We start from the raw sequence: 144,179 nt of genomic DNA on the forward strand, positions 1-144,179 counted from the left end.
AATTCCCCTTGTAGACATACTTTAGATGTTTAATATTCAGGTCTTAAAAACGGCTTGTTCTGGTATTTATAAAGCCTAGGCCCCAGATCCATAACCCTGGACATTCCTGCTTCATAGATAACAACCATAAGGGAGATAAAGCTGGGGGTTGTAAGACATACACGGTCCCAAAAGTTCAAACACTCAACCCCCAACCAGCCCCCCTAGACATCAAGCACCATGACTACTTCAAAGCATACCATAGAGATATAAAATAACACACACCCTCTAACACGTGAACACATGAACAGGGGGGGACGGGCCGGAGGCCCATATTCAGACATGTACACGTCATCATGACGCACGGTCATCAATCAATCATTTTGACCCGTGCCGTCTACTGTATTCTCTCTAATGTCATATTCACAAATGTAAATTTACAGACTAAACACCACATTTTCTCACCTTAGAATTTTTTTTTTACTGTATTTTAAGACAATTAAATACTCTACTAACTAAAAGAAATGCTGTTAGAATAATAAGTGTATGTATGTCCTTTATGTATGTCCCTTATGTATGGTCCTTGTGTAATGTGATATTGTACCCCCTAGACCAATTGTCCTTTGTATATTATTTATATATACCTGTGTTCCCACATGTACTTCATTGATTTGTTGTTGATAAAAAATACGAATAAAAATATTTTAAAATGAAAGAAAACATCTGCTTAAAATATTTAGTTTCCTTCTTTTAAAATATAATTCGAGAATCATGGATGACACCGTCTTTAGTAAGGAGTTTCTGCGAATGATTTTTGTTAGCGTTCCTGTGTGGAAGATTCAGAAAGAATTTGGTGAATTTTTCTCCATATTCCATCCAGTTTGCTTTATTTTGGTAATATATCACATTAGTATGGGGTCAATTTCACGCCATATTGAATTCAAAATAAAATAAATCGTCAACATGAAAAATAACGTTGAGAAAGTAAACATGATATTTTTGAGGACAGGTGAAATAATGAATGTTGAAATCAAAACCCAAACAATTTGAAAGCAAAATGTATAGAATTGTAAACAAATATAAGACATCAAAAGCAAAACCCAAAAACGTATAAGCAAATCATTTTAAAGCGAGAGCAAAGCTCTATGACAAATGATTACAAATAATATTTGGAAAAGGAATGCAAAAATAATTTTTGGTTAAACTTTCCCAGCAACCAATCCTATTAAATACATGTTGCCTACGCTCTTGCCTGCATGTACTACCTTTTGGTTATGCTACTCGTATCTTTGCTTTCGATGTCTGTTTCTTTGCTTTCACTGCCAGTCTTTTCCATTGCGAGTTTAGGCATTATTTTTCCGTGAAGGGCGGGGTTTAGAGGGAAGCATAGACAATGAGACTCCATTGGTCCGCTAGTTTTGGAGTGAAAGTTCGGCTTAACCCAATCAATGATTTTATGTGTCACTGCCTCTAACCCTTCTAACTACCTAAGTAAACATATGAATTACCTTTTGTACAACATTCAGTGCAGGTGTTGGTAACTGATTCGCCATATTCAGAACATGCGGGCACAGGGGGAAGATTTGATGCGTAGTGGTACGTCAGACCGTCTCCTTAAGTAGGCAATAGAAAAAAGCCTGTCTATCATGTTCATTGATTAGGTTAAGACGAACCGTTACTCCAAAACTAGCAGACCAAAGGAGACTCTAAGTCTACGCCTCCCTCTAAATCCCGCCCTTCATGGAAAGATAATGCCAAAAATCGCAAAAAAACAGACATCGAGCGCAAAGATACGAGTAGCATAACCAAACGGTAGTACATGCAGGCAAGAGCGTTGTCACGCCCTGGCCATAGAGAGGATTTTATTCTCTATTTTGGTTAGGCCAGGGTGTGACTAGGGTGGGCATTCTAGTTTCTGTATTTCTATGTTTTCTATTTCTTTGTGTTTGGCCGGGTGTGGTTCTCAATCAGAGGCAGCTATCTATCGTTGGCTCTGATTGGGAATCATATTTAGGCAGCCTTTTCCCACCTGTGTTTGTGGGTAGTTGTTTTCTGTATAGTTTTAGTTACCTTACAGAACTGTTTGGTTTTCACTTTGTTATTTTCTGTTCTAGTGTTCTGCTTTAAAAAAATATCATGAACACTTACCACGCTGCACCTTGGTCCTCTTCTTCAGACGAGCAGTACAGAACTACCCACCACAAACATACCAAGCATCGTGGCCGGGAGGAGCAGCGCTATCTGGAGGAATGGACATGGGAGGAGATATTGGGAGGCAAGGGACCCTGGGCACAGGCTGGTGGATATTGCCGTCCTAAGGAGGAACTGGAGGCAGCTAAAGCAGAGCGGCGACGCTGCGAGGAGTTGGCACAGCGGAGTAAGCACGAGAGGCAGCCCCCCCAAACGGGGAGAGTGGCTGAATCAGGGTCTAGACCTGAGCCAACTCCCCGTGCTTACCGTAAGGAGTGTGGTACTGGTGGGGCACCATGTTATGGCACGGTTTCTCCAGTTCGCTCTCATAGCCCGGTGCGCTATATTTCAGCTCTCCGCAAGTGCCACGCTAGAGTGGGCATCCAGCCAGGGCAGATTGTGGCAGCTCAGCATGCTTGGTCTCCAGTGCACCGTTTCGGCCCAGGTTATCCTGCGCCGGCTCTGCGCATTGTGTCTCCAGTGTGCTGTGAGAGCCCGGTTCGTCTTATGCCTGCGCTCCGCCCGTGCCGGGCTGAAGTGGGCATTCAGCCGCCCGGTCCATCCAGTGCCTCCTCCAAGAACCAGGCCTCCAGTAGGTCTCCCCAGCCTGCTTCATCCTGTGCCTCTACATTCTCAACTTTATTATTTTTTTAATACATATGGCGTGAAATTGTCCAAATACTTTAGATCGTTCTTGAATAAATTCCTCCAGTTCTTTTTGTTTTACCTCTTAACTTGTTTTGTACCTCTGTTCTACTGTTTTATTGCCATCTACCTGTACTGTTAGTTCCTGTATTTCTCTTGTTAGTCTTGTCTCTTTAGACAGAAAAAGTTTTTTCTTTACTGATGAATATTGAATTGAATGACCTCTGAAGGTACATTTAAAAGTATCTCAAACAATAAAGGGATTGGTGGAACCTACTGTATATTGTACTGGAACATTCCGTTATAAATGATTTTGTCTTATTTAAGAACAAATTGTCCCCCATTACACTTTGATAAAATGTCCAATTATCCATTTATTTTTCAAGCTCCTTTTATATGTCGAGTCGTGTGTGTGTGTGTGTGTGTGTGTGTGTGTGTGTGTGTGTGTGTGTGTGTGTGTGTGTGTGTGTGTGTGTGTGTGTGTGTGTGTGTGTGTGTGTGTGTGTGTGTGTGTGTGTGTGTGTGTGTAGCACACCCGGAAATGGCCTTGAAAAACCTTCCATAGCGACAAAGATCTAGGCATGTACAGGGCAAGAGATGAGAGAGCTGCAGAGAGATGTCAGTCAAACCACTGTGTTCTAATCTAAAATCCAATTAAATGACTCAGAGTCTCCGACCTCACCATAATTTCCCCTCCGGCTTCTGCAGATTTGCATTCTCTCTGTTTCTCTCTCCTCATTTTCCCTTAGTATGTACTTCTCGCTTATTTCTGAATACACTGTGTTTTCCCATCATTCCTTGCTTTGTGAAGTTTAGTGCACGTGTGGCGATGGCGAGGGTTTGATAGTCAGAAAGGTAGACACTAGAGAACGTCTTTGATTACTCGTGTATTTGAGTACTATGTGTGTGTGTGTGACAAAGAGAGAGAGCACGATACACTCTTAGAATAAGTAGTGGCACGTGCAGAAACCCTGGAGAGCCTCAAGGAAACCCTGGAGTTCGTCAAGGAACCATTGCTAGTCAATTGTTTGAATTTGCACCTTCGATTGGATGATGGGTTCTTGGAGACACCTTTAATGGTTCAATGTAGCCAGAGGAAGAAGCGAAGCAAGCGAAGCATGTCTAATTTGGTCAACAAAAAATGTAATTGCTCAGTTGCTACGTGTGGCTTATTTGATCAAATTAGAAGTTTTGTGATGGTTAGGTTGTTACGAATGCACTGATAAAGGTGGACGCACATCGAATTTCTGCAACTTTGAAAAAACAACTTTATATTGGAGTTGTGGCTGTTGTCATAGGATTTGGCCGGTGTAGGTCGTCATTGTAAATAAGAATTTGTTCTTAACTGACTTGCCTAGTTAAATAAAGGTTAAATAAAAAATGTAAAAAATGAAATAGAGAGATAGAGGACTCATCTTGGATATAACCAGTTTTAGCATGGACATTGAAGGCTTTGAAGGCTTCCACCAGTTTAAGTTTAATGTAGTCAACTGGGTGGATAGTCCTAATAGTTGGGAGCAATCAGTGGGGAAGAATAAGAAAATGGACTACTTTATAATGGAGATAGACTCAATGGCACTGCCCATGCTGTCACAGGCTCGATAATGGCACAGATACAAAGACAAGTAAACTCTATGGCCTGTTGTTCACGTGCATATCTGCCCTATCATTGGCTAGAATGGTCCCACCTGATCTATTCTCCTCCCGCCTGCCTTCATCTTTGTATTTCCAGTGAGTGGATTTGATTAATCTGGCCCAGGTGCCAGGGTAGGTGTGTTTTGCACAGGGTGAAAGTTCATTGCATTCCTTTTGGAACTGGGCTGCCTCCCGGGTGTGAGCCAGGTGCCCTGTTCAAAGCCCATAGAGAACTTGGCTCAAAACAAATGTGACGTAATTAAGCACAAGGAGTAATGAGTAGGATTCTTTACACCTGGGTTCCTCAAATAGCCTTTTCAGAGGCATAGGTGCAAGAAGTAGGGGTGCTGCACCCCCTGAAAAATTTGAAGAAAAATCTGAATATGAATAAATAAATAAAATCACAAAGGTAGTGCACTGGGCTTTTACTTGTATTAATGAACCAATGTAAATCAAATCAAATCAAATTGATTTATGTAGCCCTTCTTACATCAGCTGATATACCAAAGTTTTGTATAGAAACCTAGCCTAAAACCCCATACAGCAAGCAATGCAGGTGTAGAAGCACGGTGGCTAGGAAAAACTCCCTACAAAGTCCAAAACCTAGGAAGAAACCTAGAGAGGAACCAGGCTATGTGGTGTTGCCAGTCCTCTTCTGGCTGTACCGGGTGGAGATTATAACAGAACATGGCCAAGATGTTCAAATGTTCATAAATGACCAGCATGGTCAAATAATAATAATCACAGTGAACATGTCAGGGTTCCATAGCAGCAGGCAGAACAATTGAAACTGGAGCAGCAGCACGGCGAGGTGGACTGGGGACAGCAAGGAGTCATCATGCCAGGTAGTCCTGAGGCATGGTCCTAGGGCTCAGGTCCTCCGAGAGAGAGAAAGAAAGAGAGAGAGAAAGAGAGCATTAGAGAGGGCATACTTAAATTCACACAGGACACCGGATAAGACAGGAGAAATGTTCCAGATATAACAGACTGACCCTAGCCCCCCGACACATAAACTACTGCAGCATAAATACTGGAGGCTGAGACAGGAGGGGTCAGGAGACACTGTGGCCCCATCCGATGATACAGGGAGACAGGGCCAAACAGGCAGGATATAACCCCATCCACTTTGCCAAAGCACAGCCCCCACACCACTAGAGGGATATCTTCAACCACCAACTTACCATCCTGAGACAAGGCCGAGTATAGCCCACAAAGATATCCGCCACGGCACAACCCAAGGGGTAGACTTCAGTAGCATGCACACATTTTTTTATGGCATCTCAGCTTTGGCAAAAAGGTAGTTGTATTATTAACAGCCATATCTTGCAGGATTCAATAGTTGGAATTGTAAGAGTTGTTGCCCTCTCCCTTTCTCTGCGATTGTATTCAGAAAGAGCAAAATCCTGTCCTCAAAGATTTACATCAAAAGGTGCAGAGTTATGGGCAAAGACACAAAACATCCATATCAAATTAAATATTTTTCTTGATCAAATAACATGGAAAACAATCACTTTTTGTGCAGTATTAATTTACCATCCTAACAAACCACTTAATGTATATGTACATTACTGTATTGTACATAGGCTGGTCATCTAGGTTAATACCTGTAGACTTTCCACCACCATGAAGAAAAACAACACACAATACAGTAATTGTTAGATTGAGACATCAAATGGTTTATGATGTTGTGGCTCAGTTGCTAGGGCATGGTGTTTGCAATGGTAGGGTTGTAGGTTCAATGCCCACGGAGGACCTATATGAAAATGTATGCTCTCACTATTGTCCGTTTTGCTGAATAAGAGCTACTATATAAAATGAATTAATAGATCAGTTTTCACACTTAAATAAGTTGCATTTGCAAAGTATTTCAAGAAACTGGAAAACATATATCAAGCAAGTATTCTATATTCCACAGATATTATCAGATTAACTTTTATGTACAGATAATTATGAGACTCAAGGTACAAATGCTAGTAAACCCTCAAATACATTTAGTTTTTTTTAAATCACAAAAGTTGTTATGCAGGTGAATGAGGACCCAAAAGCGACTTGGCGAAAACAGAGTCTTTATTCCAGTAAAGGAAATAGGCAATACTCCTGGACAATCGGAGCAGAAAACAAAACATAAAAAACTTAATTCCACTCGTAGTGACGAGGACAGACTGGAGACTCGACCATTAACTGTAGGTTGCCTCGGGAAGGCACCGACCGTAGCAGACTCAGACACCTGCTCACACGCAGCATCTGAGGGAAACAAGACACGACAGGGCGAGACAAAGACACAGCACGGCGAACAATATACAAGGATCCGACAGGACAGAAACGGAAAACAAGGGGAGAAATAGGGACTCTAATCAGAGGGCAAGATAAGGAACAGGTGTGAAAAGACTAGATGATTGAGTAGGGGAATAGGAACAGCTGGGAGCAGGAACGGAACGATAGAGAGAAGAGAGAGAGGGAGGGAGAGAGAAAAAGGGAACGAACCTAATAAGACCAGCAGGGGAAAACGAACAGAAGGGAAAGCAAAATGACAAGACAATATAAGACAAAACATGACAGTACCCCCACTCACCGAGCGCCTCCTGGCGCACTCGAGGAGGAATCCTGGCGGCAACGGAGGAAATCATCAATCAGCGAACGGTCCAGCACGTCCCGAGACGGAACCCAACTCCTCTCCTCAGGACCGTAACCCTCCCAATCCACTAAGTATTGGTGACCCCGTCCCCGAGAACGCATGTCCATGATCCTACGTACCTTGTAAATAGGTGCGCTCTCGACAAGGACGGGGGGGGGGAGACGAACGGGGGTGCGAAGAAAGGGCTTGACACAGGAGACATGGAAGACAGGATGGACGCGACGAAGATGTCGCGGAAGAAGCCGTCGCACAGCGACAGGATTGACGACCTGGGAGACACGGAACGGACCAATGAACCGCGGAGTCAACTCACGAGAAGCTGTCGTAAGGGGAAGGTTACGAGTGGAAAGCCACACTCTCTGGCCGCAACAATAACTAGGACTCTTAATCCTACGTTTATTGGCGGCTCTCACAGTCTGTGCCCTGTAACGGCAAAGTGCAGACCTCACCCTCCTCCAGGTGCGCTCACAACGTTGGACAAACGCTTGAGCGGAGGGAACGCTGGACTCGGCAAGCTGGGATGAGAACAGAGGAGGCTGGTAACCCAGACTACTCTGAAACGGAGATAACCCGGTAGCAGACGAAGGAGTGAGTGAGTTGTGAGCGTATTCTGCCCAGGGGAGCTGTTCTGCCCAAGACGCAGGGTTTCTAAAAGAAAGGCTGCGTAGTATGCGACCAATCGTCTGATTGGCCCTTTCTGCTTGACCGTTAGACTGGGGATGAAACCCGGAAGAGAGACTGACGGACGCACCAATCAAACGACAGAACTCCCTCCAAAACTGTGACGTGAATTGCGGACCTCTGTCTGAAACGGCGTCTAACGGGAGGCCATGAATTCTGAACACATTCTCGATGATGATTTGTGCCGTCTCCTTAGCGGAAGGAAGCTTAGCGAGGGAATGAAATGTGCCGCCTTAGAGAACCTATCGACAACCGTAAGAATCACAGTCTTCCCCGCAGACAAAGGCAGACCGGTAATGAAGTCTAAGGCGATGTGAGACCATGGTCGAGAAGGAATGAGAAGCGGTCTGAGACGACCGGCAGGAGGAGAGTTACCTGACTTAGTCTGCGCGCAGTCCGAACAAGCAGCCACGAAACGGCGCGTGTCACGCTCCTGAGTAGGCCACCAAAAGCGCTGACGAATAGAAGCAAGAGTACCTCGAACGCCGGGATGACCAGCTAACTTGGCAGAGTGAGCCCACTGAAGAACAGCCAGACAAGTAGAAACAGGAACGAAAAGAAGGTTACTAGGACAAGCGCGCGGCGACGCAGTGTGCGTGAGTGCTTGCTTAACCTGTCTTTCAATTCCCCAGACTGTCAACCCGACAACATGCCCATAAGGAAGAATCCCCTAGGGATCAGTAGAAGCCACAGAAGAACTAAAGAGACGGGATAAGGCATCAGGCTTGGTGTTCTTACTACCCGGACGGTAAGACATCACAAACTCGAAACGAGCAAAAAACAACGCCCAACGAGCTTGACGGGCATTAAGTCGTTTGGCAGAACGGATGTACTCAAGGTTCTTATGGTCTGTCCAAACGACAAAAGGAACGGTCGCCCCCTCCAACCACTGTCGCCATTCGCCTAGGGCTAAGTGGATGGCGAGCAGTTCGCGGTTACCCACATCATAGTTGCGTTCCGATGGCGACAGGCGATGAGAAAAATAAGCGCAAGGATGAACCTTATCGTCAGACTGGAAGCGCTGGGATAGAATGGCTCCCACGCCTACCTCTGAAGCGTCAACCTCGACAATGAATTGTTTAGTGACGTCAGGAGTAACGAGGATAGGAGCGGACGTAAAACGTTTCTTGAGAAGATCAAAAGCTCCCTGGGCGGAACCGGACCACTTAAAACACGTCTTGACAGAAGTAAGAGCTGTGAGAGGAGCAGCAACTTGACCGAAATTACGAATGAAACGCCGATAGAAATTAGCGAAACCTAGAAAGCGCTGCAACTCGACACGTGACCTTGGAACGGGCCAATCACTGACAGCCTGGACCTTAGCGGGATCCATCTGAATGCCTTCAGCGGAAATAACAGAACCGAGAAAAGTGACGGAGGAGACATGAAAAGAGCACTTCTCAGCCTTCACGTAGAGACAATTCTCTAAAAGGCGCTGGAGTACACATCGAACGTGCTGAACATGAATCTCGAGTGACGGTGAAAAAATCAGGATATCGTCAAGGTAGACAAAAACAAAGATGTTCAGCATGTCTCTCAGAACATCATTAACTAATGCCTGAAAAACAGCTGGCGCATTAGCGAGACCAAACGGCAGAACCCGGTACTCAAAATGCCCTAACGGAGTGTTAAACGCCGGTTTCCACTCGTCCCCCTCTCTGATGCGCACGAGATGGTAAGCGTTACGAAGGTCCAACTTAGTAAAGAACCTGGCTCCCTGCAGAATCTCGAAGGCTGATGACATAAGGGAAGCGGATAACGATTCTTAACCGTTATGTCATTCAGCCCTCGATAATCACGCAGGGGCGCAGAGTACCGTCTTTCTTCTTAACAAAAAAAACCCCCGCCCCGGCAGGGGAGGAAGTAGGCACTACGGTACCGGCGTCAAGAGACACAGACAAATAATCCTCGAGAGCCTTACGTTCGGGAGCCGACAGAGAGTATAGTCTACCCCGAGGAGGAGTGGTCCCCGGAAGGAGATCAATACTACAATCATACGACCGGTGAGGAGGAAGGGAGTTGGCTCTGGACCGACTGAAGACCGTGCGCAGATCATGATATTCCTCCGGCACTCCTGTCAAATCGCCAGGTTCCTCCTGAGAAGTGGGGACAGAAGAAACGGGAGGGATAGCAGACATTAAACACTTCACATGACAAGAAACGTTCCAGGAAAGGATAGAATTACTAGACCAATTAATAGAAGGGTTATGACATACTAGCCAGGGATGACCCAAAACAACAGGTGTAAAAGGTGAACGAAAAATCAAAAAGGAAATAGTGGTTACCAGATACTGTGAGGGTTAAAGGTAGTGTCTCATATCTGATACTGGGGAGATGACTACCATCTAAGGCGAACATGGGCGTAGGCTTCCCTAACTGTCTGAGAGGAATGTCATGTTTCCGAGCCCATGCTTCGTCCATAAAACAACCCTCAGCCCCAGAGTCTATCAAGGCACTGCATGTAGCACCCGAACCGGTCCAGCGTAGATGGACCGACATAGTAGTACAGGATCTTGATGGAGAGACCTGAGTAGTAGCGCTCACCAGTAGCCCTCCGCTTACTGATGAGCTCTGGCTTTTACTGGACATTAATTGACAAAATGTCCAGCAAGTCCGCAATAGAGGCACAGGCGGTTGGTGATCCTCCGTTCCCTCTCCTTAGTCGAGATGCGAATACCTCCCAGCTGCATGGGCTCAGTCTCTGAGCCAGAGGAGGGAGATGGTTGCGATGCGGAGAGGGGAAACACCGTTAACGCGAGCTCTCTTCCACGAGCTTGGTGACGAAGATCTACCCGTCGTTCTATGCGGATGGCGAGTGCAATCAAAGAGTCCACACTGGAAGGAACCTCCCGGGAGAGAATCTCATCTTTGACCTCTGCGTGGAGTCCCTCCAGAAAACGAGCGAGCAGCGCCGGCTCGTTCCAGTCACTAGAGGCAGCAAGAGTGCGAAACTCTATAGAGTAATCCGTTATGGATCGATCACCTTGACATAGGGAAGCCAGGGCCCTAGAAGCCTCCCTACCAAAAACTGAACGATCAAAAACCCGAATCATCTCCTCTTTAAAGTTCAGGTAATTGTTAGAAAAATCAGCCCTTGCCTCCCAGATAGCTGTGCCCCAGGTGGCACGAGACGAAGACTCTGGAACTGTCCAGAGAGGTCGGAAACCTGAGCGGCCAGGTTCTCAACGGCATGACGAGCAGCAGACAATTCCTGCTCGTGTCTGCCGAGCATGGCTCCTTGGATCTCGACGGCAGTGTTACGAGAATCTGTAGTCGCTGGGTCCATTCTTGGTCGGATCCTTCTGTTATGCAGGTGAATGAGGACCCAAAAGCGACTTGGCGAAAACAGAGTCTTTATTCCAGTAAAGGAAATAGGCAATACTCCTGGACAATCGGAGCAGAAAACAAAACAAAAAACTTAATTCCACTCGTAGTGACGAGGACAGACTGGAGACTCGACCATTAACTGTAGGTTACCTCGGGAAGGCACCGACCGTAGCAGACTCAGACACCTGCTAACACGCAGCATCTGAGGGAAACAAGACACGACAGGGCGAGACAAAGACACAGCACGGCGAACAATATACAAGGATCCGACAGGACAGAAACGGAAAACAAGGGGAGAAATAGGGACTCTAATCAGAGGGCAAGATAAGGAACAGGTGTGAAAAGACTAGATGATTGAGTAGGGGAATAGGAACAGCTGGGAGCAGGAACGGAACGATAGAGAGAAGAGAGAGAGGGAGGGAGAGAGAAAAAAGGGAACGAACCTAATAAGACCAGCAGGGGGAAAACGAACAGAAGGGAAAGCAAAATGACAAGACAATATAAGACAAAACATGACAAAAGTAGTGCACTGGGCCTTTACTAGTCCTGTATTAGTGGGCTGATATAGATATCTTCAGTGCAGGCAACAACAAAAAAATTCTGCATCCACCTCCCCCCTCTGCAAAAAAAAGTCGCACCAACACCCAACTACTTCCCGCAGCTGTGTTCAGAGGGGTTCAAGGAACTTTTTGAACTGGAAAAGGTTCCCTATGTATGGCCATTTGTAGAACCCCGAAAGGTACTTCCAGACTCCTTTACTTATAAGAGTACAGGGTACAGACTAGAGAAGAGGTTCTCAAAGAGGGGTCAACCGCAGCGATGGGAAGAACTTCTGCTACATGTATTTGAAATATGTATTTCAATGACTTCTGAGTATTGTGTCATTTGTATTACACTGCGCTGAACTATACTCCAATGTATTTTGTAACCAGATACTTTTGAGAGCTGTAGATTTGTATTTTCAAAATCCAAAATACTTTTCTATATTTTATTTTTTATTGCAGTTCACAATTTTGTGGGCCCCTTTCATCCTGCATTGGTGTAAGTCTGATGACAACCATTCCTCTCTGCAGAGCCTCACAAGCGCACTCAGGTTGGATGGGGAATGTTGCTGCACAGCTATTTTCAGGTCTCTCCAGAAATGTTTGATCTGGTTGAAGTCCGAGCTCTGTCTGGGCCACTCAAGGACATTCAGAGACTTGTCCCGAAGCCACTCCTGCATTGTCTTTGCTGTGTGCTTAAGGTCATTGCCCTGTTGGAAGGTGAACCTTCACCCAATCTGAGGTCCTGAGCACTCTGGAGCAGCTTTTCATCAAGGATTTCGCTGTACTGCTCCGTTCATCTTTGCCTCAATCCTGTCTAGTCTCCCAGTCCCTGCCGCTGAAAAACATCCCCACAGCTTGATGCTGCCACCACCATGCTTCACCTTAGGGATGGTGCCAGGTTTCCTCCAGATGTGATGCTTGGCATTCAGGCCAAAGAGTAAAATCTTGGTTTCATCAGACAAGAGAATCTTGTTTCTCATGGTCTGAGAGTCTTTAGGTGCCTTTTGGGAAACTCCAAGTGAGCTGTCATGTGCCTTTTACTGAGGGTTGGCTTCCGTCTGGCCACTCTACTATAAAGGCCCTCATTGGTGGAGTGCTGCAGAGATGGTTGTCCTTCTGGAAGCTTCTCTCATCTCAACAAAGGAACTCTACAGCTCATAATTTATGTAGGTTAACGTTTCACCTTCCCACATGTAGAGATTCAAATGGTCGAATATGGACTGACAGTCGCTTTTTCATCCAATTGGAGACAGATTTTAATATGAATATTGTGTATTCCGCATAAAGAAAAAATTTGCATATTCCCACCAGTGGTAGGCCTGTTTCCACCAAATATATTTGATTTAAAAAATCAGTGCGTGACGAGGTAGTGCACACACAATGTATTTGTTGGCTTAAGTGTTGTCTTACATTTTCATGTGCCGAATAAAAATCTAAAATTGAATGTGCTTCCATCGCATTCTTAACTACCGATAGTTTTGTAACAACAACGGTTGAGTCAAATAGCAAATGTGCCAACTCAAGTCTTGGCACCTGCGCTCTAGCCAACAGTTTGCAGATATAGTGCGGGTAGGCTGTGCGGATTGTCTAGTCTAGGCTACATAATGAGATTATTATGGATAATTATAGATAATTATCTGTCAGTAAAATTACTAATGGGAGAAATGGCGGTGGAAACGACATTATGCAAAATTATTGATATAATAACCATCATATCAAAGTAATTATTATGATACAGATTAAATAAATGATGATGAACTTCACAGGGTGGTGAAAATGCTCATTTCCGATAAATATTGGGGATCTTACTCTGGTGACATGAACTATACTTGACTCCCATTTGACAACTAAAAAATATTCCGGGTTTTATCCAGAATAATCTCATCATGTAGATTTGCCTATCTGCCTAGCCTACCCGCACTGTAGGCTATCTGCGAGTTGTTGGTTATGGAGTACGTGCCAAAACCAGAGTAACACATTTGATGTTTTTGTGACAAAACTAATGGTAGAGATGAAAATGCGATGGAAACATATAGAACTTTAGATTTTCATTCTGTACGTGGAAATTTAAGCGAAAAGGTGTGAACTACTTCATCACGCACTGATGTTTATCCACAAAAAGTCAATTTGGTGAAAACACACCACTTGTGGGAAAATCCGCATATTTTCTTTTTGCAGATTCTATAGTATTTGTATGAACACCTGTCGCCAATTGGATGGAAACCTAGCTACTGACTGCTATTTTGTGCAAGTGTCTGACATATTCAGACAATGTACTGTATCAAGTAATTTAGTTTTTCACTAGCCTACTGATACCTGTTCATATTCAAGTCAGTGTGATTGATTGAGTGGACCCCTTCCCTCTAGCAAATACAGGGGAAAATAGAGGAAAATAACCAAATGAAATGGAAAAATGTCTGAATACAATGTGTTTAATAGAGTATGAAAAGGTCGACGGTTTAATGCTCGAGCGCACCTGTTTTTCTTGCATCATCTCCTCATAATAATTCCCCGCTCTGGGAGAGAGGGTGGGTGGAGGGGGTGTAGTAGAGTGTTGTAATATACACGAGAGGGAGCAGAAGATATTTCAGGATTTGGGGAATCACACGGAATTACTACAAGGGAGCGTTCGCCCTTCATGAATCCATCCCTCGCTTCTATTCCATTCCCTCTTCAACTAAAGCATTCGATTTCCCTCCTGCCTGCAGATCGTGACCGTATTGGATGAAGGATGCGCCGCTGTGCTCCAAGAGCAACTACCCGCTGCAGTGCATGTGTTAACGTTTGACTGATCTGTCTATGTATGGGATTTTTCACTCTCTGTGGAAGGACAAGGAGCTGATAGCGTCCTGAGAGGGAAAACGTTAAAAGTTGGAGGAATTAACTGATTTATGGACAGAAAAAAGGTCACTGGTAACTACTCTTTCTTGTCCCGTGGATGATTTTTTTTCCCCCAATCCGGCGCTAAAGGCGCGAAATGATCCCTGTCACGTAGCGCAACAACCAGCTGTCCTGGAGCCCGCTGGAGTGAATAGGTGCTCCGTGCACGTGAGAGATAGCGCAGCGCGCGGACACCTGCAGTACATGTTGCGGGAATTCCCCTTGTAAACCGTCCGGAGAAGGTAAGTTAAAAACCTCTCGGAAGATATCTATCCATTTACATTATGTTTATGATTCTATTTAGGTTATAGCCTACCATTAGCCCACCACCATTTCATCCACTATATATATTTTTCCATCTTTATTGTTAATTTATCGCTTGAATGATTTTTTGTTTGTTTTATACATTGATATATATTAAAGAAGGTTGAAGAAATTGTTGAATTAACATTTTGAATTATGCAACATTAACATACATTTTGCAGTAGAAGCCATAGGCATATGCAACACATAGCCACAGGAAGTAGGGGTGCTGACCCTGAAAAATCAGAATACATTAAAAAAAAAAAAATGTCTAGATATTTTTTAAGAAAATAATTTTTCACAAAAGTAGTGCCATGGGCCTTTAAATAGTACTGTATTAGCCATCCTACATAGCGTATGTGGCTCGGGCAAAAATATTTTTTCAGCACACCCCCTTTAAATGGAATAAAACATTTAAAAACGCAGCACTACCCCCCCAAACTACTTCCTGCGGCTATCATACCACGGACCCAGCACGTAATCTGAGTCAGTAGAAGTGTGCACTTGGTTTAGTGGGTCGGGAGGAGACGTCCATAGAGCGCCATTACCAGCTCAGTGTATGGGATGCTTGCCGAAATACTGTCCTGCAGAGAAGTCTGTCTATCGAATGGTTGTTTTTCAGGATGCTTTGCAATGACAACTAAACCGATGTATATTTAAAGTGGACCAAGTGCATTGTTGTTACTGTATACTGTATTAGTAGGCTACATGATCTAGATGTTTATTGTATGCTACATTGTGGCAGGTAAATGTTATAGAGACCAACTGTCATTGCAAACCCCACTGACTGTCATATAGCATGGCTACCTTTTGTTGATTTCCATTCATTCAATGAATGCAGTTAGTTTATTTGAGCTTTTCCTATGGAGGCCAAATGAAGGCGAATGAGAGAAGAGCCCTGGCCTGCTACAGCATAATAGACTGGATGGACTAGTAGCACTCAGTCCTAAGAGCAGTCCTTTAGGTGGTCAGAGGCGTCACTGTAGTAAAACAGCTTTGTTTTCATGCAGCCATTTATCACCTAAATGTATAGAGTACTGTCAGACAATCACTCCTCCATATTTTAGCCTTGCCCTATAGACTACTGTGTATTTGTTTACTATATGAATGTGAGCTTATACTGTAAATCTTAAGGCATTTTTTAACTCAAACACTCCTAGGATGTTGAACTAAAAGTGAATGAAAAGTAATTATTGCTTAAAATATTTATATGGTACTGACTCAAAACTAAATAAGTCACACCAATTCTACATTGTTAACCATTTTTGTAATTTTATCAGTAACTTACTTTATTCAGTGGCGGATTTAGGTATGGGGACATGGGCAGCCACCCAGTGCGGCATCTTGCCGGTGTTGGCATGGGGCGCCCGCACAGAATCATTTGGAATGGTGACTTTTGCGAGATCGGTTTTCTATCGCTCATTTGCACATCACGTCAATGATATCATGTCACCGTGTGGGACTGGGGGTCAATTAACCTTGTCGGAGTGGGCACCCATATCTAGTTTGTGAGTTAGGCAGGCTACTGCCTGGAAAGGTCTCCCACTCAGAAGTAGAAGATGGGGAGGGGGGCAGGGGTAGGTTGACCTCAGGTCTCCCCACTGGAAGCGCGAGGTAGTGGGAGCGGGGGAATCTATCAAATAGTGCCCTTCTAACTTTGTACAGTACTAATGCATTAGTAAAATTAGTCACACTACGAAATGCTACCAAATAAACCACAATTCATTCATAATACTGTGAATATATAGTTTCACAGACATATAGTTGCATTTTTTTCTGGTTTGTGCAAAATGGTGAAGAATAATATAAAACCATTCTGCACACCACCAAGGTGAATTGGTTTAGTCTTGGCTCTTGGTTGACAGTGTTGGGGATGGGTAATGCATTGATGCTTGAGTACCAAATCAACACAAATGGGTAAGAAAAGGTCTAAGCCATCAGTGCCCAGTTTAGGAAAAAGAGGAAAGAAGAAGAGGAGAAACGCGCAAAAGATAAAGGTATTGCAGCTATGTCATCTCTTTATGAGTATAATATTATGCATGTAATGAAAGAGGCGAGTATAACACTTATGTTTGTCAGCCTATGTTGCTATGTTGCTTGCTATGCAATTACACATAGGGCGACACATTTCAGTCCAACTAGGTTACATAACATTGGATATCATTTCACACAGGTTCATCATGATAATGTGTGTAGCCTGCAGCAAAACGATTACAACCTAACCAGCACATTATTGATTTGGTTCACTTTCATTGAGGTGACATCATAACGGTTTTCTGTGATTGTATTGACTAGGTCCTGAACTCAGTAAGGGGAATTTCCAATGCTTTAGGCAAACTTATAAGACGTCTATTATGCTGAGATTTTGTATCTTTTGTGATACATTGAGTCTTTTGGGATGTCTTGTGCCTAGAATTAGCCAAGGAGGTTGTATGGTTCATTTGGTTCCTATTCTGAAAGTTTGATAAATGGTGCATAATGACATGAATATATAATTGTGCAACAAATGTATTTAGGTTGTCAGACTCATACTGTATTTAAATGCAAATTCAAGGGCACTTCTGAAATATTTTGGAGCACACTCTGGCACTGGCCAGGATGAGGAGCATACCTTTCTCAGCCACACAGGTGTCTTCACAAATGTTGCCTGAGCCTGAGGATGAGGATGAAGACCCATTTGCTTCCACTTCTCTCCAGCAGGATTCTTCAGGTGTGTTTGTGCGCATCCCTGCATAACATTAACAAAATACATAATTTCCCTTTTGCAAAGTTTTAAGTTCCCATATTGTAGGTAACAATGATGATTGTATTATTACTGGGTATGTATGGGACGGCAGGTAGCCTAGTGGTTATAGAGTGTTGGGCCAGTAACCAAAAGGTTGCTAGAATGAATCCCCGAGCTGACAAGGTACAAATCTGTCGTTCTGCCCCTGAACAAGGCAATTAACCCACTGTTCCTAGGCCGTCATTGTCAATAAGAATTTATTCGTAACCGACTTGCCTAGTTAAATAAAGGTCAAATTTAAAAAAAAAATCTATGTGGTATGTTCCACCACTATATATGTGGTGAATAATATGCGTTAACTAATGCCCATGTGCTCTCCATTAGAAATGCCTGTAGCAGCATCCCCACCAAATCCTGCTGCTGAGGATGAACCACTGTCTACAGACCCTGTCTACAGACCCTTCTGACTGGCATCCAGTTCTTACTGACAGAATTCGGACACAACTAGTTTGCAGAGGACCAAGTGAGGTACCACCAAACTTTGTTTTCCCCAAGGAATGAGAGTGATGGAAGAAGTTGCCACCACCAGTATTTCAGGAAGACCCCGGTGAGTGGTAAAAACCTCCATAGAAGTTGGTCGGTGTATTCTGAAAGAAACAACAGCCTTTTCTGCTTCTGCTGCAAACTCTTTTCTAAGAAGAAAATTAATTTAGCAAACTCAGGACTGACAGACTGGAAACATGCACGTTCTTTGCTGACTTCACACGACAGCAGTCCAGAACACCAAAACTGCATGAAAACATGGAAAGAACTGGCAATGAGGATCACAATAGCGGAAACAATTCATAAGCATGAGATGGCACTTATGGAGGCTGAGAGGATAAGATGGAGAGAGGTGTTGACACGTCTGACTGCTATTGTGCAGTCTCTGGCAATTAGAAATCTGGCACAAAGGGGACACAGAAACACTGTACTCTTCATCAAATGGACATTTTCTCAAAGAGGTTGAACTGATGGCAAAATTGGATCCAGTCATGAAAGAGCACCTTAACCGTGTCCAAAAAGGGACCTCGAGTCACACCACCAGCTACCTTGGCCACCAAATGCAGAATGAACTCATTGATTTGTTGAGCAGCAAGGTCATTTCAATAACAGTCAAATCAAATCAAATTTTATTTGTCACATACACAAATAGCAGATGTTAATGCAAGTGTAGCGAAATGCTTGTGCTTCTAGTTCCAACAATGCAGTAATGACCAACAAGTAATCTAGCTAACAATTCCAAAACTACTACCTTATAGACACAAGTGTAAGGGGATAAAGAATATGTAGTTCTTCTCGACTGTGTGTAATGAAACCTAAGATGACCTGGGGTACCAATGTAAGAAATAACACGTAAAAAAAACAAAAAACTGCATAGTTTCCTAGGAACGCAAAGCGAGGCGGCCATCTCTGTCGGCGCCGTGAGTGAGTGACATCAAGCTGGCAAAATTCTGGCAAAATTATTCTCTATAATTCTAGATTGCATCTCAGATGTCAGCCACACTCAACAGTTGTCAGTTGTGATTATAATTGTGTCACTGAAGGAGGAGCCCCACATAAAGGAACATTTTATGGGGGTTTTGGATGCAGAGGAGTCCACGGGCCAACATTTGGCATCCTTGATTCTCAAAAGATTAGAGGAGCTAAAAATTCCTTTTGAGGACTGTAGAGGACAGTCTTATGATAATGGGGCCAACATGAGAGGCAAAAATAAAGGTGTCCAAGCCAAACTCCTGGAAATGAATCCAAGAGCTCTATTTGTGCCATGTGGGGCTCACACATTGAACCTGGTTGTGGCTGATGCTGTTAAATGTTCTGTCGATGCCATAGGTTACTTTGGCATCTTACACAAACTGTACACCTTGTTCTCAGCCTCCACACAGCGATGGGCCATCTATGTGGACATCACTTTGAAGATGTGGACTGAGACAAGGTGGCAGAGTAAAGTTAAGAGTGTCGAGCCACTGAGGTACAAGACAGCAGCGGTGAGAGAGGCACTGATTGAGGTGAGGCATCAAAACAAAGACCCTGTGATAAAGATTGAAGCCCAGTCCTTGTCGGAGGAGGTGAGGAGAGATCCAACATGTGAGCAAGCTGATGCAGTCTCCCAGTATGCATGTGGATGTTGCAGTCAGTCTTCTCAGAAAGACAGAGAGAGGTCTCAGCAGCTACAGGGCAACAGGCTTTATGACTGCACAAACGTCAGCCAAGGATATTGTGAGGGTATGAATGTTCTACAAGAAGGAAGGCTGAGGTCCACAAAGTGGCACTTTTCCTACGGATCATTTGATGAGCCTTTGAGTGATGTCCTGAAGAAGCTGGAGGTAACATTTTTCAATGCCGTTGTTGATGTTGCAACCTCAGCTCTTCAGGAAAGATTTTCACATTGGAAAATGTGGGAGAGAAGTTTGGAGTGCTGTCAACCTTCCAAAGTCTCTCAAATGAGGAGCTGACAGAACATTGTGAGGTCTTTAGTATGACTGCACTATAAAGAACACCCAGACTTGGATGGCAGAGAGCTTGCACAGGACCTGAAGAACATGCCTGACTTGCCATCGAAGACCATGACCCTGCTTGAGCTGCTGATATTAATACATGAAAGGGAGCTCTCAGAATTGTATCCACATTTGTGGACTGCTCTCAGAATTTGTCTTACTCTTCCAGTGACCATAGCTGAAGCAGAGAGCTTTTCAAAGCTGAAGCTCATCTAATCCTACCCGAGGTCCACCATGTCACAGGAACACCTTACTGGCCTTGATGTCATCAGTATTAACCATGCAATTGCTGGGCAGATTTCTTATGATGATGTAATTGATGACTTTGCATCAAGGAAGGAAAAAAAGGTCAGGGTTTAGATGGCAGTTGTGCAATTTAGTTTTTTTCTTGTTTGAAGTGCAATAGTGTAATAATCAGGTTCTCTTCTTTATAAGTGTGTTATTCTATTTGTGTATTTATGTGATATAGGATTTGTGAAATGTAGTTTTATTTGTGTTTTTTGTTAGCAATAGGGTAAAAGTGTAATAATTTGATTCTCTTTTTTATTTGTATTTATATACTAAAATTTGTTTCTATTTGTCTTTGTTACTTTTTGATATGAGTCTTATTTTTATATTTATATGATTTTAAATGTTATGATTATTTATTTGTGTCGTTCCAAATGTCTGAATTAGAATTACAGTTAGTGCAGAATGGTGTTTTTGGGGGGGCTGAAGGGGAGGTTCGCCCAGGGAGCCATACAAGCTAGTACCGCCACTGACTGTATAAACTGAATTCAGTAGATTACCGTAGAATGTACAGTAAAATACAGTACATTTGTATTTTGTGGAAAAATGATGGGCAGTGAAAGAGTCTCTGGCTAATTAACATAAGGCGTGTCTTGTAAGAGGCCATATTTGTCGCATGTATGAGTGATCATTCTGTACCCTCACAGAATATGGTAATATACTGTATTTTAGGAATTCTACAAACCTTTTCCTAAAAATATAGATGATAAGAAACACTTTTTTTTTTTACTGTTCTGGCGAATGTAATTTACATAGACTTTTTAGGGTAGACCAGGGCTTTTCGCAGTGCTAGGTTGCTACGCAATAGCAGACCAGTATAGCTTGTAACTTCACAATCCAGACCGGACACTGGGGGCCTGGTTTTGCCCTGTAATTACGGCCAGTTTGGAAGCATTTGTTTAGACTTCTAGAAGTGCAAGTGATATGAAACACCTAGTATTCATTAATATGCTTTATACCACAGCATTGAATTCTCATTTCTGATTGGCTAGAAGGGCATTCTAGAATGGACATTAAAATCAGTGTGGCGGTTTCGGCACCAAGATCTTTGTAAGACACGGTTTATGCATACAAGCACACACCACCAATCCAAGTGAAGGGTTAAACCGGTTTATTACTATCAGGCATCGTTAACTTTCCTGATGTACAAAACTCAAAACAAACAGAGTAAACACTTCATCACCAGTGGATGGGCCTCCAATCTTGGTTTTTGGGGGTTCAATCCTTCTTGAAGTCATAACTTCCTTTCTTCTTAAAAACCTCCTTCTCTACTGTAGGCTCTGGCTCTGTCTCTCCCAATAACCTCCTACTCCTTCACCTGCCGGGGTCAAAGAAAAGACAACGAAAGAAAACCCAGGGCGTGGTTAACTGGAGACACTGATTGGTTTCACCTGTCTGTAGTTTGACACTGATTACAACTGGAGGCAGGTGTGGCTGTTCTGCTGCAGACTAGACATTTTCCCCTGTGCTGTCTGTGGTCCTGGCAGCCAAAAAACAAATAAACCTCGCAAGCACATAATGTCCATCCACCACACAAGCCCTGAAACCGCTACACCAGATAACTGGACAGTTGGAAAAGATATCTGGAAATTTGGAAAAAACATTGGGACAACTTTCATTCATAAAGCGATATGCGCCCACACATATACATGCTCCAAAGTTACAGAAAGCTAAACCAACAACTACACAAACTGAAATTGTGTAAATTGTAAACGCAGGTCCAACGAGGAAAAAACGTAGCTAACTTGCATTGATTTGTTTTTGCAGATATTTTTTTTTGCATCTGATCATGACCTGGATGTCATAAGGTGAATGCACCAATTTGTAAGTCGCTCTGGATAAGAGCGTCTGCTAAATGACTTAAATGTAATGTAAATGACCTAACATGGTGAGTGATGAAGATTCATTTATCTGGTCCCTACTGTTGCAGTCACGGCGCAAGTGACGCCATACTGTCAAATCCCCCCACGTTTTCTAGTTTGACCAACTGTTTTCAGCAATGTTTTTTGGGGAGGGTTGTCATATTGGCAGATTTGCTAGCTTCTAGCCTTTGATATGCAATGCAATCTCCTCATAATTAACAGTCAGTGTTGACGAGTGTCCTGACAAGAAGGAAAACCTTTCTAGCTATGCCAGGCAAAATCAGGCATTATCAGCTCATTGTTATGGATGTATCCAAATTAATGTCAATAGAAAATAGCAACTTTGCTGTTAATCTGGCTGTAGATGTTGTGACTGTGTTAGCCATAGCTAGCTAGCAAGCAAGGGATGGGAATGTTGAGCATTGCAACAAAACAAAAAGAACGACTGGGTCCATAAATTCTTGGGAAATTACTGGACTTTTATAGCCCTACTTGCAGTCCACTGTATTAGAGTAAAGCTAGGCCTCAAAATAAATCCTTAAAAAATATGTAAGAGTTAAATTATCATGATAACATTCACCTAGGAACTCACTTGGTGAAGGCCACAGGTTTAAAAATGTACCAATTCATCAACCATGTCTCTTTCACTAATAAATACAGTCATGGGTGCTAACTCTACAATCACTTGCAAAGGCAAGAAGCACAAGGAAATTATATTGGAGGCGTGGCTTAATGGGGGTGTTAACATTTAAAAAAAACTGATGCAACTTAAATCTGGAAAGAAAAAAGAAAATCCCACAGACACTAGTCTGTCCATGAAATGAGTCTGATACCCCTGCCCTACAGGCTCACAGTGACTCTATCAGTTTGAGTAATGACTACAAAATCTAAGCGCAATAGATTTCCTTGAATGTTTTGAGTAATGACAGCACATTGTGGTTAACATTGAATAGCATTTGAGTGTTTTATTTCAGAACTAGCCTATGGATAACTAGATTAAAGTATATCTACATATGATATAGGCAGGGATGGGCAAAAATGACAAAATACAATTACAAAATACCATAAAGATAAATGTATCAAATTAAAATACAAAATATGTTTATTTGAAATGTATTTAATTAAAATACATGTTTTTTAAAATAGAGAAATAAATCTGCAAATCGCTGGCCCACACAGCAACAACATACTCAGTAACAATTACAAAAACAATTTACTTTCTATAACTGTGATATGTTGTTGTTTATCTATCTTAGTTGAATGCACTGACTGTAAGTCACTCTGTATAAGATTGTCTGCTAAATGACCTAAATGTATATATGAAAATGAACATACCAAAATGAACTGCAAAACACACTGATATTATTATAGGCTTTGTGACAGGAGGAGTCCATTAGAATAATACTCAGAATGCGTTGCAATTGTCAATTTTTACATATACAATTATATTTTGTAAATTTGAGGGATGCTCTTATCACACCTTAGTGCAATCTGACTTCTGATACCAATGCAGGGTGAGAGGAGGCCACAAAATGGTGAACAACTATTTAAAAAAAGAGTATAGGAAAATTCTCGAAAGTATCTTGTTACAAAATACATTGAAGTGTAGTTCAGCCCAGTGTAATACAAATGACAAAATACTAAAAAGTAATTGTAATACATATTTCAAATAGATGTAACAGATATACTGGTCCATCTCTGCCTATTCCCTGCTTCGAAACCCAAAGGGATTGTGTCTGAAGACCTAGTCCCATTCCGCTCACTCAGATACCGTACTTCCCCTGTGTGTGTGTGTGTGTGTGTGTGTGTGTGTGTGTGTGTGTGTGTGTGTGTGTGTGTGTGTGTGTGTGTGTGTGTGTGTGTGTGTGTGTGTGTGTGTGTGTGTGTGGTGTGTGTGTGTGGGTGTGGATGAGAGAGATAGAAGGAGGAAGTGTGCACACAAGTGTGTGTTTGGTGTTTGTCTTTCTGTGCACGATGTGTGTGTGTGTTTGTGTGTGTATTTATGGAGGCTGATGTAGGAGGTGGTGGGGGAATATATTTCTACAAAGTGTGTCACTACAGCTGCTGCTGCAGTAATCCAGGGAAGCTCTCATAATAGATTTTTGCACAGTGAGTAGAGGATTGCTCCATCCTACAGTTGTTCTGTAATGCACTGCGTGTTCTGATGTAAAGCAGGGATTGGCAACTGCGTGCCTTTTATTTTAGGCCCGCTGATTAAAATGTTGCTTAGGGCCCCCAAAAGGCTACAGCTGGCTCTGACTGCATGTGTGGGTATGCATGTGGGTACGCAGACCCCCGCGAGCCACCTCGGCCCCCAATGATGAGTTCAGATTTTATGTGGCCCCCACCCCCATCAAAGTTGCCCATCCCTGATGTAGAAGCTTATGCACTCACTATCCTAAGATTTCACTACATTATGAGAGTCACAATTTGCATGGAAGTCTAGGGGAATTAGAAATAAGAAAGGCTTGTTGTTGTTATGGCAGCAGCTGAAAGGGTGGAGGTAGTGAATTACAGATAATCTCATTAATGTAGTTGAGTAGCTTTTCCGAGTACTTGTAGTTTGAGTATTTTTCTAAATCAGTAATTGACCAATACAATGAAATTGGGGAGGGGACTGTGGATCTCTCTCTCTCCGTTCATTCATTCATATGTTCATTCATCACAAAACCCACTGATATTGCCAACTACTTTAATGACTTTTTCATTGGCAAGATAAACAAACTTAGGTATGACATGTCAGAAACAAGCGCTGACACTACACATCCAAGTATACCTGACCAAATTATGAAAGACAAGAACTGGACTTTTCAATTCCGTATAGTCAGTGTGGAAGAGGTGAAAAAAATATTGTTTTCTATTAACAATAGAAAACTGTTTAGGCCCCTTACTTTTTGAGTAAAGCCAGTGTGTATAGACACAGTGTATAGACACAGTGTATAGACACAGTGTATAGACACACTGGCTTAACTCAAAGCCAGTGGCATGTTGTTAGTAAAGAAGGGGTGGAGGTAGCGCATGACTCAATACTATATACGTCAGCTACCACAGCAACTGAAATAACTGCAACACTTTACAAAGAGCTGCAGTTAGTTTCTGAATGGGTTGCAAGGAATAATTTAGTCCTAAATATTTCCAAAACTAAAAACATTGTAATTGGGACAAATCATTCACTAAACCCTAAACCTCAACTACATCTTGTAATGAATAATGTGGAAATTGAGCAGAAACTGCCATGGTCAAAACATATTGATGCAACAGTAGCTAAGATGGGGAGAAGTCTCTCCGTAATAAAGCTCTGCTCTGCCTTCTTAACAGCACTAACAACAAGGCAAGTCCTACACGCCCTAGTTTTGTTACACCTAGACCACTGTTCAGTACATTTACATTTACATTTAAGTCATTTAGCAGACGCTCTTATCCAGAGCGACTTACAAATTGGTGCATTCACCTTATGACATCCAGTGGGACAGTCACTTAACAATAGTGCATCTAAAACTTAAGGGGGGGGGTGAGAGGGATTACTTATCCTATCCTAGGTATTCCTTAAAGAGGTGGGGTTTCAGGTGTCTCCGGAAGGTGGTGATTGACTCCGCTGTCCTGGCGTCGTGAGGGACTTTGTTCCACCATTGGGGGGCCAGGGCAGCGAACAGTTTTGACTGGGCTGAGCGGGAGCTGTACTTCCTCAGTGGTAGGGAGGCGAGCAGGCCAGAGGTGGATGAACGCCGTGCCCTTGTTTGGGTGTAGGGCCTGATCAGAGCCTGGAGGTACTGAGGTGCCGTTCCCCTCACAGCTCCGTAGGCAAGCACCATGGTCTTGTAGCGGATGCGAGCTTCAACTGGAAGCCAGTGGAGAGAACGGAGGAGCGGGGTGACGTGAGAGAACTTGGGAAGGTTGAACACCAGACGGGCTGCGGCGTTCTGGATGAGTTGAAGGGGTTTAATGGCACAGGCAGGGAGCCCAGCCAACAGCGAGTTGCAGTAATCCAGACGGGAGATGACAAGTGCCTGGATTAGGACCTGCGCCGCTTCCTGTGTGAGGCAGGGTCGTACTCTGCGGATGTTGTAGAGCATGAACCTACAGGAACGGGCCACCGCCTTGATGTTGGTTGAGAACGACAGGGTGTTGTCCAGGATCACGCCATGGTTCTTGGCGCTCTGGGAGGAGGACACAATGGAGTTGTCAACCGTGATGGCGAGATCATGGAACGGGCAGTCCTTCCCCGGGAGGAAGAGCAGCTCCGTCTTGCCGAGGTTCAGCTTGAGGTGGTGATCCGTCATCCACACTGATATGTCTGCCAGACATGCAGAGATGCGATTCGCCACCTGGTCATCAGAAGGGGGAAAGGAGAAGATTAATTGTGTGTCGTCTGCATAGCAATGATAAGAGAGACCATGTGAGGTTATGACAGAGCCAAGTGACTTGGTGTATAGCGAGAATAGGAGAGGGCCAAGAACAGAGCCCTGGGGGACACCAGTGGTGAGAGCGCGTGGTGAGGAGACAGATTCTCGCCACGCCACCTGGTAGGAGCGACCTGTCAGGTAGGACGCAATCCAAGCGTGGGCCGCGCCGGAGATGCCCAACTCGGAGAGGGTGGAGAGGAGGATCTGATGGTTCACAGTATCGAAGGCAGCCGATAGATCTAGAAGGATGAGAGCAGAGGAGAGAGAGTTAGCTTTAGCAGTGCGGAGCGCCTCCGTGATACAGAGGAGAGCAGTCTCAGTTGAATGACTAGTCTTGAAACCTGACTGATTTGGATCAAGAAGGTCATTCAGAGAGAGATAGCGGGAGAGTTGGCCAAGGACGGCACGTTCAAGAGTTTTGGAGAGAAAAGAAAGAAGGGATACTGGTCTGTAATTGTTGACATCGGAGGGATCGAGTGTAGGTTTTTTCAGAAGGGGTGCAACTCTCGCTCTCTTGAAGACGGAAGGGACGTAGCCAGCGGTCAGGGATGAGTTGATGAGCGAGGTGAGGTAAGGGAGAAGGTCTCCGGAAATGGTCTGGAGAAGAGAGGAGGGGATAGGGTCAAGCGGGCAGGTTGTTGGGCGGCCGGCCGTCACAAGACGCGAGATTTCATCTGGAGAGAGAGGGGAGAAAGAGGTCAGAGCACAGGGTAGGGCAGTGTGAGCAGAACCAGCGGTGTCGTTTGACTTAGCAAACGAGGATCGGATGTCGTCGACCTTCTTTTCAAAATGGTTGACGAAGTCATCTGCAGAGAGGGAGGAGGGGGGGGGGCGGAGGATTCAGGAGGGAGGAGAAGGTGGCAAAGAGCTTCCTAGGGTTAGAGGCAGATGCTTGGAATTTAGCGTGGTAGAAAGTGGCTTTAGCAGCAGAGACAGAGGAGGAAAATGTAGAGAGGAGGGAGTGAAAGGATGCCAGGTCCGCAGGGAGGCGAGTTTTCCTCCATTTCCGCTCGGCTGCCCGGAGCCCTGTTCTGTGAGCTCGCAATGAGTCATCGAGCCACGGAGCGGGAGGGAGGACCGAGCCGGCCTGGAGGATAGGGGACATAGAGAGTCAAGGGATGCAGAGAGGGAGGAGAGGAGGGTTGAGGAGGCAGAATCAGGAGATAGGTGGGAGAAGGTTTGAGCGGAGGGAAGAGATGATAGGATGGAAGAGGAGAGAGTAGCGGGGGAGAGAGAGTGAAGGTTGGGACGGCGCGATACCATCCGAGTAGGGGCAGTGTGGGAGGTGTTGGATGAGAGCGAGAGGGAAAAGGATACAAGGCAGTGGTCGGAGACTTGGAGGGGAGTTGCAACGAGGTTAGTGGAAGAACAGCATCTAGTAAAGATGAGGTCGAGCGTATTGCCTGCCTTGTGAGTAGGGGGAAGGTGAGAGGGTGAGGTCAAAAGAGGAGAGGAGTGGAAAGAAGGAGGCAGAGAGGAAAGAGTCAAAGGTAGACGTGGGGAGGTTAAAGTCGCCCAGAACTGTGAGAGGTGAGCCGTCCTCAGGAAAGGAGCTTATCAAGGCAACAAGCTCATTGATGAACTCTCCGAGGGAACCTGGAGGGCGATAAATGATAAGGATGTTAAGCTTGAAAGGGCTAGTAACTGTGACAGCATGGAATTCAAAGGAGGCGATAGACAGATGGGTAAGGGGAGAAAGAGAGAATGAACACTTGGGAGAGATGAGGATCCCGGTGCCACCACCCCGCTGACCAGACGCTCTCGGGGTGTGCGAGAACACGTGGGCGGATGAAGAGAGAGCAGTAGGAGTAGCAGTGTTGTCTGTGGTGATCCATGTTTCCGTCAGTGCCAAGAAGTCGAGGGACTGGAGGGAGGCATAGGCTGAGATGAACTCTGCCTTGTTGACCGCAGATTGGCAGTTCCAGAGGCTACCGGAGACCTGGAACTCCACGTGGGTCGTGCGCGCTGGGACCACCAGAGTAGGGTGGCCGCGGCCACGCGGTGAGGAGCGTTTGTATGGTCTGTGCAGAGAGGAGAGAACAGGGATAAACAGACACGCTAATGCAAAGGAGATTGGAATGACAAGTGGACTACACGTCTCGAATGTTCAGAAAGTTAAGCTACGTAGCAAGAATCTTATTGACTAAAATGATTAAAATGATACAGTACTGCTGAAGTAGGCCAGCTGGCAGTGGGTGCGTTGTTGACACTACACTAATCAAGTCGTTCCGTTGAGTGTAATAGTTTCTGCAGTGTTGCTATTCGGGGGCTAGCTGGCTAGCTAGCAGTGTTGTTTACGTTACGTTGCGTTAAAAGAACGACAATAGCTGGCTAGCTAACCTAGAAAATCGCTCTAGACTACACAATTATCTTTGATACAAAGATGGCTATGTAGCTAGCTAAGTAGCTAGCTACGATCAAACAAATCAAACCGTTGTACTGTAATGAAATGAAGTGAAAATGTGATACTACCTGTGAATGCGACTGGGTAGTTGAGTTCTATACAGAAGACGTTGGCTAGCGTTGGCTAGCTAGCAGAGTCACCTACGTTAAGGACGACAAATAGCTGGCTAGCTAACCTCGGTAAACAAATACGGTAAACAAATACATATTCAATGGTTATTTAGTCTCCGCAACCTACTTTCAGATCATATCTGAAGAGTGGATGCGTATGTGCTAGGGGTTGCGCCGAAGCAGTTACTTGTTTAAACCAATCACGTAGTGTGGTCAGGTGCCACAAAGAGGGATGTAGGAAAATTGCAGTTGACTCAGAACAGGGCAGAACGGCTGGCCCTTAAAGTACATTAATGACATGCATGTCAATCTCTCATGGCTCTAAGTGGAAGAGAATACTTCATCAATACTTGTTTTTGTTCGAGGTGTTGACAAGCTGAATGTACTGAGCTGTCTGCTACCTCTTAACCTCTACAGGATCAATGTGTGTGTTCCCCTAATTAGCATGACGTTGTAAGTAACAAGAACATTTCCCAGGAAAATAGACATATCTGATATGGGCAGAAGCTTAAATTCTTGTTAATCTAACTGCACTGTGCAATTTACAATAGCTATTACAGTAAAATAATACCATGCTATTGTTTGAGAAGAGTGCACAGTTATGTACTTGAAAATGTATCAATAAACCAATTTGGCACATTTGGGCAGACTTGATATAACATTTTCAACAGTAATGCATAGTTCATTGGATCAGTGTAAAACGTTGCCCACAAACTACTGTCATCTAGTGGCCAAAATCTAAATTGCACCTAAAGTGGAATAATACATTGTGGCCTTTCATTTGCATTTCAAAGATGATGGAACAACAACAACAAAAATGCATGCTTTTTCTTTGTATGATCTTTTACCAGATCTAATCTGTTATATTCTCCTAAATTAATTTCCCATTTCCACAAACTTCAAAGTGTTTCCTTTCAAATGGTATCAAGAATGTGCATATCCTTGCTTCAGGTCCTGAACTACAGGCAGTTAGATGTGGGTATGGCATTTTAGGCGAAAATTGAAAAAAAAATGTTATATCCTTAAAATACTTGCACACAGCTCGGACACCCATGCATACCCCAAAAGACATGTCACCAGCGGTCTCTTCACAGTCCCCAAGTCCAGAACAGACTATGGGAGGCGCAAAGTACTACATAGAGCCATGTAGAATCAGATTTTAAAAAACAGGTAAAAATACACCTTAACAACGGGGACTGTGAAGAGACACACACAAAGGTACAGACACATGTTCACACATGCATTGGGGTATTATTGTATAGGTATCAAACATTTTGTATTGTATATATGTAGTTGTCTAATAATGTTACATGATGTACTGTTTTATCTTTTGATTTATATGTAATGTAAGAGCTTTAATATGTTTGGACCCCAGCAAGCAGCTAATGGGGATCCTTAATAAATACAAAATACACGCAATATCTCAGGAAGCACTGGTCCGATTTTGGGTGAGCACTGGTCCGATCTCTTGCCATAGAGATCCTGAATTTTCTAAATGACACTGATCGGCCCAAGGCAGGAGCAATAATAAATAACCCAATGGGGGGGGGGGGCTGCATCATTTGTGGGGGACTACTGTTGCCTTGTTTTATGTTTACTTAAGTATGTTTTGAATGAAGTGTTGTCCTTACAGAGTAGCCTACCATTTTGAGGGCTTGGAAAGTTTGAGAGAGATCCTCGGAGCCAGAAAAGAAACTGTTCATCGTTGTTTAGTCAGTGACCAATGAAAGCAAATTTCACACATCGTGCCAATACAGGCCAATCAAATCAACCTGTGCATACAAACTGAACGATGATGGAAGATTTTCAAAAGGGAAAAAATTACGTATTTTAGTTTGGGAAATATCGTGAAAGATATATATATTTTGCGATGCAATACAAGCTTTGCTTAGCCAGGAGGGGGGAGGTGGAAGCCTACAAAAACTCTGCCTTGAACTTGAGGAAACATTGTAGAGGTAAGATAACTAGCTAGTTAGCTAGCTATGATTTATACAAAAAAAATTGCTATCGATGATTTTAGCAGCTAGTATAGCTAGCTATCTAATAGTCTTAATATGAACATTAGCTTGCTAGACAACTAGGCTAACGCTATTCTTGCAGCTAAATAAGTTACATGGCTAACCACCACCTCGTGGGGATAGGTGTTATGGCTAGTACGTCAATGACACTGTGTGGTGGTGGCTATCTAGCTAGTTAGTCATTTAAGTTATCTGGGTAGTTAACAACATTAGGCTAATGTCAGCAAGTGTTTCGCTAGCTTGGTCATGACATACAGCATTTAGAGAGACCTAGGATTCTTTTGTATGTACTGTACATTGTCTGTGTAAATTAGGATAACATTCATCTAAAAGACAAAGTCTCAGTAAGTCTAACTGTCTTCAGTCTCAGTATCTGAGTATAATAAGAATGGAAAGTCTGGGTTTGGGCTATTTTAATGTCAGTGCTACGATGAACTGAGTTGCCACATAAAGTGGAATTTTATGAAATATTCTACATGTGTTTGTTGTACCACTATACAGGTTTGGTCTACATGAAGCATCACCTTGACACAATGACAGAGGAGGACACAGAGCAACAGAGGCAGCATTCATCTGATAAAGAGGATTTATTTTCATCACTGATGCCCAAAAGTTCATAAGGTACATCGGAACTGGTTGGGTACATTGCCTGTGTATCAGACAAGATGGACTCGCTTCATTCCTTTCCATACATAAAGAAGCCGTCCCTCAAACTGAACACGGCCGGCCTGCCTCTGCCGCCTGTGAGTGTTTTCTTTAGCTCTGTTGGACTGCTCTTCACTGCAAAGCGAGCGAGGAAAGAGGGAGTGAGTGAGGTAGTAAATGAGTTAGAAAATGGATGGGGGATTTTTTTGTTAATGTACTTTATTTTGCATTGCTTTTAATTCATCAAAATGTTTGAGTTGCTTTGAATGTTTAATCTATTTTCAAATATTAATAGTGTTGACAAATCTTTTTTTATATACAGATGTGTGTCGCTGCAATTCAAACAATACATTAATTTAGTTCCTACTGTACATTCATTTCCTCTCTTCCTTTTCCAATTTATTGCATGGAAAAGATCATGTGTAACAATGTTCAGGTTGCCTTAGCGAGATGATCTATAAAGTAAATTATCTTATTTTAAAAGTAACTAACTTTTACTCTGTGTAATTTTAAAATTAGCTACTTTTTACTTGAGTAGTTTTTTACACCAGTAGTTTTACTTTATTGTAGTATCAGTACCTCTTCTTGAGTAGGATATTTCAGTACTCTATAAGCAGCTGTCTACGCCAGGGCCAGTTGTGGTTTTGAATGTGTTCATACAGTGTGTTTCCATCTGTGTTAGTATGTCTGATGGGCTTATGTGTGGTGAATCTGAGGGCCTATACAGACTCAATGGCTCCAGGTATTCCTTCTGTCCTAAAACTGTTGGCAGACTATTATTCTTAATGGTTTTACATTTAAATTATTCCATGAACCACAGGGCCCCATGCACCTCCGCAAGCACCTCTAACGTTCTCTATCCCTCTGACTCAGAGGGTGTCAACAGGGTTGGATGAATATAGACGAATACGAAGTGGGCTGAGTTTTACGTAGTTCCGCTGTGCAGACTTTTCCCCTGAGTAAAGCAGTGAGGTGGCTATGTGAAATTAAAAACACATTGCAATTAATTTACTGATCCAAGATAATGAGTGACGAGAGGAGATTTATCCACCGCACAATAAGTAAATCAAGCTAGAAAGGATAAAAGTAAGGAGAGGGGGTGGAATGGAGGGACACATGAAAAGCAGACCAAATAGAGAGATGGAAAGATACAGTAAATCACCAGTGAGGTAGAGGGAGACACTGGGGAGATATGCCATTAAGGAGGGGGAGAGCTGTGAGAGTAGGGAGAAAAAACACAAATGTATGTGTGTGTTTTTGTATCGGTTCATGGATGTGTGTGAGGGCATAATGTGTGCATGCTGTGTGCAATGTGTGCCTGTGAGTGTGAATGTGTGTCCGTGCTTGCCATGTGTGCCCGTGTGCATCCGTTCATGAGTATGTATATGTCACAGGTAGGGTTGCACATTTTGGGGAATATTCAGAGGTGGAAACTTTCCGTGGGAATTAATTGGAATATATGGGAATTAATGTCAATATTTGCTAAATAATAGTAATACCATTTGAAAGTAGATGTTTTTTGCATTGAATATATTTACCATGTCAAATGGAGACAGAAACATAAACATTTTAACTTATCATAAGTATACATAATTGCAAATGATTAAATCCTTCCAATATACATTTTTTTAAACGATTTAGTTACAAATGTAAATGTAATTGAATGAGTTGACTCTTCATATGGGATGATTTCACAGAACAACAAAATAAATGGAATATTGAATGATCCCCAATATTCCATCGCATCTCCCAAATACGTTTTCAACATAAATCTGTAAAATGATAGTCTAGAAACTGAAGACTTGGTTGTCTTCCATGTCTTCTCCCTGGACTCCCTCAATGTCCACCTCTTGAATTGGTCAGCCTGTTGCGTGCTTTGGTGTGTGTGTTTGTCACGAGAATTATGTTCTCAATGTTCATAACCCAATTCAATTAAACTACTCGGTCTGCAACCCAGAATTTGTAAGATACTGGTTGAATGAAACAGACAAAGGCCCAGCTAAAATAGTCCAAATGTTTAGTCAAGAGAGTGCTGGTTCGTTGTACAAAACCATTCATTTTATACTAGCTCCTTATGCACATACTTTTGCACACAAACAGACTCCTTACGCACATACTGTCTCCCTACCCAGCCGACATAGATTATGCAGACCGTGAGAAGCACTCCCTGTCCTCCCCCAAGATTATGGATGCCGTGAGAAATACTCCCTGCCCTCTCCCCAATCTCTTAGTGGCCCCCAGCCAAGGTCGGCACCAAATTTTGCTCAGACAGTCTGTGTTTAAGATACTATAAAGATATTTTGTACAGAGATATTGTTTTACCCTAATTCTGACTAAAACTACACACATAATTTATTATAATTTTACTGACTAAAACTACACACATCATTAATAATAATTTTATGATCCTAATCAATTTCATACAATCATATGGTTTCAGGGTGGAATATTCTAATCATTAATTTAAACATAAATTCCATTAACAGTGTTCCCAAACAAGGACCAGTTGCGCTCTGAGACGGCTGATGTTGGTGGGATTGGGAGGATGATGGAGGCAACATGAGAAAGAGCCTCAGATCTACAAAGTCCCTTCCACGAGGTGGCTGATGAGATATGTTGGCACGACTGCCATATTGCATCTCCATCCCAAAGCCCTTGTTTGGAAGTGTACTTCGCCAGACTGCCAAGAACCTTGCCCTCATCCAGGCCAAGGTAGCGAGACACAGTAGTGATGACACCATAGGCCTTGTTAATCTCTGCACCAGACAGGATGTCTTGCAAGCATACCTGGGGTCCAACATGTACTCTGCAGCGTGTGTGTGCTTCAGGTAGACGTTTTCACACTTTTTTGATGTATTTCAGAACTGCAATTTCCTCTGCTTGGAGCAACAGTGAAGTGGGCGGGGCAGTACGGATTTCTTCTCTTACATCTGCAAGCAGAGTCTGAACATCAGACAGGATGGCATTGTCTCCCTCAATCCGTGCAATGGCTACTGCTATAGGTTTCTGGAGTTTCAGGCTGCTTACCACTCTCTCCCAAAATGCATCATCCAGGAGGATCCTCTTGATGGGGCTGTCCATATTGGCAGACTGTGATATGGCCATTTCTTGGAGAGAGACTCCTTCGCCTCCAGGAGAATGTTAAAAATGATGACAACACCACCCCACCGGGTGTTGCTGGGCAGCTTCAGTGTGGTGCTCTTATTCTTCTCACTTTGCTTGGTGAGGTAGATTGCTGCTATAACTTGATGACCCTTCACATACTTAACCATTTCCTTGGCTCACTTGTAGAGTGTATTCATTGTTTTCAGTGTCATGATGTCCTTGAGGAGCAGATTCAATGCATGAGCAGCACAGCCAATGGGTGTGATGGCGTGTGTATGCTTCCGGTAGAAGTCTTCACACTTTTTTGATGTATTTCAGAACTGCAGTTTCCTCTGCTTGGAGCAACAGTGAAGTGGGCAGAGCAGTACAGATTGGTCTAAAGGACTACCGCACTTTAGACCAATCAGCCTTCATGTTCACAGCATTGTCTGTCACCAGTGCAAATACCATCTGTGGTCCAAGGTCATTGATGACTGCCTTCAGCTCATCTGCAATGTAGAGACCGGTGTGTCTGTTGTCCCTTGTGTCTGTGCTCTTGTAGAATGCTGGTTGAGGGGTGAGTATAATGTAAACTCAGCAAAAAAAGAAATGTCCTCTCACTGTTAACGGTGTTTATTTTCACCTAACTTAATGGAGGGATTGTGCATTCCTTGTGTAACTCAGGCAGTTGTTGTTGCCATCCTGCACCTGTCCCGCAGGTGTGATGTTCGGATGTACCTTAATTGCCTACCGTCTGTAAGCTGTTAGTCTTAACGACCGTTCAACAGGTGCATGGTCATTCATTGTTTATGGTTCATTGAGCAAGCATGGGAAACAGTGTTTAAACCCTTTACAATGAAGATCTGTGAAGTTATTTGGATTTTTACAAATTATCTTTGAAAGACAGGGTCCTGAAAACGGACGTTTCTTTTTTAGTTAATTATTCCTTGCCCACGAACATTCGACCACCCATCAGAGATGATTGCAGTAGATTTGCTTGACCTTCACTTGAACTCTGTTTAACTCTGCATCCAGCAAATTAGTAGATCAAGCATGTCTGGTTGGAGGGGGTGTATGCTGGGCGAAGAACATTCAGGAATCTCTTCCAATACATATTGCCTGTGAGCATCAGAGGTGAACCAGTTGCATACACAGCTTGCGCAAGACATTAATCAGCATTTCTCTGACTACGTTCCTCCATTGAGTCAAAAAACCTTCTAATTCCAGGAGGACCATGAGCTGTTACTATGGATAAGGTGTCTGATTCATAATTTTCACCTCGAATAGAAGTAGAGGGACTTTTGTCAGAGGTTGCTTGTTGTGAGCTCTGAGGGAACTTTATGCACTTGGCCAGATGATTTGGCACAGTATTTGCAAATGTACACAGTTTTTCCTTCTACATTAGCAGCATTGAAATGTCTCCACACCTCAGATAATGTCCGTGGCATTTTCCTGTAAAGATGAGAAAAAAATGAGTTAAAAAAACCCAAATACAATTCCATTTACAGATAAATAGCTAGTTTAAACAACTCCTTTGTAAGATAATGTTTTTAAATGAAACATGTATGGAAACAGGTGAATTAACACTCCTCGGTTAGCAGGCTCAAGCAAGCTAAAACCCACATGGTAGCGAAAACAATTTCTGCTAGTTAGTTAAAAAGTTAGTAATAATTTCAACACACTTTGCTGTAGGCTACTATTTACTAGTTAACAAAAACATCATGTCATATAAAATATATTCACCTCACCCAGTATTGTAATCAAAACTTACCAGAAAGCATGTAGTCCTTGGCTCAGACAGTGCTGTAGTGTGTGCTCAATAGCATCTCATTAGTGTGCAAGATCTTGAGAATCAGCTGTACGTACATGTGATGGAAGAATGCACTGTGCATGCAGAGGGTTGCAATTACATTTATTTGGGGATATTTTAACCAAAATATGCCACAAGACCTCGAATTGCCTTATGTTTAACCCATTAAAAAGTCTCACTGTTATAAGCTAACCTTTGAATTTAAGCAAAATTACCAAAATTCCAGGGCTTAACTTCCCATGGAAAATTTCCAGAAATTTCCCAGAAAGTTTCTGACCCTTCGCAACCCTAGTCACAGGTGGCTGGTGGAACCTTAATTGGAGAGGACGGATGGAATGGTATCAAACACATGGTTTCCATCCGATTCACTCCATTCCAGACATTTTTTGCCACCCTTCTCTCACCAGCCTCCTGTGTTATATGTAACGTGTGGTCAGGCCACATGCAGAACGATATGGTACTGGTTTCCCTCTGCCTCTGGTGTTGAGGTCTGTCACTGCAGAGTGATAGTCTTGCTGAGGGAGGTGACAATGATCCCCCCCCCTCCTGCCCAAATGATGCCCTGTTTGCAAGAGAAAAATAGTATTAATTGAGCTCTTATTGCCTTCTGGCGAGAGATACTGTAACTTCATTATTTTAACCATGCTTAAGCATCTCATCACGCTGTCTCTCTCTTTCTGCTGCTGTGTCTGTCCACTTTGGTCCCCTTCTCTTTCTCTCCCTTTGCTTTCAAGTTCAAGTTTTTAACCTCTCTTGATCTACCCATCTCTCTGTTCCTCTTTTTCTGTTCCTCTTCCTCTCTTCTCCCTCTACCTCTCCCTTAGCTTGGCTTGTTTACTGTAGTGTCAGGCAGGTGTTAAACTGACGCTACAATGGGACTCTGGCGTCTGGTGACATTGATCCACTGATTGGATTACCGTTAGCTCGGGAGTAAGCAGTGGGATAAAGGGGAGAAGAAAGAAATTACACATCCCTCACAACACCAGCAGCCTGCTTATCTGGGACAAATTGGTGAATAAACACTCCGTGAAAGTGGCAAACTGCCTGGGAGGGGGGAAACATGTAATGTCAAAGGGGAAAATACCATCCCTGGGTTTCAAATACTTGAGAAGTTGAATAAAATACTTTATATGTCCCGTTCAGCCTGTCTGGCTTAATAAACCAATAGAAAAGTACCAAAACTGCAAACCTGCACATCTGGCACGCCAGGCAGACTCAAGCAAATAGTCAAATTATTTGAATGAATTTTTTTTTTTTTTGAAACCGGTCTGAAAAATACACAGGATTTTACTCTTCTTGGAAAACAGTGACATTTCTGTGAATCTGGTTACACAATTTATGACATGGCCATGTTTTTAAAAATTCAAATGGCAATTTTTCCCCAGACAGCACTCAGGGAATCAATTAACTCCTGATGACAGGAAGGTTGCCACAAACTGTGGCCACCGTTGCTTAGCACCTCTTAGCACTTAAAACCCCTTAAGTAATGTGGGAGTAATTATTGAAGTAATAGAATCTTAAGCATGTTATTATAATGTGACATGTAACAGTACTACATGTCACATTATGTTAAAATACACAACCTACCAGCATCATCATCATTCCTCTCCACACGGTCTGCTATGCTTAAACACTCTCCATCATAGCTTAATTATACAGGGACTCAGTGGTGCTTGATTTGTATTCATTCTCTTATTTAAAAAGGTTTGATTGCGCTGCAGTCTTGATTGGCCTTACTGATGGGCTGGTACATGTAATGGCTAAATGACAGGCTTGGGCTCTCAGGGCTAGCGATCGTTATGTGATGTGTGAAGGTCTTATAACGGATCGTAGAGCAATTTCTACAGACAATAATCCGATAAACCATCACCAGATATTGATGACACTGCTCCAGGACCCCAGGGTTGCTTGGAGATCAAGGTCCTCTTAATCTATTGCTATCCTCAGGGGTTCCTCTGTGGCCTCTATGCCATTTTGGACAGGATCTTGGTTCACCTCAGGCATGTGTTTGTTTGTATTTAATTTTTTATTTAACCTTTTATTTAACTTGTGTTGTGGAGTGTTAGGCCATCCTATTGTCGGTGATAACAATTGTATACAATGTCATTGTGTGCTGTAGCGTTAAGATTTCCCTTCACTGGAACTAAGAGACGTAGCCCGAACAATGAAAAACATCCCCAGACCATTATTCCTCCTCCACCAAACTTTACAGTTGGCACTATGCATTCGGGCATGTAGCGTTCTCCTGGCATCCGCCAAACCCAGATGGTGAAGCGTAATTCCTCACTTCAGAGAACGCGTTTACACTGCTCCAGGGTCCAATGGCGGCGAGCTTTACACCACTCTAGCTGACGCATGGCATTGCACATGTTGATCATAAGGTTGTGTGTGGCGGCTCAGTCATGGAAACCTATTCCATGACTCTCCCAACAAACAGTTATTCTGCTAACGTTGCTTCCAAAGGCAGTTTGGAACTCGGTAGTGAGTCTTGCAACCAACAACAGATGATCTTTACACACTACGCGCTTCAGCGGTCCTGTTCTGTGAGCTTGTGTGGCCTATCACTTCACAGCTGAGCCGTTGTTGCTCCTAGATGTTTCCACTTTTACAATAACAGCACTTACAGTTGATAGGGGCAGCTGTAGCAGGGCAGATATTTGACCATCTGACTGGTTGGAAAGGTGGCATCCTATGACGGTGCCACATTGAAAGTCACTGAGCTCCTCAGTAAGGACATTCTACTACCAATGTTTGTCTATTTATTTTTTTATTTTATTTCACCTTTATTTAACCAGGTAGGCAAGTTGAGAACAAGTTCTCATTTACAATTGCGACCTGGCCAAGATAAAGCAAAGCAGATCGACACATACAACAACACAGAGTTACACATGGAGTAAAGCAAACATAGAGTCAATAATACAGTAGAAAAATAAGTCTATATACAATGTGAGCAAATGAGGTGAGATAAGGGCGGTAACCTCCAAAAAAAGGCCATGGTGGCAAAGTAAATACAAAATAGCAAGTAAAACACTGGAATGGTAGATTTGCAGTGGGAGAATGTGCAAGGTAGAGAGAAATAATGGGATGCAAAGGAGCAAAATAAATAAATAAATACAGTATGGGGAGAGGTAGTTGTTAGAGGTGGATCAGAGACTCACCAGCAGCAAGAGCGACATCATTGATGTATATAGAGAAGAGAGTCGGTCCAAGACTTGAACCCTGTGGTACCCCCATAAAGATTGCCCGAGGCCCGGACAACAGGTCATCCGATTGGACACACTGAACTCTATCAGAGAAGTAGTTGGTGAACCAGGCGAGGCAATGATTTGAGAAACCAAGTCTATGGAGATTGCATGGCTGTGTGCTCGATTTTATACACCTGTCAGCAAGGGGTGTGGCTGTAATAATCGAATCCACAAATTTGAAGGCGCGTCCACATACTTCTGTATATAGTCAATATTATTTTTTGGAACTGGAGGAAAGAGTGCCTCCTACTGGCCCCTCCAACACCACTTCCAGCATTATATGGTCTCCCATCCAGGACCAACCTTGTTTAGCTTCAGAGGCAATGGTGATCACTTCAGTTCTATCTGCATATGGCACAGTGGATTTGGTTGGTTGGCGGTGGTGTAGTGGGGTGTGGGATAGATAATATGTTCCTGTGTGGGAGTCTGAGGCAGTGCAGTGGTGTGATAGGATGTGTGTGGGTGGGTTGTTGGTGGCTCAATATGGCATATGGTGTGTGTGCGTGCATGTGACGTTGCCATCCATCAGGTAGTAGGCAGTGTGTGTGTACTGTACATATGAGTGTGTTATCCCTGTATGGGTTGGGCGGTGGGGTATTGCATTGAGCCAACTGGGCAGAAGTGAAAATGACAGGTGGAGCATATTGTCTTATTTTACTGTCACATTGTTAAATGGAATATCCCAGTAGCGCTAATCAAAATAGCTGTAGTAAGAATATGTATTTCTGTTTACTATTGATGACTGTTCAGAGAAAGTCAATTGAAATGGGCAGCTACATTTCTGTTATTATTTGACTACTTTGCATTGAGCTGGCTGTAGCCATGTCAAGCTCTGTTTGGGGCTTGGACAGGCTGGTTGTTCTGCTAGGCATTGCTTGGCTGCAGTGGCGTGCCGTGGGCCTGGGGCCTGGGCCTTCAGTGAGGTCCTACACAGTCCCACCCGAATTAGTCCACCTCTTATTACCATCATTATGATACCATGGCTCTAGATACTATACATTTAGACAGAAACACAGTATAACCAGGCATTGCGTCACCTTGAAATTTTCATTTTTATTCAGAGAATTGCAGGGGAAGAGTACAATACCTTTTCATTGTGCAGCTCCGTTGCTCTGCACGCTTGTTCGTTGAGCTGTAGATCCACTCGGGTGTCCCCAAAAGTTTTCAAAAGCACCATTGCTTGTAAGTGCCCAGCTGTACTTTGGTGTCTCGTTGCTGCCTTGTTTAGACAACTCAAGTTTGCAAAGGCAGTGTGGCTCCAAACACCAAATCGATCGCTTGCAAATAATAGGCATTCCCAGCAGTACAGTTTGCAGTGCTTCTCGGAGCCTGTGAGCCATTGATAGCGCTCGTAGTTGGAACTTTGAAAGTGGCGAACGAACCCCTTTCCCGCCTGTGACAGGCTTTGTAGCGTCGGCGTCGGGCGACCTCTCCTGACAATGTCTAACTTTTCTTGAAAAGTTTGTCTTGAGAATGGCATTATAATTATATCCTCGACCAAATCGATATCTTCTCCTCCTTCCGCCATTGTGGGTTGAAAAAACTGCTTAGTAGTACGCAAATTAATTTGTTTATCAAATTCAGTTTCCTAGTTCTGAGGTTCTGCATAGACCTGCCCATATAGGACCTGCCTCTCAATATTGGTAATCCAATCAAAAGATGTGCACGCTCTACGCCTGCTAGCTGGCTCCTGTGTAACACTGGAGCCAGCCAGCAGGCGTACAATAGCAAACTCTAAAGCTGATTGGCAGACACTAAATTTTCATTTCCATTGAATTTAAGCTACAAGCGCCCGCACTGTTGATTCTGAAGACCTGAGGGCAGATTTTAGACCCCTGGCAACACATGATGGCTGAATATGATTGGATAAAAGATCTAACATAAAGACCAGCCCTCCAAATCTCAACCTGGTGCTGGAAGCAGTGCAACCAAGAGGAAAGCTATGAAATGAAGAGTATAACTCTTACTCTGGGGAATAATTTAATACATATTTGTGGGAAAATATATTTAAAAAAAATAATATTCTGATGATGTTTAGGCCAGCAGAGAAGGCCTTGCTGGCACTGATGGCCCACCACTGCTTGGCTGCCAGGGAGGCTGCTGGCCCAGCTTGCGGTTGCTAGCGGTTTGCGCTGCGGGATGAATTGAGTGGGAAAATTAAGCCTTTGATCGATTGTTTCACTGCGGACATTAGAAACACCTAAGACAGCGATGAGTCAGCAGTCTTTCCACCCTTTTCCCATATTTCTCTATCTAGCCCTCTTACTCTCTTTCTCGCTCTCTCTTTCACTGTTAAATCGCTCTCTTCTTCCACCCCCTCTTCTCAATGGCTCTCTGTCGAGCTCGCTCTCTTTTGGTCCCTCCCCCCTATTCCGTTTCTCTGTCAGTACCACAGGAGGTTGGTGGCACCTTAATTGGGGAGAACAGGCTCGTGGTAATGGCTGGAGCAGAATGAGTGGAATGGTATCAAATACATCAAACATATGGTTTCCATGTGTTAGATGCCAGTCCATTAGCTCCGTTCCAACCATTATGAGCCATCCTCCCCTCAGCAACCTCCACTGGTCAGTACCTACCTTTATCAGTAAACTTTATCACTCTATTTTCACTCTCAATTTAGTGGTGGTCCCTGTCCTTTTACAGATACCACACCATTTTGTGGACTTACTGGGGACTGTCTCCAATGTCACTGCTGTCAGTGCTGATGAGAACCTGACGGCCGGATCTGTTTATAGATTTGCCTCCTGTCTCAGTGGAACTATAGGAGCTTGACTAGCTGTCAGTCAACTCTCACCTATGCCAGAACCCAGTAACAGTAATAGATGGAGCAGAGTGACAAGCATCTACCTGGGACTAATAAAGACATTGTGTTTATTTGTTAACAAGTCAGTGTGCACTTAATGAACATTGTTATAAGTGCTAAAACGATGTTGCTATCTGCTGGTTAAGTCTACAGGTTTGATCCAATTGAATGTCCTGAGCTCGATAGCCATAAGTAAGGTCCATTGGTAGCCTGCTAGGTGAGGTGGTAGAACTTGCTGTCTTTCTGAGAACAATGATGACATTGAATACTTTACCCCAAAACACATCGATCTGAACAGAGACAAAATAATGAAGAGGGCACAGAGGAACACACGAGACACTGATGTCACCCCCTGCATATTAAGCTTCTGATAGGTATTGAGGGGACTCTCGTAGGCAACTGGGATCTTATTGGTTCCTTTAACCTTGGCCAAACCAGTTGATTTGGTTGCATGTCTTTTGTTTGGAGTTTTTGACCTTCTTGGGGAGATGTGCTGGATCTGTCATGAAAGTTTAATGACCTCGGAGCGTTTTCCCCTTTTTTCTTCTCTATTTGGGTTATTTTTAAATAGAACATGAGGCTGGTTGTGTCTTCATCTCTCCCCTGTCCCCTCCATCTCTGTCTGGCCTGTCAATCACATGTCTGCTGGGCTTTGTCTCCGTGGAGTCACCTTACTTCCAGCTATACTCTTCACTGTTAACTCTGTATGGCCTGAGGGCTAGCCATGTAACACAAAGGGGTGTGTGTATGCACAGATCCACAGATGACACAATTTCTATTGCACTCCACACTGCCCTTTCCCATCTGGACAAAAGGAAACCCTAAATGAGAATGCTGTTCATTGACTACAGCTCAGCGTTCAACACCGTAGTGACCTCCAAGCTCATCACTAAACTAAACAAATCACTAAACTAAACAAATACCTCGGCAACTGGATCCTGGACTTCCTGACGGGCTGTCCCCCAGGTGGTGAGGACAACTCCAACAGCATCATTAACCAGTTGAAGCTAGGGGGGCGCTATTTCATTATTGGATAAAAAAAAACGTGCCCGTTTTAAGCGCAATATTTTGTCACAAAAAGATGCTCGACTATGCATATAATTGCCAGATTGGAAAGAAAACACTCTGACGTTCTCAAAACTGCAAAGATATTATCTGTGGGTGCCCCAGAAATGATCTTACAGGCGAAAGAAACCAAGATGCAACTTCAAACAGGAAACGAGCAGGATTTTTGAGGCTCTGTTTTCCATTGTCTCCTCATATGGCTGTGAAAGCGCCACAAATTAGCCTGCCCTTTCTATCGTTTCTCCAAGTTGTCTGCAGCATTGTGACGTATTTGTAGGCACATCATTGGAAGATTGGCCATAAGAGACTACATTTACCAGGGGTCCGCCCAGTGTCCGATGTTGAAATTGTTGCGTAATCTCCAAGCTGCTCGCATTCATCCATGTGATTGAGACAGAGAGGAGACTTCCAGGAATGATATATCATGAAGAGATATGTGAAAAACACATTGAGGATTGATTCTAAACAACGTTTACCATGTTTCAGTCGATATTATGGAGTTAATGTGGAAGAAAGTTTGGCGTTTGGATGAATGAATTTTCGTTTTTTTTTGTAGCCAAACATGACGCAGAAAACGGACCGATTTCTCCTGCACAACTAATCTTTCAGGAAAACTGAACATTTGCTATCTAACTGAGAGTCTCCTCATTGAAAACATCCGAAGTTCTTCAAAGGTAAATTATTTATTGAATATTTTTGCTGGTTTTTGTGAAAATTTTGCCTGCTAATGCTAACGCTAAATGCTAATGCTAAATGCTAGTTTGCTATGGTTGTGAAGCATATTTTGAAAATCTGAGATGACAGTGTTGTTAACAAAAGTCTAAGCTTGAGAGCAAATAGATTCATTTAATTTCATTTGCGATTTTCATGAATAGTTAACGTTGCGTTATGGTAATGAGCTTGAGGCTGTATTCACGATCCCGGATCCGGGATGGCTCGATGCAAGAAGTTAAGTTTGCAGACAACACAAAGTGGTAGGCCTGATCACCGATGACGATGATGCAGCCTACAGGGAGGAGGTTAGAGACCTGGCAGTGTGTTGCCAGGACAACAACCTCTCCCTCAACATCAGCAATACAAAGGAGCTGATTGTGGGTTGTAGTGGAGCAGGTCCACATCACTTAAGAATTATCATGGTCCACACACACCAACACCGTCGTGAAGAAGGCACGACAATGCCTCTTCCCCCTCAGGAGGCTGAAAAGATTTGGCATGGGACCTCAGGTCCTCAAAAAGTTATACAGCTGCACCATTGAGTGCATCTTGGCTGGCTGCATCACTGCTTGGTATGGCAACTGCTTGGCATCCGACCGCAATGCACTACAGAGGGTAGTGTGAATGGTCATCGATGCATCAGTACATCACTGGGGTCGTGCTCCCTTCCATCCAGGACTACACCAGGTGGTGTCAGAGGAAGGCCTTAAAAAATGGTTATAGACTCCAGCCACCCAGGTCATAGACTGTTCTCTCTGCTACCGCATGGCAAGCGATACTGATGCACCGAGTCTAGAACCTATCCTATCCTACCTATCCTGTTTCCTAATCACTTTATCCCTACCTACAGTATATGCACATATCTACCTCAATTACCTTGTACCCCTGCACATCGCCTCGGTACTGGTACCCCATGTATATAGCCAAGCTATCATTAATCATTGTGTATTTATTCGGCTTATTATTATTTATTTATTTTCTTTCTCTCTGCATTGTTGGGAAGGGCCCTTAATTAAGCATTTCACTGTTGTTTTACAAAACATGTGACAAATCAATTTTACACACACACACACACACACACACACACACACACACACACACACACACACACACACACACACACACACACACACACACACACACACACACACACACACACACACACACACACACACACACACACACACACACACAGGCTGGAACTAGATTTTGCACTGTGCCTTTGTCAGAGGTAAGAGTCAGAACCGGTTGCACATCAATGCAAGACGGACTGAGTAGCACTGCAGCCTACAAGTCTTAGTATAAACGCAGCCTCTTTAGAACAGGTGGACAGAGACAGAAAGGCATTGTCTCACTTCAGGGTCCTCTTGAGGCAGCTTGTTTACCTGTCTGTAAAACAGGATCCCACTTCCTCGGTCCCCTGGTCAGCTGGAGAATTGATATTTCACCTCAAATGAGCCAGATCAGCATGCTAACTACAGATGGTTACTGCTAGAAGTAGAAAACACAAGTTGTTGATCAGTAATATGAAGTTGAACAGCTTGGCACTGGATTTAAAGGTTTCTCCTCTCTGCTCGCATGTAGTGAACTTTCATTCTGTCAACCCCTTTTCGCCTCTGTACTTTCTTTGCCTTATCGTCACTTGTGAAAAGGGATAATTTTAGGTTTTAGGTCGTAGTCAGCTGCTCATAGAAAAAGGGAAGGTTCCCCAAACTATTGGAGTTATTTTAAAAAATCTACAAAAAATCTATTTGTGTGTGTTTGTGTGTGTGTTGGCATGTGATTGTGTGCTCTTGTATACATAGATGTGTGTATGTGTCACGGGTAACTTAGTGCGTGAGGGAAGAATCAGGCGCAGAGAGCATATAGTTCCACAGGAAGACTTGCACTTTTAATATCGCACAGAAAATAATGCCCAACAAAACAGGGTGCGGAAAATGTGGACCAACCCAACACAACAGGGTACCAGGTCCCGCACGAAACAAGGGAGGGTAAACATACTATAAATAAGGAAGCCAATCAAGCACACGAATAGACAGGTGAAACTAATAAGACAAAACAAACAGACCACGAAAAAGGGATCGGTGGCGGCTAGTAGGCCAGTGACGCCGAGCACCGCCCGAACAGGCAGGGGGGCCAACTTCGGTGAAAATCGTGACAGTATGAGTATCATCAGATGACTCTGTAGATGATAGTTTGCAGTTCACTCACAGTGTCAGCATGCAATCATCCCCTAAATTAATGGAGTGTCTTCGTTAAGAGAGGATAGAGGATGTCTATCATGTTGTCCAAATCATCATAGGGTCACAAGGGACAACACCAATCTTCTCATCACTTTGCCGAGACGTTATCCTGTCCATGTACTCAAATGTTTCAAATAGTATTTTTACCTTGCTAGTAGTTCATTCACATATGCTCCCCACATGCTATATCAGCTTTGTAGTAGTGCAGTAACTGCAGTTAATGAGGTAAGCGTTAGCATGACACAACACTCATTATATTCTTAACTATTCAATGTCTTTCTACCTTCATTGTTTTCATGAAATAGTCCAAAACAGCGTTATCCATTCCTGGACATGGGGACCTTTTGTTCCAGCCCAGTACAACTACTACTCAAATCAAATGTTGTCACATGAGCTAATACAACAGGTATAGTCTTTAGCGTGAAACGCTTACTATTATTACTACTACTACTGCTAACCCATGATACAACCAATTCACTAATAACCAAGCCCTTAATTAGTTGAATCAGGTGTGTTAGTATTGGAAGAACCTGGATGATCATCAAGACTCTTGGAAGAATGTTCTATGGACAGATGAGTCAAAAGTATAACTTTTTGGACGACATGGGTCCCATTATGCCTGCCGAAAACCAAACACTACATTCCACAGTAAGAACCTTATACCAACGGTAAAGCATGGTGGCGAAAAGTGTGATGGTTTAGGGATACTTTGCTGCCTCAGGACCTGGGGGACTTGCCTTAATAGAAGGAACCAAGAATTCTTCTCTGTATCAGAGAATTCTACAGGAGAATGTCAGGCCATCCGTCTGTGAGCTGAAGCTGAAGCGCAGCTGGGTCATGCAGCTGCAGTCCTCTGGGGCCTGATTGGTGTCACACTTTTGCCTCAGCTAACACACCTGACTCCAATAATCAACTAATCATAATATTCAGTTAAATGCAATTAGTTTAAATCAGGTGTGTTTGCTAGGGATGGGGAAAAAGTGTGAAACCAATCAGGTCCCTGAAGACTGGAGTTGCCCGGGCCTGCAGCTGCATGACCCATCTGCAGGCCTCTGACCTGATTACAAACCTCTGCCTGCCCTGACCCCGAGCCCGCCTACCGTCCTGTACCTGCCTGACTCTGACTTGATCACGAACCTCTGCCTTTCCTCGACGTGCCCTTTGCCTGCCCCGTGTTTTGTAATAAATTATCTGAGATCTGTACTATCCGTCTCCTGTGTCTGCATCTGGGCCATATCCTGAGCCGTGATATACTATAATTTCCTCTTATAAGATTTTGTCAAAGTCTCCAGTCATGTCAAATTATGTAGAATTGTATAAAAGGGCATATTTTTCCAGGAACCTATGCTACTAAAAATGTTCCCCATATGTGAAACTCCTGGAAGTGCCTCTACTGTTATGCCTCTATGCAAATGTGATGATATGCTTGTAATGATTTTTTTAATGCATTCCGGTACCTCAGATCTTTGCAAAACTTCATGTGTGATTAGGCAACCCTCATGAACTGTAAATCAGTCATTTCTCCCAACAGATGTCAAAGAAAAGCTCACACACACACACACACACACACACACACACACACACACACACACACACACACACACACACACACACACACACACACACACACACACACACACACACACACACACACACACACACACACACACAGCAAGGATGGAGTGACACAGTGCGGGGCTTAAAGACACACAGTGCCTGCAACGGTATTACCATAATCTCTAGGCCGAGTTCAACGAGACGCCCCGCTCTGAGTGCAGTGACCGTGAAAATAAGAAGGCCCAAAATGAAGCCTGGCCCTAAATTTCAGGTGCTTTTGTGTGACAGTGAGAGAACCGTTAGGGTTAGATTCGACCTCAGGAACGTTCCTGAGGTCCTCCAGATCTGTGCAAACCTTGACCATGTGGCATTAACCCTTAACAGTGAAAAGAAGGTGTTTACATCAAGCAGTTTGCAATGACTTCCCTCCCCATAGGAATACATTGCCTGCTCCCCTAAATTCAACCTGAAGCCTATGTGGATTATGAATGTCTTATGAACCTGTCTTCGATGACAATTCATCACACCACTATGAGGACTACCTGCGTTGATTCTAAGCTTCCTGGAGCAACCGGAAGTGGTTAAAATCACCCTAAAATGTTTTTTTCCATACATACCCAACCTGCAGTTTGTGATTAATAGTGCATTCAACCCTGTGTAAATCAGTCAGTTCTTAACGTAAAGACTTAAAACTCTGTAAAAGCCTATCCCAATGAGGATATGTGTTTACTTATGTGTGTGTTTACTTTTACCTTCCTGTGCCAACCGGACGTGCCTTAAATTGGGGTCACAGTGGCTGTTTCAAAGGGTTAAAAAAGTCACATCTTTCCAAAACTTAATATGTGTGATTAGGCAACCCTCATGAACTGTAAATCAGTCATTTATCCCGCCAGATTTCCAATAAAAACACACACACACAGCAAGGATGAAGTGACACAGTGTGGTGCTTAGAGAAACACAGAGCCTGCAATAGTCACCTTTGTTCAAACTATCAAAGAACCATCAGACAAAGAGCTCCAAGAAACAGCCTCGTACATTTGCAATAACTTCAATTCATTTTAACATCACGAAAATGACGACATTTAGAAATGTCCCAGAGTCGCAAGCGTAGGTGCATTGAAACCGCCTCGGCCCATAGAGATGGACCCCAACGTTTCTGTCCGATAGCTCATTCAAGGACCCCGTAGCAACGCCCGGAAAATGTGAATTTTCAGCACCGATTAAGGTCACCGAATGACCCATCGAGCCGAAACTCGGGATTCGGAGTCGCCTCACATAGGCCTACACATAAAGTCAGAGCTGGACCCGCAGCTAGATCGTAACTACGTGTTTTATGTTTTTATTATGGTTTAAACTGAAGGCGCTGTCAATTATGGACCTGCTCTGAAATATGTGATAGTTGGCTTCTAAACGAGTTGGGAAAAGTGGGTTTGGTGTCAGAATGATATCTAATTGACTGATGGATGCTGACTTGGTAGTTGGCTTTTGTACATTTGCAATATGTTTAAACAGTGATGTACCATCACCAAAATGATATTCTGAAATCAACACCAACGAGCGATGGAGAGGAACCACTATCACTGCCCGGCAATCTCATCGGCCAAATCAATTTTGCATTTCTGCAGTATTTTTGAGCATGTCATATTCATGATGGTAAATGCCCATTGAAACATATTGTAAATGGACAGCCGTGCACCTGGTGATTAAAATGTGTTACCAGAAGCACATTTTAAAATGTTTTTTAATGCCTTTAGGGGGAGCAAGGGGTCTACGGTTGGGTAGGGAGCACCCCCCCACCCCACCCGTGCCCATCCAATAGGGGGCGCCCCTGGGCATTTTGGATGTTTTAAAAAAAAAACAACAGAGTCCCACTTCTGCCTCATCATACATGACAAACAGACCATCTAGGTTGATTCATGGCTCACTGACATTTGGGCAGTATAAATGCCATTTGGACATGGTTCACTGACTTTTGGATTTGTAAACCGACTTCCTATGATCATACATGGCAAATGGACATAACATCCTGATTTGGCACTTTCAAATCTTTCATATTGCATTTGGACATTTCTTATGGCATTTGGCAACATTTCTTATGGCATTTGACAATATGACATCATATTGCAAATGGACAAAACATGAGCCTTATGGACAAGTGAGAAAAAAAAATGATGACAATAAAATATGACAAAAGTATGTTCATACAGTTCTTATACATGTGCAATTGATAAAGAAAAAAAAATGGTCCAGAAAGCATTTTTTAAAGGGGTGATAAGTTTTAGATTTTTTTTTTTCAACTTTTCAAAATTTTACTCTTGAGTCTTGGCTTGTGTTACATTTGCAATATGAACATTTATGGTGGAGCGCGCTCGCCATCTATTGGATTTTTGCAGTGTTACACTTGGCATTTGCCGTATGGCATTTGCAATATGTTTTGAATGAAACAGCGTCCAAATGAGTGGTATTGTACATCGTGTATATGTTTTGTATGGTGCCAATAAGATCCCATTCATGTTTGTCCATTTCAGGGGGGTGTTCCCTTACACGGGGAAGAAGTCAATGTGTTGTTGTGATTCTGGATGGCCACATTGCTAGCAGGATGACAAGAAACCATCCCCACTTTTTCATTGTTTTACTATTATTGTGATTACTTCTGGTCCCCACAAGGATAGTAAAACCAAACACACACACACACTCAAAGACACGGCAATATAGAGGCCGGTGTGGGGGTAGCCTGATGAAATTACGGTGGCAAGTACCCTCTGTTCTATTGACAAATGTACAATCACTAGAGATCAAACTGGATGAGCTTCATTCGAGACTATCCTATCAACGGGACCTGAAGAACTGTAATATCCTGAACAAGGACATGGATAATATTCTAGCTGGACAGAATGGCATTGTCAGTTCAGCTCAAGGGGCGTGGTGTGTGTCTCATTGTAAACAAACAGCTGGTACGCGATCTGGTAAGCTGTAGACCATACTATTTATTAATATTTTCCGTAGCTGTCTATTTACCACCACAATTCGATGGCAGCACTAAGACTGCACTCAACGAGCTGTATAGGGCCATAAGAAAACAAGAAAATGCTCATCCAGAGGTGGTGCTCTTAGTGGTCGGTGATTTTAATGCAGAAAAAAATGAAATCCGTTTCACCTCATTTCTACCAGAATTTCACCTGTGCATCTAGAGGGTAAAACAACCTATATCACATTTACTCCATATGCAGAGCCGCATACAAAGCTCGCCCTCGCTCTACATTTGGCAAATCCGACCATAACTCCTCCTGATTCCTGCTTACAAGCAAAAACTCAAACAGGAAGTACCAGTGACACTCTTAATACAGAAATGGTCCAATGAAGCGGATGCTAAGCTACATGACTGTTTTGCTAGCACAGACTGGAATATGTTCCGGGACTTATCAGATGGCATTGAGGAGTTTACCACATCAGTCACTAGCTTCATTCATAAGTGCATCGACGACATCGTCCCTAGTGACCATACATACATATCCCAACCAGAAGCCATGGATTACAGGTAACATCCACACTGAGCTAAAGGCTAGGCTGCCACTTTCAGGGAGTGGGACACTAACCCAGACGCTTATAAGGAATCACACTACACCCTCAGATAAACCATCAAACAGGCAATGCGTCAATACAGAACTAAGATTGAATCCTACTACACTGGCTCTGATGTTTTTCAGATGTGGCTGGGCTTGCAAACTATCACAGATTACAAAGAGAAACCCAACCGCTAGGCTACTAAAACAATAATTTCAAAAATAATCCATTCATCACTCTGATTTCTCGAATTGCAGGGCAGGAAAAGGAAGTCATCCACCGATTGTGGTCAGCTGGCTTCTCTCTGACACCACAAATCCAGCTGTAAGTGACGCTTTATCATTTGGAATTACACAATTACCAGGTGTTGCATCTTTGAGATGATAGAGTAAATCAACAAGCTCCACAAGCACACATTCACAATAGCTGGCCTCATGTTATCTGCAGTTTTGAGCTGGGAACTGTCCCAATCCATGGTGAATGTCACCCTCTCCACAAGCACCCACTCTTTGGTTATGTAATGGGCTGTAAGGCGCAAGTATCCTATTTGTGACCGGCTGGCTCGATTCGGTCTTACAGTATATAGCAAAATTTGAAATGGTGTTTTTTTTTTACATTGGATAAAAGTAGAGACTCAGTGCTGGAAAATTGTATATAATACACTACAGTTGAGGAACAATGGGAAAGTAATTTTTGAGAAAATGGGCTTGGAATGTTTTGATACAACTACTGGAGAGCCCTTCTTTGTCTACACCCATTCGGCATCGTTTACACCCTCTTAAGCTTTAGCCCCACCCATCTCTTTAAGGTTTGCTCCCGAGTGTTCTGTCCTAGCAACAGCTGTTAAGCACCCAAGCAAACTGGCTGATGTTGCCTAGCTTGCTAGCTACTTCCAGACACAAATGAGAGAAAGGCTCACTGTCCATTTTACTTTCCCTAGCAGAGCTGGTTTGGCTGTTTTATGTTATCCAGGGTGTTGGTGACAGACACTGCGCTGCTGGCAACAATTTATGCTTTTTTGTCAAAGTTTACAGACACCGGCCATATTCAGTGGGTGTTGAGCGTTCGTAAATTCTTCAGTTATTCTGCGCTTTGGCACACTCCGATGAGAGTGCTCTTTAATCAAAGTAGATAGCCGAAGTGAATTTACCAGCTACGTCTATCAACAGTTTTTGCAGTGATATCATTAACATTCTAATGAAATGGTTACTTGAATAGAGTCTTTTGTTAAAACATGTAGCTAGCTAGCTAAACAATGAACCACTCATGATATTACTACTCTGCATGAATCTGCAGGTAGCTAACCAACCAAGTTCAATGTTAGCTAGCTAACACTAAGCTATAAACTAGAAAAGCAAATGGCTTTGAGATTCGAATAACATTACAACACAGATCATGCACTTAACATTAGCTAGCGAGCCAGCCAGCTAACGATAGCTAGCTAGCTAACAGTACACTTTAACTACTTTATGACAAAATTAGAACTGTGTAATATATGAAAATGTAGCTAGCTAGACTATCTTACACTACTGTTCAATAGTTTGGGGTCACTTAGAAATTTCCTTGTTTTTGAAAGAAAAGCGATTTTTATTTTATTTTAAATAACATCAAATTGATCAGAAATACAGTCTAGATATTGTTAATAATGTTGTAAATGACTATTGTAGCTGGAAACGGAAGATTTTTTAATGAAATATCTACATAGGCGTACAGAGGCCCATTATCAGCAACCATCACTCCTGTGTTCCAATGGCACGTTGTGTTAGCTAATCCAAGTTTATCATTTTAAAAGGCTAATTCATCATTAGAAAAACATTTAGCAATTATGTTAGCACAGCTGAAAACTGTTGTGCTGATTAAAGAAGCAATATAACTGGTCTTCTTTAGACTAGTTGAGTATCTGGAGCATCAGCATTTCTGGGTTCGATTACATGCTCAAAATAGCCAGAAACAAAATACTTTCTTCTGAAACTCATCAGTCTATTCTTGTGCTGAGAAATAAAGGCTATTCTATGTGAGAAATTGCCAGGAAACTGAAAATCTCATACAATGCTTGTACTATTCCCCTCACAGAACAGCGCAAACTGGCTCTATACAGAATAGAAAGAGGTGTGGGAGGCCTCGGTGCACAACTGAGCAAGAGGACAAATTAGAGTGTCTAGTTTGAGAAACAGATGCCTCAAAAGTACTCAACTGGCAGCTTCATTAAATAGTACCCGCAAAACACCAGTCTCAACATCAGCAGTGAAGAGGCGACTCCGGGATGCTGGCCTTCTAGGCAGAGTTGCAAAGAAAAAGCCATATCTCTGTCCAGTGTCTGTTCTTTTGCCCATCTTAATATTATATTTTTATTGGCCAGTCTGAGATATGGCTTTTTCTATGTGACCAATACAATTTGATTCGATTGACATGTTACAGGTCATGACATCCTAATCAGACTCTCATAAGGCACCTGTTTACATATCCTAGGTAGGTGCCCACTAGCTCCATCTCTGGGTTGGCATTATGCACATTATCTTAACATCTTCCTCTTCATATATAATTGGCTCGAGCACTCTTCATATATAATTGGCTCGAGGATTAAAGATGGAAGCATGGGGTGGCAGGTAGCCTAGTGGTTAGAGTGGTGGACTAGTAACCGAAGGGTTACTAGATCAAATCCCTGAGCTGACAGGGTAAAAATCTTTCCTCCTGAACAAGGCAGTTGACACACTTTTCCTAGGCTGTCATTGAAAATAAGAATTTATTCTTAACTGACTTGCCTAGTTAAATAAAAAGTCTTATTCTCTGCTGAATTAGTTTTGATACTATCCAGTGTCTGCGGGGAGATGTTTTGATCATTCGCATGGTTCACGTCTTCAAATTCAGCCTGTAGAGCATATACAGTCTCATTTGTCCGATATTGCGGGTAACTAGTTGTTGGGGGTGCTTCTCTAGACAAGAAATATGCAACGTGAATCTCTATTCCTTTCTTGTATACTACCTGTAGTTGATAATGTTGAAGCTTTAGCAATATCATTTGAAGTGGCTTCGGGACAGACAGAAGATGCTTTTTGGAGATAACCTCAAGAGGCTTGTGATCAGTGTCCACTGTGATAAAGTCCCTACGCCCTTGTCACTTGCATCACATTGTAGGGTCATTTCTTTGGGATTGGTTGGTTGCTTACCAATTTCTTGATTTGCTTCAATGCAGCCTCATGTTGAGGAAGCCATGCATATTGGTCAGTCGACACAATGGCTCAGACAAATGAGGTAAGCATTTGGCTAAGTAATTTACAAAACCAAGCAGTCACTGAACTGTTTTTGCATCTGTAGGCAGCGGCATTTGCTGTACTGCTTCCACCTTCTTGGGGTCTGGCTTCAGGCCTTCAGCTGTTAAAAGATGTCTCATGTATGTAGTACTTGTGAGCCTGAGCTTAACTTTGTCTTTATTCAGCTTTAGATTAATCTCCCTTGTTCTTTGTAAGAGCTGAGTCAGGTTGTGGTCATGGTCCTGCACTGCTTCTTCCATTGTAGCACCACAACTGTATCCCAGGAAGTCATCAGCTAGGACACTTGTTCCTGGCTAGGACACTTATTCCTGGCAGTCCCTGAAGTGCATCATGTTGCCTTCGCTGATATTCCTCTGCAGCTGGTTTCACTCCTTCACTCCTGGCAACCTTGTCCACCGGTATCTACCATTGGGGGTCCAAAATGTTGTGAGGTAACTACTCTCTTCATCCTAACGTACCTGCCAGTACCCATTTTTTCCATCCATAACCTAAAATATTTTCGCTTTTGCCAGGCTTGGCAGTACCTCGTCAATGGTAGGCATTTAGTAATGTGCCTTAAATAAGTCTTTGTTCAGGACACTTATAATAAGTATTTTTGGTGACCTTCGTAATGACACCCTGTTCCTCCATTGAATCAACAGCCTTTAGTATTTTTCCTTCAGTGGAATACTGATTCGGCAGGGAAGCTGTTAAACTGGTCTAACAGACTCACCCCTCACCAGGTGGAGCTCACCTAGCAGGGCCCCCCATCCCTTCAAAAACGTCCTCAAATGGATTCAGTATTGCCTCAGGTTTTCAAGTCTGATGGGACCTTTTGTTTTTCTTTAGTGCTGCTGACATGATGAACAACATGATGGTGGTTGAGCTGTAGCAACTTAAGCTTTTGACACGTTTCTTCTGAAACTTTAGCACATACAATACCAGTCACAAGTTTGGACATAGCTACTCATCCCAGGGTTTTTCTTTATTTTTACTATTTTCCACATATAATAATAGTGAAGACATCAAAGCTATGAAATAAAACATATAGTTTTTATTTATTTATCTAGGCAAGTCAGTTAAGAGCAAATTCTTACTTACAATGATGGCCTACCCTAGCCAAACCTGGACGATGCTGGGCCAATTGTGTGCTGTCCCGTGGGACTCCCAATCACAGTCGGGTGTGATACAGCCTGGATTCGAACCAGGGACTGTAGTTATGCCTCATGCTCTAAGATGCAGTGCCTTTGACCGCTACGCCACTCAGAAGCCCATATGGAATCATCTAGTAACCAAAAAAGTGTTAAACAAATCAAAATATATTTTATAGTTGAGATTCTTCAAGGTAGCCACCCTTTGCCTTGATGACAGCTTTGTACACTCTTGACATTCTCTCAAACAGCTTCACCTGGAATGCTTTTCCAACAGTCTTGAAGGAGTTCCCACATATGCAGAGCACTTGTTGGATGCTTTTCCTTCACTCTGTGGTCCAACTCATCCCAAACCATCTCAATTGGGTTGAGGTCGGGTTATTGTGAGTAGTTTGGATGAAGAGAGTAGTTACCTCACCACATTTTGGACCCCCAGTGGTAGATACCGGTGGACAAGGTTGTCGTAAGTGTACAAGATAAGCCAGGATATAAGTTAAAAAAGATATCCCTAACCTCCTTCCAAAAATATAAGTAATAAAATAAGTACAATTGCTCTATATTGCCCCCCCCCACCCCCCAAAAAGAACAGGTGTTCAAAAGTCAAACAAATTATAAAAATACTCTAAATAAATAATAACTAAATGAAGTGTACATAAACAATTTGTTAAAAAATATATTGGAATGAATGAAAAAAAATGCAAATATATTTATATAAAAAAGCTATAAGTAATAAAGAGTAGTAAAAATAAGGTCATTTTGTGTGTGTGTGTGTGTGTGTGTGTGTGTGTGTGTGTGTGTGTGTGTGTGTGTGTGTGTGTGTGTGTGTGTGTGTGTGTGTGTGTGTGTGTGTGTGTGTGTGTGTGTGTGTGTGTGTGTGTGTGTGTGTGTGTGTGTGTGTGTGTGTGTGTGTGTCAATATGTAAGTCTGAGTGAGTGAGTGGGAGTCAGGGCAAAAAGTATCTTGTGAAGCAGGTGTGACGAGTTAGTGAAAATAGTGTGTAAGGTGCAGGTGATTATTTGTGGTCTATTGCACAATCAGATGTTCTCGGTAGGCGGTTCTTCTCCTGTTTGCTAATACAATCAGGTCCTCAAACTCAGGGGAGCGCCAGGGTCGGGAGGTTATTAAAAATGTATCCGGGTCCTCTGGGTCTGTCTCCACATCAGACATCATGTCTTCAATTGCCCCTGTAAATCGCTGCTTCACTTCAGCAGAGTTATTTTGACCAACTTGCCAGAGCCTGTCAAATAACAGGAGACAATAAGTTATTTTGCCCAATAAGCAAACGGTTTTGAATATTGGAATATCTCAAATTAAAGATAGGACTGCTTCTTACGTTGTTGCGGAGTCGCATTCAGAAGGTTGTGGCTGTGGGGTGTAGAGTATTGCAGACTCTGAGTATGTTATACATTTGATCCGTAAACATTTCCATGGCTTGGTGTGACGAATAGAAATTCTGGAAGCTACATTTTAGCTACAGGAATGAATAGAAAATACCCCCAATAAATTGGGTCATGACTAGAAAGGATAAAAGGAAGTGGTATGGGAAAGTACACTTCCTGTCCCATCAAAATAGAAATCGGTGATACAAGTGCGTCAATCCCACTTACTGTATATGGTTGCTCCAGCAGAGAGGAAGCTAGACATCTCACTAGCAAAACAATTCAGTTCATATACAAGTAGGCCAGACCCAGCTGCTATCTCATTGGTGTCTATGGAAGAGCCACCACCTATGTAGACCGGAACTGTTGCCATTTTCTCTATGCCTAAACAGCCTGAGTAAGACATCTTTATTTATCCACCATCTTGGCTCTAGGTGCACAGGTCCACAAGACTTCACTCAAAGCCTGTATAGGTAATTCTAAATAGAATATCTCTGCCTCTCATATTATTTCTGGATGATTGGCTGTCAGAATAGATTTACCTCCAACCACAGCCAGGTAGAAGGGTCATTTCAGCCAGGCCCAGGCCAGGTATATTACCCAGTAGCCATTGGGCCATTCCTCACAGAGGCCATATACAGGATTACCATGATGATAACCCTGAGGTCAAGGGAAGTGTGCCCGGAAGAGGATCCCCCATACTGAGTTTGGAGGTGAGCTGCTGGGATAGTCTTTGGTGTGGTAGCAGACACTTCATGGGGCTGCAGATGACAAATATTCCTTTCCATTTAGGACTTATTTTATTGGCAACTGTTAAGTAACATAAACTCGTCCCTTTTTCAGGACCCTGTCTTTCAAAGATAATTAGTAAAAATTCAAATAACTTCACAGATCTTCATTGTAAAGGGTTTAAACATTGTTTCCCTTGCCTGTTCAATGAAGCATAAACAATTAATGAACATGCACCTGTGGAACGGTCGTTAAGACACTAATAACTTACCGACGGTAGGCAATTAAGGTCACAGATATGAAAACTTAGGACACTACTAAAGAGGCCTTTCTACTGACTGAAAAACACCAAAAGAAAGATGCCCAGGGTCCCTGCTCATCTGCATCTCATCTGTCAAACTGAGATCCAAAAGAACAAGAATAGAGCGTTCACTGGCATCTGCAGCCAATAGAAGGTCATTACTGACTTTCAATAAAGCAGTTTCCGTGCTGCGAAGTGAGTGGAAGCCCGACTGGAATTTGGTAAATAAGTTGGTTCATTGCTTGAAATCAACTTTAAAAACAATTGGGATACAAAAGGATACTTAGAGATTGGTCTATAGTTATTCAGTGAGGAGGGGTCTAAATTGGTATTTTTAAGGAGAGGTTGAACCAGAGCAGTTTTAAACTACGCTGGAACAGAACAGAGGTCAAGGAACTATTTACAATAGACAGAATGTTGGGACCAACACTTACTCACTCACCAACTGTAGTATTTAATACAGTATTGTCCGTAAAAACACTACAGTCCGCAACAGCACTACACGTTTTGAACTGTAGTAAATACTACAGTGTTTATTTAGCATACACCCTGCCCATTCCCCTCTCCCATATCCCAATTTGTGCTACCCATAAGTGAGAAACCTGCATGCTAAGTGTAGATCATATATGGAGCAGAGGTGCTGCACTATCTGTCGAGGTCTAAGTCCTTCCTACCTGCCTACAGATTATGGAAAGTGCACTATTTTAATCATTCTCCTGTAGGAGAAAGCTTCCACTTCTATGTCAAAAACACTATACTACAAAATGCAAAACACAACATTAATTACAATAGTATATACTAGTTTTCTATAATGTAGTTAACTGTAAATGCTTGGTGGTGGAAAAAGTACCAAATTGTTATACTTGAGTAAAATTAAATATACCTTAATAGAAAAGTAAAAGTGAAAGTCACCCAGTAAAATATATTTTTTATTTTTGTAATTTTTACCCTTCTGAAATGTAACAAGTACTTTTACGTGTTAAAGAACATTTAGGAATGTAGTGGTATAAAAGTAAAAAATATACATAGCATAGGAAAGTACAAATACCCCCAAAAACTACTTAAGTAGTACTTCAAAGTATTTCTACTTCATTACCACTGTCAATATTTAGGAAGTATATAAACAGTAAATACATAGCATAGGAAAGTACAAGTACCCCCAAAAAAAGTCTGCAAAAACTCTACAGTGTGTAAATACTAGTAAAGTCTGCAAAAATACAGTGTTACACCATAGTATACTATTTATGCCATAGTACAGAAATAGAAAGGTTCAGGAGACATTATCAATAGGACGCATGCAGGAGAGAGGAAAAACAGTACAACACTCAACACTAAAGTGCCCGAAGTGAATTCTGTATTGTCATTTTATCTGACCAGAATGAATTTGGCCCTTCATTAAGAATGTGTTCTCATGCAGTTTGAACATGAAAAGGTCCAGCAGAGAATTCATGGTATTTCAAGCTGAGAAGTTAGTTTAACCAATGCAACTTGGTTACATAACGTTCTGAGCCACATCTGAGCAAACTGCACATGTGGCTCAGAACCTTGTCTGTGAGAGAATCAAACTTGGGCAACATAATCTGGAGGGAGGCAAGGCATGGATCTAAAAAACAGACAGATGAGCGTTGTAGGGAAGAGATGGAGGGGAGGGAGGGGTGTTGCTGGTTACTACTAGCCTTGTTTATGTTCCGACGCACCCCTCTGAAAACTATTAACTGTCGCCACACTGTTGGCCCTGGGCTATGACAACAAGCCCTGTACGCTCTATAATGCACCCCAACAAGGAACGCTGAAACCTGCTCATCAACGTGTGAAACCTCTCCTCTCATTAGCTATCCACGGTTGAAATTAAGCAATGAAAGCGTGGGATTTAACAGAGATTTGGAGGGTGTTTGTTTTGTAAAAAGGTTTGACTGTGTTTCACCTCATCTGTGGGCAGAGATAAACTGTCTGGACTCATATGAAGATTGATCATCATTGGAGCAGTGCTTGAATGTGTCTCCTATCTGGATATGTATTTATGGGTATTTTTTGAGAAAAGAGGACTTTTCCATAACGTATGCATGTTATCTGACCTAGTTAACCGCCCACCCACTCGCTCAGAATGTGGGCAGTGAAATTTGCAGCTCCTCCTTACTGGTTCAGGGATACAGCCAGGCGGTAGAATACAGGAGGTGGGGAGTTCTGTAGGCCAATATCTCCCCATTGGCTTGTTAAAAAGCTGTGGGGGCTGCTTGTGGCACTTCCATCTGTTCACCTCCAACTTCACGGCACTCGCTCACAAACACACACACACCACACTCCGTGCCATCCTCAGAGAAGGAAAAGTATTCTCACCACCCTCCACCCCCTAGAACTATTTCCAGTGCCTCCATGACACATGTTGTTGTCTCAGCTCTGATCATACATCATACCTCTAGTCCAGTGGTTCCCAAACATTTTATAGTCCCGCACCACTTAAAACATTCAACCTCCAACTGCGTACCCCCTCTAGCACCAGAGTCAGTGCACTCTCAAATATTGTTTTTTGCCATCATTGTAAGCCTGCCACACACACAATAAACAATACATTTATTAAACATAAGAATGAGTTTTTGTCACAACCCGGCTTGGCAGGGCATGAAGTGACAAAGCTCTTATAGGACCAGGGCACAAATAATAATATAATAATAATTAATCATTTTGCTCATTATTTAGCCATCTTACATATAAAACCTTATTTGTTAATCAAAAATTGTGAATAACTCACCACAGGTTAATGAGAAGGGTGTGCTTGAAATGATGCACATAACTCTGCAATGTTAGGTTGTATTGGAGAGTCTCAGTCTTGAATCATTTTTCACACACGGTCTGTGCCTGTATTTAGTTTTCATGCTGGTGAGGGCCGAGAATCCACTCTCACATATGTACGTGGTTGCTAAGGACATCAGTGTTTTAACAGAGCGATTTTCCAAGGCAAGAAACTCTGAGTGCAGCCCTGCCAGAAATCTGGCAGTGGCTTCTGATTAAATTAAATTTTCACAGAACCGCTTGTTACAATTTTGATCAGGCTCTCTTGATCAGATAGCAGTAAGTGGACTGGAGGCAGGGCATGAAAGGGATAACGAATCCAGTTGTTTGTGTCGTCCGTTTTGGGAAAGTACAGTACCTACGTAATTGCACATCCAGATTACTCAGGTGCTTTCTATATCACATTTGACATTGTCAGTAAGCTTGAGTTCATTTGCACACAAAAAAGTAATACAATGATGGAAAAACCTGTGTGTTGTCCCTGTTAATGCAAACAGAAAATATCTCCAACATCTTAATCATAGCCTCAATTTTGTCCCACACATTGAATATAGTTGCGGAGAGTCCCTACAATACTAGATTCAGATCATTCAGGCGAGAAAAAACATCACCCAGATAGGCCAGTCGTATGAGAAACCTGTCATCATGCAAGCAGCCAGACAAGTGAAAATGATTGTCATTAAATAAAACTTTAAGCTTGTCTCTCAATTCAAAACAATGTCAATACTTGCCCCTTGATAACCAGCGCACTTCTGTGTGTTGTAAAAGTGGTACATGGTCGCTGCCCGTATCATCGCCTAATGCAGAAAATACATGAGAGTTCAGGGGCCTTGTTTTAACAAAGTTAACCATTTTCACTGTAGTGTCAAACGTCTTTCAAACCTCTTGGTGGATGCTGCAGTGTGCCCAAGTGGCATTGGGAGCAACTGCTTGCACCTGTGTTACTACTCCACTATGTCTCCCTGTCATGGCTTTTGCGCCATCAATACAGATGCCAACAGATCTTCACCACCAAAGTGCATTTGATGTCACAAAGCTGTCCAGTACTTTAAAAATACCCTCTCATGTTGTCCAGGTTTCCAGTGGTTTGCAGATGAGGATATCTTCCTTAATTGACCCCCCATAAACGTAACGGACATATACCAGGAGCTGTGCCAGGCCTGCCACATCTGTTGACTCATCCAGCTGTAAAGCATAGAATTCACTGTTGCTTTTATACATGTCTTACTACTCGAAAGTCATCTTTATTCTCACTCAAAACACTCCCGTGGCTTATTTTTCAAATTGTCATGTTAAATTTCTAAATGTCTGCGCAAGAGTGAAGGTTTCCCACGAGCGAGTAACGCTTAATATGATTGGATGTTAATTAATCATGTTTGCTGCATATTTGTTGTTGGAGGCTTAAGAGGAACTATAGGTCCTATAGCTATAAGGTGATAGGTACTAGCTGAGCTATTCACCCTCCTTCTCTCCTTCTCTCCACAGAACTTCAGAAGTGCAGACCTGTCAATCACCCTTATCACCGTCCAGTCAAAGCCAGGAGAAAAGGAGAGGGCAGGGCATGGACTGGCTTGGCCGTTGCTATGCATGAGCGAGTGCCATGGTGTCCATGGAGACCAAGGGCTATACTGACCTCCTGGAGACCAGCGATGGGCAGGGGTCGGGACTTTTGGAGAGAGGGGACGTGTCGGGGACTGAGGAGGGCTGGAGCGTCCCCTTACCCCTGGGCTTCCAGGTGTCCCTCACCACCGTGCTGATGCTGGAGCTGGTGCTCGGCTTCAGCAGCAACCTGACTGTGCTGGTGCTCTACTGCGCCCAGTCCAACCTGGTTGACTCAGTCAGCAACATGGTTACGGTCAGCTTGCACGTGCTGGACATCCTGGTGTGTGTGCTGTGTCTGCCGCTGACCGTGGCGATCATCCTGCTCCCAGTGGACGGTAGTGGCGGGGGCATCCTGGCTACGCTGTGCTGCTTCCATGAGGCCTGCGTCACCTTCACCAGTGTGGCCACGGCCATCAATGTGCTGGTCATCAGCCTGGACCGCTACGACATCACCGTCCGTCCAGCCACGCGGCTACTGACCCCGCGTCGTGCTGCACTCCTCCTGGCTGCCGTTTGGGCCATATCACTGGCCGTCTTCTTCCTGCCCTTCCTGGAGGGGGACTTCTTTTCAATGGGGTCTGATGCGGAAGACAACAAGATTGGAGGAGGGTTGGAGATGGAGATGGGGGATCTGATCCCTGAGTCTGATTCTGAAGCCCCTACTGGACTGACCCCCACTGGGCAAAACCACACTGGGCTGACCCTCACTCCCTCCACCCCCTCTACTCCATACTACTCCCACCACCTGCCGCCATTGAGGCAGAACCGGACACTGCTATGTGTGGGTGGGCAGGGCTACCACACAGGCCTGGCCATATACTACCACCTCCTCCTGCAGGTGCCCTGCTTCTTCATCGCCGTGGTCGTCATGTTGTTCACATACTCCCGCATCCTGCAGGCCCTCAACATCCGCATCGGCACCCACATAAAGAGGGGCCCACGGGCCTCCAATAAGGACTCAGGCTGCAGGATCCGCAGGCGGAGACAAAGGAGGAAGGGACTGAGTCTGGCCACAGAGGGGAGAGGTTCCTCCAGCCAGAACCAACGCCTCACCCACCCACCCCTCATCCCATCCCCCAGCTCCCTCCCGCCCCTCTCCTCCATGCCCCTGGTTACCTCTGACAGTGGGGCCACGGGGGTCACCAACACCACCGCCAACACCCCCAGCGCCACCACCCCAGCGACCCCTAACCCCACTGACGACATCTCCCCCCCACCGGCGGCGGCAGACCGCCCAGGCGTCCAGGCTTCTGTGTCGGCCATCATCGCCCTGAGGAGGGCAGTGAGGCGCCACCGGGACCGGCGGGAGCGCCAGCGGAGAGTCTTCAAGATGTCCCTGATCATCATCTCCTCTTTCCTGGGCTGCTGGGCTCCTCTGTCCATGGTGAACGTGTTGATACTGTGCCTGGGCCCCAGCGATGGCCTGGTACGTGTGAGGCTCTGCTTCCTGGCCATGGCATACGGCACCACCATCTTCCACCCGCTGCTCTATGCCTTCACCAGGCAAAAGCTGCGTAAAGCGCTGAAGACCCATGTCAAGAAGAGGGTGGTGTCCCTGCTGCAGGTGGACCCGGCGCCCAACGGGGGAGCTGTTATTCACAACTCCTGGGTGCAGGGGGGTGGACAGAGGAAGGGACGCAAGCCCCGACTGGAGGGCAGTGACGCCACCAGTAACTGCCTAACAGTGGCTGTGAGAGAATGAGAGGCAGTGCAGCTGTGTGTGTGCGTGCGTGTACAAGCGAGCTTGCATGTGTATATGGGTGTACAGTGTGTAATAGTTGACAAAGGTCACACTACATCATCAGCACCTCCCTCCATCCAGATGTGTGATGATGGCAGGTGGGCCCAGAGCTATAATTAACATCAGACCTGCTCTGTGATCTATGTACACAGCTCTTCATTAGTCCCCCAGTTAACAACAAGATGGCCACTCCTTCTCCATGGCAATGCCAAGCTACAAAGCAATATGTGACATCACCTGCGTTGCCGCAACCTTAGTTACTGTAGATATACATCCCAGTATAGGTACAGAGCAAAAATATCCACACACATTGATCAACCTGTTGTCATTCACGGAACAAGTGAACACACTATCTACCTGCACACAGATCTCAATGAGAGTCAATATCCAGTAACAGTTTATCAATAGATTAGTCATGCATTAAAGGTGAAGTTTTATTTTTTACAACCTTTTTTTACAACCTATTTTTGATGTACTGTAAATGGCATGTTATAGAAGGGTCCTGACACCTTTTTTGTGATTTCATGTTTGTTTGTTTTTACTTCCCCCAAACAGCAAATTGCTTCCTCATCCTCATTGTTTAGTATGAGGTCCCCGAAAAAATATGAACAAAGGCTCCAAAAACACCCAAATAAAAGAAAATGTTATTTGTTGCATGCACATATTTAGCAGATGTTATTGCGGGTGTAGCGAAATGTTTTTGTTCCTAGCTCCAACAGTGCAATAATAACAATACACAAAAATGCTAATAAATCCAAAAAGGTAAAAGAATGAAATTAAGAAATATAAAAATATTAGGACGAGCAATGTCGGAGTCCAGAGTGTGTGTGTATTGGAGTCCAGAGTGTGTGTATATATATATATATATATACAGTTGAAGTCGGAAGTTTACATACACCTTAGCCAAATACATTTAAACTCAGTTTTCACTATTCCTGACATTTAATCCTAGTAAAGATTCCCTGCCTTAGGTCAGTTAGGATCACCACTTTATTTTCAGAATGATTGTAGAGAGAATAATTTATTTCAGATTTTATTTCTTTCATCACATTCCCAGTGGGTCAGAAGTTTACGTACACTCAATTAGTATTTGGTAGCATAGCCTTCTAAATTGTTTAACTTAGGTCAAACGTTTTGGGTAGCCTTCCCACAATAAGTTCGGTGACTTTTGGCCCATTCCTCCTGACAAAGCTGGTGTAACTGAATCAGGTTTGAAGGCCTCCTTGCTCGCACACACTTTTCAGTTGTGCCCACAAATTTTCTGTAGGACAAACCACCAGGGCTTTGTGATGGCCATTCCAATACCTTGACTTTGTTGTCCTTAAGCCATTTTGCCACAACTTTGGAAGTATGCTTGGGGTCATTGTCCATTTCGAAGACCCATTTGTGACCAAGCTTTAACTTCCTGACTGATGTCTTGAGATGTTGCTTCAATATATCCACATCATTTTCCTACCTCATGATTTATCTATTTTATGAAGTGCACCAGTCCCTCCTGCAGCAAAGCACCCCCACAACATGATGCTGCCACCTCCATGCTTTATGGTTGGGATGGTTTTCTTTGGCTTGCAAGCCTCCCCCTTTTCCTCCAAACATAACGATGGTCATTATGGTCAAACATTATGGTCAAACAGTTCTACTTTTGTTTCATCAGACCAGAGGACATTTCTCCAAAAAGTACGATCTTTGTCCCCATGTGCAGCTGCAGACCGTAGTCTGGCTTTTTTATGGTGGTGTTGGAGCAGTGGTTTCTTCCTTGCTGAACGGCCTTTCAGGTGATGTCGATATAAGACTGTGGATATAGATACTTTTGTACCTGTTTCCTCCAGCATCTTCACAAGGTCCTTTGCTGTTGCTCTGGGATTGATTTTCACTTTTCGCACCAAAGTTCGTTCATCTCTAGGAGACAGAACACGTCTCCTTCCTAAGCGGTATGACTGCTGCGTGGTCCCATGGTGTTTCTACTTGCATACTATTGTTTGTACAGATGAACGTCGTACCTTCAGGCTTTTGAAAATTGCCCCCAAGAATGAACCAGACTTGTGGAGGTCTACAATTCTTTTCTGGGGTCTTGGATGATTTATTTAGATTTTCCATTGATGAGGCACTGAGTTTGAAGGTAGGCCTTGAAATACATCCACAGGTACACCTCCATTGACTCAAATGATGTCAATTAGCCTATCAGAAGCTTCTAAAGCCATGACATAATTTCCGGGAATTTTCCAAGCTATTTAAGGCACAGTCAACTTAGTGTATGTAAACTTCTGACCCACTGAATTTGTGATAGAGTGAATTATAAGTGAAATAATCTGTCTGTTAACAATTGTTGAAAAAATGACTTCTGTCATGCCAAAACTATAGTTTGTTAACAAGACATTTGTAGAGTGGTTGAAAAATGAGTTTTCATGACCCAAATATTGATTCATTATTTACATAATTATTCAGACCCTTCGTTTTGAGACTGGAAATTTAGCTCCGGTGCATTCTGTTTCCATTGATCATCCTTGAGATGTTTCGTCAAATGGATTGGAATCCACCTGTGGTAAATTCTATTCATTGGACATGATTTTGAAAGACACACACATCTACAGTCGTGGCCAAAAGTTTTGAGACTGACACAAATATTAATTTTCACAAAGTCTGCTGCCTCAGTCTGTATGATGGCAATTTGCATACATTTCAGAATGTTATGAAGAGTGATCAGATGAATTGCAATTAATTGCAAAGTCCTTCTTTGCCATGCAAATTAACTGAATCCCCCAAAAAACATTTCCACTGCATTTCAGCCCTGCCACATAAGGACCAGCTGACATCATGTCAGTTATTCTCTCGTTAACACAGGTGTGAGTGTTGAGGAGGACAAGGCTGGAGATCACTCTGTCATGCTGATTTAGATTGAATAACAGACTGGAAGCTTCAAAAGGAGGGTGGGGCTTAGAATCATTGTTCTTCCTCTGTCAACCATGGTTACCTGCTAGGAAACACGTGCCGTCATCATTGCTTGCACAAAAAGGGCTTCACAGGCAAGGATATTGCTGCCAGTAAGATTGCACCTAAATCAACAATTGATTGGATCATCAAGAACTTCAAGGAGAGCGGTTCAATTGTTGTGAAGAAGGCTTCAGGGCGCCAAAGAAAGTACAGCAAGGACTGAATGCAGTTGATTCAGCTGCGAGATCGGGGCACCACCAGTACAGAGCTTGCTCAGGAATGGCAGCAGGCAGGTGTGAGCTCATCTGCACGCACAGTTAGGCAAAGACTTTTGGAGGATGGCCTGGTGTCAAGAAGGGCAGCAAAGAAGCCACTTCTCTCCAGGGAAAACATCAGGGACAGACTGGTATTCTGCAAAAGGTACAGGGATTGGACTGCTGAGGACTGGGGTAAAGTCATTTTCTCTGATGAATCCCCTTTCCGATTGTTTGGCGCATCTGGAAAAAAGCTTGTCCAGAGAAGACAAGGTGAACGCTACCATCAGTCCTGTGTCATGCCAACAGTAAAGCATCCTGAGACCATTCATGCGTGGGGTTGCTTCTCAGCCAAGGGAGTGGACTCACTCACAATTTTGCCTAAGAACACAGCCATGAATAAAGAATGGTACCAACACATCCTCTGAGAGCAACTTCTCCCAACCATCCAGGAACAGTTTGGTGACGAACAATGCCTTTTCCAGCATGATGGAGCACCTTGCCATAAGGCAAAAGTGATAACTAAGTGGCTTGGGGAACAAAACATAGATATTTTGTGTCCATGGCCAGGAAACTCCCAAGAACCTTAATCCCATTGAGAATGTGTGGTCTAACCTCAAGAGGTGGGTGGACAAACAAAAACCCACAAATTCTGACAAACTCCAAGCATTGACTATGCAAGAATGGGCTTCAATCAGTTAGGATGTGACCCAGAAGTTAATTGACAGCATGCCAGGGTGGATTGCAGAGGTCTTGAAAAAGAAAGGTCAATACTGCAAATATTGACTCTTTGCATCAACTTCATGTAATTGTCAATAAAAGCCTTTGACACTTCTGAAAGGCTTGTAATTATACTTCAGTATTCCATAGCAACATATAACAAAAATATCTAAAGACACTGAGGCAGCAGACTTTGTGAAAATTAATATTTGTGTCATTTTCAAAACTTTTGGCCACGACTGTATCTAAGGTCCCACAGTTGACAGTGCATGTTAGGGCAAAAAACAAGCCATGAGGTCGAAGGAAGTGGCCGTAGAGCTCAGAGACAGGATTCTGTAAAGACACAGACCTGGGGAAGGGTACCAAAATAATTCTGCAGCATTGAACGTCTTCAAAAACTCAGTGGCCTCCATCATTCCTGAATGGAAGTAGATTGGAACCACCAAGACTCTTCCTGTTAAGAGTAAATGAGTGAAGAGATGTGGAGTCAGGCGCAGAGAGCAAAGGATGTGGGAAAAACAACACGCTTTAATGTCCTGGAAACATAACATGTACAAAAGTGGAAACACAAATGAACAGAAATATAAACGGACAGCGTGAAACCCAAAATGCCAACAAAAACACACTCAAACAAGGAAACAGGAGAACAAGCCCGCACGAAACAAAAGCGGGCTGAACAGACTATATATAACCCTATCCTAACAACCAAACTAGAAACAAGTGCTACCAATTAGACAAAACTAAACAAACACAGAACAACGGATCGGCGATAGCTAGTAGACCGGCGACGACGACCGCCGAGCGCCACCCGAACAAGAAGGGGAGTCACCTTCGGTAATATTCGTGACACTTCCAGATTTGGCCGCCCGGCCATACTGAGCAATCTGGGAAAAAAGGCCTTGGTCAGGGAGGTGACAAAGAACCCAAATGGTAACTCTGACAGAGCTCTAGAGTACCTCTGTGGCGATGGGAGAACCTTCCAGAAGGACAACCATTTCTGCGACACTCCACCGATCAGGCCTTTAAGCCACTCCTCAGTAAAAGGCACATGGCAGCCCGCTTGGAGTTTGCCAAAAGGCACCTAAAGGCTTTCAGACCATGAGAGCAAGATTCTCTGGTCTGTTGAAACGTCTGGCGAGAACCTGGCACCATCCCTACGGTGAAGCATGGTGGTGGCATCATCATGCTATGGGGAAATTTTTCAGTGGCAGTGACTGAGAGACTAGTCAGGATGAAGGGAAAGATGAACATAGCAAAGTATAGAGAGATCCTTGATGAACACATGCTCCAGAGCGCTCAGGATCTCAGAATGGGGCGAAGGTTCACCTTCAAACAGGACAACACAGGAGTGGCTTCAGGACAAGTCTTTAAATGTCCTTAAGTGGCCCAGCCAGAGCCCGGACTTGAACCCAATCAAATATCTCTGGAAGAAGTATGAAAATAGCTGTGCAGCAACACTCCCCATCCAACCTGACAGAGCTTGATAGGATCTGCAGAGAAGAATTGGAGAAACTCCCCAAATACAGGTGTGCCAAGCTTGTAGCATCATACCCAAGAAGACTCAATGCTGTAATCGCTGCCACAGGTGCTTCAACAAAGTACTGAGTAAAGGGTCTGAATACTTATGTAAGTGTGATATTTCAGTTTTTTTATTTGAAATAAATTTGCAAAAATTACAAAAAAATAGTTTTTGCTTTGTCATAATGGGGTGTTGTGTGTAAATTGAGGGGTAAAACCAATTTAATCGATATTAGAAAAATCTGTCATGTAACCAAATGTGAAAAAAGTCAAGGGGTCTGAACATTTTCTGAAGGCACTTTATATGGATAGAATATGTAGTATATATGAAGAATAGTATATGTACAGCAATAGTTAAATAGGAGGCCTTGTCTAGAATACAGTATATACATATGAAGTGGGTAAACAGTATGTAAACATTATTAAAGTGACCAGTGTTATGTACATAGGGCAGCAGCCTCTAAGGTGCATGGTAGAGTAACCGGGTTGTAGCCGGCTAGTGACAGTGACTAAAGTTCAGGGCAGGGTACTGGGTGGTGGCCGGCTAGTGGTGATTATTTAATATGTTTGATGGCCCTGAGATAGGAGCTGTATTTCAGTCTCTTGGTTCCAGTTTTGATGCACCTGTACTGACCTCACTTTCTGCTTGGTAGCGGGGTGAACAGGCCGTGGCTCAGGTGGCTGAGGTCCTTGATAATATTCTTGGCCTTCCTGTGACACCGGGTACTGTAGATGTCCTGGAGGGCAAGCAGTGGGCCCTCGGTGATGTGTTGAGCAGACTGCACAACCCGCTGGAGAGCCCTAGTGTGGCGGACCGTACAGTTGTCATACCAGGTGGTGATACAGCCCGACAGGATGCTCTCAATGATGCATCTGTAAAAGTTTGTGAGGGTTTGAGGGGCCAAGCAAAATTTCTTCAGCCTCCTGAGGTTGAAGAGTTGCTGCTGCTTCTTCTTCTGCTTCTTCTTCACCACACTGTCTGTTTGGGTGGACCAGATTGATTTCAGATTGTCAGTGATGTGTACATCCTTTAGAAACTGCAATGCTCTAAAGATAGTAATGCAAGTCTTTAGATGTTGTACACATGAAATTGTGCCATTCCAAACTTTATCCGCAGTGTTATATTCCCTTTTGCGCGGCTGGATCTGTTTCCCCTATCCAGCTGTTCCATTCTCCTTGTAGCCTGCTGCTACAGGTAACTACCAAAATAGAGGAAACACCAACATAAAGTGTCTTAATATAGGGCGTTGGGCCACCACGACCAGCCAGAAAAGCTTCAATGCGCCTTAGCATAGATTCTACAAGTGTCTGGAACTTCCTGTGTGGAAGCACCCCATGCTTTCAATATGCGTTGTATCCCTCATTTACTGAAGTGTTTCCTTTATTTTGGCAGTTACCTGTAGAATAGACAGAGGTTTCGCTAGAGTTACAAAAACATTGAGTATAACATTACATATAAAGTTCAGAATGACAAAATTTCATGTCTACAACATCTAAAGACCGGTATCACTCTACTGAGAGCTTTGCAGTTTCTAAAGGTTGCATTTGGGTGTTTTTGGAGCCTTTGTTCATGTTTTTTGGGGGAGCCCCATACCACACAAAGAAGATGAAGTGATTTGTTGTTTGGGGTAAGTTTCTCAAAAACATATGAAATCATGCCTGGACCCTTCTATAACATGCTAGTTATATACAAAATAGAGATTTGGTTGTAACAAAATAAAACTCCTTAATTTCCTTTTCTCAAATGATTCTGAATGTTTTACTGTATGTCTTGTGTTTACAAGAGTGTAGTGTGCGTGTGTGTGGTTCTATATAGTTCCAAATAAGGGTTTTTGGGGTTGTTAAAATAGCGGATCCCTTTTTGGTGCTATCTAGAATCCTTTTTGGAAGGTTCTGTAAAGAACCATGCTTACAGGGTTCTAAAGAAACCTTTTATGGTGCTGTAAAGAACCATTTCATAAGGTTCTATGGTATATCGCACCACAAAGAGTTCCGCTATGGTAACGTCCTTTTTGGGGGCTAAATAGGACCTGTTTTAAATAACCTTTGTCAAAGGTTATACAAAGAACCTTTTGAAGAACCATACAGGGTTTTATATTGTGGTTAGTAGCCATATGATATTGTTACATTTCCATAGGTATTAATCCACAAATTAAATCAGGTGTGCTAGCTCCAGAACAGCTCAGGGTCCTTGAGGAGAAAAATGAAAACCACTGATATAGTCAACAGCTCATAGTTGACACACAACCTTACATGGGTCTTTCATAAGACATCATTATTGATCAGGCTTTTTTTCCCATATGCAATGACATAATACAACAGATTAGATCAACTGGGATAGCACTCTCAATCATGGTTGCACAAAAAGAGCTGTGCGCAAACCACACCCCAAATATATTCCAATTAGCCGCTGCCCCTACATTTGAATTTTCACTAAAAGATGAAAGAACGATTTTCTTAACTGCAAAAAAACATTGAAGGGCTCAAAGGGTTCATTGAGTCATTATGGTTCCACATAGAACCATAACCCTTACCAAAGAACCCTTGAGGAACCCTCTTTTTCTTAGAGGGCAGATGGTTGCACCACTGTGAACCATCCCAGGCTCCGGAGTTAGACAGGTCCTGGAGCAGCATTTGGAGGTTGTTTTTGATCTGTGTCTACCTCCTCCTCAGGGCTTTATATCTAAAATACACAGCATTATATTGTTATCATTTGTTAATGTTTCATGTGTTAGAATTTGATTTTGTTTATGTATTTTTTACTTTTCTAAACTTAATATTTGAATTTGATTATTGAATGATTTAATTGAAGAAGAAAAAAAAGAAGAAAAAAACTGGTAATGACTTTTGGATAAAGAACAAGTAGAATGACCTTTTATATATATATATTTATATATATATATATATATATATATATATATATATATATATATATATATATATATACACAGTACTTTTGTAATGTTTTCAGAACCCTTGACTTTTTCCACATTTTGTTACGTTCAATCGTCAATCTTGACACAATACCCCATAATGACAAAGCAAAAAACATTTTGAGTCTCATTACAAAGGGTCTGATTACTTATGTAAATAAGGTATTTGTGTTTTTTTAATGTTTAATGCATTTGCAAACATGTCCAAAACCCTGTTTTCACTTTGTCATTATGGGGTATTGTGTGTAGATCGATAAAGATGTTTTATTTATTTAATCAATTTTAGAATAAGGCTGTAACATAAGAAAATTTGAAAAAGGTCAAGGGGTCTGAATACTTTCCAAATGCACTGTATCTCCCTCTGAAGCATGTTGAACATATACAGCTACATCATTGCACCGGCCCTCAGTTATTGTGATAGGTATTAGCCTAGTTATAGCCATGAAGTAGGTAGGCTACATACATTACCAGTCAAAAGTTTGGACACACTTACTCATTCAAAGGTTTTTCTTTATTTGTACTATTTTCTACACCTGTTTTTCAACAGGAAATGACCCAACACACCTCAAGGCTGTGTAAGGGTTATTTGACCATGAAGGAAACCTGGCCTCCACAATCACCTGACCTCAACCCAATTGAGATGGTTTGGGGTGAGTTGGACCACAGAGTGAAGGAAAAGCAGCCAACAAGTGCTCAGCATATGTGGGAACTCCTTCCAGGTGAAACTGGTTGAGAGAATGCCAAGCATGTGCAAAGCTGTCATCAAGGCAAAGGGTAGCTACTTTGAAGAATCTCAAATCTCAAATATAGTTCAATATTTTTTAATACTTTCTTGATTACTATATGATTCCATATGTTATTTCCCTCGTTTTGATGTATTTCCTATTATTCTACAATAATAGTGAAGATGAATGAATAGGTGTGTGCAAACGTTTGACTGGTACTGTATGATCAACAGTTTGGGTAGACTATGTATGGCTCTCAAGTGTGAAGGAACTTTTCCAGTCTCTTTTGTGGGTTACTATAATATAGGTCCTCCTTTCCCTCCTGCTTCACTTTGGAGCCAGACAGAAGGAATTCATTCCTGTGTATTTATATATGTACATGTTCAGGGATGTAAATATTCTAATATCTAGCTCTTAGGGGTTTGAGTGGAAGGATTATTTTGTGTTGCAGCAGTCATCTGCTGACCAGAATATCAGCCGAGCTGAGTGAGAGGGTAAGAAAACACACATGGAAGAGATCAAACATCTAAATGTATTTTGTTTCTGTATGTGTGTACCGTACTGTACCTTTATTGCCAGGTATATAGAGATAGCATTGTACATGATTTATATTGTGTTGTTATATTGTATTTCTTATTAGAACATGACAAAATCTGGAATAATAAAAAGACTGTGCACATGCCTACGTGGACACATGCCTTTTCATTTACATAGCGAGTATCTTACACAGAGAGAGGAGCTTGAGTGTGTGTGTGTGTGGGAGAGAGGGCACTCCCAGTCCCATCATGAACCTGTTCCACTGTCAATCAACTCTGCACAGCACACATTCCATTCCATTGGGATTTTGGTGAGACCTGATTCATTGTATTGTAGGCTACATGGTTTGCCATTTTCGATTAATGTTAGCTGCTCAGTTAGCCTTGACTGTGGCTCTGAGCATTCAGGAATTGGTGCTGTTCAATGTTTAGTGTAATAGCTCTTATCAGACCTAAAGGCAGTCAGTAGGATGCATGTGATGATTGTTAATGTTTATCACATATCACATATCCTTTATGACCAATCTCAGTTACAATTTGCATGTAGTTGATTAAAATCTATGACAGAACTCTGTGAAAAGTGGTTCCTCCAATTAGTCACGTATTTAACCTTTTGACGACATGGGGCCAACAATATTAATCATTAACAACTATTGACTTGAAATTTCTATGAATATTGCAATGAGATCGACACAAAAAAACCTTTCATTGACAATCGATGTAACACCACACTTTACATGCTGTAAAATAATACATTTACCATTTGCTGGCTATCGAGTCAAGTTTTTCTAGGATTGTCACTGATTATGTTTTGTGCATGCTAATGTAGCAGATGTTGGTTTCTCCCATTGGATACCTGGGTTCAGATCCCACCCATGACACTAACACTTGTGGAAAGATTGACCTACCTTGCAGAGATAATATGCACAGCTTGTGTCTCAGCAGTCCAATCTATCTCAGTCAATAGGAGGACCTGCCAGGTCTGCTTAGCCCTGGACTGACTTTATAATCATCCATTCCAACTGTCCAAATCTGTCACTCTTTCTTTCTACCCCTGACCGTCCATCCCCTGCTACCACGCTCCCTCCTCTTTCTCTCTCTTCTCCATCCCCTGCTACCACGCTCCCTCCTCTCTCTCTTCTCCATCCCCTGCTACCACCCTCTCTCTCTCTTTCTCTCTCTTCTCCATCCTCTGCTACCACCCTCTCTCTCTCTTTCTCTCTCTTCTCCATCCCCTGCTACCACGCTCCCTCCTCTCTCTCTCTTTCTCTCTCTTCTCCATCCCCTGCTACCACGCTCCCTCCTCTTTCTCTCTCTTCTCCATCCCCTGCTACCACGCTCCCTCTTCTCTCTCTTCTCCATCCCCTGCTACCACGCTCCATCCTCTCTCTCTCTTTCTCTCTCTTATCCATCCCCTGCTACCATGCTCCCTCCTCTCTCTCTCTCTTCTCCATCCCCTGCTACCACGCTCCCTCCTCTCTCTCTCTTTCTCTCTCTTCTCCATCCCCTGCTACCACGCTCCCTCCTCTCTCTCTTTCTCTCTCTTCTCCATCCCCAGCTACCCAGCTCTCTCTTTCTCTTTTCCATCCCCTGCTACCACGCTCCCTCCTCTCTCTCTTTCTCTGATCCCTCATTTAGAAACTCTGTCCCAGATTCTTACAGTATTTACTGCTGACTGCAGCCACTCCGCTTTTCTTGAATAATAATATATATGCGCCATCCCTCCCTCATTCCCTCTCACCAGTGCTGTGACAATAGGAAGCTAATGAAGATTACTGCTGGTGTTCAGGTAAACTTGTCCTCTACCAACACCTTACATCACGTTACCCTGCAGCTCACTTATCCTCTTAAAATAAAATTCCACCCCAAAACCCTCTTTTGGTATTTGTTTTATTAATCCATTGTTGACATAGTCCCAAAATGTTTTGCTTGTCAGCAATCAAGTTTTCAAGATATGTAACTTCCTAAATACTGAAATCATCCCTGTATGATGATGCATTTAGCATTATATGATGCAAACATTTTGGTACTATGTCAACAATGGACTGATGAAACAAATACCAAAATATCGTTTTTGGTTAGAGTTTTCCTTTAACACCCTCCTTACTGTCACGCCTTGGTCATTGTATCTTGTGTTTTTGTTATATGTTTGGGTAGGCCAGGGTGTGACATGGGTTTATATGTTGTATTTCGAATTGGGGTTTGTATTAATTGGGAGTGTGTATTATTAGGGGTGTGTCTAGTTAGGCTTGGCTGCCTGAGGCGATTCCTAATTGGAGTCAGCTGATTCTAGTTGTCTCGGATTGGGAACCGTATTTAGGTAGCCTGAGTGCGTGTTGTATTTCGTGGGTGATTGTACCTGTCTTTGTGTTAGTCACCAGATAGGCTGTATTAGTTTCACTCATTTGTTGTTTTCGTATTTTCAGTTATTTCATGTACCGCTATTTTCTTCATTAAAAGTCATGAGTAACCTACACGCTGCATTTCGGTCTGACTCTCTTCAAACAGCAGACGAACTTCATGGACAGAATCACCCACCACCATTCACAGACCGAGCAGCGTGTGAACTGGCAGGATCTGAAGGAAGACGTTATGGACAACAGAAGCAAGGAGTATACTACGTGGGAGGAAATCGACAGGTGGGCGGCCGACCCAGAGCAAGTGCAGGAGCCCGCCTGGGATTCCCTACAGCAATGCAAAGAGGGCTATACACGGATGGAATCGAAAAGGAAAGCACGGCTATACAGAGCGAAAACCGTAGGTAACGGGGAAAGCGCAGAGAGATAGTGGCAGAGTCAGGAGTCAGACCTGAGCCTACTCTCCCTGTTAATTGTGAGGAGCAGCAATATGAGGGCTTCTGGTCTTGGGAGATGATATTAGACGGAAAAGGACCCTGGGGGCAGCCGGGAGAATATCGCCTTCCCAAGGAGGAAATAGAAGTAGCTAAAGCGGAGAGGCGCGAGTATGAGGAGGCAGCACTGCGACGCAGTTGGAAACCGGAAAGTCACCCCAAAAAATTTATTGGGGGGGGCTAAAAGGGAGAATAGTTATGCCAGGTAGGAAACCTGTGCATACTCCCTGTGCTCACCGTTGGGCTAGAGAGACCGGGCAGGCACCGTGTTATGCTATGGAGCGCACGGTGTTTCCAGTGCGGGTGCAGAGCCAGCTGCGACTCATACCAGCCCTTCCTATTGGCCAGGCTAGAGTGGGCATCGAGCCAGGTAAGCTTGGGCAGGCTCGGTGCTCAAGAGCTCCAGTGCGCCTGCACGGTCCGGTCTATCCAGAGCCACCTCTACACACCAGTCCTCCGGTAGCAGCTCCCCGCACCAGGCTTCCTGTGCGTGTCCTCGCGCCAGTACCACCAGTTCCAGCACCAAGCACCAGGCCTCCAGTGCGCCTCGCCTGTTTAGCGCAGCCAGAGCTGTTCTCCTCTCCTGCGCTGTTGGAGTCTCCCGCCTGTTTAGCGCAGCCAGAGCTTTTCTCCTCTCCTGCGCTGTTGGAGTCTCCTGTCTGCCCAGCGCCGCCAGTCGGCCCAGCGTCACCAGTCTGCCAGGATCCGCCAGAAGTGCCAGTCTGCCAAGATCTTCTAGATCGGCCAGACAACCTTAATCATCCAGGTCCACCAGCCAGCCAGGATTTACCGGAGCCTACTACCTGCCTGAGCTTCCTCTCAGTACTGAGCTTCCTTTCAGTACTAGGCTCCCTCTCTGTACTGGGCTCCCTCTCAGTACCGGGCTTTCCCTCAGTACTGGGCTGCTTCGGTCCCGAGCTGCCCCTCAGTTATGTGGGGATCAGGGTGAGGACTATTAGGCCGTGGTCGGCGGAGAAGGTGGATTATCCTAGGACGCGAAGGGGAGGAACTAGGACATTTATGGAGTGGGGTCCACGTCCCGAGCCAGAACCGCCACCAGGGACAGACGCCCACCCGGACCCTCCCTATCCTCTTGAGGTGCGTCCCGGAGTCCGCACCTTAGGGGGGGGGGGGTTCTGTCACGCCTTGGTCATTGTATCTTGTGTTTTTGTTATATGTTTGGGTAGGCCAGGGTGTGACATGGGTTTATATGTTGTATTTCGTATTGGGGTTTGTATTAATTGGGAGTGTGTATTATTAGGGGTGTGTCTAGTTAGGCTTGGCTGCCTGAGGCGATTCCTAATTGGAGTCAGCTGATTCTAGTTGTCTCGGATTGGGAACCGTATTTAGGTAGCCTGAGTGCGCGTTGTATTTCGTGGGTGATTGTACCTGTCTTTGTGTTAGTCACCAGATAGGCTGTATTAGTTTCACTCGTTTGTTGTTTTCGTATTTTCAGTTATTTCATGTACCGCTATTTTCTTCATTAAAAGTCATGAGTAACCTACACGCTGCATTTCGGTCTGACTCTCTTCAAACAGCAGACGAACTTCATTACACTTACCTTATTAAGACAGATTGTTAACGTCCAGTATGTTGTGTGCGTGTGTGCATGCATTTGTGTGTGATGTCCAGCATGTTTTTGTTTTGAGCGATAAATAAGCAATATATATTATTACACCCTATGTTAATCATATTAGTTCCCTTCTCTACTCCTGACTCTATACTGCCTCTCCTCCCTCCCCTTCTCTACACCTCACTCTATGCTGCCTTTCCTCCCTCCCCTTCTCTACACCTCACTCTATGCTGCCTTTCCTCCCTCCCCTTCTCTACACCTCACTCTATACTGCCTCTCCTCCCTCCCCTTCTCTACATCTCACCCTATACTGCCTCTCCTCCCTCCCCTTCTCTACACCTCACCCTATACTGCCTCTCCTCCCTCCCCTTCTCTACTCCTGACTCTATACTGCCTCTCCTCCATCACCTTCTCTACTCCTGACTCTATACTGCCTCTCCTCCCTCCCCTTCTCTACACCTCACTCTATACTGCCTCTCCTCCCTCCCCTTCTCTACTCCTGACTCTATACTGCCTCTCCTCCCTCCCCTTCTCTACTCCTGACTCTATACTGCCTCTCCTCCCTCCCCTTCTCTACTCCTGACTCTATACTGCCTCTCCTCCCTCCCCTTCTCTACACCTCACTCTATACTGCCTCTCCTCCCTCACCTTCTCTACACCTCACTCTATACTGCCTCTCCTCCCTCCCCTTCTCTACACCTCACTCTATGCTGCTTCTCTTCCCTCCCCTTCTCTACACCTCACTCTATACTGCCTCTCCTCCCTCCCCTTCTCTTTTCCCCCTCAGTTTTCCCCCACCATCTTTCACATTTCTTATCCACACTCAGGGAAAACATCTGCAGTGCCTGTGGAGGAAGGAAAGTCACCTTGGAAGAGAGAGAGAGGGAGAAAGAGAGAGAGAGGGAGAAAGAGAGAGAGAGGGAGAAAGAGAGAGAGAGGGAGAAAGAGAGAGAGAGGGAGAAAGAGAGAGAGGGAGAAAGAGAGAGGGAGAGTGGGAGATAGAGAGAGAGAGAGAGAGAGAGAGAGAGAGAGAGAGAGAGAGAGAGGGAGAGAGAGAGAGAGGGAGAAAGAGAGAGAGGGAGAAAGAGAGAGAGAGGGAGAAAGAGAGAGTGGGAGAGAGAGGGAGAAAGAGGGAGAGAGAGAGAGAGAGAGAGGGAGAAAGAAAGAGAGAGAGAGGGAGAAAGAGAGAGAGAGGGAGAAAGAGAGAGGGAGTAAGAGAGAGAGAGGGAGTAAGAGAGAGAGAGGGAGAAAGAGAGAGAGAGGGAGAAAGAGAGAGAGAGGGAGTAAGAGAGAGAGAGAGGGAGAAAGAGAGAGAGAGGGAGAGAGAGAGGGAGAAAGAGAGAGAGAGGGAGAAAGAGAGAGAGAGAGAAGGAGCCTCTGCTTTAATGCATTTATGAACACCAATGGTTAGAGCCAACACTGGATGGGAATGTAGATGCATAGCGATGCATTTGTGAGCTAAACCACCACACCCACAACTACTGCAGCTCTCGCCTGTTACCGCATATAGCCTCGCCCTGTTCAACCTTTTCCTGCAGTGGACTAAATCAGGGTCACACAGAATGTTTCTTGGTAGTCCTTAAGAGGACTCCCATGAGTCAATCTAAGTAACATAATCAAAAAATCCCTGTCAAAATCCCTCAGTTGAAACTAGCTTCGCATGGGCTGTGTCTCAATCTACCGTATCCCCGCCTATGTCAGATTTCCACATCTGCGGTGGAAGGTGGCTGAGGTACAACAGTGTTTGTCATTCCTTGAGACATGAAAATCTGTCTTGTCACAACAACGTCTGTAGCGTCCAAAATAATTTGAGGGGAAAAAATTTTTGAAATCAAATAGCTAAATGATCCATGGTATATGACCATCTTAAAATCTGACTGCAGGAAAGTGATCTATTAAGAAAAGGAAAAGCTGTACACGCTAGGAGCTCTGAAACAATCATTTATTTTTCACCAACTTTAGGGTATAATGTCAGACACCGCAGGTCACCAGTTTATATAGCGTTTCATAGGACACAGACAGGTGTTTTTAATCATGGCAGGCATTATGTCATTGGTCAATTTGCAAATATCGATAATACATCTTTTTTGACCTCTTATGGCTGCATCCCTTGTTCTCAATTTCCGCATGAAGACATAAGCTAATCTAACTGCCTGTAGCTCAGCCCCAGAGACAAGGATATGCATATTATTGGTATCATTTGAATGGAAACATTCTGAAGTTTGTGGAAATGTTAATTGAATGTAGGAGAATATAACACAGTATATCTGGTGGAAGAAAAGAGAAAGAAAGAGCATACGTTTTCTGTTTTTTATTGTTATAGCACCATCTTTCACATGTACTAAAATAGCCACACAGTCAGATCGGATGCTAAAGATAATTTTGATGGATAACACAAGAGGGTAACTGTAGTTGTGCAAAGTTTCAGACTGATAACCTCAGGAATGGGTGAGCTACCTGACATTTAGCATGAAGTCACCCAGGTGTCCCACACAAATTGCCCAAATCTACCCAAGTGGCTGAATTGGTGAAATGACCTATAACTATATACAACAGTGCAAATAACTATATACAACATATCAAAAAGCAATTCTAACACACACACAAAAATAGAAAATGTTTAAAAAATATATAATTATTATATATTTTTTAAAACAGTAGACCCTTTTGGAAGTCCTCAGCACAATATTTTGCTGCCTGTGCCATGTCCCATAGCAGTCTATTTCTGATGTAAAGCAGAGGAATACTGAACAAGTGGTGCAGGTGATGGACTTCATGCGACACAGAACACAACGACGCCTGCATGCTGTGCCCTTTTGGCCCTGAGGCACAGTCATGCCTGCAGTAATGAATTGTGGCATATGAACACCACTGGAGGCAGAGGTAGAGCGGGCACCTTGGCACCAGGGGCTCCCAGTCGGAGTCGCTACCACTGTGAAATAACTTTTTTTTAAATTGTATTGTATGAGGCTTTTAACGGCATTCTCACATAGGTATTCTGTTTGTCCAGATGGGAAAGGACAGTGTTGAGTGCAATAGAGATTACATTACCTGTGGATCTTTTGGGGTGGTATGCGAATTGGAGTGGGTCTATGGTTTCTTGGATGTTGGTTTTGATGTGTGCCATGGCCAGCTTTTCAAAGCACTTCATGGCTACAGACGTTAGTGCTATGGCACAGTAGTAATTTAGGCAGGTTACCTTGGTGTTCTTTGGCACAGAGACTATGGTGGTCTGCGTAAAACATGTATGTATTACAGACTCGGCCAAGGACAGGTAGAGAATGTCAGTGAAGACACTTGCTAGTTGGTCAGCGCATCCTGGTAATCTGTCCTGCGGCCTTGTGAATGTTGACCTGTTAAAAGGTCTTACATCAGCTACGGCAAACGTGATCACACAGTCATCCGGGAACAGCTGGTGCTCTCATGCATGCTTCAGTTTTGCTTGCCTTGAAGCGAGCATAGAAGTTGTTTAGCTCTTCTGGTAAGCTTGTGTCACTGGGTAGCTCACGGCTGGGTATCCCTTTTGTATTCCGTAATAGTTTGAGCAACAGAAGTGGTCCTTCTGTAGCTCAGTTGGTAGAGCATGGCGCTTGTAACGCCAGGGTAGTGGGTTCGATCCCCGGGACCACCCATACGTAGAATGTATGCACACATGACTGTAAGTTGCTTTGGATAAAAGTGTCTGCTAAATGGCATATAAAAAGCCCTGCCACATCCGATGAGCATCAGAGCCGGTGTAGTAGGATTCCATCTTAGTCCTGTATTTACTCTTTGCCTGTTTGATGGTTTGTCTGACATGTCGTCAGTGAATGTGTTTGGGTTTTGTGTGGGAGTGAGTTGGTATATTGTGTATATACTAAGTGCTCTCTGCATAACATGACCAGGTGAATCCAGGTCACTTGCTAAACCCACTTCAATTAGTGTAGATGAAGGGGAAGAGACAAGTTTTTTTTTTAAATGGGGCAGCAGGGTAGCCTAGTGGTTAGAGCGTTGGACTAGTAACCGGAAGGTTGCAAGTTCAAATCCCTGAGCTGACAAGGTACAAATCTGTTGTTCTGCCCCTGAACAGGCAGTTAACCCACTATTCCTAGGCCGTCATTGAAAATAAGAATTTGTTCTTAACTGACTTGCCTAGTTAAATAAAGGTTTTAAAAAAGTAGCGCTACTGGGGTGCAAAGGAGCTAAAATAAATAACAATATGGTGATGTGGTAGTTGGATGGGCTATTTACAGATTGGCTATATACAGGTGCAGTGCATCTGTGAGCTGCTCTGACAGCTGGTGCTTAAAGCTAGTGAGGGAGATATGAGTCTCCAGCGTCAGTGATTTTTGCAGTTCGTTCCAGTCATTGGCAGCAGAGAACTGGAAGGAAACGTGGCCGAAGGAAGAATAGGCTTTGGGTGTGACCAGTGAAATATAGCTGCTGGAGCGCGTGCGGGTGGGTGCTGCTATGGTGACCAGTGAGCTGAGTTAAGGCGGGGCTTTACCTAGCAATGACTTATGGATGGCCTGGAGCCAGTGGGTTTGGCGATGGATATGAAGCGAGGGCCAGCCAAATAGAGCATACAGGTCGCAGTGATGGGTAGAATATGGGGCTTTGGTGACAAAACAGATGGTACTGTGATAGACTGCATCCAATTTGCATGTTGGAGGCTATTTTGTAAATGACAAGTCAAGGACCAGTAGGATAGTCCGTTTGGTAGCATTTATGAAAGATGCTTTGTTGCGAAATAGGAAGCCGATTCTAGATTAAATTTTGGATTGTAGATGCTTAATGTGAGTCTGGAAGGAGAGTATACAGTCTAACCAGACACCTAGGTATTTGTAGTTGTCAGAACCGTCCAGAGTAGTGATGCAGGACGGGTGGGTAGGTGTGGGCAGCACTCGGTTGAAGAGCATGCATTTAGTTTTGCTTGCATTTAAGAGCAGTTGGAGGCCATGGAAGGAGTTGTATGGCATTGAAGCTCGTCTGGAGGTTAGTAAACTTCTTAGGAATGCAATCCCGTTAACGGGATCGATACGACAACAGCCAGTGAAAGTGCAGGGCGCCAAATTCAAAACAACAGAAATCTCATAATTAAAATTCCTCAAACATACATGTATTTTATACCGTTTTAAATGTAATCTTGTTGTTAATCCCACCACAGTGTCCGATTTCAAATAGGCTTTACAGCGAAAGCACGAAAGCACAAATGATTATGTTAGGTCACCACCAACTCACAGAAAATTTCTGCCATTTTTCCAGCCAAATAGAGGAGTCACAAAAAGCACAAATAGAGATAAAATGAATCACTAACCTTTGACGATCTTCATCAGATGACACTCATAGGACTTCATGTTACACAATACATGTATGTTTTGTTTGATAAAGTTCATATTTATGTAAAAACATCTCAGTATACATTGGCGTATTTTGTTCACTAGTTCCAAAAACATCCAGTGAAATTGCAGAGAGCCACATCATTTTACAGAAATACTCATTATAAATGTCGATAAATACAATTGTTAGACATGGAAATATAGATATACCTCTCTTTAATGCAACCGCTGTGTCAGATTTCAAAAAAACTTTACAAAAAAGCAAACCATTCAATAATCTGAGACGGCGCTCAGAAAATAAATACAATTTTCCGCCATGTTGGAGTCAACAGAAATCAGAAATCACTCTATAAATAGTCCCTTACCTTTGACGATCTTCATCAGAATGCACACCCAGGAATCCTAGTTCCACAATAAATGCTTGATTTGTTCGATAATGTCCAGTATTTATGTCCAAGTTGCTACTTTTGTTAGCGCGTTTAGTACACAAATCCAGCTCCACAACACAGTAGAAGCCTCATTCAAGTTTCTAAAGATGGTTGACATCTAGTGGAAGCCCTAAGAAGTGCAACTTGATCCATATCCCACTGTGTAGTCAATAGGGGCTGGTTTGAAAATCGACCAACCTCAGATTTACCACTTCCTGTTTGGATTTCTTCTCAGGTTTTTGCCTGCCATATGAGTTCTGTTATACTCACAGACATCATTCAAACAGTTTTAGAAACAAGTGTTTTCTATCCAACTCTATCCAATACTAATAATAATATGCATATATTAGCAACTGGGACTGAGAAAGAAAATGTCTGCTCCAAGCTGTTGCGCATGCAAATCGCTGCTAGCACCCAGCCATACAATGACGCAATGTGATCTTTCTCGCTCATTTTTCTAAATAAAAGCCTAAAACTATGTCTAAAGACTGTACACACCATGGGAAAGCCATAGGAAAATGAATCTGGTTGATATCCCTCTAAATGGAGTGAAGGCAGGCAATGGAACAGAGAGCTTTCAGGAAAAACAGCACTTCCGGGTTGGATTTTCCTCAGGTTTTCACCTGCAATATCAGTTCTGTTATACTCACAGACAATATTTTTACAGTATTGGAAACTTTAGAGTGTTTTCTATTCTAATCTGACAATTAAATGCATATTCTAGATTCTGGGCCTAAGAAATAGGCAGTTTCATTTGCGTACGTTTTTTCATCCAAACATCAAAATACTGCCCCCTACACTCAACCGGTTAAGAATGATGGAGGCCACTGTGTTGTTGGTGACCGGCAATGCTGCAGAAATGTTTTGTTACCCTTCCCCAGATCTGTGCCTCAACAAAATCCAGTTTCTGAACTCTACGGACAATTCCTTCAACCTCATGGCTTGGTTTTTGCTCTGACATGCATTATCAACTGTAGGACCTTAGGCACACACCTGCCTATATATATATATATATATATATATGTAACAGGTGGACTCCAATCAAGTTGTAGAAACATCTCAAGGATGATCAATGGATATAGGATGCACCTGAGCTCAATTTCGAGTCTCATAGCAAATGATCTGAATACGTATGTAAATAAGGTATTTAAAAAAAACTGTTTTTGCTTTGTCATTATGGGGTATTGTGTGTAGATTGATGAGAAAAAAAATATATTATACATTTTAGAATAAGGCTGTAAACGTAACAAAATGTGGAAATAGTCAAGGGGTCTGAATACATTCCGAATGCACTGTATATCATTTTTGAAAAATTATTTCAATTTATCAGAGGGTGCTGCAGCACCTCAGCACCCCTACTTCCTGCGGCTATGCCAACATGGTGGTACCTCTTCTATAGTTAAATGGAATAAATGATCTGCAGATGCTCAGCACATCCATGTTTGAGTGTGACAACAGTCAAGATGAAGAGCAGGCCCATCTCATCTTCTTGCTTCTTGTGTCATAATCAATGTAATTACCATAAAGATACATTCTATTGCATTCCTTTTCCATTAAAGGAACAGCCTGTAACCTGGTGATGTCATAAGTGGTCTATAAAACTATTTCAGCTAAGCAGTTATTGGTGCTTCATTTTTTTTGTTTAAAAGGTATGACAGCTGTGCTCATATTTTCCCTCATAATCAACGGGATGCTACATTAATTGAAATGACCAATGAACGGTTGGAAATCTTAGATTGTGTTTCAAAGAATATATAATTATCAATTGATAATACAGATGTTTGTGAAAATTGTATTTATGTGAACATTTTATGTATTGAGCACTTAGTCCTGTTTGAAGGCAGCTCTGTCAGGAAATTACTGCATATGAGGCTGGGGTTGGAATTTGTATTTATTTTTAAAAATCACCAGATATGTCATTGTGATGCGTTTTCTGCTTTAAAAGGGACATTTTACAATACAATTCTGCAATGTAACCAATCACGCTCACTCTGTCTCTTTGCATGTACTTTGTCACCCCCACCCCCTTTAGCTGGATAAGAGTGCGGTGACAACGTTTGACCTGCCCCTCTCAGCCAGCCATGGAGCCACTGACGCTTCTGCCTCTAACATCAGCGTGGATGGAGCAGGGGCTGTGGCCGGGGTGGAATCTCTGGCTGGGGGGGCTGAAGTGTCAGTGGGCGCCGAGGCCCAGCGGACACGGGCTGCTCTGGAGCAGCTACAGCAGAAGATGCTGAAGAGCATTGAGCAGATCCGGATAGAACAGGAGGCACGAAATGACAATGTGGCAGAGTACTTGAAGATGGCCCACAATGCCAACAGCCATCAGGCTTTTCGCATCAAACAGGTGTTTGAGAAGAAGAACCAGAAGTCTGCACAGACCATCGCCCACCTGCACAAGAAGCTAGATCACTACCACAAGAAGTTTAAGGAGATACAGCAGGTGTGTGTGTGTGTGTGTGTGTGTGTGTGTGTGTGTGTGTGTGTGTGTGTGTGTGTGTGTGTGTGTGTGTGTGTGTGTGTGTGTGTGTGTGTGTGTGTGTGTGTGTGTGTGTGTGTGTGTGTGTGTGTGTGTGTGTGTGTGTGTGTGTGTGTGTGTGTGTGTGTGTGTGTGTGTGTGTGTGTGTGTGTGTGTGTGTGAGTAAAGAGACAGAGAAAGAAAATTAAATGAGTCCTCCATGTCTGATTGGTCTACTTTTGCATTGACACCTTTTCCCCCATCCACCTAACCTCCCTCTCCTTATAGCAAGGTCTGGGCCGGCAGCCTAAGGATGTGCTGGGGGATATGCAGCAGGGGCTGAAGGATGTAGGGGCTAACGTACGGGCAGGGATCAGTAGCTTTGGTGGAGGTGTGGTGGAGGGTGTCAAAGGGGGCGTGTCAGAACTCACCCATACAGCTGTGGTGTCTAAGCCCCTGGAGTTTGTCAGCTTGATCCGCAACAAGTTAGGCAGCACACACTCGCTGGAAGATGGTGTGGAGGAGCATTCAGATGATGTACCCCTGAGTAGCAGCGTCACCTTGGCCTCCAGCTCAAAGTACAGTAGTGACGACGAGTGCTCCAGTGACTCTGTGACAGATAGTAATTATTTTGGGGCTGGGGGAGGAGGGGGGATGTTGGGGTTGGGGCTGGCCAGGCTGGACGGGAACGACCACCACAGGTCCTGGGACACTTGGCTGGAAGGCCTGCAGGAGATCAAAGCCAGCCAGGCCCACATGGAGGACGCCATCGAGGACATGAAGAGTCAGCTGCAGAGCGACTACGCCTACATGACCCAGTGCCTACAGGAAGAGAAATACAGGTATGAGCTACTGGAGGAGCAGCTGAATGACCTGACAGAGCTGCACCAGAACCAGATGTCCAACCTGATACAGGAGCTGGTCAGCATGGAAGAGAAAGTAACCTACCAGTCCTATGAGAGAACCAGAGACTCTCAGGTAAAGAGGCAAAAACCTGAATGTATAAAGATGTACTGAAACACACAAGTATGAGTGCAGAAAGGAGCCTATAGTACCCGTAAAGCAGTTGTAACTTTATGTTTACCTGTGTTTTGTATTTGTATATACATATTATTTTACGTGTGTGTCTGTACAGGAGGCGGTGGAGTCATGCATGAACCGCATCACTAGGTTAGAGCTGCAACAGCAGCAGCAGCAGATGCTGCAATGGGAGGGTGTGGAGAACGCCAATGCCCACGCCCTGCTGGGAAAACTCATCAACATCATCCTGGCTGTCATGGCTGTAGTGCTAGTGTTCGTCTCCACCCCTGCTAACTTTATCACCCCACTCATAAAGACCAGAGCACGCGTGGCTGCCACTGTCTTGCTGGCCCTTTTTCTGTTTATCCTCTGGAAGTACTGGGACTTCTGGGAGCTTTGGCTACTGCCAGGCTGACCCCTCCATAGGCCATCACCCACACACATTGTTTTGACTTGACCTATCACCTGCACTGAAAAAAATGAAGGTTCCTTGGAGAACTCTTGCCCGATAAATAAACTTGGAGTTAAGTGTAAGGTTCATGACATGGCATCTACAGTTCTTCAGAATTCTAAAAGGTTCTTGAAATGTATATGAGAGCCTGCAGATGTGTCCCTTTCATAGCACACAGCAAATTGGCCAGAGTTTTTCAGTGTAACATTTCTAGTGTCGATTCAAGAGTTTCGTTAACACGGTAAATAGTTAAATTAACACTAAGTGGTGTAAAATAGACCCAGTGTTAGTGTTAATAACCAGAGTTGAACATAAACCACACCCCAGCATACTATATTGCAGGTTGATTTTTTGAAATGGTTTGTTAAACAATTTGTTTGTTAAAATCTGTTTTTCCATGTACTTTGATTAATTAATCTTACACTACTCAAATATAAATAGCATTGTTGCCTCCCATGTGGCGCAGTGGTCTAAGGCATTCCTCCAAAAGGATTTCTTGCACTACCTCGGCTGTGAAATCACGAAGATCCAAAACATTTTCAGTGGCATTCACAATGATTCCAACAGTTGATGACCATTGCAATGAATTATACAAAGTCCACCTTTTTAACATGCAGCATTTAACTATCCCTCGGTTGATGAGAAACCTGCGCTCGTTGTGGTGGTTCTACTACTGTTGCGTCTTCCCCCTATAACAGGGCACTCCAAGAATTCAGGCTCATGTTCACGTGCACAGTTTCAGCATTTCCCTTCTTCTGGAAACCTATATTCTTCCCTTCTGCACACACTTGACACATCACCAAATATTTTACATTTATGGGGCTTGTGCACAAAAGCTCTTACAGGGTAACTCATGAATACTAATTTATATCAAAGAACAGTAGCATGGATTAAATTAACTTATTTTCTCCGTCCACCATACAGGTCAATCGACGTGCACCAACCACTCCATCGATGTCTTCAGTTATATCCTCTGCCTTTATTTCTAGCGCCACCCCAGAAATAACCTTGATAGGCAGGAAACATTCCACTGAGAATCCATGCAGGAAACATTTCACTGAGAATCCATGCAGGAAACATTTCACTGAGAATCCATGCAGGAAACATTTCACTGAGAATCCATGCAGGGAACATTTCACTGAGAATCCATGCAGGAAACATTTCACTGAGAATCCATGCAGGAAACATTTCACTGAGAATCCATGCAGGAAACATTTCACTGAGAATCCATGCAGGAAACATTTCACTGCGAATCCATGCAGGAAACATTTCACTGCGAATCCATGCAGGAAACATTTCACTGAGAATCCATGCAGGAAACATTTCACTGCGAATCCATGCAGGAAACATTTCACTGCGAATCCATGCAGGAAACATTTCACTGCGAATCCATGCAGGAAACATTTCACTGCGATATATTTGAGTTTCTTCTTCTCGCGTTTCTTCCGCTCCGCAGACACACCAAAAAAAATCAAAATAAGACCACTAATTGTAATTATCACCGACTCCACACTTCCTTCCAACACATCCCAGAGTTTCCTGGAGACATCAAATGGATTATCCCAAGTAGCATTGATCCAAAACCCTGACAAAAAATGAGTCTGTCTAGTGGTTTCCTATTTTCCACCATAGCCGTATTTCTCATTTCCCGTTGCCACTGTAACCCACTCATTTTCACTTTATTTTATTTTTTTAGCTTCACTCGACTCACTAGCGGTTTCAAACAAAACTTCAGTTTCCGCCATCTCCGTCCCCCACATCCGTTACCTCTCCACATTAGTCTGCGAATCAAAGGAACATTTATTGGTTGATGGGATTAACCAAAGTGATCAATTATCCCGGGGGTGAATTACTTCATGAATGTGTATTGTGTGACTCAAAGAAGAAGACATGGCACAAGTTATCGAAGTGTGGGTTTATGTAAAACTGTTAGAATGTAATATGTCCATGAGAACTTATGCATTTCTGGTATAAATGTGTTTTGGGGCTATCATGATGGAACATTCCTAGCGGAAGTGAATTCATGGAAAGAGTACTTATGTGCTCAGTTGGCCTTTGGCTGGGAGGTGAGCAGGCTGGGAGGTGAGCAGGCTAGGCAGGTAACAGGTTGGTTAGAGTAGAACCATACCTGAGTTTTGTTATAAGCAAGGAGTTGTTGCAGGAATAGTTTATGCTGAGAATGTCTTTGATTTATTCAACACCCTATGTGTTATTTTCTGTACAAAGTGTATTGGCCAATTCATCCTGCATCTGTTAATATTGTAAATAAAACCCTCTAAGAGAGGTGAGCACCAGAACATCCTGTCTGCCTCTTCACTGTCTGATCTACCGTGTCAGCTTCTGCTTCACGACAACATGTTCACTTAGAATCTTACGTTGAAGGCTACATGCCTGAAAATCAATAAATGCAACAGCTGTGTCTCTGTCACTGGCCAGCACAGTCATGGGTGACACTGGTAACTCAAAAAGTCACTTGAAAAGTAAACCTACAGCAGGGCTATTCAATTCCGGTCCTGGAGGGCCAAAACATTTCTGATTTTGGAATTTTGTATGGTTCTTCAGAGACCCTGAAAAATTGTTCCCCTACAGCACAGGTGTCAATCTCATGCCACGGAGGGCTGAGTGGCTGCGGCTTTTCGTTCCTCCCTTGTACTTGATTGATAAATTAAGGTCACTAATTAGTAAGGAGCTCCCCTCACCTGGTTGTCTAAGATTTAATTGAAACGAAAAAACAAAAACCAGCAGACACTAAGCCCTCCAGGGAATGAGTTTGACATCCCTGCCGTGCACCTTTATTTTTAAGAGAGTATAAGATATAAATACATCTTGATATATGTGGCTGAGAAGATAAGCTTGTTTCATCCAACACATTTATTTGATAAATGTATAAAATATTATAAATATCATTTATTTATTTTAAACACATTTTTAAACAGAAACTTGACCCCCTAAATAATATACATTAAATCATATATAATAAAACATTTCTTTGTCTTGTTAAACTGGGAAAATCTAAAGTGACGAATCCAGGCCAAGACTAATCCTATAACTGCTAATAACAGCAGCTAATACATTTTTGTAATCAATTCAGCACTTAATCAGATCTACGAGGAGCCTAACGAATAATTCAGCGTTGTCCTCTGACAACCTCCTGGGGTCAAAGACCAACGCTTATCTGACATGTATCTAGCTGAGTCACACGACCGCCATACTGTCACACCATGCAGCACACCTCAGCAGAACAGCATCTGAACTTAAAAGTTCCCTGCCTTACTCTCATCAATACCCCATAAGGAAATATATTAAACATGAAAAACAGAAATACCTTATTTGCATACATTTTCAGATAGGTTACAACAATAGACACACAGTCTGCTTAAACTAGTAACACACAAACAATTATACGTTTTCATGTCTTCATTGAACATGCCATGTAAACATTCACAGTGCAGGGTGGGAAAAGTATGTAAACCCTTGGATTTAATAACTGGTTGACTCTTTTTTTGGTAGCAATAACCTCAACCAAATGTTTTCTGTAGTTGCTGATCAGCCCTGCACAATGGTCAGGAGGAATTTTGGACCATTCCTCTTCGCAAAAACTCTTTCAGTTCAGCAATATGTTTGGGGTGTCTGGTGTGAACTGCTCTCTTGAGATCATGCCACAGCATCTCAATCAGGTTGAGGTCAGGACTCCAGAAGGAGTATTTTCTTCTGTTGAAGCTATTCGGTTATTGATTCACTTCTTTTTTTAAATTTTACTTTACCTTTATTTAACTAGGCAAGTCAGTTAATAAGAACACATTCTTATTTTCAATGATGGCCTAGGAATAGTGGCTTACCTGCCTTGTTCAGGGGAAGAACGACAGATATGGGTCTGTGTTTTGGATCGTTGTCCTGTTGCATCACCCAACTTCGGTTGAGCTTCAATTGGCGGACAGATAGTCTAACATTCTCCTGCAAAATGTCTTGATAAACTTGGGAATTCATTTTTCCGTCGATGACAGAAAGCTGTCTAGTCCTTGAGGCAGCAAAGCAGCCCCAATCCATGATACGTCACCCCGCTCCTCCGCTCTCTCCACTGGCTTCCAGTTGAAGCTCGCATCCGCTACAAGACCATGGTGCTTGCCTACGGAGCTGTGAGGGGAACGGCACCTCAGTACCTCCAGGCTCTGATCAGGCCCTACACCCAAATAAGGGCACTGCGTTCATCCACCTCTGGCTTGCTCGCCTCCCTACCACTGAGGAAGTACAGTTCCCGCTCAGCCCAGTCAAAACTGTTCGCTGCTCTGGCTCCCCAATGGTGGAACAAACTCCCTCACGACGCCAGGACAGCGGAGTCAATCACCACCTTCCGGAGACACCTGAAACCCCACCTCTTTAAGGAATACCTAGGATAGGATAAAGTAATCCTTCTCACCCCCCTTAAAATATTTAGATGCACTATTGTAAAGTGGCTGTTCCACTGGATGTCATAAGGTGAATGCACCAATTTGTAAGTCGCTCTGGATAAGAGCGTCTGCTAAATGACTTAAATGTAAATGTAATGCTCCTTCCACCATACTTTACAGTTGGGATGAGGTTTTGATGTTGGTGTGCTGTGCCTTTTTTTCTCCACACATAGTGTTGTGTGTTCCTTCCAAACAACTCAACTGTAGTTTTATCGGAATATTTTGCCAATAGCGCTGTGGAACATCCAGGTGCACATTTGCAAACCTCAGGCGTGCAGCAATGATTTTTTGGACAGCAGTGGCTTCTTCTGCGTTGTCCTCCCATGAACACCATTCTTGTTTAGTGTTTTACGTATCGTAGACTCGTCAACGGAGATGTTAGCATATTCCAGAGATTTCTGTAAGTCTTTAGCTGACACTCTCGGATTCTTCTTAACCTCATTGAGCATTTTGCACTGTGATCTTGCAGTCATCTTTGCAGGACGGCCACTCATAGGGAGAGTAATAACAGTGCTGAACTTTCTCCACTAACTCCCAAAAGTTCTGGGACACTGTAAAGTCCATGGAGAATAAAAGCACCTCCTCCCAGCTGCCCACTGCACTGAGGCTAGGAAACACAGTCATCACCGATAAATCCACAATAATTGAGAAATTCAAAAAGCATTTTTCTACGACTGGCCATGCTTTCCACCTGGTTACCCTACCCTGGGCAACAGCCCTGCACCCCTCACTGCAACTTTCCAAAGCCTCCCCCATTTCTCCTTCACCAAAATCCAGATAGCTGATGTTCTGAAAGAGCTGCAAAATCTGGACCCCTGCAAATCAGTAGAGCTAGACAATCTGGACCCTCTCTTCCTAAAATTATCAGCCGAAATTGTTGCAACCCCTATTACTAGCTTGTTCAACCTTCAACTTTCAGCTCAATAGCAGACGCTCGTTGGTGTGCAAGAGCACGCGACGTGTCCGGTCTGGTCAGCATGTATTGCGCGCCACTTCTGGGTCCCGCCCTAGCTCTAACTCAATTGGCCAATTCCACAGCTCTGGTCTGATTGGCCAATTGTTGGTAGCTTCTTGATTGGTTGGCGAGTGCAATTCTTGGAAGCGAACGACATTGATTGTCGCTACCAGACATTTCATAGCCTAGACTCACGGGTGCGTAAATAAAATACACTAGACCCCTTTCCAGTACACGAAACACTGACAGATGCGCGCGACTCTTGGCTACATTAAGAAAGCCATCGCCATGTGTACCCATTCAACATGACCTATATTTTCGTTTTTATTAATTCTAATCAAAGTACATTTTTGTGATTCTCATATCCTTACAATGATGTTTTTAATATTGCTTGAACAGTCGCTAATATTATATTTGGTTGTGATCTTTGCAAAATAACTATTTTGGATGCATCAGTTGTTAGCTAGAATGTTAACGCTCATTGACATAGGCTGTGCAAAAGCTAGACAAAGATACATTTTACTGGTTCCAAAATCAAATCAAATTTTATTTGTCACATACACATGGTTAGCAGATGTTAATGCGAGTGTAGCGAAATGCTTGTGCTTCTAGTTCCGACAATGCAGTGATAACCAACAAGTAATCTAACTAACAATTCCAAAACTACTGTCTTATACACAGTGTAAGGGGATAAGGAACATGTACATAAGGATATATGAATGAGTGATGGTACAGAGCAGCATACAGTAGATGGTATTGAGTACAGTATATACATATGAGATGAGTGTGTAGACAAAGTAAACAAAGTGGCATAGTTAAAGTGGCTAGTGATACATGTGTTACATAAGGATGCAGTCGATGATGTAGAGTACAGTATATACATATGCATATGAGATTAATAATGTAGGGTAAGTAACATTATATAAGGTAGCATTGTTTAAAGTGGCTAGTGATATATTTACATCATTTCCCATCAATTCCCATTATTAAAATGGCTGGAGTTGGGTCAGTGTCAATGACAGTGTGTTGGCAGCAGCCACTCAGTGTTAGTGGTGGCTGTTTAACAGTCTGATGGCCTTGAGATAGAAGCTGTTTTTCAGTCTCTCGGTCCCAGCTTTGATGCACCTGTACTGACCTCGCCTTCTGGATGATAGCGGGGTGAACAGGCAGTGGTTCGGGTGGTTGATGTCCTTGATGATCTTTATGGCCTTCCTGTAACAACGGGTGGTGTAGGTGTCCTGGAGGGCAGGTAGTTTGCCCCCGGTGATGCGTTGTGCAGTCCTCACTACCCTCTGGAGAGCCTTACGGTTGAGGGCGGAGCAGTTGCCGTACCAGGCGGTGATACAGCCCGCCAGGATGCTCTCGATTGTGCATCTGTAGAAGTTTGTGAGTGCTTTTGGTGACAAGCCGAATTTCTTCAGCCTCCTGAGGTTGAATAGGCGCTGCTGCGCCTTCTTCACGACGCTGTCAGTGTGAGTGGACCAATTCAGTTTGTCTGTGATGTGTATGCCGAGGAACTTAAAACTAGCTACCCTCTCCACTACTGTTCCATCGATGTGGATAGGGGGGTGTTCCCTCTGCTGTTTCCTGAAGTCCACAATCATCTCCTTAGTTTTGTTGACGTTGAGTGTGAGGTTATTTTCCTGACACCACACTGGAAGTGTTTTTGAAGTACAATGCAGTTGATTTGCGATGATTAAAATCCAACTATAATCCAAAAGTAGTGTGAAATGCACTCATAAGCGACATGTAAATAGAGTTGTTTTTTGGGGGGGCTGGCTGGCTGGCGTTAAATTAGAGCTTCTTCGTATTCTGCCACCAACTCGCGCGCATCGCCCTCTTGCGGCAATATTTGCAAACACAGAAAGGGGTCTCTGCTCAAGCCTTTAGCACAGGAGTGGGCAATCAGTTCTCTAGGGCCTGATTGGTATCACACTTTTTCTTCACCCCTAGCAAACAGTTGATTAATTAAATTGCATTCTGAGTTACAGTTCCTATAAGGAAATCAGTCAAATAAATACATTCATTAGACCCTAATCTATGGATTACACATGACTTGGCAGGGGGGGTACAGCCATGGGTGGACCTTGGAGGGCACCCACTGGGGAAATAGGCTCAGCCAATAGGAATGAGTTATTCCACACAAAAAGGGATTTATTACAGACAGAAATACTCCTCAGCTCCCCCCCAGACGATCCTGCAGGTGACGAAGCTGGATGTGGAGGCGCTGGGCTGGCGAGGTTACATGTGGTCTGAGGTTGTGAGGCCGGGTTGGAAGTACCGACAAATTCTCTAAAATTATGTTGGAGGCAGTTTATGATAAAGAAATTAACATTATCTCTGGCAACAGCTCTGGTGGACATTCCTGCAGTCAGCAAGCCAATTGCACACTCCCTCAAAACTTCAGACATCTGTGGCATTTTGTTGTGTGACAAAACGGCACATTTTAAAGTGGCCTTTTATTGACCCCCAGCACAAGGTGCACCTATGTAACTATCATCCTCTTTAATCAGTTTCTGGGGTATGCCACACCTGTCAGCTGGATGGATTATATTGGCAAAGGAGAAATGCTCACTAACAGGGATGTAAACAAATTTGTGCACAAAATTCGAGAGAAATAAGCTTTTTTTGCGTATGGAAATGTTGTAATTTGTTTTTTATTTCAGCTCGTGAAACATGAGCCCAACACTTTACATGTTGCGGTTTATTTTTGTTTAGTGTATATTACGAAGTGTCCTTCCTTGCCCTGAAGTTGACGACCAAGTTATTGTTGGAGTTTGAGCAGCACCATGTGGCCACTCCCGATATTGTATATTTGACCATTTAATATAGTTGCTGATGCTTCATCTATTAGAGTGCCGAAATAGCTCAGTTGGGAGAGCGTTAGACTGAAGATCTAAAGGTCCCTGGTTCGATCCCGGGTTTCGGCAGCAGAACGGTGTCAACCATTTTCCACGCTGTTTCTCTGAAACCTTGGGTGTACTTCAGTTATAACCCCAGTAGGTCATATGTTTTTGAGCACAGGTTTTTCATTTAGACCCACTTCAAGAATCTAGCCTATTACCAGCTAATGGTGCAAAAGTTGCTGGGAATTTTAAATAATCCTATTAAATTACATGTAATTAATCAAGTAGTAATTCCCTTGTAAATTCTGTAGTCAATAAATCACCCTCAAAATATGATGTTACACAATTTCACCAGGGTTGACATATTAATTTATTGTTGCACATTATATTTACAGTGCCTTCAGAAAGTATTCAGACCCCTTGACTTTTTACACATTTTGTAAAATTTTTGTAAAATGGATTAAATAAATTATTAAGTAAATAAGTTATCTGTTTTTGAATTTTAATACATTTGCAAAAAATGTATTTAAAAAAACGTTTTCGACTTGTCATTATGGGCTATTGTGTGTAGATTGAGGAGGAAAACATGTACTATCAATTTTTGAATAAGGCTGTAACATAACAAAATGTGGAAAAAGGGAAGGGGTCTGAATCCTTTCCGAATGCAATGTATGGATGCGACCTTGTAAACGTTCAATTGCCAAACTTCTTATCCCTTACTTGTTAGCTAGCCAACTACGGCTAACTTACCTTCACGTCAAAAAGTGCAACCAGAATAACAGCAAAGTCGCATTTGCATTTGTTTAAGCTGTTTTCTAGTGACATTTATTTGGGTACATCCATAACAATGAGCTATTGAGGTGCGATTTCACCTGGTATAGAAAATGTGCTCATCATCAGGACACTGATGTTCAAAAGATGTAGCCAACAACACCACTAACACAATCACTTCAAACTGAAGCTGGAAAAACTTCAAACTGCACTTGGTTTCGTTTGACCTTTTCTTAATTAACATTTTTGTATATAGCCATAAAAATGATACCAGCTGATTCACGATTTCCACTTGCTTTAAGTCTCGTCCCGACATGTTCATTATTCTGGGACAGCTGGAGATCGAATTTGAATATTGAAACAATGTTGCAAATGTCAGAGAGACAGACATCAAGATATATACAAATCTACACTGTTGAAAACTAAATGGTAGTCTAAAAGAAATGTGAGATAATGTCTAGATGCATTTTATAGTGGAGATCAAGTTTATAAATTGCTTGGCTGGGCTGATGAGATAGTGAATTAAATAGTCATTTTAACATCATAGATTTAGCCAGTGGTAAATTGAATAGACTTCGACTGGAATGCGGTTTTAACCAATCAGCATTAAGACCCAACCGTTGTATAACTTCCCATAATGCATGCATAGGCTACCCCAGACACACGCATGCACACACACCCAGTCACTCTTACATAACATTATGAGTACCAGATCTAGCTCCTATCATCTCAATGATTCTATCCTTTAATCAAGCCCTCCTAAACCCCTCCACTTCTCCATACCACCACCAACCCCCCCCAGTATACTGTAGTCTGTTGTCAAGTCTAATGTGGGAGAATGTTGTTCTGAGACTGGGTGGGTTGATGATTGTACCTAACTTAATGAAGACAGTGTCGGTTGAACATCTTCATTAAAGATCATTTGTGGGAGCAGAACGTTATGAGTGGTGTACCTTATTTGCTGTTCTCTTTTTATCTAGCTCTTGTGCCACATTTATATGTAAGTAAATATTTGAGCTTTTACGGTTTGATTGTACCCTCATTGAACCTGCTCATTGTGTTAGAGAGGGTTAATATGCTAGTGTCCATCAGTGTGTTAGTTTTGGGCATTCACTCAGGCTGACTTAATGTGAGATTTAGCTGAATCACGTTGGATCATCAATGTGTCTGTGTCCACTCATCTACATCACACACACACACACACACACACACACACACACACACACACACACACACACACACACACACACACACACACACACACACACACACACACACACACACACACACACACACACACACACACACACACACACACACACACACACACACACACACACACACACACACACACACACCTGCTGTATCTCCTTAAACTTCTTGTGGTAGTGATCTAGCTTCTTGTGCAGGTGGGAGATTGCACACTCAGAGATTGCAAACTGTCTTTCTGTGATTAAGTAAACCACTACACAACACAAAGTGCCTTGGGCCTATTGTTTGTTTAACTTTGCTTAGTTTCTTTTTGTCCTCCCAACCTTTGCCTGTCATTTCCAACATCTGAAGTGTATTTGCATGACCCCTTTGCCCTACAGATGTAGGTGTTAAAACCATAAAGTCCTGAAAGCAGTCAGCCACATCTCTATGTGTCTCTATACCGACAGAGGTGGGAGAAAAAAAGGGATATAACCCTATATATCAGACACACACAGAAAGAAAGATAGCTGTGTCTGTGCATGTCAGTGTGTCATCTACTTGTGCTCCTCTTCCAGGAAAATACTTCCCTAGTGAATGAACCTGTGTGCTGTATTAACTCTTTATTTGTTGTTAATGAAATTCACTGTGGTGTAGTGTGCGTCTTTCTAAACCCTGTGTAGGTTCATGTGTGGTGGCCTGTATGACTATACACTCTAATTGTATGTAGGTTTACCCTTTGGGTCATAGAGTCTGCACATGGCAGTGCAAACACACTTACCAAACTGTTACATAACAGCAACTGCAGACTCCCCCATAGTCTCTACTATCCCCCAACCATACCATAGATCCCCAGACTACACCCCACCTCCTCCAGCAGCTACCCAACGTATCCAGAACTCTCCCATGTCCTCAGCTCTGTCCCTGGCGACCCTCTATTTATTTCTCTCCTCACATTTCACGTGCTGTTCTTTAACCCACACCCCTTGTCCCCCCTTTTAGACCTCTTTTCTCTTTCTTTACCTCCCTTTGTCTGTCTCTCTTTCCCTGGCTTGTTTCTCTTCTTATTGGTCTCTTTATTAGTGTGTGTTAGGGAGCCACTCCTTAGTTTATTAATACATACCTTTCCAGGAAGAGACTAAACCCCAGTGCACCCTAGAATTGACACGAGACATGATGACTGTCTGTGTGTACGTGCGTGTAATAAAGAGATGTTTATCCATCTGTTTTATGTCTGTGAATGTCCTTGTGGGAATGGTTAGATGCAGGCTTAGAGAATGATGTGGTGTGTGTGTGTGTGTGTGTGTGTGTGTGTGTGTGTGTGTGTGTGTGTGTGTGTGTGTGTGTGTGTGTGTGTGTGTGTGTGTGTGTGTGTGTGTGTGTGTGTGTGTGTGTGTGTGTGTGTGTGTGTGTGTGTGTGTGTGTGTGTGTGTGTGTGTGTGTGTGTGTGTGTGTGTGTGTGTGTGTGTGTGTGTGTGTGTGTGTGTGTGTGTGTGTGTGTGTGTGTGTGTGTGTGTGTGTGTGTGTGTGTGTTCTGTTAGTGTGGACTGTGAAGAGATGTTTGGTGGGTTGCTCTACTTTAAAATCACCCTGACTGGCTCATGTGTAAAATTCCAATCTTGGTCAAAATCAAAGCAAAGCCTGACTCCATATCTGTCTCCTCTAATAACTGGGGTCTTATTATGTAACAGTCTCCACCCCTGTCCAATGCCGCGGTTGTGAAATTATTAAGTTGGCATCTTTCCTCAACCCGTAACACACATTATTTTTCCTTGTTCAGACTTTTGCATTCCGAATTTCAAACCGCCTTCTGCTATTCTTCTCAGTATGTGTACAGTACATGCGGTTCTAGGCAACTGCATGGCCAAGTTTTACCCTAACACATTGGTGTTAGCAACCTCCTGGTTTACAAGCGACATATCGGCCTGCAAGTCACATTATGCTGACTTGCAAAGTGATGTGCAATTCCTATTGGAACCCAGCCAGAGTTAAGATATCCAACAGCTGGAATTTTTATTCCTTCGCAACCTGTATTCAGAATTCCTGTCAGGGTTAGGAACATTGATAAGGGCTATGACCTAAACTCCTCAAACTCAAATCTGGGCCTCAAAGCCAGTTCCACTGTGTTTTTTCATTGTTCCCCTCTAATCAGAGACTGATTTTAGACCTGGGACACCAAGGGTGCAATTAATGATCAGGTAGAAGAGAAACCCAGCAGGCTCCGGACAAGTAGGGTATGAGTCGAAAACCCCTTTACCTAAACCATTTAAACGGGAACAATCATTTGTAACTAACTGACTGGATTTGTTTAGAAAATTGTATATTATTTATCTTTGTGTCGCATAATATTAATCAATAAATGTAAATGCAAAAACACAGATATTAAAAACAATCCCCCAAAATCTAGCTGCAATAGAGCATGCTGGGAAATATGATCATGGGTAGAGTAAAACTGAAACCATCACAACCTGACACTCAACACTGGTTAACATCAACACTGGGGTTCCCGATTCAGAGGGGTTGGGTTAAATACGGAAGACACATTTAAGTTGAATGTATTCAGTTGAACAACTGACTAGGTATCCCCCTTTCCCTTTCATACCACCGAGTGTTCATTTCACTCCTAGAGAGTTAACACTAGACATGTTACATTAAAAAATCAACTCTAGGTAACACTGGTCAATTTGCTGTGTGGACACCCTACTCCTTACCATCTTACTTTTGACCTCTGACCTGAGAGCACCTGTTGGCAGTGGCAGTGTTGATCTCTACGGTCATGTTCAGTGTGTGTTTAAACTGTCACTACTGACAGCTGCTGCTGTTCCTGTTTCTTAAGCCATTGTTCCTGTTTCTTAAGCCGTTGTTCCTGTTTCTTAAGCCGTTGTTCCTGTTTCTTAAGACCAGATAATGTATCACTCCTGGTTATTGAGTGAGTTCCCATCAGAGTCAACCTCCTAGTTGGTGTAACACAAATATTGACCAGTGCCTTATTTGTCAGAATGAGGCAGTCTGTGGCAAGCAATGTCGGGAGAAGAGGAATATTGGGACAGGGACACAGAAAGGTGGATTTCTGAGGAGGAATGGAGGTAAAGAAAGAGGAAGAAGAGGTTGGATTTGAATTTGAGGAAGATGACGATAAAAATGGAGACAGGGTGTCGAAGAAGATTGGTGTCAAGTGCAAACAGAGCGAGCCGTGCGCCAGAGTTCTGGAGTTGAAATGGAAGGGAAGAAGGGCGAGTTAAGTGAGGTGGAAGGTGTGGTGTAAAGTTCGGAGACTGGCATCGATGGACATGATAAAGATGAATCTGGTCCAGTAGGAGTGACATTTTTGGAGAAAGTATATCCATGCCTTTTGGCAAGGGGTAGGAAAGGAGTTGGGTTCACTTGAATCATTGAAGGTAACCTGTAGTGGATTTCTGATATTTGTTTGTGTTTCTTCGGACCAGAGGGAGCGGGCGCTCCGTGTTACTCAACTTGCGTCAATATCTGTTTCTTGCTTCGCGCTTGGGAGTAGGGTACCATTGATGAAAGGAGTGATTTCTGGGGTGTGTACAGATGGAGCAGTTGAGCTTGAGGATTCCTGGTGTTTGTGGTGCCCTCCGTAAGGGTGCGACGCAGACCTGGTGGTGAGAGTGGGGAGACAGAGGAATCACTGTCCGTCCTTTTGAGTTTTTGAGTCTGAGTTTTTAACTGACAAAATTGTGTTAGGATATATCAGTTATCCTGTTAGATCTTTTGTGCCGAATACACTGCGGTGTTTCAGGTGCAACGTTTATGGTCATGTCGCAACCGTGTATAGGAAGGGAGATACGAAGAGGTGGGAAGTGTGCGAGAGGGCATGGGACCAAGGATTATGTCGTTTTTGGAGGATAAAGTTGTCTGTGTGATCTGTAGGGGTGCCTATGTCGCTACGGATCGGAAGTCCAGTGTGAGTGAGGCAGATGGAGGTGGCCAGAGTCAGAGTAGTGCAGAACGGTCGTATGCTGAGGCAGTGAAGAAAGTAGAAGAGGGTGGGTCAAGGTTGAAGGATCCTGAGAGGATCCCTGTGAGTAGTGGACCTGTGTCAGCACAGATGGATAGGCCAACGAGTGATACATGCGTCAGTAAGGTTGGCTTCTTAGCATTCATAGCAATGGTTATCAACTATTCTGCAGAAATGGAACGTAAAATCACAGAAAATATATGTTGTGGTGGCAGCTGCAGAGAAGAGTTACAAGGTGTGTTGAGTGGTGGAGTCCCGTCCTCCCAGGGCCGGTGGCATGGTGCAGGAGCAGATAGTGTCAAAGTAGTGGAATAGGGTGGTGTTTATTTAAACGTTTATATGTGTAGGGTTAGTTTGTGGTGCATTTGTTTTATTTGTATTTTCCCCTTTCCTTTTTTTGGTTTTGTATCACAAAATGTAATGTGACTGAACACATACTGCCGCACAGTAGGTGGCGGTATGCACAAACAAAATGTGTGAACGCCATGGTACCAAAGAAGAAGAAGTTGATGAAGAAGCCAAATCTGTCCATTCTCTTGAGCTGACAGCCTTTTTTTGACCATATTAGCTATGCCACAAATAAAAGACAGTATAGGAGGGGCCATGAAAAATAGACTAGTGAACCCTTATATCCACAAAAAGCTAGAGAGATACAGTGGACTGGTTCATGTTTGTGTGTGAGAGACGTACTGAATTGGCTTTGCAAAGGCTCAATACATCACACATTAAAAAAAAAGATTATATAAATGATCAATGTGAATGAATAAGGATTTTCACCATTTGAATCCTTTGCAAATATTGTTTCTAACACAGGGTTCATCACATGACATGAAGGATTATGTGTCTTATACTGTTTAAATGTATTATGAAGTTATGAGTAATAATAAAAGGGGGGGGGAAACACATTGAGGTACTAGTCCCATGAATTTGACTGTAGCATTGGCCCCTCTGTCGGACAAACGATACACCATACAACCTGGGAGGCCACAGGTGATTCTTTTTGTTGTGTTTTTGTTGTTGTTGTGTCTATGTCATATCATATTTGACATATTAAGAGGTTTGGGGGGCAGATGTCTAGTCCTACAGAGACTAAATACATGTCTTTGGGTTGCCCCAAGCGAGACACGTTTAATGGTATGGTACCTCGCAGTTCACTCTACCTCACACGGAAGGAAGTCTGTCTATAGCTGTTGAAATCACATGAGCCTCCCTGAGCCAATGAACATTTTGCAGGCACACTTATGGAACTAGGTGGTTTAGTACAGCACATAACATACACACTTATGGAACTAGGTGGTTTAGTACAGCACATAACATACATGATTTTGGAACTAGGTGGTTTAGTACAGCACATAACATACACACTTATGGAACTAGGTGGTTTAGTACAGCACATAATATACACACTTATGGACTAGGTGGTTTAGTACAGCACATAACATACACACTTATGGAACTAGGTGGTTTAGTACAGCACATAACATACATGATTTTGGAACTAGGTGGTTTAGTACAGCACATAACATACACACTTATGGAACTAGGTGGTTTAGTACAGCACATAACATACACACTTATGGAACTAGGTGGTTTAGTACAGCACATAATATACATGCTTTTGGAACTAGGTGGTTTAGTACAGCACATAATATACACACTTATGAAACTAGGTGGTCTAGTATAATACACACCATTCGAAGGACATCAGCGAGCTGAATCCAGCCATATGTCAGACTTATAGTTTTTGTTTAAACAGCCTAGTGCACTATGTAACATTTGTTTGGCCAATAACACATCCTATTGAAGTGGTGTTTACAGTAGCTAGACTATACTGTACAAACCCAGTATTCAACTCCTACCACCATCATCAGAAACACTAGTAATGCCGCCGGCCTGCTGACTCAGTGCAGACTCAGCTCCTGACCTTCAACTGTGGTGGAGATACTCTCCGCATCATGCTGTGGACAGGGAGAGGGGCTTAGAGAGATCAGGGGGGCCACACACTAATGCTATGACAGTTTGAATGTGAAAGCTCTGAGATTGCAGGGATAGATAAGGCCTTATCAGCACAGCTGTAACTTCAGTGTTACTTGCTTAAACTCTGAACCAGAGCTCAGATTTACACTTCTCCACAGTCACTCAACACTAACAGTGGAAATGACTGTCTAGTCTGTCCCATGTTTCTCATAATAAGCCTGGTAAGCAAGGATAATAGCTCACACACAGCTAGCGTGACCAGCCCTTAGTGTATACCCATTGTATTGCAGTGTGGAGGATTGACCAGAGATACTGTATTGAATTATGTAAGAACTCTTGGAACCTCCCTGTATTTGCATTCCTACAGAGCCATTTGTTAAATGTCAAGTAGTGTTGATGTTCAGAGTGGATTTAAATGTCACACAGTGGTCTGAGTGGCTAAATCAACAAGGCGGGTGGCGAGGACAGGATGAACCATCCGTTTCCTTCAGCAGATGCCCTTAATAGGCCCACCTCCTCATAAACCCTACATCTGAATACACTTCCTTTATCGTGCATCTGGTAGAATGAACTTGTGTCGACCCTATTGTACTAGCAAGGCTAAAGAAATCACGTACTGTAAAGTCACCCTTGTACTTGAGCAGGAGAGGAAACAGGATGGCTGGCACCTCTGAGCTGAGAGGCAACTTCTGGTTCGCAGTTGGAGAGGTTACTGTAGGTCAAATGGTTTAAGCTGTATCAGCTAATCACGTTCCTAGACAGGAGAGCGGGGAAGAGAGAGACAGACACACAGCCATGCACACATAACCTCTGTGATGTATCTCCTATCCAATACTCTAGACATTCCACATCTTTACTCGCAAACTAGAGCCTACTCTCAGACAACAGCCCACACTCACACACACACACACACACACAAACACTAGCCTTTTATGGGCCCCCCACCTCGCGGGCAAAACATTCTAGTGGCCCCCCTTTTGATGGCGGAGAGAATGTTGCAGCTTTTAAGCAAGTCTACAGATTTTGCCATGGGAAGAGAGTAGTTTTACAGCTGATTTCCTGAAATTCAACCTATTTTGCCAAGGAGTGTGTCGTAGGGATTTCCAAGGTGAATGAAAGAGAAGAGCAGTCACAGATAAAGTCAAACAAAACCAATATGGTTTAATACAAGTTGCCACAGGGAGACAACATCCAGCATTAGAGCACAGAAAATGTCTAACGCGCCTAAGCAGGCCCTTATATTATAATCTAACAGCACCAACCCACTGGGCAAAAACTGGTGTGATGACAATGAATCAAGGTGGAAACTGATTGGATTTGAAAAAAGTCATTAAGGTAAGGGAATTTAGCATTTTTGTCACCCAACTTTTAACCTAAATCCAATGACATGTTGACATTTTCGTTGAATTCACGTTAGTTGACAAATAAACCAAATGTAAATCAAAACTAAACGTTGAACTGACGTCTGTGCCGAGTGGCAATGTTTTGTAGACACCTGCCGAGAGACTTGTAGGAAGTCACAACATCAACTGCTACAGAATCACAGTGTCACAGAAAACAATAGCAACCAGTGTCCTTGTACCTCCAGTCTGGCGTCAACCCTTATCAACAGAATTGAGAACAATCCATAACATTCTGTATCAAGTCTAGTGACCATCAACATGTACATAAATGAGTGCCACATAGAACACTGGAAATCACGTGTATAACAGAGAAGGGAAACATATACATCTGCTAAGCATTGTCTTAATTACTATTAACTGAATGTTAACTTTATTAATCTTACATTTCCCAATTAGAGGGTGGAGAGATATTTTTGCAAGTTTAAAGATTATTTTCTTGCAAATCTACACTTTTACCATGAGTTATGCCATGGTAATATGATATCTGAGTGAGAGTGACTAACAAAATCAATTTGGGATCCCTGGTGGTCAGAGCCCCTGGGCACATGCCCTGCATGCCTGGTCGGTATTCCACCATGATTACTACAAGTTTAGATAGCTGGCTAGAATAATTTACCAATCTAATCATTTTTAGCTGAATTTATTTTGAGTGACTGTCAGTGACAGACATAATGAGAGAAAAACTGCTGATGCACAACCAAATTTGGACCAAATTGCACTTTTTGTATGTTACTATTCTAACTATCAACAGTAAATTGAGACCCCAACTCACAGCGGCTGCTTATGTGGCTAGAGCAGGTCCTGTGAGTGCAGCAAGAGCACTCTGCAGCCTGTAAACAGATATTTCACCCACTCCCTGACGACAAACACACAAAAGCAAGTCTTGCTCTCTGGTGACACAAGGACTGCTGCACAAAACCAGGTCTAGACACCCACACCACGACAGGCTGACTGCTTCCAGGAACAATAAAGGTGACATTCCCTGGTGCCATGACTAAACACATAATACAAAAACATTGACAACAACAACAACAACAACATCTAAAGGAGGTCTATGTTAAGATGCTGCAGAGCTAGACAGCAAACAACTAACTTAGTCTACATCAAGCAATTATTTAGTTAGGTATCTTAGCCCTCACCCAAACACAGGTACCGTGTATGTGCACTGCTTGTGAACTCTGCAGAGTTGAGCTGTCACTTTAGCCAATCACACGCCAGATGTACAACAAGTTCTTTTACAGAGTAACAAAAAAACTGGATTCCTGGAAGTTCTCTCAACATGTTGTTGTGGAAAGGGTGGGTTGAGGGAGAGAGAGAAAGAGGGGGGTTGAAGGGTATTTTTTTTAAATGGCACCAAGTCAAATTTTCCCACACTGACATCTTTGAGACTTCTCGCTCAATGGACAATGTGTGTGTGTGTGTGTGTGTGAGTGCGTGTGTGAGTGCGTGTGAGTGCGTGTGTGCGTGTGTGTGTGTGTGTGTGTGTGAGTGCATGCGTGCGTGCGTGTGTGTGTGTGTGTGTGTGAGTGAGTGCGTGCGTGTGTGTGTGTGTGAGTGCGTGCGTGCGTGCGTGTGTGTGTGTGTGTGTGTGTGTGTGTGTGTGTGTGTGTGTGTGTGTGTGTGTGTGCGCGTGTGTGAGTGAGTGTGTGCATGTGTGTGTGTGTGTGTGTGTGTGTGTGTGTGCGTGTGAGTGCGTGTGTGTGTGTGTGTGTGTGTGTGTGTGTGTGTGTGTGTGTGTGTGTGTGTGTGTGTGTGTGTGTGTGTGTGTGTGTGTGTGTGTGTGTGTGTGTGTGTGTGTGTGTGTGTGTGTGTGTGTGTGTGCGTGGGTGGGTGTGTGTGTTCAAAGGTCACATACGTAGAGGGATGGCACATTTTAGATTTATTCTGTTTGATGAGTATCAGTCAGTGCATTGCACTAGGCGTCAACCTTTCATATTCCTTTCAATTAAGGTAATCAGTGTGTGTTTATCTGTACCTTTAGACTTGGTATGGCCTTCAGTCACTTTATGGCTAAATTATGCTAACAGCAGTTCTCATTACACAGTGTCATGCATATCTTTGTGCTTTGTCCCTCCACAACCTGCAGCAAGATAACTTTCCACTGTCTCCCACATGGGGGTCCAATCCGGCCCACGGATGGTTTAAGTAAATCATAAAAAAATATAGATATATTTTTGAATAAAAAATTGTAAAAAACATTTTTTGGGTGAAACAACCTCAATATACTTACAAATGACTAAAACCAAGTGGAAACTGTGTAGAAATGATAATGAACCTATATTCATACAGTTTCTTGACAGTGTCCAGCTGTCGTACAGTTTCTTGACAGTGTCCAGCTCGCTAATAATTACCCAAATGAAAGCCAGACAGTCAGAGAGTATCAAGACTTATTTGCAAATTTGATGGACAGAAAATATAATACATTTTCATTGTGGCCCTCCGGACCTTGTTGCAGGCAAAATACGGCCCCCTGCGGCCAAATTAGTTTGACACCCCTGGTTAACTGGGTAGAGAGAGTCAGGGTTAGTATGCAGAAAATGTTGAACCTGTGCATGTAATTTAACCTGACTGTGGAAGCAATGGCATAAGATGAACAGTATCATTACTGAGAAACTCAGATGAGCCCTGTGAAATGAACTCTCTGAACTGTGTTGCAGTGGGATAATGATCTTAGTTCAAAGGATTCCTAAATGAGCGCCATCACCACAGCAGAAGCAGCTTTGATTGCATTTTGTTGTGGCGATTTACAAGGTATAGAGACATTTGGGGAAATGCCAAAACCCCTTCAGCTACTCAACCAAGGGATCTTTTTGATTGGCAAGCCTTTTATCACAGACATGCAACACTTTAAACACAGATGTCATTTTATGAGGAGTGGGGCCTGTGACAAGAATCAGTTCTGAGTGGTCGTTTGATAGCAACGGCTCACATCATTACTAGCCCATGTGAGTCCTTCATCAACCTTCCTTTGATGATGTGAGGGCTTTGTGTTGTTCATGCAGGGAGGTGTAATGTGAGAAGCTATGTGGCATTACTTAGTGGTTGTAATTCTCCTTCAGAGGGACTTCCAATACCAATGTGTCAAATCAATTTTTATTTGTATTTTTCACATACGCCGTGTAGATGCTTACTTAAATGCTTACAGGTGTAGATGTTTACTTAAATGCTTACTTACAAGCCCTTAACCAACAATGCAGTTCAAGAAATAGAGTTAAGAAAATATTTAAAAAAAAGTAACACAATAAAATAACAATATCGAGGCTATATACCGAGCCAATGTGCGGGGGGCACAGGTTAGTCGAGGTAATTTGTAAATGTAGGTAGGGGTAGTGAGAGAGGAGAGGTTGAAAACATCAGTGAAGATACTTGCCAGTTGGTCCACGCATTCTCTGAGTATACATCCTGGTAAGCCGTCTGGCTCCGCGTCCTTGTAAATGTTGACCTGTTTAAAGGTCTTGCTCACATCGGCTACGGAGAGTGTGATCACATAGTCGTCCAGAAAAGCTGGTGCTCTCATGACTGCTTCAGTGTTGCTTGCCTGGAAGGGAGCAAAAAAGGTATTTAGCCCATATGGTAGGTGTCACACCCTGACCATAGTTTGCTTTGTATGTTTCTATGTTTTGTTTGGTCAGGGTGTGATCTGAGTGGGCATTCTATGTTGTGTGTCTAGTTTGTCTGTTTCTGTGTTTGGCCTGATATGGTTCTCAATCAGAGGCAGGTGTTAGTCATTGTCTCTGATTGGGAACCATATTTAGGTAGCCTGTTTGGTGTCGGGGTTTGTGGGTGATTGTTTCCTGTGTTAGTGTTTGTGCCAAACGGGACTGGTTTCGGGTTTTTACTTTGTTGTTTTGGTTATGTTCATGTTCAGTTTTCCAATTAAAGAACCATGGACAACTACCGCGCTGCATTTTGGTCCGCCTGTCCTTCAATAGAAGAATCCCGTAACAGTAGGCTCGTATTCCTGGGCAGCTCGCGGCTGGGTTTCCTTTAGTAGTCCATAATAGTTTACAAGCCCTGCCACATCAGACGACTGTCAGTGCCGGTGTAGTAGGATTCAATCATTATCCTGTATTGACGCTTTGCCTGTTTGGTAGTTCGTCTGAGGGCATAGCGGGATTTCTTATAAGCGTCCGGTTTAGTGTCCCACTCAGACTCAATAAAGAAAAAGTATTGGTCCAGTTTGAGGTGAGCAATCACTGTTCTTGTCACGCCCTGACCATAGAGGGCCTTTTTATGTCTCTATTTTGGTTTGGTCAGGCTGTGATTTGGGTGGGCATTCTATGTTCTTTATTTCTATGTTTTGGCAGGGTATGGTTCTCAATCAGGGACAGCTGTCTATCATTGTCTCTGATTGGGAATCATACTTAAGCAGCATGTTTTGCCAACTTATGTTGTGGGATGTTGTTTTTTGTTAGCTCTGTGTAGCCTTCAGAACGTGAAGTTCGTTGTTCTTTTGTTGTTTTGTTTGGATTGAATAAAGAATCATGAATACGTACCACGCCGCACCTTGGTCCACTTCTTCCGACGAGCGTTACAGTTCTGATATCCAGAAGCTCTTTTCGGTCATAAGAGACCGACAGAGAGCAGCAACATTATGAACAATGCGAAAAAACACAAAATAGTTGTTTAGAAGCCAGTAAAACGGCAACCATCCCCTCCGGCGCCATTCTTTCACAAATGTGGTATGGTGTCAGGGAGCATGAGCATCCATTAACCCTTGTGTTAGAAACTATATGTATTTATAACATGGGAAAGGAACTTCATGAGTGCTCAGGCACTAGAGGCTGCTGTTGGACGTCTCCACGGGTTACTATTGCCGTGACCTTAGGATCATATCTCCTGTAGCTGTTGGCGAATGAAGACGGAACAGAACAGGACGTGGTCTGCTGGGGAATGAAGACGGAACAGAACAGGACGTGGTCTGCTGGGGAATGAAGACGGCACAGAACAGGACGTGGTCTGCTGGGGAATGAAGACGGCACAGAACAGGACGTGGTCTGCTGGGGAATGAAGACGGAACAGAACAGGGCGTGGTCTGCTGGGGAATGAAGACGGCACAGAACACAGAACAGGACGTGGTCTGCTGGGGAATGAAGACGGAACAGAACAGGGACGTGGTCTGCTGGGGAATGAAGACGGAACAGAACAGGACGTGGTCTGCTGGGGAATGAAAACGGAACAGAACAGGACTGGGTGGTCGGCACAGAACAGGACGTGGTCTGGGGAATGAAGACGGCACAGAACAGGACGTGGTCTGCTGGGGAATGAAGACGGAACAGAACAGGACGTGGTCTGCTGGGGAATGAAGACGGAACAGAACACGTGGTCTGCTGGGGGCGTGGTCTGCTGGGGAATGAAGACGGCACAGAACAGGACGTGGTCTGCTGGGGAATGAAGACGGAACAGAACAGGACGTGGTCTGCTGGGGAATGAAGACGGAACAGAACAGGACGTGGTCTGCTGGGGAATGAAGACGGAACAGAACAGGACGTGGTCTGCTGGGGAATGAAGACGGCACAGAACAGGACGTGGTCTGCTGGGGAATGAAGACGGCACAGAACAGGACGTGGTCTGCTGGGGAATGAAGACGGAACAGAACAGGGCGTGGTCTGCTGGGGAATGAAGACGGCACAGAACAGGACGTGGTCTGCTGGGGAATGAAGACGGCACAGAACAGGGCGTGGAGAGGAAGAAGTGTGTGAAGTATATGTGTGTATGTGTGTGTGTACATCAGCAGAAAATCTAACTCTTATAGCCCCCCTAAATCTCTGTGGGGAGACCATATGACTATAGTGACCACTCCATAAGTCCTAGATGACAGATAATAACTGGTGTCCAAAACCAAACAGTAACAGTGACATAGAGTATATAGAGGCTATGGCAGCTAGCCCATCTTAAACAGCTGTCCCAACGTCAACCACACCACACCTCAGTAATGCACAATGCTGATTCATGCATTGGTTTTCACTGACACAAGGATGAGGCGTAATTTCTGAGAAGGCCAGAAGAATTAGAGTGTGTGAACATGTCACAGTGGCTTTGTGAGGTGACGTTTAGTGTGTGTGTGTGTGTGACTGTGCGTCTACAGGCAACAGATGAGAGGTTTGGTAAATAGCAGGTGAGGTGAGCTAGGCAACCGAGTCTGGTGAAGCCTGCTCAACTTCTTGGTCCCACAGTGTGTTTATGTAGACCGTGTGTTTATGTAGACCGTGGGATATGATATGTACTCAGTGGCTCTGGGATGTGTTTACACAGAGACAACATCTCCTTCAGCCAGGGACAAACAGTAGACAGGGAAGGAGAAACACACAGAAAGATAAACGGGGTAGAGAGAGAGAGAGAGAGAGAGAGAGAGAGAGAGAGAGAGAGAGAGAGAGAGAGAGAGAGAGAGAGAGAGAGAGAGAGAGAGAGAGCCAGACAGACAGACAGATTGTGTGTGTTCTGTGGGTTTTTTGTTTGCGCTGGTAACATTGGACAATGTTAGCCCTCCGACAGCCATGTCCTCTGCTAAAGGCACTAATTGCCAGGAGTGCTGCTGTGCTAATTATCAGGATCTATTGTCAAATTCTCTCTAGAGATCCTGTAGCGGTGTGTGGATAAAATCACAGACTAAGCCAAGCCAGAAAAAAAGCCATATTACAACCCATGTGTTGTGATAATTGTGTTGTTTGCTCTATAACCTGTTAGTTCATATCCCTTCCCACCGTGATATGTAAGCCTAAGGCTGAGACCATAAGAAGACACAGTGCCAGAATAAATCCAACCACACCTTTCATCACAAAACTCGAGAGCAACATCTGTACAGTGAAGTCCACAAACAAACAGTTGCATGACCTATTACAGCATGGTCAAGCAAGTTAATGTTTCTGCCATTTTCGGACTAATAAACAACTATTGATTTGGAATCACGGAGAGCTACTGCAAGTCGCAAAGAAAACAGGAACTGCTTCCATTATTCCAGCACCATTTCAACTTCAATATTTCAACATCATCAAATCACCTGTGCTTAGTCTTAATACAACAACAACTAAGATACCAAAAACAATTTAGTCCAATCAACGTAAGCTTAATATGATATGGCTGTCCATGGCACTGGTTTGTGTGTGTGTGTGTGTGTGTGTGTGTGTGTGTGTGTGTGTGTGTGTGTGTGTGTGTGTGTGTGTGTGTGTGTGTGTGTGTGTGTGTGTGTGTGTGTGTGTGTGTGTGTGTGTGTGTGTGTGTGTGTGTGTGTGTGTGTGTGTGTGTGTGTGTGTGTGTGTGTGTGTGTTTGTGCAAGTAGAAAAAAACATGTTGACTCAGAAACACCAATGTCATCTTCCTCTTTTTCATGACTCTGTTGTATAGTACAAGCTTTTAGGTTTTTTTTGTCCCAGGCTAACCTGCTAAAATGCTTGTTCCCTCACCTAACTTCCTTTCATGGGCAGGCCAGGTCAGCTAGTTAACATTAACCTATTACATCTAGCTACATATTGAACTTCCATTCTCTCAGGCCAGGGGCACAATGTATGAATTGATGGCTTCCCTTGCATTCAATGCTACAGGCGGCAACAATGTCATATTCCTTCTGACCAGACAACATCAGATAGATATGCTACACATTCTTAGACAGAGGAGCGCTGTTTCACTTGCCCAGATGCTTTCTCCAGTGAGATATATTCAGCCTCTTGCGAGTTGAATGAAAATTATGAAACACAGAGAGACTAAAGATTTTTATATTTCATTTTGGAATTTCTGGGGGAAGAGCCTGGCTTCCCTTGGCTCCACGTGTTGGAACATTGCTGAAGACAAACCCACTTCCCCTGTTCTCTTTCTGTTCTCTCTGTTCTCTCTGTCCCTCCCTTCCCCTTCTCTGCTCTCACTCATTCTTTGTAGTTTCAACATCTGGAACATTTCCTCTCTCAAATCTCCCTTGACACACGCACACGCATGCACACACACACACGCACACGCACACACACACGCTTACTCACACTAATGATACACATACACACATACAGTGCACACACAAGGATACAGTACACACATAACTTGCCTAGTTAAATCAAATAAAAAATATATAAAAAAGTAAATACAGTCACGTGACTAGTTTAGGCTCCTCCCTATTTTGCAATATCAGTATTGTCATGACTGACCACGAGAATCCAAATAGGTCAGATCAAAATTCTGAAAGTGTCTTTGTTAAGAGTGGGATGTGATTTGAGATAAGAGATAATTGTTTTCCATAATTTTGCACAGTGAGTAATCACCGTCCCGGAGTGAGGTCAGGGAGTGTGCCAGTCTGCCGGAACCGCCCCTTTCGAGCAAAAAGTATAAATGATGGCTTACGAAATTAACACATTGAACCAGAAAAAGCATGAAGTGGCAGCTACATGTTTAAAATGGTTTGAACTTTGAATCTCAACACAAGGTGGAGACGATAAAACCACCTCCCGGACAATCACTGGTATGGCTAAGAATTTAAGTAGGACCATCCTGTTATTCTGCTCAAACCGTCGTATTACGCTACTCTCATCTCCCCACTGGGGAACCATCGCTATGGCTGGCTAGCCTATTTTCAAAGAAGTATCTTCAAGAGCGAATGGAAGGAAAATCAACTCTGTAGTTCTGTTCAGGACTACATGACAAGTCAACGGATACCGGACAACTACGAAGAAGGACAACAGTAGAAGAGTTGTTGGAACAATTTCGGACAATCAGAGCCTTAAAAGCGTGCCGTGAAAAGGCCCAACACCCTTTCCAAGGCTGCACCGTTCACCGAGTGATCCCCGCCAAACCCAGGCATTTCATGTAAATACATTCATGATTTCTTGCTCAAAGCAGGCGGCAGTTCATGTGCGAAGTATATGGTTATTGTAGGTGAGAGTAGCTTCTGAATGTGGCACTGTTAAGTGTCTATGTCTCTCTCTCTCTCCATCTCTTCTTTAACAAGCATCCATGTTGTTGTCATTCCACTATGGATCTGTTTTCAGCGTATTACGTCTCCAGTCAATAACAGTGTGTATGTTTATCCTGTGTTCTCATTTAATTAGCTAGTAATAATTAAACCAATTTGTGTAGTACTAAATCATAAGTAAAACTAGTTTTTTTTGCAGATCAAAGGAGGTTACGACTACTCAGAATGGGGATATGAAACTAGGTTATGATTAATGATAAGTTGACTGTTTATAGATGTGATGGGTAAAAACCTTTCAGAGTTTAATTCGGGAGATGGTAACTCTTTAAAGATCTGCTCTCGTGGTGCCCCAGATCCGAATGAGTTAATTGTTACATGATTCATTTAATTGGGTAACCATTAAACATAGTTCATTAGATAAATAACAGTCTTCAGATTCATGTTAAAGTCAAGTCACGACAGTATGGATAATTTTACAGGGACTATATACACTGCAATCTGCAAAACAACCCACATATAACACACATACCGTAGGCTATACAATTTCTGTATCTTGTCTTAATGGTCTAGTGTGCCTCTCGCTGAGTTTAGTCAGTGTGCAGTCTGCCTGCCTGACTGTCCAGACATAACTCAGACCTTTGCAAAACAGATGGGTGGAGAGGGAGTGATACAGATCTATGTGCATAATCACTCTAGTTTTATGATTCTCTCCTCATTTGATCTAGAGGAATTTCCCAGTCCTAAGCTCACTCACGTGTTTGGCTCCATATTTTCCAAATGTGATCTGATATGGCTCTCAGAATCAGGTTGTGTCAAGTTGGCTGGATGTCCTTTGGGTGGTGGACCATTCTTGATACACACGGGAAACTGCTGAGCATGAAAAACCCAGCAACTTTGGCACCTATTACCATACCACATTCAAAGGCACTTTAAGCTTTGTCTTGCCCATGTCTCAATTGTCTCAAAGCTTAATAAAAATCTCCCCCCCCTTCATTTACACTGAATGAAGTCGATTTAACAGTTCACATCAATAAGGGATGCTAGATTCACCTGATCATTCAATGTCATGGATAGAGCAGGTGTTCCTAATGTGTTATACACTCAGTGTTTATTGTTTTTTTACAAGAACACACTTTTAAAAAATCTCTTGAAAATAAAATGTGGAAAAGGTTAAGGTAGCCTACAGTTAATAAGCTACAATGTTGTATCATGTTAGTGAGCATGTTAGGAGTATATTTGTTTCTGCAAGTTTTACTTTAACGTATTGATAGTTTGTGAGAACTCAGTTATGCATGAACTGATATTTGCATAATATGTGCAAATTATGTTCATATTCCTGTCTTCTCTTGGTGTGGCTGAGCAGACTGCTATCAACAAAGACCACTCCACTTTGTCCAATTGGAGGGTGACTCTCACGTAATGTTGACCAAAGAAATAGTCTGAATCTTTATCCCTGCCAACGTCTCATTTCTCCACAAGTGATGACACTCGTGGGAGACGGCATGAAAAAGTTTGGCATTCATCAACGGTATGTGAGCCTGAACAGTATCTGTAACAACTGCATCAAGCTGTCTTAGGTGTATCATTTGTAAACCAATTATTGTTACAATTTATCCACTGCATTTCCCATACAAAGGCCAAAGCTTATGCTGCAGTCCTGTTCTAGTTAGCCAACTCAACTCGCTAGATAGTTTTGGATTTGAAACTCTGCTTTTCTTGCTTTTCTCACTAAATTTCATATTTGAAGTTCAACTGTAACTAATAATACCCCAAAATACACGTCGTACTCTTGCCCATTGAAGGCTAGTGGCATCACATTTGACCATTATTTTACAAGACCTCCTGTGGACTGGTTCTGTTGAAATGATACTTGGTTGTGATAGTTTCACTGTTACCTAGCTACTGCTGTCACGCCTTGGTCATTGTATTTTGTGTTTTTGTCATATGTTTGGGTAGGCCAGGGTGTGACATGGGTTTATATGTTGTGTTTGTATTGGGGTTTGTATTATTTGGGATCGCGGCTGATTAGGGGTGTGGTATAGGCTTGGCTGCCTGAGGCGATTCTCAATTAGAGTCAGGTGCTTATCGTTGTCTCTGATTGGGAACCGTATTTAGGCAGCCTGACTTTCGCTTTGTATTTTGTGGGTGTTTGTTCCTGTCTCTGTGTTATAGTCACCAGATAGGCTGTAATTAGTTTCACGTTCCGTTCTGTTGTTTTTGTATTTAGTATTCAGTTATTTCATGTACCGCGTCTTCCTTCATTAAAGTCATGAGTAACCTACACGCTGCATTTCGGTCCGACTCTCTTCTTTCAACAGATGAACGACGTTACAACTGCACTGGGAAAATACATTTGAGCAGGCTGTCTTCAGACCTAATGCTGCAACCTGAACTCAGGTGTAGATGTAAATGTAAATCCGGGACGCTCCAATTAGAAGGATATGTTACAATTAGAAGGATATGTATGATATGTATTTATTTGTGGATGTCCATCATCCATTTCATATGATATGTTATGAATTACAATTCGTATGATATGTTACGAATTGCAATTTCTACAATATGTTATGAATTGCTTAATTAATGTATGACATGTTACGAATTCCAATTTGTGGTGGACAGGTGGTTAATGGTACAGTTAGCTAGGTTGCTAACATTAGCTAGGCTAGGGGTTAGTATTAGAGGTTAGGGTTAAGGTTAGAGTTAGGGTTAGCTAACATGCTAAGTAGTTGCAAAGTAGCTAAAAAGTAATGTTAGCTGAAATGTTAAGTTGCTAATTAGCTAAAATGCTATGTTGTCTGTAATGAGATTCAAACACAGATGCTAGACATTTGTGTTATACGCCTACCTATCCAACCTGACCAACCACCTTCATTTTTGCCTTAAGTACCCTTCTGTCTTGTATAACCATACAAACACGTATGATGGCCTAGAGGGAATAGCAGCCGTTTTACAGGCTCCTGACCAATTGTGCCTTTTGTTTTGTACATGATGTTTCCGCCATTATTTCCTATGACCAAAAAGAGCTTCTGGTCATCAGAACAGCTATCACTATCCTCAATTTGGACTAAAACTTTAACTTCAATGAGTCCGAGGCGACAGATAAACTCAGCAAAAAAAGAAACGTCCTCTCACTGTCAACTGCGTTTATTTTCAGCAAACTTAACATTTGTAAATATTTGTATGAACATAACAAGAATCAACAACTGAGACATAAACTGAACAAGTTCCACAGACATGTGACTAACAGAAATGGAATAATGTGTCCCTGAACAAAGGGGGGATCAAAATCAAAGTGTCCCTGAACAAAGGGGGAGGGGTTCAAAATCAAAGTAACAGTCAGTATCTGGTGTGGCCACCAGCTGCATTAAGTACTGCAGTGCATCTCCTCCTCACAGATTTGCCAGTTACTCCACTCTTCCACCAAGGCACCTGCAAGTTCCCGAACATTTCTGTGGGGAATGGCCCGAGCCCCCACCCTCCGATCCAACAGGTCCCAGATGTGCTCAATGAGATCCGGGCTCTTCACTGGCTATGGCAGAACACTGGCATTCCTGTCTTGCAGGAAATCACACACAGAACGAGCAGTATGGCTGGTGCATTATCATGCTGGAGGGTCAGGATGAGCCTGCAGGAAGGGAGGAGGATGTCTTCCCTGTAACGCACAGCATTGAGATTTCCTGCAGTGACAACAAGCTCAGTCCGATGGTGCTGTGACACACCGCCCCAGACCATGACGGACCCTCGACCTCGATCCTGCTCCAGAGTACAGGCCTTGGTGTAACACTCATTCCTTCGACGATAAACGCCAATCCGACCATCTCCCCTGGTGAGACAAAACCGTGACTCATCAGTGAAGAGCACTTTTTTCCAGTCGTGTCTGGTCCAGCGACGGTGGGTTTATGCCCATAGGCAATGTTGTTGCCTGTGATGTCTGGTGAGTTCCTGCCTTACAACAGGCTTACAAGCCCTCAGTCCAGCCTCTCTCAGCCTATTGCGGACAGTCTTAGTACTGATGGAGGGATTGTGCGTTCCTGATGTAACTCGGGTAGTTGTTGTTGCCATCCTGTTGTTGGTAAAATTATGATTAAATGACTGAACAAATCAAGTTAAACGGAACTGTAACTAAGTAAACTTATACTCTGTTTTATTACATCTGATTAACAATATGAGTTCATATGATGGGATTGTGTGACACGGACAAGGAGTAATTAAAGTTAATGAACACCATTCCAACTAGGAAGAAACTAATGGGTTGTAGGTTCAACCAAGGTCGTTAACCTATGGTTGAACCTACAGAAACATTCGAGACGTGTAGTCCACTTGTCATTCCAATCTCCTTTGCATTAGCGTAGCCTCTTCTGTAGCCTGTCAACTATGTGTCTGTCTATCCCTGTTCTCTCCTCTCTGCACAGACCATACAAACGCTCAACACCGCGTGGCCGCGGACACCCTAATCTGGTGGTCCCAGCGCGCACGACCCACGTGGAGTTCCAGGTCTCCGGTAGCCTCTGGAACTGCCGATCTGCGGCCAACAAGGCAGAGTTCATCTCAGCCTATGCCTCCCTCCAGTCCCTCGACTTCTGGGCACTGACGGAAACATGGATCACCACAGACAACACTGCTACTCCTACTGCTCTCTCTTCGTCCGCCCACGTGTTCTCGCACACCCCGAGAGCTTCTGGTCAGCGGGGTGGTAGCACCGGGATCCTCATCTCTCGATCTCCTCATCTGCCTCTAACCCTAGGAAGCTCTTTGCCACCTTCTCCTCCCTCCTGAATCCTCCTCCACCTCCCCCCCTCCTCCCTCTCTGCAGATGACTTCGTCAACCATTTTGAAAAGAAGGTCGACGACATCCGATCCTCGTTTGCTAAGTCAAACGACACCGCTGGTTCTGCTCACACTGCCCTACCCTGTGCTCTGACCTCTTTCTCCCTTCTCTCTCCAGATGAAATCTCGCGTCTTGTGACGGCCGGCCGCCCAACAACCTGCCCGCTTCACCCTATCCCCTCCTCTCTTCTCCAGACCATTTCCGGAGACCTTCTCCCTTACCTCACCTCGCTCATCAACTCATCCCTGACCGCTGGCTACGTCCCTTCCGTCTTCAAGAGAGCGAGAGTTGCACCCCTTCTGAAAAAACCTACACTCGATCCCTCCGATGTCAACAATTACAGACCAGTATCCCTTCTTTCTTTTCTCTCCAAAACTCTTGAACGTGCCGTCCTTGGCCAGCTCTCCCGCTATCTCTCTCTGAATGACCTTCTTGATCCAAATCAGTCAGGTTTCAAGACTAGTCATTCAACTGAGACTGCTCTCCTCTGTATCACGGAGGCGCTCCGCACTGCTAAAGCTAACTCTCTTTCCTCTGCTCTCATCCTTCTAGATCTATCGGCTGCCTTCGATACTGTGAACCATCAGATACTCCTCTCCACCCTCTCCGAGTTGGGCATCTCCGGCGCGGCCCACGCTTGGATTGCGTCCTACCTGACAGGTCGCTCCTACCAGGTGGCGTGGCGAGAATCTGTCTCCTCACCACGCGCTCTCACCACTGGTGTCCCCCAGGGCTCTGTTCTAGGCCCTCTCCTATTCTCGCTATACACCAAGTCACTTGGCTCTGTCATAACCTCACATGGTCTCTCCTATCATTGCTATGCAGACGACACACAATTAATATTCTCCTTTCCCCCTTCTGATGACCAGGTGGCGAATCGCATCTCTGCATGTCTGGCAGACATATCAGTGTGGATGACGGATCACCACCTCAAGCTGAACCTCGGCAAGACGGAGCTGCTCTTCCTCCCGGGGAAGGACTGCCCGTTCCATGATCTCGCCATCACGGTTGACAACTCCATTGTGTCCTCCTCCCAGAGCGCTAAGAACCTTGGCGTGATCCTGGACAACACCCTGTCGTTCTCAACCAACATCAAGGCGGTGGCCCGTTCCTGTAGGTTCATGCTCTACAACATCCGCAGAGTACGACCCTGCCTGACACAGGAAGCGGCGCAGGTCCTAATCCAGGCACTTGTCATCTCCCGTCTGGATTACTGCAACTCGCTGTTGGCTGGGCTCCCTGCCTGTGCCATTAAACCCCTTCAACTCATCCAGAACGCCGCAGCCCGTCTGGTGTTCAACCTTCCCAAGTTCTCTCACGTCACCCTGCTCCTCCGTTCTCTCCACTGGCTTCCAGTTGAAGCTCGCATCCGCTACAAGACCATGGTGCTTGCCTACGGAGCTGTGAGGGGAACGGCACCTCAGTACCTCCAGGCTCTGATCAGGCCCTACACCCAAACAAGGGCACTGCGTTCATCCACCTTTGGCCTGCTCGCCTCCCTACCACTGAGGAAGTACAGCTCCCGCTCAGCCCAGTCAAAACTGTTCGCTGCTCTGGCCCCCCAATGGTGGAACAAACTCCCTCACGACGCCAGGACAGCGGAGTCAATCACCACCTTCCGGAGACACCTGAAACCCACCCCCCCTTTAAGATTTAGATGCACTATTGTAAAGTGACTGTTCCACTCGATGTCATAAGGTGAATGCACCAATTTGTAAGCCGCTCTGGATAAGAGCGTCTGCTAAATGACTTAAATGTAATGTAAATGTAAATGTGAGTGCATTCCTAGGTTTTCTGTTAATTAGAACTGTCAGCTCAGTGGTGATCGATAATGTTGAGGGGTCAAAAGTTATCTGGGAGTGTGTTAGTAAATTAGAATTAACTTTTCACCTCACTTTGTCCCGGTCAAGAGGAGGGGATTCTGTTAAAGCAATGAAATGACGTCATGCTCGTGCTTAAGTGGCAGCGCGCTCCGAGAATAAATTCTGTTACCTATTATTGAAAGACTGGTCTCTATCTATTTTATGCAAACAAGAATCTTACAAATTTTCATAAAATAGATTAAGGGTTTTCAATTAACTTCTTGCGTCGAGCAATCCCTTATCCAGGAGCGTAATCATAGCCTCAAGCTCATTACCATAACGCAACGTTAACTATTCATGAAAATCGCAAATGAAATGAAATAAATATATTCACTCACAAGCTTAGCCTTTTGTTAACAACACTGTCATCTCAGATTTTCAAAATATGCTTTTCAACCATAGCTACACAAGCATTTGTGTAAGAGTATTGATAGCTAGCATAGCATTAAGCCTAGCATTCAGCAGGCAACATTTTCACAAAAACAAGAAAAGCATTCAAATAAAATAATTTACCTTTGATGAACTTTGGATGTTTTCAATGAGAAGACTCTCAGTTAGATAGCAAATGTTAATTTTTTCCAAAAATATTATTTGTGTAGGAGAAATCGCTCCGTTTTGTTCATCACGCTTGGCTAAGAAAAAACCCTGAAAATTCAGTCATTACAACGCCAAACTTTTTTCAAAATTAACTCCATAATATCGACAGAAACATGGCAAACGTTGTTTAGAATCAATCCTCAAGGTGTTTTCACGTATCTATTCGATGATAAATCATTTGTGGCAGTTGGGTTTCTCCTCGGAAGCAAACAGAAAAATACACGCAGCTGGAGATTACGCAGTAATTGCGACGGACGACACCAAGCGACCACCTGGTATATGTAGTGTAAAATGGTCAATCTTCCAATGATATGCCTACAAATACGTCACAATGCTGTCGACACTATGGGGAAACGACAGAAGTCTAAGCTCATTCGTGACCCATTCACAGCCATATAAGGACTCATTGAAACACAGCGCCTTCAAAATCTGGGGCACTTCCTGTTTGAAATGTCATCTTGGTTCCGCCTGTAGCATCAGTTCTGTGGCACTCACAGACAATATCTTTGCAGATTTGGAAACATCAGTGTTTTCTTTCCAAAGCTGTCAATTATATGCATAGTCGAGCATCTTTTCGTGACAAAATATCTTGTTTAAAACGGGAATGTTTTTTTTATCCAAAAAATAAAAGAGCGCCCCCTATATCCAAGAAGCTAATGAATGCACATTGGCATAATTAAATTACACTAACAAGTGGTCCTTCGAGTTGATTCCACAAATTTGCCTCTGTCGTCCGAAGGGAAAGCCGAGAACCGTGCACGGACGAGTCTGGACTCGTTATTTAAAGACCTGGCCTCTGGATTGAGGTTTAAAAAAACAGGCCGGTATAAAGATCTAAGGGCGACAGAGAAGGTGATGGAATCGAACCGGCATTACTTTTCCCAGTCTACAGGACGAAGGTAAATAGTCTTTATTCTCGAATTTGGGATAAATTATTATTAAGATATTTTTGATTGAATGTGCTAAAGGAGTTTGGATTTAACCAATGATAGGTGCTTGAATATTCTGAACAAATACAATGGGTTTCTACTTTGTGTTTTAACCAAAATCGATGGGGTCTGAAATTACTCGTGGTAAGGTGCACTACCAAAACTAAACTAGGACTTAATAAATCTTGGTCTTGCAAGCCGAAAGATTTTTTAAGGGTGAGATGTAGTACGTATTGTTAGATGGGACGGTCGTTCTGTACAAATAGGATAACCATTACTTCAAAAGACATACCTAAATAAAGTTTTATCCTAGTGGTCTATCTGTATATGGGAAGTACTCTGACTATGAAAAGTAGCAGATAGATATATTAAAACAGGTGAGGATAAATTAGGCTTGGTGAGAAGGCAGGGCAATTCTAGGCGAACATAATAACTGAACCCATTAAATACTGAAAGAAATTAATATCTAAGGGGTGGAGAGGGAAACTGATTCTAAAGTAGTGAGATATGAGATATTAACGTTGAAAGTCCCAAGGAACAATAGTTTATAATGAGCTTATAATTGTATACGGGTGAAATATAATGTCCGATCAAACTCATCTATAGATGAGGTTTCCAGAAAAGAGAAATACATACTGATTATCATTAAAGAGACACACACATAGTCAGACAGAAAAGCAACTAAAGTAACTAAGTAACAGTTAATAGCAGATTCATATAAATACACGCACATAGAAGGTAAAAAAATAGAAAGGCAAATAGAAAGGCAAGATATAATAACCTAATAACTTATCAAGAGTCATGAAAGTAACTATTCCTAATTTCTGATAGAGGAAAGCGAGATTAAATGAGAATCCTCACTGAGGGAAAACTTGGGTATTTTAAATTAGGGCTATTTTCTGTTGGCCCGATGCCGGAGTTACAAATACAGACAACTGTAAAATGGGTCTAATTGCGGAGAATCTCAGTCAGTTCCATAGTGTTGGTGATATAGTGGTGAGCGTAGCAGTCTTACAAACTGCAGTCCAGGGTTGGGTTCCCAGCCGAGGCGTTAACTAAAAAGATCAGAGTTTTTGGTTGTAATTAAACTAATTGTATTGCAGAGAAGGTTATAGTGACTAGTATTTTTATAAGATATAAACTAAACGTTTAAAATAGTTTGTTTAGTTCAAATTAATAGACTAATTTATTCAACTTAAAATAATAATGAAGCGCATTTTGATGCAAGATGATGTCTAGTCACTAAATGATCTGTTTGAATAATGTATTGGGAATAGAGTTGTAATTAAAATGCTAAATCAAAGACGAGACAGTTACTTAAATCAAATGAATTCTAAATAATAACGAAGAGACAATCAAATCAAATTAAATGTATTTATATAGCCCTTTGTACATCAGCTGATATCTCAAAGTGCTGTACAGAAACCCAGCCTAAAACCCCAAACAGCAAGCAATGCAGGTGTAGAAGCACGGTGGCTAGGAAAAACTCCCTAGAAAGGCCAAAACCTAGGAAGAAACCTAGAGAGGAACCAGGCTATGTGGGGTGGCCAGTCCTCTTCTGGCTGTGCCAGGTGGAGATTATAACAGAACATGGCCAAGATGTTCAAATGTTCATAAATGACCAGCATGGTCGTATAATAATAAGGCAGAACAGTTGAAACTGGAGCAGCAGCACGATCAGGTGGACTGGGGACAGCAAGGAGTCATCATGTCAGGTAGTCCTGGGGCATGGTCCTAGGGCTCAGGTCCTCCGAGAGAGAGAAAGAAAGAGAGAATTAGAGAGAGCATATGTGGGGTGACCAGTCCTCTTCTGGCTGTGCTGGGTGGAGATTATAACAGAACATGGCCAAGATGTTAAAATGTTCATAAATGACCAGCATGGTCGAATAATAATAAGGCAGAACAGTTGAAACTGGAGCAGCAGCTTGGCCAGGTGGACTGGGGACAGCAAGGAGTCATCATGTCAGGTAGTCCTGGGGCATGGTCCTAGGGCTCAGGTCAGTTGAAACTGGAGCAGCAGCACGGCCAGGTGGACTGGGGACAGCAAGGAGTCATAATGTCAGGTAGTCCTGGGGCATGGTCCTAGGGCTCAGGTTCTCCGAGAGAGAGAAAGAAAGAGAATTAGGATAGATTTGTGCCCATCAAAATGTTCTTATAAATTTAGCGAATTGGGAGATGAGAGATGTTGATTGATGTTGTAAATTCTAATTCAAGATTCAACAGATGTGATAAATTAGGTTTGGTTTATCGAACCCGTACGTACTACTGTTGCTGCAGACAGCCAACAATTATTTACAATTCATTGAAAGTCGTTGCGGCTCGGCTCTAGGTTGAGCGCTTGTTGATGACATCACTCGCAAGGCACTTTTGTTGCCACGGAAATGATGTCGTGACTGGGGGTAACGGAGAAAATTGTTTGTGTCTTTTAGAAGGAAAATTGCGTGCATTTTTGTTTTGAGTCACTTTTCAGAAGTTGATGAAAATTTCCAAATACAAAAGTAGTCGTAAGTCATCAGGGTAGTCAGGCAAGATGCTAAAAAACTAGCAGCTGATTCGCTAGGTGGGCATCATTGATTTGTGGCTTTTATTTGGAGCATTATAGTAGTGAGTTTTTGTATAGTTTGTTTTTTGCTGATAAAAGTGTTTTGTTTATTTGGTTACTGATGATTGTTTATTCTAGGAGTTGATTTAACTTAATTAAGCATTTGTTCTGGTGTGTTTAAGTAGGATTCTTTATACCGGGATGGATGGAAGTTATCTAAAATATGTGAGTTGAAGGAGCCATGGGAAAATAAGTTTACATTTGATTAAATATCTGGGATTAAATTACGGATTTCTTACCCTGAGAAATGTACGACATTTGCGGCAGAGGGAAAAAGTAATACATTGGATAATAATGTTATCAGGTTAATTGTATCTAAGGGTAGCATGTTCATTTAAGTAAACATATACATTGATATATATATATACATTTAAAATTTATGATTAATGATTTGAGGTAAAGGGGAGTTAACATTAGGTTTAGTTTATAGTTCACTTTTGAGTTTCTGAATCGAAGTAGCATAGTGAATGCTAGTTAGGCGTTTTGTGTTCTTCTGGGAAAATTGATCTTTAGGTGTCTCACTTTTAGACGTTTCCTGGGATTATAATCTTGGGGAGAGTGGGTGAGATTGAGGCCATAAACGACCAAATTGAAAAAGGCCTGGAAGTTTTGTTTATTCATTAAGGTTTGCAAATATATACACATAAAACATTTGTTAGGACTATGTGTTTTAGTGCAAAGGTATTTTAAAGAGGCACGCTCACATATGGAACTTTATGAGTTTTTATTTTATGAGTTTTAATTACACAAGTGAATTTTTTTATTTTAAGGATAAAGGGTTCTTTAATATGTCTAATGTAGTATGGAACGTGACTATAAAAGAGTGGTATGACCTATTGACCTTATCATGGCTATCTTTTGGGGTCTGATCAGCCTCAGGGGAGAGCCATTTGTATTATGAATTTGTGGTCATTTGGGTTACTAGTTTTAAGGTAAATTAATCATAATGGAGTTTTAGTTTGGGGTTAGAATTATTGTTTGAATCACTGATGAGAAAGTGTTTCAGGATTCTGTTTTACAATATTAGCTGTGAAGTTTTTGAATGGGCTATTATTGATTTGGTATTACAACAGAAACAAAATCATATTTATCATTGAGAATAAATAGGGGGAGATAAAATACATTGAGGTTTGGATAAGAGATATATTAGGCCAATAGGGCAGGGAATTACATAGAGAACTAAGAACTGAAACTTGTTTTTCTATCTTACTGTATATAAGGTATTCCACACTATGCAACATATATTAAATTCATGTTATTGTGAGACAGAATACTGAGGATCCCTGAAGGAAAGAGCTTGTAAGTGTAGGAAGGATTTTGATATGGTTCGCATTTGTTTAGGCTTTGTTTGACTATTAGGAGTTTTTTAAAATAGTATTAAATTTAACAGGAATATAGGACATCTGTGATGATTTAGGATTATTGTCAGGATTAAGATAGATTGATTAAGGAAATGTAAGGACTTTAGAGATTGCCACTCATAGACATGTTTTTTTTTTAAATCAATGATTTTGATAAAGTCAAACAGTGAGACGCTTAGTGGTATTTGAGAGATAGGAGAGAAAAGGGTTACTGTTTAAATCGGTAAATATATATATTTAAGAAAATATATAAGTAGCACAGATACTTCTTAAAGTAGATAAGTCACTTGACAGAGAATTGGTACAGGATTGACATGAATGGACGCCCAAGGGAGAATTGGACATGTGGAAAATGACAGGGGCTCTCCTACATGATGTCAGACATAAGGATAATTTACTATTCTTAAGTGTAGAGTAGGCAAGGTTGTTACCTGGACAGAGCCAGGGATGGGTAAATTGTGTTCTAGGATAGGATGTGACTACTGGATAATAAACTAATAAAAAATAAAATAATTAGCTAACAAGTAGGTATAGAAGTTTAAAATATAATCAGATAGAACAAATTAAAAACTATTTGTTAACCAAACCTGTATGTCCAAGATTTTATGCACTACAGGTGAATTACAGGTGAAGTCACTCAATCCAGTCCCTGAGGCCTGTTGGGGGGACCATACCAAGGACTCCTGGTGACAGCTAGCTGAAAGAACTACCCGGATTCATATCACACTGTGGGAGGGTAGGACACACTCACATTGTCGAACAATAACAGAGTTTGAGAGGAGAACTGGAATTAACAGAATTCTAGGGGCCATCTCTCGAATGAAGATTACCTTACCTGTCATTCCATCACTGTTCTTGTTCATAGAAGTGAAAATGTCTCTGACTCTTGCTAATGATGTGTTTTCTGGAAGAGGGTGGGGCTTTATAGGTGAGCTGTCCATCCTAAACTGTATGGTTGGGGGACCTCATTCCTGACCATATTCCTGATACAACATGAACACCGAGAAGGGGGTAATATTGACATAGTTAAACAATGAGGATTTAATATTAATCAAGCATAAGAGATCACTTGATCTGGATGAACAGGAAGTGAGAGTGGGATTGGGAAGGATGTCTCAGTGGAGTTCTATGTAGACCAAGTGGGGCCTCTGACTCCTTGGCAGTTCAGGACTAAGAGTAGCTATTATGGAAGACATCTATGCAAGTCTCTGTGTAGTTCATGGAAACAAGTTATAGCTCACATCATGTGAGAGGGTTACATAAATCTACATACCCGGCATGGAAGGAGATGGAGTGTAGTGAAAGTAAGGGTTTCAGTTGATAACCTAGTGCATTCCAGGTAGAAAAAGTTAGAGCAGCTGATTGCTCTATAGTCAGCCGAATACAAGCAGAGTCCGTCTGACAAAGCAGATACTGACTGTGGAGTTGTCCAGAGCCAAGAGCCGGTGTGGATAGTTTAGATTAAAGATCTTAAGGAAAGGGAAACTGGTTATGAGGATTCTAACATCTGGTTAGAGTAAATTCAATATACGGCCAGATCAATAGCTAAAGAAAAATGCTATGTTTGTGCCACAGAAAACCTCAGTTGACAACCATCGCTTTTCCATTAAATGGAATTATTCACCTAAGGGAACAGCCTGTATGGTAAAGCTATTCATGGAAGCAGGAAAGCCAGATAATAAGTTGTATGGATTTGCACTATTTATATCCACATGTTCCTCTGAAATCTGAGCTTCCTCCTTTCACAGAGGCAAAGGGAGACTGTTTACGGTTTGATTCAGCATAGTACTTCTGGGAAATATGTGGGGCAAAATCAGTACTGCAATAGGACAGATGATGCGACCAATGAGTGATTTGGCAGGCTGGTTGAGATCTGGGGATTTAAGTAAGATAAGGAGGCCCAGGGCTCACATCTGGTGGTTGTGTGGAGGAATGACGTGATGGCCGAGTATTACTGGCTAATTGGACAGGGGTATGTGTACTGGTACATTTGAGAATGCATTTCACACTCATTCAACACCATGACATGATGTTGACTAAACGGGAGAAAATAAGAACTCCGTCTGGGTCTTTTGATGATAGGGTTTGTATTAATAATATTGTGGTTCCACGGGGGGCAGATGAGATCAAAAGCTATAAATTAGATCCTGGCAGGATTAGAGTCAAGTATTTTTTGGTGGTCCACTCTCAATGAGAATGTGGATTGGATCAATTATATCTATTAAAAATCCACAGCGCTTCACCAATTATATCAGAGATGTAAATGAATGGTTTGGCAGAATAGAATAGTCTTGGATGTTTGCTGGCTGAAACGGGTGGGAGTGTATGGAGGTAATTTGGACCCCGAAGATACAGTTTTGGATGGATGAGTGACCAAGCCCTTGTCCGGTTTACACACCCTAGTTCATGAGTTGGCAGTAAACTCAGGGGTGGATACTTCTCTGACTAATTGGGTTGACAGTGTGTTTGGAAGGTGGAAAAATGTTATGATTACTGTGTTATGGGCTACCTTCACCTGTGTGACTGTGTTAGTTTTGTGCGGATGTGGTTGATTGTGTGTATGAAAGTTATCATTTCAAGGACTCTGGAGAAATCGATGACACTTCAGATGGTGATATATGGACCAATCCTAAGCTCTGACCAGTGGAATACAAAATACATGGTTTGGGCGTCATAGAAGAATCTGGATCCATTCACTCGCGAGGAGACCATATTTGATGTTTAGGAAATTTAGATGTTTTCTTGTTTCAATGTATAGACTGATTTTTCATGAAGATTAACAGAAAATCCTGATAAATAGAATTAAGATTCTGATGTAGGTTAGAACAGTCATTGAAGTTGATTATGTACATACATGTATCGGTTGCCTTGTCTTCTTCTAGTATATCATTGATATTTCCATGTAGTATTCAATGATGGTATGAGTTGTTAAGTCATTTTTAGGGTGGATTGTTGGTAAAACTATGATTAAATGACTGAACAAATCATGTTAAATGGAACTGTATAACTAAGTAAACTTATACTCTGTTTTATTATATCTGATTAACAATATGAGTTCATACGATGGGATTGTGTGACACGGACAAGGAGTAATTAAAGTTAATGAACACCATTCCAACTAGGAAGAAACGAATGGGTTGGGGACTGTGTAAACACATAAGGTCGTTAACCTATGGTTGAACCTACAGAAACTTAGCTCTGGGTTTTTTAGATAAGACAGTGAGTGCATTCCTAGGTTTTCTGTTAATTAGAACTGTCAGCTCAGTGGTGATCGATAATGTTGAGGGGTCAAAAGTTACCTGGGAGTGTGTTAGTAAGTTAGAATGAACTTTTCACTTCACTTTGTCCAGGTCGAGAGGAGGGGATTCTGTTAAAGCAATGAAATGACATCATGATCTGTATATAAACTGTTGCTCGTGGTTAAGTGGCAGCGCGCTCCGAGAATAAATTCTGTTACCTATTATTGAAAGACTGGTCTCCATCTATTTTATGCAAACAAGAATCTTACAAATTCTCATAAAATAGATTAAGGGTTTTCAATTAATGAAAGCACATTGGCATAATTAAATTACACTAACACCTATACCTGTTCCGCAGGTGTGATGTTCGGATGTACCGATCCTGTGCATGTGTTGTTACACGTGGTCTGCCACTGCGAGGACAATCAGCTGTCCGTCCTGTCTCCTTGTAACGCTCTCTTAGGTGTCTCACAGTACGGACATGACAATTTATTGCCCTGGCCACATCTGAAGTCCTCGTGCCTCCTTGCAGCATGCCTAAGGCACGTTCACGCAGATGAGCAGGGACCCTGGGCATCTTTCTTTTGGTGTTTTTCAGAGTCAGTAGAAAGGCCTGTCTTAACGACCGTTCCACAGGTGCATGTTCATTAATTGTTTATGCTTCATTGAACAAGCATGGGAAACAGTGTTTAAACCCTTTACCATGAAGATCTGTGAAGTTATTTTGGTGTTGCTGAGTTTACTGATTATCCCGGACCAGGTCCAAATCCCCGACAATCGAAGAAGGAGGAGACCGCAATATGGAGCCTGGCGTGCGGGATACCTGACGAGACTACGTCAGAGTGTGGATAAATCGCCTTTACCTTCCGTTCTATTGGCAAATGTGCAATCACTGGAGAATAAACTGGATGAGCTCCATTCGAGACTATCCTATCAACGTGATCTGAATAACTGATATTTGTTCAGAGTCGCTGAACAAGGATATGGTAAATATAAATATAGCTGTTTTTTCGATACATCAGCAGGGCAGAACGATGTTGTCTGGGTAGCTCAAGGGGAGGTGGTGTGTGTCTCTTTCTTAACAACAACTGGTGTGCGATCTGTAACATTAAAGAAGTCTCGAGGTACTGCTTGCCTGAGTTAGAATACCTCATGATAAGCTGGAGACCAGGGCTCTCCAATCCTGTTCCTGGAGAGCTACCCTCCTGTAGGTTTTCATTTCAACCTCAGTTTTGATGAAACTGATTCAGCTTATGAGTGGTCACTGGTAATGGAGTAGAGCAGAGTGAAGTGTGCACGTTTTGATTTTTGCCTTAGCACTACACAGCTGATTCAATAACCAACAGACTAGTTTACGTGCTGCTGTGCGTTTTGTTGCTAACCTTACTTTGCTACCTGACAACTTAAAATTTTTTACTTTTTAATGACTGTTTATATTTTTAGTTTTTCCCTCACTCAAGTTTTTATTTTATTTAACTTTTTCACTCCGGACGCTTTATCTGGACGTGGTAATAAAAAGTTATTATAAAAAGTAATGTAAAAAAAAAAGTTATTTAGTCTGCCTGGGAGCAAGACATCCTGGTCCGTGACGGTGCTGGTTCTCTTTTTGTAATCCGTGATTGACCGTAGACCCTGGGATTTTAATCAGTTTCATGGGGATATATGCATTTAGATCTTTATACAGTGTTGTTTGAAAAAGCCTACAGTGTTCTGAATGATGTACAGTGAGCAAATCTTAGAGCAGATGGTATAAAATAGCTGTAGCATAGCCTACCTGTGTATTTTGCCTAGTGATGTGCGCCGTTGAGTTTTGGCCACAAGAGAAAAATGCGGTGGTGTTTGTGTTTTACAGTAATGCAATAATATGTTTTTACATTTGGTTATGTTATGTAGAATATTATTATTATGTGATCATGCAAACTTTGATCCAATGTTATTAAACAAGCACCAATAGCCAGAGTAGCTGTCACGCCCTGACCTTAGTATTCTTTGTTTTCTTTATTATTTTAGTTAGGTCAGGGTGTGACGAGGGTGATATCTGTGTTTTTGACCTGTCTAGGGGTTTTGTATGTTTATGGGGTTGTTTTTAGTCTAGGTGTTTTATGTCTATGGTTGCCTAGATTGGTTCTCATTTAGAAGCAAGCAGGTGTTTATCGTTGTCTCTGATTGGGGACCATATTTAGGTAGCCATATTCCTTGGGTATTCCGTGGGTTATTGTCTATGTATAGTTGCCTGTGTCAGCACTAGTGTTTATAGCTTCACGTTTGTTTTGTTAGTTTGTTAAGTGTTCCTTTAATAAAGAGGAATGTATTCGTATCGCGCAGCACCTTGGTCTTCTCGTTACAATGAACGTGACAGTAGCCTTACCTCTACAAGGCGAAACAGAGACTGTGCGTAATGTAGAGCATAAACACATGCACGGAATGTGATCTGCACATGTGCAGAAACTTTGGGATCTTTAGTCCAGAGAACAAAGGCCCAAGAAAAACTTGTGTGTGTGTGTGTGTGTGTGTGTGTGTGTGTGTGTGTGTGTGTGTGTGTGTGTGTGTGTGTGTGTGTGTGTGTGTGTGTGTGTGTGTGTGTGTGTGTGTGTGTGTGATAGAGAGAGAGGGGGCCATTGGGATTTCCCTGTAGACTGCTCATACATCTACCTGTAGGGAACACTACTGACACTTGTGTGTGTTAGTCCCATGCAATGTACTGCAGTGCTTCACTGGTCCTGCACATGAAGAGGGGTGCATGTGTTTCTGCAGAGTTCAATGAGAGATAAAAGCACCCTGCACTCTTAGAAAAAGGCTTCCAAAAGGGTTCTTTACATTTTCATTATGATTTTTATCTGAAAGAAATGTGGCTTGTAAAAAATTTGATTGGCTGGTCAAATTTGGACCTCCACCAGCCAATGTTAATTTCACATTCTGATTACAGTACTCATTACAGCTCTAATCATACACACAGAGACATACACACTCATGACACATTCCTAGTGGCGCCACCACTGCTGGGCACTGGCTGTGAGGCGATAGAGGGAGCGGGAACTGAGCAGGAACTGGATGAGAAGCAAAGGGAAAAGAAGAGAGGATTAGATACATCTCACCACCATGACTCATTGAGGCTGTCTAGTCTATTATTAGTACAGAGAAGAAGGGGGGCTTTTATACAGGGAGAGATGGAGGCAACTGTTGTCGTTGTTGGATCGTGGTAACTGGAAAGAAGGGGATGTTGTCACTGATCATGATCAGATGACATACAGAAACTATTTCTACTCTTTCAGCAGTAAGGCTGTGGCTTATTCTACTTCACTCGCTCCCTTTCCCGCTCCCTCCCCCTCTCTCTGTGGAGGTAGTGGCATGGCTATATTTAAGCTGCCCTCTCCCAGTCAGCATACTCTCATTCTCTGGCACTACCTCTGCTTCTCTTTTTCTCCTATTAAACACTCAAACTGTTTTTAGCACTCCAACTGAAGGTTCTAGTCCACCCTCCCTCCCTCTTTCAGAATCATTAATAGTTCATCTGTTCCTTTCCCCCCCCCCATGTCTGGAGATGTCTGTTCCAGTTCTTGTGCTTTTCTACTCCATCTGTATGTCCCTCTGGAGTGTACATACTGTGCCTTCCGAAAGTGTTCAGCCCCCTGACTTTTTCCACATTTTGTTACATAAAAGCCTCAGCAATTGACACACAATAAATGTTTTGCAAATATAAACTACTGTTAAAAAGTTTGGGGTCACTTAGAAATGTCCTTGTTTTTGAAAGACATGCACATTTTTGTCCAGTTAAAATAACATCAAATTGATCAGAAATACAGTGTAGATATTGTTCATGTTGTAAATGACTACTGTAGCTTGAAATGGCAGACTTTTTTATGGAATATCTACATAGGTGTACAGAGGCCCATTATCAGCAACCATCACTCCTGTGTTCCAATGGCACATTGTGTTAGCTAATCCAAGTTTATAATTTTAAAAGGTTCATTAGAAAACCTTTTGCAATTATGTTAGCACAGCTGAAAACTGTTGTTCTGATTAAAGAAGCAATAAAACTGACCTTCTTTAGACTAGTTGAGTATCTGCAGCATCAGCATTTGTGGGTTCGATTACAGGCTCAGAATGGCCAGAAACAAATAAATGTCTTCTGAAACTCGTCAGTCTATTCTTGTTCTGAGAAATGAAGGCTATTCCATGTGAGAAATTGCCAAGAAACTGACGATCCCATACAACGCTGTGTACTACTCCCTTCACAGAACAGCGCAAACTGCCTCTAACCAGAATAGAAAGAGTGGGAGGCCCCGGTGCACAAATGAGCAAGAGGACAAGTACATTAGAGTGTCTAGTTTGAGAAGCAAGTCGTCAACTCACTCAATGACAACAGTGAAGAGGCGACTCCGGGATGCTGGCCTTCTAGGCGGAGTTGCAAAGAAAAAGACACATCTCAGACTGGCCAATAAAAATAAAAGATTGAGATGGGCAAAAGAACACAGACACTGGACAGAGGAAGATTGGAAAAAAGTGTTATGGACAGATGAAGTTTGAGGTGTTCGGATCACAAAGAAGAACATTCGTGAGACGCAGAAAAAATGAAAAGATGCTGGAGGAGTGCTTGACGCCATCTGTCAAACATGGTGGAGGCAATGTGATGGTCTGAGGGTGCTTTGGGGGAAGAAGGAAGGCTATCACTCCATTTTGCAACGCCATGCCATACCCTGTGGACGGCACTTAATTGGAGCCAATTTCCTCCTACACCAGGACAATGACCCAAAGCACAGCTCCAAACTATGCAATAACTATTTAGGGAAGAGGCAGTCAGCTAGTATTCTGTCTATAATGGAGTGGCCAGCACAGTCACCTGATCTCAACCCTATTCAGCTGTTGTGGGAGCAGCTTGACCGTAAGAAGTGCCCATCAAGCCAATTCAACTTGTGGTATGTGCTTCAGGAAGCATGGGGTGAAAACTCTTCAGATTAACTCAACTATTTGACAACTAGAATGCCAAAGGTCTGCAAGGCTGTAATTGCTTCAAATGGAGGATTCTTTGACAAAAGGACACGAAGGACACAATTATTATTTAAATTAAAAATTCCTGATCGGAGAGCCACTTGATTGGAGTCCACCTGTGGTAAATTCAATTGATTGGACATCATTTGGAAAGGCACACACATGTCTACATAAGGTGTATGCTTTTCATGAGGTGGAAGGAATTGTCCATAGAGATACATGTCATGTTTTGTCATAGATTGTCATGTCTTGTCCCTGTGCTTTCTCTTCTATTCGTTTCCCCCTGCTGGTCTTATTAGGTTCTTTCCCTCTCTCTCTCTCTCTCTCTCTCTCTCTCTCTCTCTCTCTCTCTCTCTCTCTCTCTCTCTCTCTCTCTCTCTCTCTCTCTCTCTCTCTCTCTCTCTCTCTCTCTCTCTCTCTCTCTCTCTCTCTCTCTCTCTCTCTATCGTTCCGTTCCTGCTCCCAGCTGTTCCTCATTCTCCTAACTACCTCGTTTACTCTTTCACACCTGTCCCCTATTTTGCCCTCTGATTGCCCTCTGTTTCCGCTTCTGTCCTTGTCGGATCCTTGTTTGATGTTTGCTGTGCTGTGTTCTTGTTCCGTCGTGTTTTTGCCTTCATCAGATGCTGCGAGTGAGCAGGTGTCTCTATCAGCTACGGACTGTGTGTGTGTGTGTGTGTGTGTGTGTGTGTGTGTGTGTGTGTGTGTGTGTGTGTGTGTGTGTGTGTGTGTGTGTGTGTGTGTGTGTGTGTGTGTGTGTGTGTGTGTGTGTGTGTGTGTGTGTGTGTGTGTGTGTGTGTGTGTGTGTGTGTGTGTGTGTGTGTGTAATCAGTGTAGAAGGGTCTTGGTCAGGTAGGTGACAAAGAACCTGATAGTCACTCTGACAGAGCTCTAGAGTTTCTCTGTGGAGATGGGACAACCTTCCAGAAGTACAACAGTCTCTGCGGTACTCCACAAATCAGGCCTTTATGGTAGAGTTACCCGACGGAAACCACTCCTCAGTAAAAAACACATTACAGTCCTCTTGGAGTTTGCCAAACGGCACCATGAAACTCTCAGACCGTGAGAAACAAGATTTTCTGGTCTGATGAAACCAATATTGAACTCTTTGGCCTGAATGCCAAGCGTCACGTCTAGAAGAAACCTGGCACCATCTGTAAGGTGAAGCAAGGTAGTGGCAGCATCATGCTGTGGGAATGTTTTTCAGTAGCAGGGACTGGGAGACTAGTCAGGATCGAGGCAAAGATGATTGCAGCAAAGTACTGAGAGATCCTTGATGAAAACCTGCTCCAGAGCACTCAGGACCTCAGACTGGGGCTAAGGTTCACATTCCAACAGGACACCGACCCTAAGCACACAGTCAAGTCAATGCAGGAGTGGCTTCAGGACAAGACTCTGAATGTCCTTGAGTGGCCCAGCCAGAGCCCGGACTTGAACCCGATAAAACATCTCTGGAGAGACCTGAAAATAGCTGTGCAGCAATGCTCCCCATCCAACCTGACAGAGCTTGAGAGGATCTGCAAAGAATAAATGGGAGAAACTCAAGACTGTAATCGCTGCCAAAGGTGCTTCAACAAAGTACTGAGCTAAAGGTCTGAATACTTATGTTGATGTAATATTTCAGTTTTACATTTTTTATAAATTAGCTAACATTTCTAAATACCTGTTTTTGCTATGTCATTATGGGGTATCGTGATTATATTGATGAGGGGAAAAAACGATTTAATACATTTTAGAAAAAGGCTGTAACCTAATAAAATGTGGAATAAGTCAAGAGGTCTGAATACTTTCTGAAGGCCCTGTATGGGGGAATGTGGAGAAGCATAGTGTGGAGGATGGCACACCATTTCATCTCACTTTGTTGCAAAAGTTACTTGTTAGTTAAATACTTGATTCATCCACATTGTTATGGCATTGAACAATTGCACTGAGTCAAACTCTATAGTGCACAAACACTCATTGAGAAAGGTGTGTGCTTGCGCGTGATTTTGTGTGTGTGTGTGTGTGTGTGTGTGTGTGTGTGTGTGTGTGTGTGTGTGTGTGTGTGTGTGTGTGTGTGTGTGTGTGTGTGTGTGTGTGTGTGTGTGTGTGTGTGTGTGTGTGTGTGTGTGTAATCAGTGTAGAAGGGTCTTGGTCAGGTAGGTGACAAAGAACCTGATAGTCACTCTGACAGAGCTCTAGAGTTTCTCTGTGGAGATGGGACAACCTTCCAGAAGTACAACAGTCTCTGCGGTACTCCACAAATCAGGCCTTTATGGTAGAGTTACCCGACGGAAACCACTCCTCAGTAAAAAAACACATTACAGTCCTCTTGGAGTTTGCCAAACGGCACCATGAAACTCTCAGACCGTGAGAAACAAGATTTTCTGGTCTGATGAAACCAATATTGAACTCTTTGGCCTGAATGCCAAGCGTCACGTCTAGAAGAAACCTGGCACCATCTGTAAGGTGAAGCAAGGTAGTGGCAGCATCATGCTGTGGGAATGTTTTTCAGTAGCAGGGACTGGGAGACTAGTCAGGATCGAGGCAAAGATGATTGCAGCAAAGTACTGAGAGATCCTTGATGAAAACCTGCTCCAGAGCACTCAGGACCTCAGACTGGGGCTAAGGTTCACATTCCAACAGGACACCGACCCTAAGCACACAGTCAAGTCAATGCAGGAGTGGCTTCAGGACAAGACTCTGAATGTCCTTGAGTGGCCCAGCCAGAGCCCGGACTTGAACCCGATAAAACATCTCTGGAGAGACCTGAAAATAGCTGTGCAGCAATGCTCCCCATCCAACCTGACAGAGCTTGAGAGGATCTGCAAAGAATAAATGGGAGAAACTCAAGACTGTAATCGCTGCCAAAGGTGCTTCAACAAAGTACTGAGCTAAAGGTCTGAATACTTATGTTGATGTAATATTTCAGTTTTACATTTTTTATAAATTAGCTAACATTTCTAAATACCTGTTTTTGCTATGTCATTATGGGGTATCGTGATTATATTGATGAGGGGAAAAAACGATTTAATACATTTTAGAAAAAGGCTGTAACCTAATAAAATGTGGAATAAGTCAAGAGGTCTGAATACTTTCTGAAGGCCCTGTATGGGGGAATGTGGAGAAGCATAGTGTGGAGGATGGCACACCATTTCATCTCACTTTGTTGCAAAAGTTACTTGTTAGTTAAATACTTGATTCATCCACATTGTTATGGCATTGAACAATTGCACTGAGTCAAACTCTATAGTGCACAAACACTCATTGAGAAAGGTGTGTGCTTGCGCGTGATTTTGTGTGTGTGTGTGTGTGTGTGTGTGTGTGTGTGTGTGTGTGTGTGTGTGTGTGTGTGTGTGTGTGTGTGTGTGTGTGTGTGTGTGTGTGTGTGTGTGTGTGTGTGTGTGTGTGTGTGTGTGTGTGTGTGTGTGTGTGTGTGTGTGTGTGTGTGTACTGTATGTGTGTTAAGAAGCTCCCTCTTCTGTGGTTGGCATGCCCCCAGTCTGCTGTCCTCTTTTGTTCTCAGCCGGTCTGTGGTCTCTGAGTGACTGGTCCAAATGCCTGCTCTTCCTACACATCGCTATCTTTTTCTCTGTGTCCTCCTTTTGTTCGCTCCCTCTCTTGATCTGAGGGATTAAGTCGTGTTGGTGGTGGTTGTGGACAAAGCCTAAGAGGTCACAGTTATGCAATCAACCCATAATCCAACAGACATATAGAGTCAGACAGGCTGAAACTATAGCCTAAATGAACTGGTGGGGACTGAATGTTCACCCTTACATAATTGACATTGGCATGTAGAGAGAGACAGACTGACAGTCACACACACACACATACACACACAGAGAAAATGGTGTGTGCACTGCAGACCTTTCCTCTGTGCCTAAACTAACTTGTGACCCAACTGCACCTATTGTTTTTTTACTACTGTCTCCCTCTCTGCCTGGGGTCACCCTGAAGGCATAGACAGAAACCATACACTCATGACACATACCAGCACTCGCTAGCATACTCGCAACCCTCTCTCTCTCTCTCTCTCTCACACACACACACACACACACACACACACACACACACACACACACACACACACACACACACACACACACACACACACACACACACACACACACACACACACACACACACACACACACACACACACACACACACACACACACACACACACACACACACACACACACACACACACACACACACAGAGTTTGATTTAGTGCTGGACAGCATACTACAGCTCTGTAGACATCATTAGCTGTTTTTATGCCGGTATGTTGTATTGTTATTGCTCTGAAATGTGAGCCTGTCTATGGTTTTACTGCAGTTCAGTTTCCCTGGCTAGAGACTGAGGCTAGGGTTGAGAATGTGCTGAGGCTGAGCATGGAGCTGAACCTGGGTTGGGGCTATGGGCTAAGGCTGAGGTGGGGGCTATAGGCTGAGACTAGGGCTAAGGCTGAGCATGTGGTTGAACCTGGGGTTGGGGCGGTGGGCTAAGGCTGAGGCTGTGGGCTGAGACTAGGGCTGAGGCTGAGCATGTGGCTGAACCTGGGGTTGGGGCGGTGGGCTAAGGCTGAGGCTGTGGGCTGAGACTAGGGCTGAGGCTGAGCATGTGGCTGAACCTGGGGTTGGGGCGGTGGGCTAAGGCTGAGGCTGTGGGCTGAGACTAGGGCTGAGGCTGAGCATGTGGCTGAACCTGGGGTTGGGGCGGTGGGCTAAGGCTGAGGCTGTGGGCTGAGACTAGGGCTGAGGCTGGGACTGTGGGTTGAGGTTGGGAAGAGAGCCCTGTTATGTGGGCAGAAATCCTTCTCCATTCTATTCTGGCTCCCAGGCATTTCTAGAGATGAGCTCCTCATGTGTGTCGATGTCGAAAGGCTCTTATTATACAGGATTATCAAAACGTTTTCATGTGGGATCAGAGAATGTAAGGGACATGAATGGGAACGATGGCCTAGAATACATGACCTTATTTTTTACATGGAGGTGAACACCCTATTCTAGTGGCTCAGTTCAGGCTACCATTTCAGTTCTGTTTCTAAATTCAGATTGTGTAATTTCACTGTGTACACATGCTGTATAAGTTTGGGTCAGTTTATAGAAATGGTGGATATCGAGTTTTGTGGGCATGTCTGACATTGTGAGTGTGTTTGTGTGTAGTACAAGGTGACTCTCTACCCTTTTCTATTTCTCTCTCTCTCTCTCTCTCTGTGGGTAGTTTTCCACTGTGTGCTAGGGAAACTGATGAGACACCAGCTTCGTGACTGCGTCCTTCACAAAAGCAGCTCAGGTTAGCCATGCTCTATGTCAGGTAGCAGTTTCATCCTTCACCCACTTTATCTCTCTCTCGCTCCTTTTCTCTCCCTCCCTCGTTCCCTGCCTAGACACTGCAGCACTCTACTTGGAAATTTCCAGACTGCAGCAGAGAGACTCAGAGAGGAGTAGGAGGGTGTCTGTGATGATAGAGAGAGTGTGGGAGAGAAGGAGGAGAGCAGGGGAGGGAGGGGATGAGAGATTGTATGTGTGAGGTAAGTGATGAGGCTTGACTTTATCACCACATTGAGAGGTACATATTGACCCTTAGTGACACAGGGCAGTGTGTGTGTGTGTGTGTGTGTGTGTGTGTGTGTGTGTGTGTGTGTGTGTGTGTGTGTGTGTGTGTGTGTGTGTGTGTGTGTGTGTGTGTGTGTGTGTGTGTGTGTGTGTGTGTGTGTGTGTGTGTGTGTGTGTGTGTGTGTGTGTGTGTGTGTGTGTGTGTGTTGAGTGTTAAGAGAAACTAAAAAGAAACGAATAACCTTTCCACAGAGGGTTCTACATGGAACCCAAAATAGTTATATCTGGAACCAAAAAGGTTTCTACAGTACCTGGAACCAAAAAGGGTTCTCCTATGGGGACAACCAAAGAACCCTTTTGGAAGCCTTTTTCTAAGAGTGCAGGGTGCTTTTATCTCTCATTGAACTCTGCAGAAACACATGCACCCCTCTTCATGTGCAGGACCAGTGAAGCACTGCAGTACATTGCATGGGACTAACACACACAAGTGTCAGTAGTGTTCCCTACAGGTAGATGTATGAGCAGTCTACAGGGAAATCCCAATGGCCCCCTCTCTCTCTATCACACACACACACACACACACACACACACACACACACACACACACACACACACACACACACACACACACACACACACACACACACACACACACACACACACACACACACACACACACACTGCAGCCCCCACTGCAGCCCACTCACACACATACGTACATATTTACACTTATTAATGTTAATAAAGTACATGCACACTCACACAAACTGGACTATAGCTCATCAGGTGAATCTGTGAATAATTCACTGTTCAGTTTCCATGTAAAACTGAAGTTGTTTGAGTGATGTTTACTCATCTTGCTCAGGTTCTAGGGGCAAAAGTTGCTGAATGTTGTTTTATTGAAGAAGCCATGGCCTGTAGCACACATTGCCACACACACACCAGCACTCTTCCATAGACTGTCAGATTTACAACACCAGTCAATAGATTGGACACACCTACTCATTCCAGGGTTTTTTCTATATTTTTTACTATTTTTCATATTGTAGAATAGTAGTAAAGACATTAAAACTATGAAATAACACATGGAATCATGTAGTAACCAAAATATTTTAAACAAATCAAAATATATATCTGAGATTCTTCAAAGTAGCTACCCTTTGCTTTGCACACTCTTTGCATTCTCTCAACCAGCTTCATGAGGTAGTCACCTGGAATGCATTTCAATTAACAGGTGTGCCTTATTAAAAGTACATTTTTGGAATTTCTTTCCTTCTTAATGAGTTTGAGCCAATCAGTTGTGTTGTGACAAGGTAGGGTTGGTATACAGAAGATAGCCCTATTTGGTAAAAGACCAAGTCCATATTATGGCAAGAACAGCTCAAATAAGCAAAGAGAAATGAGAGTCCATCATTACTTTAAGACATGAAGGTCAGTCAATGCGGAAAATTAAGAACTTTTAAAGTTTCTTCAAGTGTAGTCGCAAAAAGCATCAAGCGCTATGATGAAACTGGCCCTCATGAGGACTGCCACAGGAAAGGAAGACCCAGAGTTACCTCTGCTGCAGAGGATCAGTTCATTGGAGTTAACTACACCTCAGATTGCAGCCCAAATAAATGCTTCAGAGTTCAAGTAACAGACACATCTTAACATCAACTGTTCAGAGGAGACTGCATGAATCAGGCCTTCATGTTCAAATTGCTGAAAAGAAACCACACTAAAGGACACCAATAATAAGAAGATACTTGCTTGTGCCAAGAAACACAAGCAATGGACATTAGACTGGTGTAAATCTGTCTTTGAGACCAAATTTGAGATTTTTGGTTCCAACCGCTGTGTCTTTGAGACACAGATTGGTTGAACGGATGTGTGGTTCCCACCATGAAGCATGTAGAAGGAGGTGTGGGGGTGCTTTGCAGGTGACACTGTCAGTGATTTATTTAGAATTCAAGGCACACTTAACCATCATGGCTACAACAGCATTCATCAGCGATATGCCATCCCATCTGGTTTGCGCTTAGTGGGACTATCATTTGTTTTTCAACAGAACAATGACCCAAAACACACCGCAAGGCTGTGTAAGGACCATTTGACCAATAAGGAGAGTGATGGAGTGCTGCATCAGATGACCTGGCCTCCACAATCACTTGACCTCAACCCAATTGAGATGGTTTGGGATGAGAGGGAAGGAAAAATCAGCCAGCAAGTGTTCAGCATATGTGGGAACTCCTTCAAGATGAAGCTGGTTGAGATAATGCCAAGAGTGTGCAAAGCTGCCATCAAGGCAAAGGGTGGCTACTTTGAAGAATCTCAAATATGAAATAGTTTTTGATTTGTTTAACACTTTTTTGGTTACTACATGATTCCATATGTGTTATTTCATAGTTTTGAAGTCTTCACTATTATTCTACAATGTAGAAAATAGTACAAATAAAAAACCCTGAATGAGTAGGTGTGTCCAAACTTTTGACTGGTTCTGTATTTCAAGTGCTACTTAAAGGGGTGGCTATATTTAGTTGTTCAGATATTTTTACCCTCCTATTTGCTCATATAGTCCCATACCTTCCATGAAGGGTCTGCCAAGTCAGTAGGTCGGTTTTCCGGTCCGCCCACGTGTTACCTTGGTGATGCCGTTTTTCCTAGCAGTGGAATGTCAGGATTGTGACCTTGGTCTGAGGAACGTGTTCGAAGGTCTGAGAAAAGCTGACAAAAACACTTTTAGGAGTCTCACTAACTTGTTAATCCCTTTTCTTCCCCCTCCCCCTCTCCTTCCATACCCTGGGAAGCAAGCCACTCGCCCTCTGCAACCTGCAGGTCTGAACTTGCTTGACTACCATGCAGAATTGCTGTACACTGCCTGCCAAAGGAAGTTGAGATGGAGTTACACTGTATTAACTTTGACTGCAGTGTCTGTCTGCTGTTATAAAGTTCCACTACAAATGCTCACTTTATCAGTCAACTGAAGTCAATGATTCACGTGATAATTCACTCACTTTTTTTGCCAAACCCTGAAAGGAAATATTAATTTCCTTTACTTGCTTCCCTGCGTATGACATCTCTGCTTTTCACACACACACACACACACACACACACACACACACACACACACACACACACACACACACACACACACACACACACACACACACACACACACACACACACACACACACACACACACACACACACACACACACACACACAC

General features: G+C 43.2%; 2 protein-coding genes and 1 non-coding gene across 4 annotated transcripts; all 3 read left to right on the plus strand.

Moving 5' to 3' along the window:
* Positions 1-14,195: 14,195 nt before the first annotated feature.
* LOC124004037 (G-protein coupled receptor 22-like) lies at positions 14,196-65,514 on the plus strand. Of its 2 annotated transcripts, none has more exons than XR_006833303.1 (2): positions 14,196-14,759; positions 31,669-32,254. XR_006833303.1 is itself a non-coding variant. In XM_046312776.1 (2 exons), exon 2 carries the CDS (start codon positions 63,099-63,101, stop codon positions 64,800-64,802), a length of 1,704 nt encoding a protein of 567 aa, XP_046168732.1. In that variant the 5' UTR covers positions 14,196-14,759; positions 62,984-63,098; the 3' UTR covers positions 64,803-65,514. The 2 variants fall into 2 exon arrangements, 1 of the variants encoding a protein (XP_046168732.1); XM_046312776.1 differs by lacking the exon at positions 31,669-32,254 and adding an exon at positions 62,984-65,514.
* Positions 65,515-86,006: 20,492 nt separating this feature from the next.
* On the plus strand, positions 86,007-88,649 carry LOC124004165 (transmembrane and coiled-coil domains protein 2-like). The gene is made up of 4 exons (XM_046312941.1): positions 86,007-86,012; positions 86,661-87,071; positions 87,375-88,064; positions 88,222-88,649. Exons 1-4 carry the CDS (start codon positions 86,007-86,009, stop codon positions 88,519-88,521), a joined length of 1,407 nt encoding a protein of 468 aa, XP_046168897.1. The 3' UTR covers positions 88,522-88,649.
* Positions 88,650-96,817: 8,168 nt separating this feature from the next.
* On the plus strand, positions 96,818-96,890 carry trnaf-gaa. The gene has a single exon. It is a non-coding gene; the product is annotated as a tRNA-Phe (tRNA).
* Positions 96,891-144,179: the final 47,289 nt, after the last annotated feature.

This window comes from Oncorhynchus gorbuscha, linkage group LG18 (genome assembly GCF_021184085.1).
Source record: "Oncorhynchus gorbuscha isolate QuinsamMale2020 ecotype Even-year linkage group LG18, OgorEven_v1.0, whole genome shotgun sequence".
Taxonomy (NCBI): domain Eukaryota; kingdom Metazoa; phylum Chordata; class Actinopteri; order Salmoniformes; family Salmonidae; genus Oncorhynchus; species Oncorhynchus gorbuscha.

Bases quoted from the DNA above. Each gene is read 5' to 3' on its own strand.
- LOC124004037 (XM_046312776.1), top strand. From the start codon at position 63,099: ATGGTGTCCATGGAGACCAAGGGCTATACTGACCTCCTGGAGACCAGC.
- LOC124004165 (XM_046312941.1), top strand. The intron at 87,072-87,374 runs GTGTGTGTGTGT...CTCTCCTTATAG, and splicing joins AGTTTAAGGAGATACAGCAG to CAAGGTCTGGGCCGGCAGCC. The intron at 88,065-88,221 runs GTAAAGAGGCAA...GTGTCTGTACAG, and splicing joins AGAGAACCAGAGACTCTCAG to GAGGCGGTGGAGTCATGCAT.